The 125,176-nt window shown below is 44.5% G+C and overlaps 3 protein-coding genes and 1 non-coding gene across 64 annotated transcripts in view; 1 reads left to right on the forward strand and 3 right to left on the reverse strand.

Annotated features, from left to right (window-relative positions):
• Positions 1-5,939, reverse strand: part of MEGF11 (multiple EGF like domains 11) — a 391,182-nt gene extending 385,243 nt beyond the window's left edge. For all 45 annotated transcript variants that reach the window (XR_012415082.1, XR_012415083.1, XR_012415084.1 and 42 more), the window contains exon 1: positions 5,794-5,939. The gene's annotated coding sequence lies outside the window, so the exon portion shown is untranslated. The remainder of the gene's footprint in view (positions 1-5,793) is intronic.
• A 41,081-nt stretch (positions 5,940-47,020) lies between these two features.
• DIS3L (DIS3 like exosome 3'-5' exoribonuclease) lies at positions 47,021-89,300 on the forward strand. Of its 9 annotated transcripts, XM_073996100.1 has the most exons (18): positions 47,308-47,457; positions 48,696-48,849; positions 60,122-60,250; positions 61,991-62,126; positions 65,309-65,485; positions 67,431-67,509; positions 68,429-68,608; positions 72,135-72,304; positions 74,907-75,068; positions 77,145-77,227; positions 77,338-77,585; positions 78,148-78,240; positions 80,503-81,036; positions 84,213-84,367; positions 84,464-84,642; positions 87,461-87,606; positions 88,285-88,459; positions 88,553-89,300. In XM_073996100.1, exons 10-18 carry the CDS (start codon positions 77,219-77,221, stop codon positions 88,859-88,861), a joined length of 1,848 nt encoding a protein of 615 aa, XP_073852201.1. In that variant the 5' UTR covers positions 47,308-47,457; positions 48,696-48,849; positions 60,122-60,250; positions 61,991-62,126; positions 65,309-65,485; positions 67,431-67,509; positions 68,429-68,608; positions 72,135-72,304; positions 74,907-75,068; positions 77,145-77,218; the 3' UTR covers positions 88,862-89,300. The 9 variants fall into 9 exon arrangements, 8 of the variants coding, with proteins under 8 accessions (XP_005559912.5, XP_073852201.1, XP_073852202.1 ...); XM_005559855.5 differs by lacking the exons at positions 47,308-47,457; positions 77,145-77,227 and adding an exon at positions 47,021-47,048; XR_012415086.1 differs by lacking the exon at positions 77,145-77,227 and having other exon boundaries at positions 77,937-78,240.
• A 2,340-nt stretch (positions 89,301-91,640) lies between these two features.
• Positions 91,641-113,217, reverse strand: TIPIN (TIMELESS interacting protein). Of its 9 annotated transcripts, XM_065548092.1 has the most exons (9): positions 112,988-113,217; positions 112,619-112,704; positions 109,438-109,578; positions 108,725-108,803; positions 108,125-108,200; positions 105,166-105,288; positions 104,912-104,975; positions 96,699-96,905; positions 91,641-92,123 (listed from the first exon to the last, which is right to left on the reverse strand). In XM_065548092.1, the coding sequence occupies exons 3-9, from the start codon at positions 109,568-109,570 to the stop codon at positions 91,882-91,884; spliced, it is 924 nt and encodes a 307-aa protein (XP_065404164.1). In that variant the 5' UTR covers positions 109,571-109,578; positions 112,619-112,704; positions 112,988-113,217; the 3' UTR covers positions 91,641-91,881. The 9 variants fall into 9 exon arrangements, with proteins under 9 accessions (XP_065404164.1, XP_005559918.1, XP_005559920.1 ...); XM_005559861.4 differs by lacking the exon at positions 112,619-112,704 and having other exon boundaries at positions 113,190-113,217; XM_005559863.4 differs by lacking the exon at positions 112,619-112,704 and having other exon boundaries at positions 113,158-113,217.
• Positions 103,035-103,169, reverse strand: LOC123574997 (small Cajal body-specific RNA 14). Its single transcript, XR_006700168.1, has one exon.
• Positions 113,218-125,176: the final 11,959 nt, after the last annotated feature.

The raw sequence follows: 125,176 nt of genomic DNA on the forward strand, positions 1-125,176 counted from the left end.
CTGGCAAATCACCTGAGGTCAGGAGTTCGAGACCAGCCTGACCAACATGGAGAAACCCCATCTCTACTAAAAATACAAAATTAGCTGGGCATGGTGGCGCATGCCTATAATCCAGCTACTCGGGAGGCTGAGGCGAGACAGTGCCAGCCTGGGCAATAAGAGCAAAACTCCGTCTCAGAAAGAAAAAAAAAAAAATTGTTACAGGTCAATTACAATGATTCCCTTCTCTTGCCTGTGGTTGGCTTAGGCATGACACATGATTCAGAATTCTGGCCAATAAGACAAAAGTGAAAGTCTGCTGAGGGGCTTCTGGGTAAGGCTCCCTCCTGCCTTTTCTGCCTCTGCTCATGATGGTGAGGATATAACACCTGGAACTGTTGCCACCATCTTGTGATCTTAGGAACAGGAAAGATGAAAAGCATCGGGATCTTTGATGATGCTGTTGAACCACTGAAAGGACCAATTATAGGGCAGATACAGCCCAGACTTCTTGTTATGGGAGACACTAAATTCCTTACTGTTTCAGCACATTGAATTCAGCTTCTCTGTCACTTGCAGCCTTCATGCCCACTCCAATCAAGGGTTTTTGTTACAATGGATACCTGAGCTAACCACTATCATTATGAAAGATATATAACTAGTAAAAGTCCTGGCCCCTGCCCTCATGGTGCCTGTCCCAAGATTGAGCATTCAGTAAGTATTCAATCTGTATTTGATTAATTGATCTTCCCCTTGCTCACCAGGTACAGGGCATATATTCCCTGAAAGCATCTTTCTTCCCTTTACTAAGCCTCACTGATTATCTTTAAGTTCAGCCTCACATTTTGACTGTGGTCTCAACATTACTGACCAGGTCCTTCTCCATGATCTCCTCCCACCTCTGAGGATCAAACTAAAAGCAAGGTACTCACATTTGGCCCAGAGAGACCATCAGCGAAACTCCTCATTCCTAAATATTTGTTCTTTGAAATGTCTTTTTCAATTAGATCTCACCCAAATGTTTGAGAGTCAGACTGAATTCCAACTTCCAGCTCCAGAACAGACATGTTGAGCCTGCATAATTACTGCAGCCAGCTTTGTTGGCTATAAAAACATGGATTTTTGCTCCCTCTCAACTATAAAATAATCAATAAATAGAATCCAGATGAAAAATGCCGGCGTTTAGGAGAACAACTGCTTTATGGTTCTTTTCTTTTGGGTCTAATTAACACTTTGGGGATAAAGTATGCTGTTACATTTACCCGGTCAGCTAAGTTGAAACACAAACTCTCCTCTTCCTGCTGAGATACAGCTTCATATCAGAAATACAGGAAGACAGAGAGACAGAGTTTCAAAACATTTTGAGATGCTCAACAAACAGACCTGTGAACCTGTGATGTGGACTTCATTCAGTCCCTCTCTGTTCACACTGGCTGTTCAGTTGTTGTTTGCTCCCCCTGCACAATTCATTAAGAACACATTGCACAGTTACTGTCAAATGAAACACAGATAGTCCCGTTAGCAGGAGAAGCAATCTCTCTGACTTTCAGTCTTTTAATGAAGAAGACATGTTTTTTTGGACAATGACCACCCAGGCCATGAAAGTTTCATGAGGGGCTTCGGAGTGGATGACACCTTTTCAATTATAACACTGCTATAATAAACCCCCACAGAGCCACCAGGCATGGAATCTACATCCAATACACAACACCTATTTATTCCCTAATTATATTGCAATATATTCTCTCTGTGTGTGCTGATGAAGATAAAATATTCTTTTAATTCTATGGCCTCCTGGGGGTGAGGGGGAGGGGAGGTACATAGAAGGATATACATAGCAAGTCCTGTGAGCTCCTGGAGCTAAATCACAGCCTTCGTTCCAGGCTCCCCTATCTTATAATCTCAAAAAATCATTCACTTTCCCTTGTTCTACCACATTGGTTCTCAAAGCGTGGTCTCTAGAACTACAGAATCAGCATCACCTAGGAACTTGTTTAGAAATGCAAATTACTGGACCCACTCCAGACCCGTTGAATCAGAAACTTGGGAGTGTGGACTAGTAACCTGTGTTTTCACAAGCCCTCCACGCTGAAATCTGAGAACCACTAGTCTGCAAGGAAGAAATGTTTTTCTAGGAAGAAAAGAGCGGCATTTTAAATTGAATCCTGTATCAGGGAACACCTGGATTCTATACGGGCTGGGCCCCTCTTACTGCACAGCTGTCCCAGTCTACAGATTCAGGGCTCCATTTACCCATCTGTACAGTGGGGCTCCAGAGCATGCCAAACAGCTGTGGATGCTGGAATTTAAGAGGCACATGGTTACCTGGCACCAGTCTCTATGGATACCTAGCAAGATCGTAGTTGCCAACACTCACCAGCTCCATTCCTGGCAGAAGCTCTGTACAGCAGTTCTCCAATGCGGCATCTAAGGTCACCACTGCAGCTGCCTTTGGGTTACCCCTGGCAACCAGGAGCTGGGGTCATGGAAGCCCACAGAATCTCCAAATCTCATAGCCAACAACTTCAAACCTTTCACCTTGGAGCCTTAAACCACTAGAGGGGAGGTTCAGAATTCTCTATTGTATTGTCCCATTTCAGGACTTCTTCAGACATAATTTGTGTATTTGCCTCTGTTCTATGACTAGACTTTAAGCCTATGGAGGATACAGCCTAGAATGTCAACATCACAAGGTATGGGACTCTTCCTGTCTGATTCATTGCCGTATCCCAGGGGCCTAGCCCAGTGCCTGGCACAAAGAAGGAGCTCAAGAACTATTTGCTGATTGCATGTTCCTGCCTTTCATAAGTTCGGAACACTGAAGTAGCTAAAAGTTATGGTTGGGAAGGAGCAAAAGAGCCGGGCGCGGTGGCTCACTGTAATCCCAGCACTTTGGGAGGCTGAGACAGGCAGATCGCTTGAGGTCAGGAGTTTGAGACCAGCCTGGCCAACATGGCAAATAATCATCTCTACTAAAAATACAAAAATTAGCCTGGCATGGTGGTGCACACCTGTAGTCCCAGCTACTTGGGAGGCTAAGGCAGGAGAATCACTTGAACCCAGAAGGCAGAGGTTGCTGTGAGCCAAGATTGTGCCACTGTACTCCAGCCTGAGTGAGAAAGTGAGACTCTGTCTCAAAAAAAAAAAAAGAGAGAGAGAAGGGGCAAAAGAATGAGAATGATTGAAACCCCTGGGAATGATGAGAAAGAAGAAAAGAAGCAAAAGCCAGAAAATAGCCCCTCTGACCCCACCACCCTTGGCTCATGGGGCACTGACTTGACAGCCAATTGCTCACCTTAAGTGTAGGCCTAGAAGTCCCTTGGGACCAGGTTCTGCGCTTGAGCTCTGAGCAACTGGCTCTTCTAACTTCCCTAGCGATTCTCACTCAAAGGCCCAGTGCTCACTGGCCCTGACAGTGCTGTGCTTTGACCAGCCTCTTAATCAGCTTTCCTGCCTCCTTCTTAGGACTCAAGCCCTGTATCCTGACAACCCTCCTTCCCCAACTGGAAACCTACCTATCAGCTCCTAATCTTGCCTTCTCCAGGGACTATCCCAAAACCACTCCTCCTGAAGTGATTTCACCTGAGAATGTCTACATGCACTCACTTCCTTGACTACAAAACAATGGTTTCTCTTTCCCTATGGGTTGCACCTGACGGAGCTGAGCCCTGTGTGTGGGCTCCATTTACCCCCAGAGCCCGGTGCAGGGACAGAACAGGTACACAACAAACTGTCACATGAGTGATTTATCCTGGGAGATACTCCCAGCACAGCACCTAACCCGAAAATCCAGAGACAGGTCCTCTGCCTCTAACCTCACACACACTCAGCCCTCAAGCCTGTCAAGGATGTGCAGTGGCCTGACTAGGAACACCTGCCCTGTGCGAAGAAAGCAATAAAGTTAGTGTGGACTACTAGAAAAGGCCCTGACCTGGAAGTCAGGAGACTTGGTTTACCTACTCTTCCTCCCGTATAGCAGCTCTAAGCAAGTCCTTTCAATTCTCTGGACCTCAGTTTGCTGATCTGTTAGTGGGAGGAAGTGGCGAGATTGCAGTCCTAGACCTCGAATTTCTAGCGGCTTAAACAAAATGTGAGCACCGGAGAGAGCTGATGCATGGTGTGCACCAGGAAAATCCGCCAGAGAAGCAGAGGATGCTCAACGTCTGCTCAGCGCCCTCGGGGCACCCCGCCCAGTCTGCAGGGAGTGACGGCAGAGGGACCCTCTCCGGAAAGCCTCGAGGTTTTGGCACCACTAAACCCCCTAAACCTCTCAAGAGAATCTCCCGACAGCACTCCAACAAAGAGGGCTGCTGGGCCGGGGCTCCGCTGGCTCCGAGAAGCCGCAGAGGTCGGCGAATCCTGCCCCTCCGACTCCGGGAGCTAGCAGGACGGAGTCCCCTGCAGGTTTCGAATGCCCCAGCCGGCCGCCGCGGGTTCTCCCCCGCTCTCCCCCGCCAGGCCGGGGCTTTAACCCTTGTTGCCCCAGCAGAGCGCCGGAGGGGCGCTGGTGCCGGTGCGCGAGGACCCCAACCCGAGCGAGCCGAGATGGCCGGGAGCCCAAACCATCCCAAAGGTCTCCTCCAACCCGCCGCAGACCCTGTTCTCTCGGCTCTTGGAGGGATGGAAAGTGGGTGATCCTGAAGCGGAGCCACTTTGAAATATTTTTCCGGAGAACATGACCACCCGGGAGACAGTCACACTGGCCTCGCAGCGCGGGTTGCGGGGCACGGATCCCAAGACGCGGCTGCCGCGGGATGGAGCCCGCGAGTCCAGGTCCGGGAGAAGCCGCCTGGGCTCGGGGCTTCCGGGGACTGCCACGCCGAGGCTCGGCGCTCCCGGGCTCAGGACAGGGACGGCTGCGTCCCACTCACGGACCTTGACGCCCGCGAGGAGCGATTCTGCCTATTTTTAAGTAGTATTTTTTCTAACAAATTAGGAAAATAAACCAAGTCCAGGAGGAAGACGGCTGCGCTCGGCAGCTCCAAGGAGCCACAACCACCACCCATTTCCCCACCTCCAACACTACCGCCCACGGCTGAGCGAGAAGTTGGGAACTTCGGGACCACGCTCCAGGCGCGCGCAGAGAGTGACTTGCTTCTCCTTTAACTTTGGGAGCCAGGGTCGCAGCCTAGGGCAGGAAGATTGTCCTGGGAGCCAACCAACAAGGCCGCCCAGGTCCTGGACTTCCCGGAATAGAGTAACGGCGACGGGATGGGAAAGAAATAGGGGGATACACGTTCCGCCCCTCTTCTCCCAAAAGCAAAAGCGTGCACGGCACCTGCTGGGGCTTGGCGGCCGCAAGGCGCAAGGGCGGCCGCCGCCGAAAACCTGCTGCATCCCCGCAGGCTCTGCGTCCCGACCCCGGCGGGGAAGGCGCCAGTGTAGTGAGTGCAGCCGGCACACTCGGGGCGGCTTGAGAGCGGAGTCCCCAGACTCAAGGGGGCGGACGGGCGCCCTCCCCGGGACACCCGCGCCTCGCCGCTGCTCTCGGGTCTTCCCCCGCACGTGGAGGCGCCGCGGACACTGCATCCCGACTGCAGCCGGAGGGCTGCGCCTGCCCACACTGAGACGCCTCACGTCCTGTCGGACCCCCTGGCTCTCCCGCAACCGCCAGCATCCACCTCCTCCCCGTGCCAAACTCGGCTTCGGCAGCCCGGACTCGGGCAGGGCGGCCGGGGGTCCGCGCAGCTGGTGGAAAGTTAGTCGCGGGGCTGCAAAGTCCCCTCCCCAAGACCGGAACCCCCACCCCCGCGTCCCCTGGTGCCCCCGGCGTCCGAGGCTCCGCGTCCTCGCGGTCCCCACCGAGCCACCTACCTGCTCCCGCGGCCGGCCCAGGGCTCGGCCGGCCAGTCGCGCGGTCTTGTCCTCCGGTGCCCGAGCCTGGCCAGAGCGCCAGGCAGGAGCCGGGGGCCGCGAGCAGCCGGAAGCCGGGCGGCTGGCAGCGGGCACCAGGAGCGACTGAGCGAGCGAGCGAGCGAGCAGGCGGGCGGCTGGAGCCGCGGCGGCTGCTGCCGAGCCTGCCCCCACCTTCTTGGTCCCTCGGCCCCTCCCTCTCCTTCCCTCCCAGCCTCCCTCTTCCCGGCTCGCAGCTCCCTCTCTCCGCTCTCCCGCACACCCCCCTCATTTTTTTCCTCTTTCTCTCTCTTTGGTCCTTTCAGACCCTGCTGTTTCGCGCGCGCTCGTTCGTTCTTTTTCCTGTCTTCAGCCTCTCTCTTCAGCTTGCCTTTGGATTCCCCCTTTTCTCCGATTCATCCCTTTCCAGCATCTCACCTCCCTCCTCCCCACTTTCGTTCTTTTGCTTATTTATCTTGCTCCCTCTTTTTCTATTTTCTGTTTTCTTCTCCTGCTAACCTTCTCGCGAGTCTACTCCCCTTTCTCTTCCCTACTCCTCCTTTCCCTCCTGGGGGAGCGGAGCGGCCTGCGAGCCTCCTCCTCTGTGCTCTGGATGGGAGATCCCGGGGATGGGGCTGGGGGTGGGGTTAAAGGGAGCCAGGGGCACCCCCAGGCCATGCTCCTAACTGGCCGAGGACCGAGAGGGATGGGCAGGGCCGGAGACAGGGATTCAAGACAGGTGCTCGAGAAACGTCTGGGCCAGGAAAAAGGCAAGAAAAGCAAAGAACTCAAAATGTTAAGACCCAAGTCGGGCTGAGCCGTGCCTGGTGAGATGAGGAAACTGAGACCCAAAGAGAAGAGGGCAAGGAACTTGCCTTGCCGAGGTCTACTCCAGGCAAGGTCGAGACGCCCACCGCTCCTGGTGGAGTGGTACTGGACTCCTGCGCTGATGAGGGAAGTGCGAGGGTGCCCGAGGCCGGTCAGCTCGTTCCCGTCCCTTTGCCTGCTTTTGCGCCCAAGTCCCCGGGGCCATGGGGAGGAAGCCTTCCCCTTCTGCTATAGCACCTGGGGCCGCCTGGCTGCCCCGCGACACTCCTAGTGAGGCCAAGCCAGACGGGGGTAAAGACCTGGCTCTTAAGAGTGGTGCGGGGAACCCCCTTTCCTCCACCTCCTACCCCTCTCCAGGAAATGTGGGCTGACTCCCGCTTACACCGGATAGGAGTGGTGGCAGGGTCCTTTGCTAGTGGGGTTTGCCTTCTTTTGTTCTTCAACTAAAACCGTAGCGGAAAGGCCCAGGGTTGGAAAGGTGGTTATACACACCTAGGGCGATGAATTTTTGCGAATAAAACAGGCCTAATGCCTGAGACTGGGAGCTGTGTGTCTGTCCGCGAGTCTGAGCACCTAGCCCTCCCGGGCCATTCTGGGTCTGATGGGGCAAGTCCCTCCGCTAGAAGCTTTTCCTGGCACTTCCTCATTTCAGCCCAGTGGAGTCCGGAGGAGAGACGTGGGGTCTCCTTTCCCATGGAGTCCACCTGCGGCCCGACACCACCAGGATTCTCCTAGTTCCACCCCTAATTTCTGGGGCCAGAGTTTGTTCTCCTGCTGTGGTACACAACCAGAAGCAGAACCAGAAGTACAACCAGAAGCAGAACCTCCGCTCAGCCCCTGGGTAAAAATCTACTTTGGGGTGCCGGCAAAGCTCTGCACAAATATTTTATTCATTCCTCTCTTTGGGATATCAAATCAAGTCAATAAAGCCCGGCCTGGGCCTCTGTGGTTCACACCACAAAACCAGAAGAAGCATCTGCTCAAGGCTGAGACTCGAGTGGGGCACATGAAGTGCTCACCCTCAGAGTCTGCAACTGAGGGTGAGCGCCTCCTTAAATTCTCCCCTCAGAGCCTCCCTGCCTCACCCTAGTCCCGACTGCAGGCAAATCTGAGGGCTGCTGTTCACCAGCTGTCTGGCCTTGGTCCATGGCTGTCCCCATGCTGGCATTATTTCCCCACCTGACTATGAAGAGGCTGAATTCGATGTTCTCTAAGATTTTCTCCAGCTCTGAGGTGCTACAGTTTGTGGGTATCATAGATGCCAAATTTGTATGCCTGCTACACTGCTTACTAACTGTGACACTGGGCAGTCACTTAACATGTTTCCCTATCAGTAAAATGGGAATGATGATAGTGCTGTGAGCTGTGTGAGGATTAAACCACATAATGCACCGAAGCACAGTTACTGACACAGAGTAGCACTTGACTACTGTGAGCAATTAATACTGCACAAGGTAGGGTTTTGCATATCTTTCCTTCATCTTCACATTCCCATTTTCATTATGAGTTGCGATCCCCACCATGCCCCACAACCCTCCCTCTACCTGGTAGCCATCCACTTATAAGTCTCAGACTTTAGTTCTGATAGGTTTGGGAAGGTAGACAGGTCTTCCCATCTCATCCCATCTCAATGAGCAATAAATAGGAAGCAACTCCCACCCTCTTCTCTCACACACTCACACCTGCCAGGCTTGAATTGTGTGTCTGAGGATTGCTGGCCCCTCCACGCTGGGCTAGGGATTGTCTGGTTTTCTGCCACACTCTAAAAAGCCACACCGATCTATAAAGCTGCACCTTCCCTACCCAGATGGCAAGGCTCCAAGGACACATGTCCCAACAGAGCCAGAAACACTTTTAGCAAACATCTCTGAGGTTGGCTGGGGGTCACGTTAGAGCCCATGATCCATCATTCATTTGTCAGTCTCTGAGTGCCTACTTACAGGAGGCGCCACTCTGCACAGCCCACTGCCATATCCACCTTCAACTGGCTGCAACAAGTTCATTTTGGAAGCTATGCCATCTAAGCCCAGGCTACTCATTGAAGGCCATATTTGAGATAAAAATCCACTATTCTATGCTATAAACCCTGCTATCAAAAAGTTTACATACCTGGTTGATGTTGCGAGAAAAAAAAAAAAAAAAGGAGCAGAAGCAGAGTAGGGGATCTGGAAGAGGAAGCCTGAGTTCAAATCCTTGGCTCTGTCATGTGTTGGCTATATGACCACAAGCAAGTGCAATTGCTCCCTCTGCACACTTTGGCTTGGACAAGGGTGAGAAGTAAAGAAGCCAAAACTCTGGTGACTAAGGTGAGAGGATCTCCTCCTCTTAGAAATAAATTATCTGAAGGCTAGGACACTGGACAGAGTGTCCAAGGCTCAGACCACAATGGTCTTTCCTTCAATCAAGTGTGCAGGCAGGGAATTCTCTTTGTTTTCCTTCTCTCTCCCTCCATTCCTTGATGAGAGATCACCTTTCCCTCTCTATCTTCCTGCAGCACTCTGACTCAAAGCCCCAAGCAGGAATACCCACAAAATGAACCAGGGATGGCTGGAATTTGTTGAATGACTGAACGATTTCGGAACTTGTGGGGTCTTTGAAAACTTCAAGTGGTACACAGTACGTCAGGGTGCTTGAGAGGGGAATGTCTCCCTCCCCACCAGACTCTAACATATTTGGGGTCAATGCCATGTCTTATTTACCTTCATATCTGATACAAAGCCTAGCATAGGGCCTTACCTTGTTAAAAGAATAAGTAAAATATCTACAATTTATTAATAAGATGCACACATGGTATCATTTAAACTTCATGACAATTCTGTATAGTAGGCACTATTATTTCCCTTTTACAGAGGAAAGACTGAGGGCCAAAGAAGGTAACTTGCCCTAGGCCACATAGCCAGCAAATGACAGAACCTGAATTTGAACTCAAGGTTGTTCTAAGCTCTTTTCTCGATGCTGTAGTGTCTTGCACTATGGGACTGGGACTTAGGTAAGGCAACCTAGGGAGGCATTCACTCTCAGGAGCCGAATGCACATACACAAATCTGAAAGTAACCTTCGAAAAATGCCCCCAAAGCGTTATCGAGAATTTTGGGATCCCTGTGGTCCTAGCCATCAATGAGGTGCAGAGAAGAAACCATTGCATAACTGCGTTACATCTGCTGATAGAACATACACTGATGCCATATACACCAGACACATCTGCAAATATACCCACACACAACAATCCTGCCCGATGCACAAATTACTGGGAGATGACAACCCAACACACCTACACACACAGCAACACAACCGAAACATCCCCTTGCACATACAAATATAACACAATTCCTGCACTCTTAAAAACAGGGGCGGGAGGCAGAGGATCAGAATAAGACCCAGTGGCATGACTCTTTTCACAAGCTTTTTATGAACCCACAACCACCAATCGAAGTCTTGATTAACTTGGTTGTATTTATTAAATCGTGTTCAATATATAATAACTTTGAATATGGATTGAATATTTAATGAGATTGGTGGAGATCTATTTGTGTATAAACGTCAGAAGTGCCAATTGCTTTGAATTGAGAATTGAGTCTGTGACTAATTCTCAGTAGCTGGTACTGGAGATCTCTCCATTCTACATTTTCATGGATTTATTTAAATTATAGGTTATCATCATGACATTATGACACTATTTATTATGATGCTCCACTATTATAGCATTATTAGGCCATCCCAGAAAATGTGGCATTAGATACTGAATTTCCTTGCATCCAGTAAAACCTGGATTGGGGTCTCTTGGTCTCCTTCCTCCATGTTTACTAGGAAAAGGGGCCAAATACGACACTGTGAAATGCATGCTGTCTTAAGCCCTCAATCCTCTCACAGGCACAAGATGATCTGGAAGCAATTTCTGTGTTGTGCTTTGTCCAAGACCAATCTGTCCAAAAGAAGAAACTCTACTTTGTGGACTGAAGACAAGCAACATGAATTTCTGAAACTTTTTTTACAGAAATAAGATAATCTGATGCAAAATGCAATTTTCAGAGGCATCATGGGGATTCGTGAAAGTCCTTGGAAGATTTGAGATTCAGGAACTCAATGAATAAATTTAACTATCCATAAGTGTGGATTTTACATAAGGTACAGTTATATATTAATGATGTTCTTTGGCTAATAAGTAATTATAAAATGTGGTTTGTTAGGGGTCAAAGTTAAATCACTGGAAATAGCCCTTGTGCCCCAGTAGGCTATTGCCTGGCAGTATACAAACTTGTTACTCATAAGTGCAAGCAAATGCATTCTCTATCAAATAACTCTCATCACTGACACACCTTTGTTATATTCTGATTTGCTTTGATTTGGGGTCCAAAGCAAATGTAAATAAATGCTACCAAAAGAAGAATAATTATAACACCACCATTAGGTGGAGAGTAGCCTTCTGACTGAAATCAATGTAATCATGCTTCTTGGATATTGTTATATATATATTTATTTATACACATAGGGTATATGTGTATGAGTGTATATATATATGTGTGTATGTATATATTATAAATATATGTATATATGTATGTATATATGTATATATGTATATACATATATATGTATATATGTATATATACACACACACACATATACACACAGGGTCTCACTCTGTTGCCAAGGCTGGAATGCAGCGGTGTGATCATGGCCCAATACAGCCTCAAACTCCTGGGCTCAAGTGATGTCCCTGCCTCAGCCTCCTGGGTAGCTGAAACCACAGGAGTGGCTACCATGCCCAGCTAATTTTTTTTTTTGGTAGAGACAGGGTCTCACTATGTTGCCCAGGCTGCTGGTCTCAAACTCCTGGCCTCAAGCAATTCTCCCACCTCAGCCTCCCAAAGTGCTAGGATTAAAGGTCTAAGCCACCATTCTCAGCCACTGTTTTCATTTTATTTGCAACAGATAATTAGAAAATTTTGCATCTCTAAACACTTTTCTTTCTTCTCCTCACCTTCAATACTCTACCAACTTTTAAATTAAATTCGACCTGATACCACACCAGTTTATTTGCCCACTCTGAATCCTCCATAGTGTTCTGGGTTTCCTGATTTTTTTTCTTTTTTTTTTTTTTTTTGAGACAGAGTTTGCTCTGTTGCCCAGGCTGGAGTGCAATGGTACGATCTCGGCTCACCACAATCTGCCTCCTAAGTTCAAGCAATTCTCTTGCCTCAGCCTCCCAAGTAGCTGGAATTACAGGCATGCACCACCACGCCCGGTTAATTTTGTATTTTTAGTAGAGACGAAGTTTCTCCATGTTAGTAAATCTGGTCTTGAACTCCTGACCTTGGGTGATCCACTCGCCCAGGCCTCCCAAAATGCTGGGATTACAGGCATGAGCCACAGTGCCCAGCTGTGCTTCATGATCTTATTTCTGCTGTTCTCAGAGCCTTTATGACTTTCCCATCCTCTTTTAAGCTTGCCAAACTTGTCTTATCCTTTAAAACTCTGCTCATCACTAAGGCCCTCCTTGGTGCCTTTACCTTACCTGTTTGCCTACCCTGATTGGCACTTTCCTCACTGTAGTTTGATTATATCTTTACAGGTCTACCTGCTCACATTGTATGGTGAGTACCATAGTCATTTCAATATCTCCAGTGTCTTGCATAGTGCCTGGTCTAATGGTGGGTGGATGGATGGATGGATGAATGGATGGATGATGGGTGGATGGATGGACTTGGAAATAAAAACATATTGGTTTTATTGTATTTGTGGCTCTTTATCCTTTGACTTGGGTTGAGCAGGGTGTTGGGGTAGGAGCCATCTTATTTTCCAGGAAGCTCATAATGCCATTTATTCTTAGACTCAAGTCAAAGCTCAAAGGGATTAGCTACTCCTCTGTTTTACAGACAAAGTCTTCCCCCTCATGGTTTCCCAATGACATATGTTTTCATTCAACAAACATTTATGAAGTTCTTACTATGTGCTAGGCTCCCTGCTCACTGCCTTGACTCACAACCCAAATCACTAAATCAACCCAGGTGGATTTCTAGGAGCAGGCAGCATCCAGGAACAACCTCTTCTCTCCAGCACTTTTGGCAGGTTCCTTGCAGAAACCAACAGACTTTGGGGGAAATAGAAGAATCTCCTTCTCAAGAGGGGGTCTGGAACTCTGGCTGAGTGGTAGGTTGACTTGGCAAATTATTAGTTTTTTATAAGCGCCTCAGATCCTTTGTCGAAGTAGGTAGGGTATCAACACAATTCTCACACATTAAGCAAAATGTCCTCCTCTTCTTCAGCTTCCTCTGCCACCATTCCCTTCTCTACATTTGTCTGCCAGCAATGCTGAAAGAGGCTTGTGGGCCCTGTGCCACTAGAACACAAGCTCCACGAGAAAAGGACTTTGCTTTGTTTGCCATTATACATCCAGCATCTAGAACAACACCTGGATATAACAGGCCATCAGTGACTATTGGATAAGTCCATGAATGATATGTCATATTTTTGTCTTTGCTAGTGATGTCTTCTGTGCTTAGAACGACCTCTTTCTTCACACTAACTCTCACTTATCCAGCAAGACTAAGTCAGGCATATTCTCTCCTAGATAATCCTCCCTGAAGGCCCTGGGTTGGACCAAACACCCTTCCTCTGGGTTTCCTGGCACCATGTGCACAGGCCTCTCTTTGCACTAACCAAAATGTACTGCATGTATCTGTTATGTGTCTGCTCCCCATTCCAGACTTTGAGCATCGTGAAGACAGGAACCATATGCTATTCATCGTCACACCCTCAGCGCCTTGGCAAGGTGTCTGGAACACAGAGAGCACTCTATAAAGATTTGTCAAGTTGTACTGAACAAGCCCAAGTGGATGCAGATTGGGTCACACCAAATGTGATTGCTGATTCATGTGGTCATTTGGCAAATATTGATTGAGTGCCTGTGATGTGCCAAGCACTATTCTTAGCCAATGCTAAGCCAAATACACAAAAATAATGATAAAGTGTGTTCTTGTCAATTACATACAACCCAGGTATTTTACCAGACTAATTAATTGGTGTGTGGAATCAATATGAAGACTGTTTTAAACTTCAGCTTTGGCTATAATATTATTTAAACCTATACAGGAAATTCAGGGTTCCAATAACTCAATGCTCTCTTTCCTGTGCTTCAGTGTCCACACCTACATGATGGACATATACTGTAGTCTCCCATGAGATATTTTGATATATGTTTATATAGGATCCTCTGAAATTCCTTGCACATTTTAAAATCTTAGCAATTTGCCTAGAAACACTTTACAAATTGCATTATTTCAAGGCTTAGAAAACACAATTGCACAAAATGCCTTTGTATTTAAGATCTCATGATAAATAAAAAATTAAATTCCAATCAGCTTTCAATTCAGTTGAAATTCAATGTGCCTTTGAAAGCCATGTATTGATTTTTTGATCATACCCACGACCTATGTTACATTTAATAAACTTTTATTGAGCCCTTTTATTGTATCATGCATTGTAGTAGGCACTAAAGAAAACAAAGATTAATAAGATGTGATCTTAACCTTTAAAGAGCTCCAAGTTTGGTGGGGGAGCCTGAAACACAGCTGACCTACTGTAACATGTGAGATTGAGAGATGTTGCAACCCAGGTATACACAAGAAGCTATGAGAGCATAGAAGACCAACACGTTCATTTTGTCTGCAAAGGTATCAGGGAAGGTTTGATAAAAGTGGTGACACCTGAGCCAAGCCTAAATAGATGAGTAGAATTTGGCACAGTGAAAAGAAAGGACTAGAGAGAGGAGACTGACATGGCACAGTGATAGGAGGCACATGGCACACTCGAGGGAGACATGCCATGGGCAGCTAGAGCAAAATGTAACTGCCAGAAAAGAGAGAGGAAAAGGTTAGAAAGGTGAGCTGGGCTCTGATGGAGAAAGATATTGAATGATAACAAGCTAGAATTTTATTCTGGAGATAATGGAGAATATTACTAAAGCTTAAAAGTTTTTAAATTGGCCAGGCACAGTGGCTTACGCCTGTAATCCCAGCACTTTGGGAGGCCAAGGCAGGTGAATCATGAGGTCAAGAATCAAGACCATCCTGGCCAACATGGTGAAACCCAGTCTCTATTAAAAACACAAAAAATTAGCCAGGCATGCTGGCGGGCAACTGTAGTTCCAGCTACTTGGGAGGCTGAGGTAGGAGAATCGCTTGAACCTGGGAGGCAGAGGTTACAGTGAGCCAAGATCACACCACTGTACTCCAGCCTGGCAACAGAATGAGACTCTGTCTCAAAAAAAAAAAAAAAAAAAAAAGTTTTTAAATTATATGATGCCTTTATGCATCTATTATATAAAAAGACATGCATTATAATACTCTGTCACACACACAAAAATGAATAAACACCAATACTGTTTGATATGGTTTGGCTGTGTCCCTGCCCAAATCTCATCTTGAATTCTCACATGTTATGGGAGGGACCCAGTGGAAGGCAATTGAATTATGGGGGCAGGTCTTTCCGATGCTGTTCTCCCGATAGTGAATAAGTCTCATGAGATCTAATGGCTTTATAAAGCAGAGTTTCCCTGCACAAACTCTCTCTCTTTGCCTGCTGCCATCCATGTAAGACATGACTTGCTACTCCTTGGCTTCTGCCATGATTGTGAGGCCTCCCCAGCCATGTGGATCTATAAGTCTGTAATTAGACCCCTTTCTTTTGTAAATTGCCCAGTCTTGGGTATGTCCTTATCAGCAGTGTGAAACCAGACTAATACACTATTTGTCTTTTATGAAATGTCTACTCCGCAACAGGCAGGTGCCTTGCTAAGATACGAATTATTGCGCCGGGCGCGGTGGCTCAAGCCCGTAATCCCAGCACTTTGGGAGGCCCAGACGGGCGGATCACGAGGTCAGGAGATCGAGTCCATCCTGGCTAACACAGTGAAACCCCGTCTCTACTAAAAAATACAAAAAAACTAGCCGGGCGAGGTGGCGGGTGCCTGTAGTCCCAGCTACTCGGGAGGCTGAGGCAGGAGAATGGCGTAAACCCGGGAGGCGGAGCTTGCAGTGAGCCGAGATCCGGCCACTGCGCTCCAGCCTGGGCGACAGAGCAAGACTCTGTCTCAAAAAAAAAAAAAAAAAAAAAAAGGGATTATTGCATTTTATCTTCATAACAACCCTGAGATGTAAGTATCATGATGCCCATATTACAGATGAGACAGTGGAGGCTAAGAGTAGTTAAATCTCTCAGCTAGTCTGTAGTGGACCTGGAATTTGAATGCAAATGTGTCTGACTCCAAAGTCCATGATCTTAACTTTTAGGCTATGGCTACAGCTTGTACAAACAATAAACAGATTCACGAATTAGAGGTTTACATAAAATTATTTTTAGCCTCAGGACATATCAAAAGCCTTAAAATGTTTACACTCTTAAACCCAGTAATGACAATTCTGAGAACAAATCTTACAGAAATAATCGGAAATTCACCCAAAGATGCATGTATAAAGATGATTATTGCAATGCTATTTATAACAGAGAAAAGTTGAAAGCAACCTAAGTACCCAACATTAGGAAAGGGTCCCTTATAAAATGGGGTATTATTTAATCATTAAAATTTTGACTGCATAGGATAGAATTATACAAACTCAATCTGTAAAGAAAAAACGCACAGTAAAAAAAAAAATGAAAAAGAAACATTTCACAATGTAATTAGCCGTGGCCTCTGGGAAAAGTTAGAGGTGATTTTTTTCCCCTATGCATTCCAAATTTTCTATGCTTGAACACCTCATTCTTGAAATCAGGAAAAGATACAGTTAAAAAAAAAATCCACTGGCCGGGCGCGGTGGCTCAAGCCTGTAATCCCAGCACTTTGGGAGGCCGAGACGGGCGGATCACGAGGTCAGGAGATCGAGACCATCCTGGCTAACACGGTGAAACCCCGTCTCTACTAAAGAAATACAAAAAACTAGCCGGGCGAGGTGGCGGGCGCCTGTAGTCCCAGCTACTCTGGAGGCTGAGGCCGGAGAATGGCGTGAACCCGGGAGGCGGAGCTTGCAGTGAGCTGAGATCCGGCCACTGCACTCCAGCCTGGGCTACAGAGCGAGACTCCGTCTCAAAAAAAAAAAAAAAAAAAAAAAAAAAAAAATCCACTCTGTGTCTTGATTACAGTCATGTCAGCTGGGTCAGCCTGGATTGTCAGCAGGATGAGAAACATAACAGCAATATCACCTCCCTGGCCCTTGATCCCAGGATGTCTGGAGATCACAATATCGACCAAGCTGGCACCCTGTCAGTGACACCCAAGGGTCCAAACTCAAAGCATTTCACTTACTCATAGTTGCTCATATATTCAAAGAAAGCAAAATAATTCATCTTACTTTATTATCTTTATACTGCAAAGTTGCAAAACTTCATTTTCAAATCAAAAAAATACGTTGCAATTTTCTTGCAATTTGTTAAATTAACACATTTGTTAAATATTATGTTTGTTCTTAGCATGACTGTTAATTATTCAGGGGAGGTGGAGGGATGGAAAAGAAAGAACAAATCCAGTACTTTGGGGCCAAACCTGGGAAACCAACTGCCTGGTTAAGTGCTGAAACTCACTGTCAGACTGTGGGACTTTCTCAGAGGAATTAGAGTTAGGCTAATAACCCAATTTGGAATAATTTAAAGCTCTTTTCAGGGAAGTTTTTGACTCAATTGGGCTCATTATGCACAGGTTTAACGCGTAACAATTTGTTCTTGAAAGCTAACATTATTGTTGGCAATAAAGATAGGAAGTGGAAATAAGCTTCCAATATGTAAAGCAGATTTATTTCTCGTTTCATATGGACTTGTTCCGGGTCTCTGCGTATGAATCACACTGTGCTCCCCGCAATAAGATGCTGTCCGTGCAGTTGGTTATGATAAATGGCCTGTAATTGTGAATCTGATATTGGTTTTCAATATTGAATTTATCATTCTGTCCTCTTAACAGCTATTAAATACTTTTAAGAATTTATCCATTTGCCTGATCCACCTGTGATTTTTCAATATGTAAAATTTATTGGTTTCCTAGTTTTTGGGGATTTTAACGGCCGACAACATCATTAATAACGCTGAGTAATGGAGTTGACCTCTTTTAAACCTCGTTCCCTTCCACTACTCCAGAACATCCAAATTGAATCAAAATGGAATCGATGTGGGAACCCAGAAAGAAAACGGCGGCGGTGGGGTGCCTGACTCGAAATGCGGCTGCTGCAGGCCAAGCCACACACTGTCTGCTTCCACTCTTCACCTCCAATCCCCTGGCAGAGGGAGCCAGGTCTGGGATGCCTGGGCCTTCCCAGCCTCCGCCTCCTCCTCCCATTGGATGAGCCAGCTCGGCAGCCTTCCTCGTCCTCAGCTGCCTCAGTTTCTTCAGTATTGGGTGATTGATGGAAATAATAATGCCGCTTGCCTGGCTCCCTCACGGACAGCGCTTTGTGAATTAATGAAAGCGCACAGACTGTACACGCAGAAAGCACCCTCCCAGACAGCTGCATCGCTGCCCTGGAATTCTCATGAGCTTGACGGGGAGGGATCCTTGCCCTTCACTCTGAGGGCAGTGCAACCAGAGGCTGAAAGAAATTAGACACTGTGGCCCGGCACGTTGGCTCACTCCTGTAATCCTAACTCTTTGGGAGGCCTATGCAGGAGAATCGCTTGAGGACAAGCCTGGGCAACACAGTGAAACCCCATCTCTACTAAAAATACAAAAATTAACCCAGTGTCATGCTGCAGTGCCTGTGGCCCCACCTACTTGGGAGGCTGAGGTGGGAGGATCACCTGAGCCTGGAAGGTGGAGACTGCAGTGTGCCATGATCACACCACTGCACTCCACCCTGGGTGACAGCGCAAGACCCTGTCTCAAATTAAAAAAAAAAAAGGCCGGGCGCGGTGGCTCAAGCCTGTAATCCCAGCACTTTGGGAGGCCGAGGCGGGCGGATCACGAGGTCAGGAGATCGAGACTATCCTAGCTAACATGGTGAAACCCCATCTCTACTAAAAATACAAAAAACTAGCCGGGCGTGGTGGCGGGTGCCTGTAGTCTCAGCTACTTGGGAGGCTGAGGCGGGAGAATGGCGTGAACCCGGGAGGCGGAGCTTGCAGTGAGCTGAGATCACGCCACTGCACTCCAGCCTGGGAGACACAGCGAGACTCCGTCTCAAAAAAAAAAAAAAAAAATCAGGCTGTGTGGAACAACAGCAGAGTAGGACTTCCCCTGACCCCTGGTTCTGTATGTTAGGACCACCCATGTATGTTGCCCCCCGAACTGCATGAAGCTAGCTCAGGATCAGAGCTTTGGGTTATGCCTTTGCTGGTTTTTTGTTTTTGTTTTTTGTTTTGTTTTGTTTTGTTTTTTGAGACAGAATCTTGCTCTGTCACCCAGGCTGGAGTGCAGTGGGGAAATCTTGGTTCACCATAAGCTCAAACTCCTGGGCTCAAGCAATCCTCTGGCCTCACTCAGCCTTGCAAGAAGCTGGGACTATAGGTGTGTGTCACCATACCAGCCTAATTTTTTTATTTTTTGTTGCCCAGGCTGGTCTTGAACTCCTGGTATCAAGCAATCCTCCCACCTCAGCCTCCCAAAGAGTGAGGATTACAAGTGTGAGCCATGGTGATTGGCCTTTTGTTTTTCTTAAATCCAGCCTACAAGGCTACATCTCATGGCTCCTATAGCACTCACTGTGTTAATGGCATACAGGCACACAGACCTACAGAACTGAGTTATCAAGGTCAGACCTACAGAACTGTTGACCACCAGCCACGGGGGTTCCCTCAGGTGGAGGCCTGGAAGGGCATGAAGCCAGAGCTGGGCACACATGCAGAAAGACAAAGAACCTCAGGACAGGCGGGGGGAGTGGGCAGAAGCTTCCCTGAGGGGGGATCTAGCTGAGTTTCCTGGTCACCCTTCTCAGGGTGATTCCATGATAAGCAGCCCCCTGCTGCCTCCAACCTGTGGATAATTGAAAATTAGACCGGGGGTGGTGGCTCATGCCTGTAATCCCAGCACTTTGGGAGGCCGAGGCGGGCGCATCACCTGAGGTCAGGAGTTGGAGACCAGCCTGGCCAACATGGTGAAACCCTGTCTCTACTAAAAATACAAAAAAATAAGCCGGGCGTGGTGACAGGCGCCTGTAGTCCCAGCTACTTGGGAGGCTGGGGCATGAGAATTGTTTGAACCTGCGAGGCAGAAGTTGTAGTGAGCCAAAATCATGCCATTGCACTCCAGCCTGGGAGACAAGAGCCATACTTCATCTCAAAAAAAAAATTAACCACCTCCCCTGAAGCCTAATTTCATCTTCTTGGGGCAAGAAGTTTTGTCTATTTCCTTGGAAGTTTTGTCTATTCAAGGATTATGGGCCAAGATCAAACCTATCAGAAAAAAAAAAAAAAACAGGAGCTGTCAATAGAGTCACTGACAGGTGAAAAATTTCCAAAGGGCTCCTGAGTCAAGAGGAGACGTGATTTCTACCAAAAGCCACAGGGCCACCTGGTTCCAGACCTTGTCTAGGAGGCAGTAACAGATAAGGCGTTTGGTTCAGACCAAAAGAAAAGTCGCCAAGCTCCCTCTGCAATGCTCCTTCTGCAGCACTCCTTCTGCCCTACCATGACACGATTTACAAACTGCTAGAAAGGAAGATATGCCTTCCCCAAATCCCAGACATTTCAGAACCTTCTGTAGACTCAGCTTTTACTACCAAGGTCTCTCATACACTTTTCGTGTCAATGGCTAACAGCAAAAGGTAATTTTAATCTGACAAATGTTTGTTGAGTACCTATGAGTGCCTACCTGCTTAGCACTGGGTGAACTCCTATGGAGACACACACACAAAAACAAATAAAATACATTCTCTGCCGTCAGGCAGGCCTGATAATGGCACTGCACTTAACAATCAATTATGAAACATTTACTGCATGCCTGGCACTGTGCTGGATGCTGCAAAGGACACAAGGAAAAGAATCATGTTCAGTCCCTTCCCAAGGAGCTTACCTTATTAGAGAGAAAAGATCTTCATTTACAAACATGACGACTCATAATGAAATGTTCAGATATGTGGTGGAGGCAGTGAGTACAAAATAATTGGAAAGGATCAATGTAGGCTCCAAATAATCAAGGTAAACCTTACGGAGTTGAAGGTAACGGAAAAAGATCATGAGGGAAGGATGGGTGGGGACAGTGAGGATAGGACAGACGTGTGTATGTGTGTGTATGTGTGTGTGTGTGTCAGGAATTACTATCTTTATCATTCAGCCTTCAAATATCTGCCCACCCTGACTGTAAACTAGTTCAACCATTGTGGAAGACAGTGTGGCGATTCCTCAAGGATCTAGAACTAGAAATACCATTTGACCCAGTCATCCCATTACTGGGCATATACCCAAAGGATTATAAATCATGCTGCTATAAAGATACATGCACACGTATGTTTATTGCAGCATTATTTACAATAGCAAAGACTTGGAACCAACCCACATGTCCATCAATGATAGACTGGATTAAGAAAATGTGGCACATGGAATACTATGCAGCCATAAAAAAGGATGAGTTCATGTCCTTTGTAGGGACATGGATGAAGCTAGAAACCATCACTCTGAGCAAACTATCGAAAGGACAGAAAACCAAACATCACATGTTCTCACTCACAGGTGGGAACTGAACAATGAGAACACTTGGACACAGGGCAGGGAACATCACACACTGGCCTATCGTGGGGTGGGAGGAGGGGGAGGGATAGCATTAGGAGATATACCTAATGTAAACGACGAGTTAACAGGTGCAGCACACCAACATGGCACATGTATACATATGTAACAAACCTGCACGTTGTGCACGTGTACCCTAGAACTTAAAGTATAATTTTTAAAAAAAAGAAAAGAGGAAAAAAAAATCTGCCCACCCTTCCAGGTACTCATTCACACATATCCTACAAAAGAAAGGGTCAAAAAACATTAATGGAGAACCTGCCTCATGCCAGGAGGCATTTTGCACTTAGCATCCATTGCCATATGCACCCTTCCCAACCACCCTGCCAAGTAGACACCATGTCACTCTTTTATAGAAGAGGACCCCAGAGTTCAAAGGGTAAGTCACTGCCCAAGACTGCATCACCAGCAATTGGCCAAGCTGGGACTCAAACCAAGGTCTTGGCCTCCAATTCTCATATTTTTTTTTTACCATTGAATCACATGGACTGTAGGAAGAAGAAAGTGGCAGTACCCCAAGAATGCAGTGTTGGACCAGAATCTAAAAGGAAGAGGAGGAGGAAGGGAAATGGCATATAATGACTGTCAGGCCAGGTGCTATGGTGGTCAAGAAAGAGCAACCAGTAGACCACTCACCTTTGGAGACAGCCACTACTGCATTCCCTTGGGAAATTTCCTGGAGCCACCATCCCAACTTTGACTTCCCACCACGATGGCTGCTACTTATGGCAAAACACCAGTCCTCTAGAGGATATAGGGCTCTCTCCTGCAGCAGCTGGAGTCCTCACTGAGGCTCATTATCCTTCATCCAGAGCAAGGCAAGCTTAGTTAGGTTTGGTGCCCAGACCTGAGCCATGTTATCTTCCAAAGTATAGGAGGGAAAAACCCTCACTGAATCAGAAAACATCTTTTCAGTACTTAAATGGGTCTTGTTTTAAGCCAAAGTCAGTGTAATAAAATAAGAAAATAAGACCAAGTATACCTCGCACTGGCATTAACTATGAGCAAGAGGAGAAGGAAGAAACTCTGGTATAGTTTATTTAAAAGGTGCAATCCTGAAGTGAGACCAAAAAAAGAGAGAGAGAGAAAGAATAATTAAAATGAAGGTATCATTATTGTTTCTTTAAAGGATCTCGTTGGACAGAGGGGTCTGATTGACAGACAAGACACATGGGGTTCTCAGAGTGACTGTTGTGAAGATGAATATGCAGGAAGCCCTGGCCTCTAGGGCCTCTTGCCTACTTCCCACAGCCTTTCTAAGCAACAGGGAGAATAGGAAAAATACCGAGGGGCAGAGTCTGCTGGACAAGGACCCTGCCCCTGGGCACGTTAATGTCAATCATAAGAAATGCTTAAGTCTCTCAAGCTCTCTTGGCATACAGGGGGTGAAGCTACTGCATTTCTATTATCATCGTTATGGCTGCTATTATTAACATTTATCCAGTACCAGCATTTTACTTAGCACAGCACAAAGTGTAAAGGAAGATGCAGCATCTGCTTTGAAAATAAACATCTAGTCTCCCCCACAGATTTGTGTCCCAGCAGAGGAACCAGCCTTTAGCCACTCAGGGACACTCCACAGCCCCACCTCCACCTCCACCCCCAACACTACGTCTCCATTTTCCTGGGCTACTACTACAGGTCTTCTGGAATCTGTTCAGTGTTCCAAGGCCCTGGCTGGGTTGCATGGCCCTCAACTGGCCTCTGTGGCCAAAGTCAGGGTTCAAAGAACCAGGCAGAGAGCAGAAACAGACGTGGACAACCAGGACTCTGAGATAGTGCTAGAGCAGGCAGGGTGTATGGGGAAAGAAAGCACCGTGCTTTCTCATGACTGGCGTGTGAGTCAAACTAAATGCTTCACTTAATGTCACCACTCTACTGCTCCAGTTGCCTTGTTTTTCTTATCACCTCATCATGCAACCTCACACTTCATGAATCCTCTCGTACACTTTAAAACTCAAGACCCACACCATAGTAAATTTTATCTGTACAAGTCTTTGGAACACGAAAGCATTGACAAGTGTCCATGGCCATCTAAGAAATGTACAAATATTATATATACACATCAGTTCCTCAAGCAAAAGTCCCACTTCCCACTGCCAAATGTTATTTTTTACAGCAGCTCTGCAAGATGAATGAAGGCGTATATTTCACCAGAGTGAGCCACTTTTTTAGAGGGGGGGTGTGGGGGAAAGAAGCCCAAACACTTTATTGCTTTCTAACCAACAGGATTTCTGGATGCAAATGAATGAATCACCTCTGTGATGACTGGCTGCCTGAGTTTCCTTGTCACACTTGGAGCAGGCTTGGTGGATGTGGCTTGTATCCTCATGAGTCCAAGGCAAGATAAAGGACTGACATTGCTACCAGTGAGTTATGAGATTTGTCTTTATCAGTGAAAATAAGGTCATAACGCAGCCCAACCATTGCCTATTATATGTGGGTTCCATCTACTTTTCTGTATGATGTGATCCACTGTGCAAGGTGATTTGGAGAAGCCCAGTGCATAAATTAGCCGTTTTTAAAAGCTGCGTTATGTCTTTAAGGCCACCAGGGCAGCTTTTAATGCATTGCTGTGACTCTACAATAGACACTGGACTTCTTTTGACCTGCATTTTGATGACAATCTGGTGAAAAAAGTAGCTGGGGGACTCTCCTAAGTATATTTAAAAGCAGAGGCTGGGCGCAGTGGCTCACACCTGTAATCCCAGCACTTTGGGAGGCGGAAGCAGGCAGATCACTTGAAGCCAGGAGTTCAAGACCAGCTGGCCAACATGGTGAAACCTCATCTCTACTAAAAATACAAAAATTAGCCGGGTGCAGTGGAGCACACCTGTAATCTCAACTACTCGGGAGACTGAGGCAGGAGAATTGCTTGAACCTGGGAAGCAGAGGTTGCAGCGAGCCGAGATCGCACCACTGCACTCCAGCCTGGGCGACACAGTGAGACCCTGTCTCAGAAAAAAATCAAAATAAAATAAAATTAGAGAAAAAAGGTAATATGTTGACCCACAGTTGGATCCCAATTAGAAAAGTAACCAATCATGGGATTGAGTTCCTGGCAGCCATTTCTAAAGAGAATGCATAACAAAATCATTCATTCATCCCTCGCCTATTCGTTGTGATTTAAAAAACGATAAGATCGGCCGGACATGGTGGCTCACACCTGTAATTCCAGCACTTTGGGAGGCCGAGGCAGGCAGATCGCTTGAGGTCAGGAGTTCAGCCTGGCCAACATGGTGAAACCCTGTCTCCACTAAAAATACAAAAATTAGTCGGGCATGGTGACGCATGCCTGTAGTTACAGCTACTTTGGAGGCTGAGGCAGGAGAATTGCTTGAACCCGGGAGGCAGAGGTTGCAGTGAGCTGAGATTACCCCACTGCACTCCAGCCAGGGTGACAGCGAGACTCTGTCTCAAAAAATAATAGGAAGAAAAGAAGAAGAAGGAGAAGGAGAAGGAGAAGGAAGAAGAAGAAGAAGAAAATTCAACATTAGCTTAGCTTATGGAGTGATTTCTCTGTGCGAGACACTGTGTGGACCTCTGACGTCTCAGTTCTTCCAAAAGCTTGAAAGGGATCAACATGCTTTACATTATGGAAGTTCTTTAAGAGGAAAAGAATGATGAGGAAATTCATAGGTGTTTTCTGAAACACTGCACAAGTTGACACTAAATCTCATGAAAAATGATGCTTCCGAAGTGCAGGATTTAAAAAGATAAAAATAAAAGATTCTGAAAGTGATTTCTCTTCCACACAGCCTTTGGTCTGGAATTTGCACATTTGGTTTTCCTGTAGCTACTTCTGCAAAAACAAGTGCACCTACTCACTGTCACAACACAGTAGGCTACATTTTCTCAACAAATGTATTATATGTTTTCTTCCACAATAACAACAAAGCTTTGACAGTCAGCAGAGGGCAAGGGAAATACAGAAAGAAAACAGACACAGGGCTTAATCCTTGAGGAGCTCAAATATGATTCACTGAATAAATAATTATTGAGCATCTACAATATGTAATTGCTTTACTCAGCTAGCTGTTCTTTTCAGACACAAGCAAATTCATGGGAAAAAACAACTGAGAGCCTTTCCCCCCTCAATATACAAAGAATCTAGCCCATTCATTCATTCAACATGTGTTTATTGAAAACCTAATACAGTATGTGCTGGGCATTGTTCCAAGCCCTTGGGGGAAAATAAACAGCATAAAGTTCCTGCCCTCATGGATCTTACACCCAATGTGGGAGACAGACAATAAACAAACATATACATAACATCTGCGTATCTTACACATAATATACATTTATAATGAGAAGAGCATAATACAGTGAATTCTGGATCCCAACTGCCTCGGTTCAAACCCTGCCTTTGTCAATTACTAGCTGTTGAACTTTAGAGAATTTATTTAATGTTTGATGTCTGTTTTTCTCATCTGTAAAATGGGGATAATAATAATACCTAATCCACAGAGCTGTTGTTAAGATAGTTATGTCAGACCAGGCATGGTGGCTCACCCCTGTAATCCCAGCACTTTGGCAAGCCGAGGTGGGTGGGATCACTTGAGGACAGGAGTTCAAAACTAGCCTGGCCAACATGGTGAAATCCCATCCCTACTAAAAATACAAAAATTAGCTGGGCGTGGTGGCACACACCTGTAATCCCAGCTATTTGGGAGGCTGAGGCAGGAGAATCACTTGAACCTCGGAGGTGGAGGTTGCAGTGAGCCGAGATCACACCAGTGCACTCCACCATGGGCGACAGAGCGAGACTCCATCTCAAAAAAAAAGAAAAAAAAATAGTTATGTCAATATATGTAAAGTGTTTAGAACAGTAGCAGGCACATAGTGCTATTATGTGTGTGTGTGTGATTAATATAAATTCTCCACTTATCAGGTAGAGATAAGAGAATGAATTAAAAATAAAGGGGCCTGGCGCAGTGGCTCACGCCTGTTATCCCAGGACTTTGGGAGGCTGAGGTGGGAGGATCGTTTGAGCCCAGGGGCTCGAGACCAGCCTGCACAACATAGGAAGATCCCATCTCTACCAAAAACAAAAAACAAAAAAACCTAACCAGGTGTGGCACTACTTGGGAGGTTGAGGTGGGAGGATCTCTTGAGGCCAGGAGGCTGAGGCTGCACTCCATGATTGTGCCACTACACTCCAGCCTAGGGCAATAGCACAAGACCCTGTATCCAAAAGAATTAAAATAAATTTAAAAATAAAGAAGGACATAGAGGGACTGGGTGCGGGGGCTCACGCCTGTAATCCCAGCACTTTGGGAGGCCAAGGTGGGCAGATCACAAGGTCAGGAATTCGAGACCAGCCTGGCCAATATGGGGAAACCTCGTCTCTAATAAAAACACAAAAATTAGCCAGGCATGGTGGCGCACCCCCGTAGTCCCAGCTACTCAGGAGGCTGAGGCAGGAGAATCACTTGAACCCGGGAAGCACAGGTTGCAGTGAGCTGAGATCACGCCACTGTACTCCAGCCTGGGCGACAGAGCAAGACTGTCTCAAAAAAATAAAAATAAAAATAAAAGAAGGACATAGAGATGATAGGGGGTGCTATTTAGATTGAGTGGTTAGGGAAGGCCTCTCTGAAGGAGAGGACATTTGAGCAGAGGCCTGAATGAAGTGAGGGCACAAGTCATGTTAATAACCAGAGAAAAGCGTTTTTGGTAAAGGGAATAACAAGTGCAAAATCCCTGAGGCAGGGTCATGCTTGGGGTGACAAGGAACAGCAAGATGCTAAAAACGTCTAAAACAGAGGGAAGGGGAAGAATGGCAGGAAGTGAAATTGATGAGGTAGCTATGGACCTGGTTATATGAGGCCTTGCAGGCCATAGTAGGGATCTTGGATGTTCTAAGAGTAATGAGAAGTCGGCGGAGGGTTTTGAGCAAGGGAGTGACGAAATGTATGTTTTAAAGTCTTCTGTATATGGTAGTTCCTCAAAAAATTGAAAATAGAATTACAATATAATCCAGCAATTTTACTTCTGGGTATATACCTAAGAAAATTGAAAGCTGAGTCTTGAAGAGATATGTGTATACCCATGTTCTCAACATCATTACTCACAATAGCCAAAAGGTGGAAACCACCCAAGTGTCAATCAATAGATGCATGAATAAACAAAATGTGGTCTAACCATGTAATGGAATATTATTTTTTTATTTTATATATATATATGTGTGTGTGTGTGTGTGTGTGTGTGTGTGTGTGTGTGTGTGTGTGTGTATAGTTTTGTTTTGTTTTTTTGAGACGAAATCTCGCCCTGTTGCCCAGGCTGAAGTGCAATGGCGCGATCTCGGCTCACTGCAAGCTCCGCCTCCTGGGCTCACACCATTCTCCTGCCTCAGCCTCCCTAGTAGCTGGGACTACAGGCACCACCCACTATGCCCGGCTACTTTTTTGTATTTTTAGTAGAGACGGGGTTTTACCCATCCTGGAATATTATTTAGTCTTAAAAAGGAAGAAAACTGACCGGGCGCGGTGGCTCACGCCTGTAATCCCAGCACTCTGGGAGGCCGAGGTGGGCAGATCACGAGGTCAGGAGATCGAGACCATTCTGGCTAATGGGATGAAACTCCGTCTCAACTAAAAATACAAAATATTAGCCCGGTGTCATGGCGCGCACCTGTAGTCCTAGGTACTTTGGAAGCTAAGACGTGAGAATTGCTTGAACCCGGGAGGCGGAGGTTGCAGGGGGCCAAGATCGTGCCACCGCACTCCAACCTGGGCAATAGAGCGAGACTCTGTCTCAAAAACGAAAAACAAAAAGGAAGAAAATTCTGACACATGCTATAGCATGGGTGAACCTTGAGGATATTATGCTAAATGAAATAAGCCAGTCCCAAAAAGCAAATACTGTATAATTCCACTATGTGAGAAATTTAAAAGAGTTAAGTTCATAGAAACAGAAAGTAGAATGGTGGTTGCCAAGCCTGGAGAGAGGGGGAAATGGGGAGTTATTGTTTAACGGATACAGAGTTTCAGATTTGCAAGATGAAAAGCATTCTGGAGATTGGTTGCACAATAATGTGAATATACTTAACAATACTGAACTATACACTTAAAAATGGTTAAGGTGGCTGGGTGCAGTGGCTCATGTCTGTAATCCCAACACTTTGGGAGGCTGAGGTGGGCAGATCACCTAAAGTCAGGAGGTCAAGATCAGCCTGGCAGATATGGCAAAACCCTGTCTCTACTAAAAATACAAAACTTAGCCAGGCATGGTGGCACATGCCTGTAATCCAGCTTATAGCTTTGGGTGGGTGAGGTTGCAGTGAGCCAAGATTGTGCCATTGCACTCCAGCCTGGACCACAGAGCAAGACTCCATTTTTTTTTCCCCAAAAATAAAAATAAAAAACGAAACCAAAAAAAAGGTTAAGGTGAAGACAGGCACAGTGGTGCATGCCTTTAGTCCCAGCTACTTGGGAGGTTGAGGCAGGAATATCACTTGAGCCCAGGAGTTTGAGGCTATAGTGTGCTATAATTGCACTTGCAGAGAGCCACTGCACTCCGGCCTAGACAACACAGTAAGACTCTGTCTAAGAAAAGAAAAGAAAAGAAAAGAAAAGAAAAGAAAAGAAAAGAAAAGGAAAAGAAAAGGAAAGGAAAGGAAAGGAAAGAGGTTAAGATAGTGAAGTTTATGTTATGAGTATTTTACCACAATTTTTAAAAATCTTCTGGAAAATAGATTGGTGACAAGTGTAGAATTAGGGAGACTCCTTAGATGTTTTAGTTATCTATTGCTATGTAAAAAACTAACCCAAAACTAAGTGGCTTAAAACAACCACCATTTTATTATCTCTTATTATTCTGCAGGTGAGGAGGGCTCAGCTAGGTGGTTCTTCTGCTCCATTAGGGGACAGTAAAAAATTGTGGGGACAGTAACAAGTTGGGCTCAGCTAGGACACTGACTCTCTCACTCCATGCAGTCTGAGGCCTCTTCCTCTTCATGTGGTCTCTTCACTTAGAATCTCTGGCAGAGATACTAGTACCTAGACTCCATAAAATTAGCTCAGGGGTCTCAGAAGTATAAAATCCTTCTCAATACTTAGGTCAGAAATGCACAGCATCACATCCTCCACATTCTATGGGCTAAAATGAGTCACAGGTGAGCTGAGATATCCATGTTGTACAAGCAGTCCTCCTTTGAGGACCATCTTTGCAGTCCATCCATACAGGAGACCACTGCAGCAATCCAGGTGACAAAGAACAAAGGCTTAGAGCAGGATAATAGCAGTGAAGCTGACAAGAAGTGGCTGATTTGAAATATATTTTAAAGATAGAATCTGTGAGATTTGCTGATGGCTCAGATATGAAGAGGAAAAAAGGAGTCAAAGATGAGTCTAAGTTTTGGGCCAAAGCCACTGAATGAGTGGTGGTCTCAGGCATTAATCAGGCAGCAAAGCATCACCAAAAGCTGCAGACTTGGAGCCTTGGAATCAAGTCCTTCCTCTTTTGTTTATTCCCATATTACCCTAGTAACCCAATCTCTCTGGAGTTCTCCTTCCTGATCTGAAACATGAGGAGGATAATACCTGCTCACCCTGTCCTGTAAAGTCATCACAGGATCAGATGAAATCTCGTATGTAGCAACAATTGTCTTGAGTTTGTTACACATGCAGTGGCCATGGAAAAACTACCACCTTGAAATGACAAAATCCAGTTCCAGTCCAAGGTCTGAGATTTGCTGAAGGAACTTGGGCAAGTCATTGAACCTTGCCTTGACTGCCCCTTAGCTGTAAAATCAGGCAGCCCATTGTATCTGTCCTGCCTATGCCAAAGACATTTTTGTGAAAATTAATCACAAAAACATGAAACACATTTTTGAAAAGGCATAAAATGGCAAGTAAAAGGTGTTATTATTGCATCACTAATTACAGACCCAATATCTAGGCTCGGGGAAAATAAAATCCTTGGAGTCTATAAAATCCACCCATTCTCATGTGACCCAGGGGTTCCAGGCTTGACTTAAGGAACAGCCAAGGGAGAATACCATTCAGCGGTGGTCTAAAATACAACCCATAATTGCAAGTCAATCATACACATGGTATGAGGGTTGGTGAGTTATTCATCATAATGGAATACAGATAACAAGCTTATATTTGGAGCACTTTGACTCTAAGGGAAATTGTTTTGTTGTTTGATTTTTTAATGCACTGGAAAACTAAGGGGTGAAAGTAGCAGGTCATGTCACAGAAGCAAAGAAACCACAGGAGCTGAGGGAATAAAGGCCCAAATAAACATCTTTCTTCCAAAGTGAGTGTGTGGGCTAGGCACAGTGGTTCACACCTGTAATCCCAGCACCTTGGGAGGCTGATGTGGCTGGATTGCTTCAGTCCAGGAGTTTAAGACTGGCCTGGGTAACATGGTGAAACCCTGTCTCTAGAAAACACACAAAATTAGCCGGGCGCGGTGGCTCACGCTTGTAATCCCAGCACTTTTGGAGGCTGAGGCAGGTGGATCACAAGGTCAGGAGTTTGAGACCAGCCTGGCCAACACAGTGAAACCCCATCTCTACTAAAAATACAAAAATCAGCTGGGCATGGTGGTGGACGCCTGTAATCCCAGCTATGCGGGAGGCTGAGGCAGGAGAATCTCTTGAACCCAGGAGGTGGAGGTTGCAGTGATCCGAGATCGTGCCACTGCACTCCAGCCTGGGTGACAGAGGTAGACTTTGTCACAAAAAAAAAGGAAAGAAAGAAAGAAAAAGAAAAAACACAAAATTTAGCCGGACATGGTGGTGCACGCCTGTAGTCCCAGCTACTCTGGAGGCTAAGACAGAAGTATCATTTGAGCCTGGGAGGTCAAGGCTACAGTGACCAAGATAGCACCACTGCACTCCAGCTGTCTCAAAACAAAACATAAAAAAATGTAAAGTGAGTATGTGACATGTGTGACCAGGCCAGGTTCTAGAACCCAGGGCAAGGACAGCAGGACAAGAACTTCAGCATCTCCAGTAGCCACAGAGAGCTTTTGGGTTTTAAGGTCTCATCTGAAAGACACCCACACACAAAATAGCCTAGTATTCAATTTATTCTCTGTAGAAGAACAAAAGACTGAGTCAATGCCGCAAGGATCTGAACTTGGTTTCGGAGGCAGTCGGGAGCGGCCGTTTAAACACTAAACCGTCTGCTTCAGGCAGGGAGCACATATATACTAAAGGACGGGGAAAGCAGTCATTCCTTTTAGAAAGAGTGCCTCTGTTTTCATTATCATTTAAGGCTGTAGTCAGTGTTGAACAATAATAAGAAACTGGCTTGGAGAAAAAAATGCACCCAAATCACAGGCGTACACAATAAAAATGCTATTATAGATTTTGCGAATATAAATAGTTTTTTAAATGAGGCTGCCAAGACTGGCATCCCAGATGCTACCTGAAAAAGAGTCATGTTTATATATTCCAGCAGTTGCACCAGTCACCAGTCTCAGATTGCTACCACAGAACGGACTGGGTCATTGTTTTGGCATGAATATCAATGCAGACTGGTTGTGGGGCAAAGAAGGAAGACGTGGATCGAAGTGGACAGAGCACAAAGGGCAGAGAAAAGGGACTTGATGCTCAATGGGGAGAAATTGAAGAGGACAAAGGAATAGGAAGAATAAAAGGCAATAAGGACTGGCTTACTGGGAATCCTGCTAAACTACACAGCCTCAATTGTACCTAAGCACGGGCTTCACTTCATGATTTTGTCTTTGCGTTTAGCGACAATCCCAGATGGTCAGGGTGCAAATTTATTTGCTTTCCTCTGTTCTGGTGAAGGCACTGCAATAATAAATGAGTATTCAGCAGAAGCATAATAATGCTGGCTTTCTCAGAGTTACCCCATGTACACATGAGCTCATAGATGTCAAGGGGGCCTAGCCCTAGTCACAAAAGGGGGTCACATTGGAATTCCATGTGGAGGTCAAATGTCAATGTGAGTGATATAAAGTGAGCAAAAGGAAGGACTTCCTGACAGTGGGGAGTGGTGAACACAGGAGGCATAGTCAGAAGAGCTGGCAGAATCCCAGATATGGGTCTTCCCAAAGGAGAAGATACAGGCTAGAGCAGCCTCCGCATTCCCTTTTGAATTGTCCAGGTACAAGACACCTACTCAACCGGGCAAGGATGCTTGGTGGGTGGTATGCTGGACCTGAGACTACTGACCACCAGCTGGAGAAGGCGTGGGGGGATTGAAGATCTACCAAGTAAGTTTTAGCATCCTCAGTAGATCCTATCAGGCACCGGTGTTGAGTCCTTAGGACACGAATAAAGAGATGAGCACGTGCAGGTGGAAACCACCAGCCAGCAGTTGAGAAAGTGGGAGTGGAGCTGGATCACTGCTGTCTCTCGAAAAAATACAAAATTTAGCTGGGCATGGTGGTGTGCGCCTGCAGTCCCAGCTACTCTGGAGGCTGAGGCAGGAGTATCGTCTGAGCCTGGGAAGTCGAGGCTGCAGTGACCAAGATGGTGCCACTGGATCATCTGGATCATCTGGATGCCCCATCAGGGCCTTCTAAGCGGGACTCAAAACAGTCTTCTCTTCTTGCCCTCTCCCAGAGGATGTCTCTCCACACTTGGCTCCTTAAGCTAGTGGCACCACCACTGTCCTAGTTTCTGGCTCCAAACCTAGTCACCCTTGCACTATATGCTGTTGCTGCTGCTCTCCCTCCACTCATTGTAATCTTTCTTCCACCAAGTCCTTAGGACTTCTCTCCCCTCCATCCTTTCTTTTCAAGCCCTTCTGGCCTACTCAAGCTTAAGTCATTTCTCCTCTGCAGAAGCTTCCCCTTCTTCTCTCATTTCCTTCATCCTTCCAGATCACCCTGGCATCACCTCCAGATCGATCTTCTAATACACTATTTGGATCATACCATTCCTCTGCTCAAAAACTTTCCAGCATTCCCCAGTGCCTATGGGACAAATCCTGTCATTTGAGACTCTCCCCAGTCCTCCTGCCTTAAACTTTCTTACCTAACCCTCTGTCACAGCCAAAGCCACCTTCCATTTTCCCACTGCCACATATCTGCTGCTGTTATAATTTCTGCTCTGCCTAGACATGGTTTAGTCACCATCTCCACTGCTTGGCCTCAGCCTGCCTGAAATACTTCTCTTCCCTGAGAAGTGCACAATACACTTACAGTCTCTACCATCCTTCTGGCAATTCGTCACTCACTACCTGTGACATCTCATCTGTTTTACATAACATTGTGCTATTACGTAACATTTTGTCTCTTTCCCCACATCCCCATCAGGTTGACATTTTTTTGGTCTGCAGGCACCATCCAGGTTTTAATTTTGTATGTGCCTTAGCCTAGTACCCTGAACAGAGTAAGTGCTCACTAAATATTTATTAATTTAGGAGAGGGGAACCTTACGAACACTCTTCACTGACTTCCAAAAGGCTTTAGCCCCCATTCAGGCAACACTCCCCACAATCCAGGGCAAGCATCCCACCTCCTCTGACTTTTACAGCTCAGCTCCATTGAAAAATTCAAGAGCTCTTCTAGAAAGGCCTGCTACAAGTCAAGGTAGCTGCCAGCAAGGAGATTTCATGAAATGTCTCAGGTTTTAACCCAGTAAGGTGAAGGCTAATTTAGGCTCGTGACTCATTAATCTCCACAGCTGGGGTTAGGAAGACAGACAGGCCCTGCCCTCATATTGCAAAAGCACATCCTTACCCCACTCCCCCCGGGTACACACACGCCCCACTGTGCACAGACACAGGCCGAGGCAACGTAACCATCCATGGCACAAGTTTGAAACTTCATTCCCAAATAGCCCGTGGAATTGAATTTCTGGTATCTGAGTGCATACACGGATGTGCATTTTCCATTACTTGTTTAGGCAGACTATAAAACATCACTATAGAGGAGTCACCAATTGATGAACAGGTTGCAGGCTTCAAGTTCATGGGTTGGCTATTTGGAACTTAGAAGTGTTTTTCCCTGAAAGCAAGAGTGCCCGGGTTTTCCAGCCAACCTGCACAAACCCATTTAACCCTTGCATTATAATACCACAAAGTGATTTTTATTCTGTTCAGGAGGGGTTTCCTAATGTGAATGCCCGAAGTGGTCAGATGGACGATACATAAGCAAGGAGAGTCAGACCAGAAACACAGGGCATGATGGACATTGCATCTAAAAGGGGCCACCAGCCACCCCAGGCTCCAGCATCGGATGGCTGCCCTGGGAGAAAGCGGACCCAATGCAGCACACTGCGAGAGGCCAAAAACCAAATTTTTATGTGAAATAGTTGGCAACTAATTTGAAAAAATTTTCAAATGAAACAAGATCTATCAGTAAGCTGAAATTGGCCCAGGCTTGCAACCTCTGCTCAATAATGTTGCTTCTGTGGAGAAAACGCATTTTAATTTCTACAAATCAACACCAGAAAGCATTTTCCCCTTTTCTGGCTCTTGCTGGGCACTATCTCCAAGGTGAGGCACTACCTTGTGTGAGAGAAGGCTAATGTCTCTGTGGTTCTAAAAACCCAAGGCCCCCTCACTGAGTTCGAGGACGTGACCTCTCCACTCCTTCCTGATGTGTCAAGGTCGTTGGTTCACAGGGTGTGTGCAAATTAGGACCTGCCTATGTTCTGCTTTTGTGGTGGTCATGGGGATTTATTATTGCTCCACTGTTTTTGTCTCTGTTTTCTTCTGATTATAAATGTTACATAGGTTCACTAACAGCAAATTTGGAAAATTTTCTCTCCTAAATGTAATCACTGGTTTTTGTTACTGTTGTTATTGTTGTTTTTAGAGACAGAGTCTTGCTTTGTTGCCAGGCTGGAGCGCAGTGGTGCAATCTCAGCTCACTGCTACCTCTACCTCCCGGGCTCAAGCGATTCTCCTGCCTCAGCCTCCCAAGTAGCTGGGACTACAGGTGTGCACCACTACCCCCGGCTAATTTTTTGTATTTTAATGGAGACGGGGTTTCACCATGTGACCCAGGGTGGTCTCGAACTCCTGAGCTCAGGGAATCCACCCACCTCGGCCTCCCAAAGTGCCAGGATTACAGGCGTGAGCCACTGCACCCAGCTGTAAAAGCAATCACTGTTGATGATTTATGTTTCCAATCTTTCCTTTTAAAATTTTTCTCATATTATACAAGTATTGTGGGTTGAATGATGCCCCTACTTCAAATACTTGTGTCCACATCCTAATCTCTGGAATCTGTGAATGCCACTTTATTTGGAGAAAGGTCTTTGCGATACAATAAAGGTGGGGATGTTGAGATGAGAAGGTCACTGGATTCTCCAGGTGGCTGAGGGCCTTTAGAAAAGAGAGACACAGACACACAGAAGAGGAAGAAGCAATGTTACTAGGGAGGTAGAGGTTTGAGCGATGTGGCCACAAGTCTAGGAGTGCTAACAGCCCTGCAGCTGGGAGAGGCAAGGAGCAGGTTCTCTTTCAGAGCCTGTGGAGGGGCACAATCCTGCCAAATTTTGGACTTCCGGCCCCCAGAATTGTCAAAGCATTAAATTCCCGCCTTCCCAAGTTGTGGTAATTTGTTACAGCAGCCCAGGAAACCAATATGACAAGTAATACATGATAAGTGTAGAATGCAATTAATTCAAACAATGCAGGATTACACCAAGTAAAATGGGAGAAAGTCCCCTACATGCTACACAAATCCCACTCTATTCCATCATGAATAGTAACTGTTTCTAGGCCTTTTACTACAGACTTTACACACATACACACACACACACACACAAACGTTTTTATATATTTTATATGCTTTTTAAATAAATGAGATCATAGTATTCTGCAGCTCGCTCTTTTTGAAATTCAGTATTTCTTGGGGATATTTGCATGTCTGAACATAAAGATCTGCCTTATCCTCCTCATTAACTGCAATATATTCTATGAACATTGCCTATGTCATTGTTTTCGTTAATTCTAAACTTATGAATGTGACAATATTACAATAATAAATCAAAGTTGACTTGCTTGATTACAGTTCAAGCTATTTCTCCCCTTTTCTTTTTTTTTTTTTTTTTTTTTTTTTTTTTTTTTTTTTTGAGACGGAGTCTCGCTGTGTCACCCAGGCTGGAGTGCAGTGGCCCTATCTCGGCTCACTGCAAGCTCCGCCTCCCGGGTTTACGCCATTCTCCTGCCTCAGCCTCCGAGTAGCTGGGACTACAGGCGCCCGCCACCACGCCCGGCTAGTTTTTTGTATTTTTAGTAGAGACGGGGTTTCACCATGTTAGCCAGGATGGTCTCGATCTCCTGACTTCGTGATCCACCCGCCTCGGCCTCCCAAAGTGCTGGGATTACAGGCTTGAGCCACCGCGCCCGGCCTCTCCCCTTTTCAATCTACACATTATAATACGTATCTATGTGTTCACCACGGAATTCTGGCTCTCCACCTGCTGCCATTGGAATTGGGTGTGCCCAAGTGACTTGCTTTGGCTAGTTCTGTGAGCAGGTCACTTGTGTCATTTCCTATGGCAAGCTTGTGCTCAGTTTGCCTCATTCTTTTTCCCCTGCCAAGCAATTGCAGAAGCACTGAGAGGGTGCTCACCATCAGCCTAGGTCTCCTGGTGAGCTTGACAGAGCAGAGGGACATATTGTGTGAGTGAGGAATAAACCTCTGTTGTTTAAAACCACAGAGAATGAGGGCTTTTTGCTACTGCAGTATAACCCAACCAATCACAACTGAGCATATATAACTGACATCATCTGTATTTTTATATATAGAATATATATATACATATATATATAAAGCTAAAGAAAGCTTAATACAAGTATTTTGACAGAGAAAAGTGTGGTTTATTAAAGCCTGCTCAGTATTAATCAACAATATTACTTTGCTTTTTGTTTTGGTTTTGTTTGCTTTTGAGACAGGGTCTCACTCTGTCACCCAGGCTAGAGTACAGCGGTGCAGTCAATGCTCACTGCAGCCTTGGCCTCCCCAGGATCAAGCAATCCTCCCATCTCAGCCTCCCGAGTAGCTGAGACTACAGGCATGCATGACCATGCCCAGCTAACTTTTTTGTATTTTGTAGAGACAGAGTTTCTTTCTTTTTTTCTTTTTTTGAGACGGAGTTTCACTCTTGTTGCCCAGGCTGGAGTGCAATGGTGCAGTCTCAATTCACTGCAACCTCTGTCTCCCAGGTTCAAGTGATTCTCCTGCCTCAGCCTCCCCAGTAGTTGGAATTATAGGTGCCCAACACCATGACCGGCTAATTTTTGTATTTTTTTAGTAGAGATGGGGGTTTCCCCATGTTGGCCAGGCTGGTCGCAAACTCCTGACCTCAGGTGATCCGCCTGCCTTGGCCTCCCAAAGTATAGGATAACAGGAGTGAGCCACCATGCCCAGCCTGAGACAGGGTTTCACCATGTTACTCAGGCTGGTCTGGAACTCCTAGGCTCAAGTAATCCACCCACCTTGGCTTCCCAGAGTGCTGGGATTACAGGTGTGAGCCACCACATCTGGTATCAACAATATTACTAACAATACAATTTTACTTCCTATTTAGTCATTTTTCCTTTTTACATTTTCATTAAGATGATGAACTTAGTGACAAAGGAAATGAAACACCACATTTTCAGTATCACAAATATCACACTAGCCATAAATCAATAAATGCGTTTGGTGAATATGCAGGTTCATGGCATTGCTTTCAAGTCTAGTAAATGCCACTACGCTCCGCGTCTATTAAAAAACCATGGGCTTCAGGTTGTTGTCTATGGTTTCATGTATATTGGAAATAACAATGCTCTGTGTGCTCAAAGAACACCCCTTCTCTCTTGCTCAGATTGGCAGGTGCAGTTAGCTTCACGGAGGGGGAAGTACAGTTCTCTGATCAACAGTGATGCCTCAAGCTGATTAAAGAACATTGTTTGTAGAACTGGAAGGGGATCAAAATGCCTTCCATTCTCCAAGTCAGAAAAGATAAGGCCCTGAAGGCTTAAATGGTAAACATGACAAGAGCCTTATGGTTTCAGTGAAAGATATCTAAGATCTAAGCCCCTTCTCTTCAGGGAGGAAGAATATTTTTTAATGATATCTCTTAAAATGTCAGATTTAATAGGAAAAAAAAAGTGAAAAGGAAAGCCCTCTGCTTCCCCCACCCAAACACTGCAATCAGAGGAGGTTCCTGAATCGCGGCTCTGACCCTGTCACAATTCCACATGGAAGATGTGGTAAATACCCAGAGCCTCCCACCCTCCTGTGCTTGATCACAGCAGCCAGACGCACAATGAAGGAGGCCTCTGATGATGATGACATTTTATTTAAAATTCAAATCTTTACAAAACGCCAGGCTTCCCATCACCTGGTACGAAGAGTCTTTAAGAGAGGATCGTAAGCTGGAGGATACAGTGTCATTCCATGCAGGTAGAAAAAGGGGTGGAACGAAGAAGACCGTTCTCACCCACGAGACCTCCCAGCCTCACTGCCCTCTCCAAGTGGGTCTTGTTTGTAGAACTGGAAGGGGATGAAAATGCCTTCAGTTCACTGCCCTCTCCTCAGTTGATCTTGTGATAACAAAAGCGGCTGGACACTGTGCAAGGATTTCTGAGTGAATTCTGGGACCGGTGTAAATCAGTGCTACTGAAGATGAACAGCCTGTGGGCTAATATACATTGGCAGAGTTCTCTGCCCCTCAGCTTGAACTAACTGAGGCGGCATTAGCCATCGTGTATTTACTTTTGTCTAGCCTCTGGATTACCAGCCTGGTTCTCCTATTTCTTTTTAATTTTCCTTTTTTGAGACAGTCTCACTCCGTCACCCAGGCTGGAGTACAGTGGCATGATCACAGCTCACTGCAACCTCTGCTTCCTGGATTCAAGTGATTCTCATGGTTCAGCCTCCTGAGTAGCTGGAATTATAGGTGTGCACCACCACACCCAGCTAATTTTTGTATTTTTAGAGAGATGGGGTTTCGCCATGTTGGCCAGGCTACTTTTGAACTCCTGGCCTCAAGTGAACCACCCACCTTGGCCTCTCAAAATGGGATTATAGGCATGAGCCACCACACCCAGCCTCCATTCCTTTTTTAATAACATTATTTATGCTGCTTTCAAATACTTAACAAATACCATAGTTTTAAATATAATTTATTGAGTTCAAACGATTATTATGAATCATGGTAGGCAGAATTCTGAGATGGCTCCCAGAGATTCTTGAACTGTGGCGTACACATTTTTCCTAGTTATTCAGTCAGTGCTAATCTAGATGCCACTCCGAAGAGATTTTGTAGATGAAATTGAAATTTTTTAGATTTTAAAAAAAGTCCCAAATCAGCTGACCTTAACATAGGAGATTATCCTCAGCGGGCCTGATCTGATAAAGGAGGCTGTAAAGCGCCTGGCTTCCTCTGATGAAAGAGACTGGAAGTGTGCAAGGGCATGGCAAGGAACTGCAGGGGCCTCCAAGAGCTTAGAGCACTGCTGGCTAACAGCCAGCAAGAGAAGTGCGGCCCCAGCCCTACAACCACGAGGAACTAAATTCTGCCAACAACCATGTGAACTTGAAAGAAGACCCCAAGCTCCAGAAGTGACTGCAGCCCAGTCAACACCTTGATTTTGGCCTTGTGAAACCCTGAGCAGAGAATCTAACTCGGCCATGCTCAGACTTCTGAACTACAGAAACTGTGAAATAGGCCAGGCATGGTGGCTCATGCTTATCATCTCAGCACTTCAGAAGGCTGAGGCTGGCAGATCACTTGAGCCCAGGAGTTCAGCCTGGGCAACATGACAAAACTCTATCTCTACAGAAAAAAAAAAAAAACACGAACATTAGCCAGACATGCTGGTGTGCGCCTGTGGTCCCAGGTACTTGGGAGGCTGAGGTGGGAGATGTCTTGAGTCAAGGAGGCGGAGGCTGCAGTGAGCTGAGATTGTGCCAGGTCACTCCAGCCTAGGCAACAGAGCCAGACCCTGTCAAAAAAAAAAAAAAAAAAAAGAAAAGAAAAGAAACTGTGAGATAATAAATTATTGTTTTTAAGCTGCTAAATTTGTGGTAGCCATGCAATAATAGAAATCTAGTACAATCAGATATAGCATATTTGCTCTGGCCTAAAATGTAAAGAAAGTTAAGTACAAATGCAATTTTAAATTTTATACCTCATTCTTCTTCCTTTAGAACCAGGTACAAAAGAATAGAATATCTTTCCCTTTATTTATTAAATAATAAAATTTAAATTGGGCCAGGTACAGTGTGGCTCATGCGTGTAATCTCAACACTTTGGGAGGCCAAGGCTGATGAATTGCTTGAGGCCAGGAGTTCGAGACTAGCCTGACCAACATGGCAAAACGCATTTCTACTAAAAATACAAAAATTTGCCAGGTGTGGTAGCATGCACCTATAGTCCCAGCTACTCAAGAGGCTGAGGCATGAGAGTCACTTGAATGCAGGAGGTGGAAGTTGCACTGAACCGAGATCACACCACTGCACTACATTTTAATACCTTATTCATATTTATCTAAAACCTAGAAGTTTAGGATCATCACTAAATACTCCTTATTCTCTTTTTCATTTTTCATAACCTTCCTATTGTAATTACAAGGTTTTAGAATTCAGTTTATCAATATGAGATGTAAAATGGGATTCACTTTCCCAAGTTCAAACATATACAGTAGCAAAATAGCAAAATAAGCCAAAAGACTTTATGTAATGCATTTATCCAATGAAAAACTATATTCCGTGACTTGTGATAGAAATCCTGCAACATGGATGAAAACTTAATTTCATCAATTAATACATACAAACTAAATAATAGCAATGTTTCTGTTTTGGAATTATACATTGCTATTCACATCACTGAATTTTCTCCTAATATGCTTCAAGACAAAGAATTTTCTTTTTCTTTCCGGTATTAATCATTGAAGCTTAGTTTCTAATTAATTTTGGAGCATCAGAGCCTTTCAGCTCCTTGAATAAAGATATTGTTAAAATTCTAAGGTTTTGTTTGTTTGTTTGTTTGTCTGACTCAATTAATTGGATGCATTTTAATGCCAAGTTTCCAAGACACAGAGAAGACTTTAGGAATGGCACTCAAAAAAAAAAAAAAAAAAAAATCAATGAAGCAGCGCCCCTTAGTGGTAAAAGGGCAAAATTATCAGTACAGTAAACATCTTGCTGAGGTATACAATTGGTAAGCGCAAAGTAATTCTCTCTTTAAAAAATTAGAAAGAGTTAAGTAGAACATTTTAGAGTAATCATTGCAAAGTGGATTATGGGGATTCACAGGGTGTTTAGAAAGCCAAAAGGGAGTCATTGCATGTGCTGGGGAAAGTGAAAATCAAGGATTAACAGCCTTTAACATGTAGGAAATTAAATTATCCCTAATACAAGTAGCAGAGTAATCTCAACAGCCATTTGTCCTCCAATGACTCTTTCACTGAGATGAAGTACAAATAAAAGTAAGCTGATTTTGTAGATTTATGGGGTAATTTTAGGTACAGTATTTACATGACCCTTTAGCATCATTGATTCATTAATATCAATACTCAGCAACATAAGACCTGCCAGCCATACTTTACGGCTGCAATCACAAAGGCTCAGGGAAATGAGAGAAGTAGTAGAGTCAATGATTGGATGTCATTGTTTCCAGTTCTGTAACCCTGTAACTGGGTTCATCCATGGTCCACCGCATAGAATGTACTCCATCCTAGAACTCTCCTTGTTTACTAGCTAAAAGGTATATGGCTGAGTCATTATTGTGTGAACTCTGTAGCCCAACTGCTTGGGTTCAAAGTGTGGGTTTCCTGTAATCCCAGCACTTTAGGAGGACAAGGTGGGAGGATGCCTGAGGCCAGGAGTTTGAGCTCAGGCGGGACAACATAGCAAGACCCTGTCTGGACAAAAAAAAAAACTTAAAACTTAAAAACAAAACAAAAAACAAACAAACAAAAAACCCTGGCTTTGCTTTACATTGAGTATGTGGCCTGGGGAATCACTTCAGTCCTTCTCTGCTTCAGTAGAAGAAGTGGCAAGACATTGTGTTGAGGATTAAATGAGGAAATACAGTAACTGTTTGGAGAAATGCCTGGCACCTAGTAAAAGTTTGAGAAACCTTAGTTGTAATTAGCTGATAGTGCATAGATTGACAAATTCTTCAAAGTGTTGCAAACTTTGGGTTCTTTTTAAACTCGGGATGCATTCCAGCTATCAACAATGGTGAATTACTTGGGAGGAGTAGACTTTGGATGGAAATAGAGCTTCACTGTTTATACTTGGCATACTTCGGTACTATTTGAATGTGTTACAACATGTATGTTGTACTATTGTAATTTTAAATAAATAAACAAATACAGAATATTTCAAAGTTTGCTTCAGTAATTCACCCTGGCCCTTGGAGTTCACTTGCTGGAATTTCTTCTAGGCATTTAACCCCCCTGTCCTTTTAGCCCTTTGCAAAGATGTCTCACCCCACCCCAGGCTAATTTTTTGATGAGACTTTTTGATTACAATCCAGTAGTTGCTGATGGCTGCACTCCAAGAGCACATCTGCAAGAAGGCACGTCAATGCTACAAACTCCTCTGCAGCGTAAGCACACTGGTGCTCAGCCTGAAGATTGAAGTCACGCACCAAAGAACACAAGCCACAGTCACAAATTTCTGTCAGCAACAGGGCACTGAAAGCTGTCACAGCATTCTTCTGTCTGGATGTCAGGCTGTCCATCTGCACTTAGATTGACAAGGAAAGGGAAAACTGAAAAGAGAAGCAATCCCCAGGCATCCTTCCCAGTGTTGCCCTGTAGCCCAGAGCACACCAGAACACGCAGGCCACTGATGCTCTCCCACCTCCTAGAGAACTATGCAATTTAGAACTGCCCTAGAAATCCTGAGCAGCTTCTAGCCGGGTGTGGTGGCGGGCACCTGTAATCCCAGCTATTCGAGAGGCTGAGGCAGGAGAATTGCTTGAACCTAGGAGGCGAGGGTTGCAGTGAGTGGAGATCACACCACTGTCCTCCAGCCTGGGTGACAAAGTGAGACTCTGTCTCAAAAAAGAAAAAAGAAATCTTGAGCAGCTTCATGAGGACATTTAATATCTAGTGAGGGATTTTTGAACAAATAGCCCTACACAACTCTTGGACAAGTTCCTTAATCTCCTTTACAAAGAGAATAATTAGTTAGGGTGATGATAGCTGCTGTAACAAAAGTTTATTTCTCCTTTACAAGAGTCCACTGTGGGCTGGGCGCGGTGGGTCACACCTATAATCCCAACACTTTGGGAAGCCAAGGCAGGCAGGATCACCCGAGGTTAGGAGTTTGAGACCAGCCTGGCCAACATGGCGAAACTTCTTCTCTACTAAAAATACAAAAAGTAGCTGGGCATGGTGGCGTGCGCCTGTAGTCCTAGCAACTCGGGAGGCTGAGGCAAGACAGTTGCTTGAACCCAGGAGGCAGAGCTTGCTGTGAACCAAGATTGCACCACTGCACTCCAGCTTGGGCCACACAGAGTGAGACTGTCTCAAAAAAAAATAAAAAAAAGATAATCCACTGTGGATACTCCTGTGTCAAAGGCAGCAGCACTCTGCTGTGAACAGTCCTTCAGGGACCCAAGCTGATGAGGGGTCTGCCATCTCTAATGTTGGCTTCCAAAATCCCCTGGGCATTGGTTTCCAGCTGGTAGAACAAGAAAAGGAGCATGCATGGGAGGTTTTTGTGGGCCAGGCCTGGAAATGGTGCCATTATATTCTGCCAACTAGAATTCAGTCACATGGCCACACCTGTATATCTGCAAGGCAAGCTAGGAAACGTGGTTAATCTGTATGCCCAGAGAAAAGGGGGGCATGGATTTGGCAAACAGAGAACCAGAACCAGTCTCTGCCACAAGAAATCACATACTTACACTGAAGAGTTGTGAAAAAGATTAGAGATAATGTGGTGATGTATCCTTGGCCTATGGGGGCATGCAGGTTGGGAAAGACACATCAAATGTGAAAAGAGGTGAGCAGTAGAATGCCCAATTGGAGACCAGATAGTGGGCTGAGCTACAGTAGTCAGAAGCAACAAAGGTTAAGGTGCTGGCAGAGCAGACTGACTCATTTAGGGATAAGAGATTTGAGCTAGGTCACTCAGGTAGTCATCGATGCTGTTCACCAAAGGGCTTCAGTGCTCTGCCTTCAGGCCATGAGGCAGCACACACTTCCTGCCCCACCCACCCCTATTGTGTGGTCAACAGGCAGAAGTGAAATGCGTCACTTCTGGACTGAGCTTTTAACTGCTGGGATGAGACTCTCTCGTGGACTTTTTTCCTTTGCCAATGACCACAGTCCGTGTTCCAGAGAGGGCCTGCTCCATCAGCCTGAGTCCTGGAAAAGGGCACAGAGCATAGGCTCTTGGTGCCCAGGCAACATCTTGTTATTTTAAGTCACTGAGATTTTTTATTTTTTATTTTTTTGAAATGGACCTTTGCTCTTGTTACCCAGGCTGGAGTGCAATGTCACGATTTTGGCTCGCTGCAACCACCACCTCCCAGGTTCAAGCGATTCTCCTGCCTCAGCCTCCCGAGTGGCTGGGATTACAGGTATGCGCCACCATGCCCGGCTAATTTTTGTATTTTTAGTAGAACAAGATTTCTCCATGTTGGTCAGGCTGGTGTCGTACTCCTGACCTCAGGTGATCCACCCTCCTAGGCCTCCCAAAGTGCTGGGATTACAGGCGTGAGCCACCGCACCTGGCCACGTCACTGAGATTTTTAAAGTTGTATATTACCACAGCATAAACTGGCTTATTATTACAGGTATAGACACCTTTTTCAGGCAAGAGGCATCAGATAGCCTGTGAGGCAAACCAACCAACCAACCAACCAACAAAAAGGCACTCTTGTCCGTTTTAGCTCATTAGTTCCAAAAATTAAGGAATCATGATTTTTAAAACATAATTTACACATTATTGCCAAAATGCAAGCAAAGGAAGCACTTAATGGACCTTGAATTATTTAAAATACTAATAAAGCCAACTTTCAATAGAACCTCAGACATACTCTCTTCCTTAAAAGATCATTTGTCCCAATTTGAAGAAAGTTTAAAGCTACCAAGTGCTAAAGAGCGATCTTATGGGCATATTAGTATCTAATCAACACCCTCCCATAACCTGGTGTAATCAGAAATAAAAGAAAAATGAACATGGGGGAGCTTTGGAGGGAACTGTGGGCAGCTGCCTGGAACATACTTATGTAGGGACAAATCTGGCAACTTGACTGTCCTCTGGGCTCTCTAGAACTGGCCTCCTGAGTTAGGGACAGCCTCCTGCACTGATGGTTGCCTTACAGGCCAGCTCTGTGCTGTTTTCGTAATTCGTGCAATTCCACCTCAGATCTCATTCACATCAGCTCACACTGCAGGATAACTTGACGTGGAAGTACAATGGGTGGGAGATGGTGGCTCTCTTTAATGCATTCCCCTAGAGTGACAAGAGCCATCCAACAAAGCATCCTCAGTTCTGCCTGCTTCAGCATCACAGGAAATCTGATGTTTCCAGCCAGCTGGTTGAGCTGCCTTAACTAGAGCTCAGCAAGCAGACTATAAAGTCCCTAAATGCAGGACCTGTATTTTACTCATCTGTGAATAGCACGGTAATTACTTACAAGCCTGCTTTGAATTCAGTCAGATTCTGGCTTGAATATTGATCCCACCACTTAATAACTGGGTAACCTTGGCCACTTAACTTCCCTAACCCTGCTTTATAGTTTATAAGATAGGAATGATAATTCCCCATTCCTTTGACTTGTGGAAATTAAATGGGACACGTATACAAAGCTGCTAGTGCAGCTCAAAAGTCTTAGTTGAGTGCTTGGAAGAACAGTGGATTCTATCCAAACAAGGGTATGTGATCTCAGAAGAGACCGTGTGTATCTCTTTATCAAGACGTACAGGCTGGGCGTAGTGGCTCACGCCTGTAATCCCAGCACTTTGGGAGGCTGAGGTAGGAGGATCACTTGAGCCCAGGAGTTTGAGACCAGCCTGGGTAACATAGTGAGACACTCCCATTTCTACCAAAAAAAAAAAAAAAGAAGAAGAAAAGAAAAGAAAAAAAAAAGCTAGACGTGGTGAAGATCGCTTGTGCCCAGGAGTTCGGGGACTGCAGTGAGCCGAGCCGTGATCATATATTACACTCCAGCCTGAGTGACAGAGCAAGACCCTGTCCAAAAAAAAAAAAAAAAAGCTATTAATACAAACATGTATACGTTTGTGATTGTGTCACAGTGGCAGTTTAAAGGAGAAATCCTTTGCCAGAGGTTGCAAAAGCTATAAAAGTTAGAGTGGAACAGTGCTTCAAGGGAAGAGATTGGTTTTCATTTTATCTGCATTGTTTGAATATATAAGTACATGATAACTTCAATAGGGATACCAAAACAAATAAATAAATTTTAAAAAGAACATGAAAGGCCAGGCGCAGCAGCTCACACCTATAATCCCAACACTTTGGGAGGCCGAAGCAGGCGGATCGCTTGAGACCAGCCTGGCCAACAGAGCAAGACCCGCCCCCCTCACCCCCCTATCTCTACAAAAAAAGAAAAAAACTTTTTAAAAAGTACATGTAATTTAAAATGAATACAACTTTTTAGAAATGTTGGGCTGGCAGGGTTGCCGGCTTATTTGGTGAGTCTTTCACCTCGTTTGGAGATAGCGAGAGCAACGAAAACATTAATTACCAGGTATTAGTATTAATACGGCGGCTCCATACCCACATGGACCTGGGGGGACAAAAACTCCTAATCTTGGACAGCTGCGCCCAGCCCTTCTTCACCTGCGGTCCAGGTATCATCCTAGTCTTCCCTCCGTCTCTGGGGTGGGTCGTTTCCAACCCTCCGCCCTGGTCCAGGCCACTGAGGGAAGGGAACAAAACTAAGGCCGGGAGGGCCGGGCCCCAGCCTGGAGTGTGTGGCTCCGGGCCTCCCCCGGGTGCGGCAGTTACGGCGGTTCCGGAGCCGCGGCGCCCAGGGCCGAGGGGCGGGCCCGAAGCCGCGGCCTCGCCTCCGCCGCGCCGGCCGCTCCCGCCGCTCCGCGGCCTCCCGGAGACACGCCGCCATGCTGCAGAAGCGGGAGAAGGTGCTGCTGCTGAGGACCTTCCAGGGCCGCACGCTGCGGATCGTGCGCGAGCACTACCTGCGGCCCTGCGTGCCCTGCCACAGCCCGCTCTGCCCTCAGCCAGCCACCTGCAGCCACGGTCAGGGCCGGGGCGGGGACGGGGCCGGCGGGAGCGGGCGGGACTGGGCGGCTGCGGTGACGGGGTGAGCGCGGCCCAGAGGCGGAGCGCCAGCGGCGGGGACACCGAGGCGTAGGCCCCGCGGCCTGCGCCCGCCCGCCTGCCTCACACCCAGCCCTCTGCCGGTCGGGACCCAGCGGCCCAAGTCCGCGGCTTCCGGGGTGCCCCGCCCGGGACTCCCCGACTGCTCCGCTCTGTCCAGTGGGAGGGCCCGAGAGACCCGCACCCCATCCCGGAGACCGGGTGGCTTGGCTTCTCAGAGGGGCCCAAGGGCGCGGAAGCCGAGCGTTCCTCCCGCCGCAACCTCGCGCGGCGGAGAAATGGGGAGGTCCCGAGCCGGGAGCCCCCGGGAGCTGCGGGCCAGCTGCTGCCGCTGCGAAGCTGACATCATCTGCTTTGCAGCCACAGGTTTCCTGACCTACCCGCACTGGTGCCCCAGACTTTCCCGCCCGTGGAGAGCCTCTTCACCGTAGTTTTGTGAACTATCTGGGCCCGCACTGGAGAGGAAAGTCACGGGGAGGTTGGACTGGGGACTCCTGGGCCCCTGTCCTTGGTTTCTAGGCTGCAAGGGTGGCCGATAGAACGATGCACGTTACTGGCTCTCTTCCCCATGGGAGGATGAGCATGGGATGGGGGTCCTTGTCAGCGAATGTTTGGAATCCTCCAGACATTGTGATTAAGATGAACATTTCAGTTAGAGCTTGGCTAACCGGCTGTCAGATACGGGCCTGGTGGAAACCCCACCTCTGCCCGTTGCTTGCACGGATCATTTTCTCCATTCAATCTTTCTGGCTCTTGGAGGCTGCTGAGCACGTGCAGAAGCTTGACACAGAGCCAACTTGAAATTGCTGGGCATCATACACAAGTGGTATAAATGTGGGGGTGCTTCATTTGAATGTGTTTGTCAATGATGAGGTAACACTGAAATATTCAGGTTATGCTGAAAATGTGCTTGTTCGTTGTTAAATCAGTCATCCTCTCCGGCACCTCTGGCAACACCATAAACCACGTTGAGCTTGTATTTATCACAGCTTCAAAAAAAATTAGGGTGCTCAATATACCTGAGCTTTGGGTCTTTTAAAAACTCCCACCGTGGAGTTAAGACTGGAAGTTATTTTGTATGCCAGAGCACCGTGACATTTAAATAAACCAGGTTTGAAAACATTGTCTAATCTCTTACATTTTGAATTATGTTCCAGATGGGAAACTCTTGTCTAGTGATGTGACTCATTACGTGATCCCAGACTGGAAAGTTGTTCAAGATTATCTTGAGATCCTTGAGTTTCCTGAATTGAAAGGAATTATTTTCATGCAAACAGCTTGTCAAGCAGTGCAGCATCAAAGAGGCCGGAGGTATACGTTTTGCATTCTTTATTTCTATATGGCATAGGTTCCCCCCCACCTTAGAAAAGCTCCCTTGTTGGAGGAGGATGGGAGGAATTCATTATTTTGTCAGAAAGGACTTTTTAAACTAATTTTGTATTCTCTTTGATAGTGAGGAATGCAGTAACATTATTTTATATTTCTGCTGCAACACCTGGCCAAGAGATCTGACTGTAGATCAGTAAACTGCAGTGTCCCCAGTATGTGGGTATTTAAGATTCTAGTGTGAATTGGCTTCTGGCTTGCATTTTTATAGTGGCAGGGTTACTGCTTATTTCTTGTTGATAATGTGTATTATTTAATCTTATTTATAGATACATTGTTTCAGAAGCATACATTCTTTTCTTGGGGAAAAGAGTACTTTATTTTTAAATTTTAGACTCCTTTATTGGAGATGCAAATTGTAATGATTTATTCAGTAAAACCAGAAATAGCTTGTTTTATTTTTAGATTACTAGTGTAACTACCAGCCATAGTCATTGTATTTGCTAAACAAAGCATTTCCAATTGAACCAGTCTAAAATTCTTGCCTTGTACTTAAATGAAGAATAGTTGTCTACTTTTTAAACAAATACCTTAAAAAACGATTTCGCTTCCTTTAATGTTGAGAAAGGTTTATGACTTGAACTTAAGACTGTATGGAAATAGCATATTAGAATTATATGTCCAACCTCTTAACACTCTAAGTTATTTAATAAGCACAAACTATGCATTTATTCTTTTTTAAAATGTTGTGGTTTCTTCAGGCCTTGGTAATAAAAGATGAAGTGTTTTTATTTGTATATGAAAATGACAAATTGTACTCTTACTGTACACTCAGTTCAAAAAACGTACATTAACCAGATTGTGTGCAGGTTTTTTTCAGACAGAATATTTTTAAATGAGCTTCAAGTTGATTTTGTTCAGACACCAAGATATAGATGTTTATACAGATCCAAATTTAAATGCTGCTCCAGGTGTCATATTTCAATTTCTGCTACTAAAATCAATTTGTTGTTATCATTCGGATTGCTAACACACTGCGAGCCTTTTCAACTTCTGTTTTCTAAAATATTTTTAATGTTAAGGATTGTTTTAGAAACCAATTTCTGGGACATTCAAAGACAAAGAGTTGGAATTTAAACGTCTTTTCTCCTGAACATTTCAAGAGTAGTTAACTTGATGAAAAACTATTGGTTTTCCACTGCCTTACCATGTCTTTGAATATACTAAATGTGAAAACAAAAGATGAGGAGTTATGAAATAGGGCTATATGATAATACCCTGATTTTGTTTGTTGGGTAAGCACTTTTTAAGCTCTTAGTTCCAGGCCTTGGGGAATAAAAAAGTTGTTTTTTGTTTTGTTTTGTTTTGTTTTCTTGAGATGGAGTCTAGTTCTGTCGCCTGAGTTGGAGCACAGTGGCATGATTTTGGCTCACTGCAACCTCCACCTCCTGGGTTCAGTGATTCTCCTGCCTCAGCCTCCTGAGTAGCTGGGATTACAGGCACCCGCCACCACGCCTGATTAATTTTTGCATTTTTTGGAGAGATGGGGTTTCACCATGTTGGTCAGACTTGTCTCGAACTCCTGACCTCGTGATCTGTCCACCTCGGCCTCCCAAAGTGCTGGGATTACAGGCATGAGCCACTGCGCCCGGCCCAAAAGAAGCCTTAGTTCCTCTCATAACAAGCCTATTATCTTGCTGGGGTTAGATGGAAGAAGCAAGACAGTTATTATGAAGCACCTTAGACACACGAAGGATAATTTAATGTGGACGATGCTAAGTGCAGAAGTAAACGTGGGGTAGAGGGATTAGGCCGGAAAATCCTCTGGGGGAAATGGATTTGAGACTGGTCTTTAAGGGCATATTACGAGTATGATTGAAGAAGAGGAAGAAATCGGCAAGTTTGGGCCTTGGCACTTTGTTTACCTGTTAAGCAACCAGCAGGTGCGTTCAGGTTGACATAGCTAAATGACCCAAATTGTCCGAGTGCTAGAAAGTGTCTTTTATTGAAGGCTAACATTAAAATTAATAATAGGCATTGAATACATAAGATCCGGGAGACTTTATCATTATTAATAAAGTTTATTAATTCAGCCTTCCTAAGTGTTAAGTGTAAGTTATTTGACTTTTTTAAATTGACAGATTAAAATTATATATATTTGGCCATGCCCAGTGGCTCATACTTATAATCCCAGCACTTTCGGAGGCCAAGACAGGAGGATAACCTGAGCCCAGTTCAAGACTAATCTGTGCAACATAGTGAGACCCCTGTCTCTATTAAAAAATTTACTTTAAAAAAATTATACATATTTATGGTATACAACATGATGTTTTGAAATATGTATACATTGTGGAAAGGCTAAATCAAGCTACTTAGCATGTGCATTACTTTACATACTTACCATTTTTTTGGTGATAATTAACTTTTTATATTTAACTGAACTTGGCCTAGCAGAAGCTCTCTAGTGTTTTGTTCATTTAATGTTGCGAAACATTTTGTTTTGTTTTTCAGTTCTTCCTTGGAGATTTTTGAGATGCGAGTAAATAATTCATTTTATCCAATATGGTTTTAGGAACATTCGTGGTTAGGAAAGTTTTGTCATTTAATAATCCCTGGTCCGTCTGGTGTCTGGTTTACGATGCTTTGCTTGTTCTTTTTGACTCCCTCCTGAATTCCTTCTGTATAGCTTCAGAGAGTCTCCATATTTCATGCCTCAGTTTCTTGATGGTATATAAGATTGGCATCAGGCCAGGCTCAATGGCTCACACCCCTAATCCCAGCACTTTGGGAGGCCGAGGCAGGTAGATCACTTGAGGTCAAGAGTTTGATACCAGCCTGGCCAATATGGCGAAATCCTGTCACTGCTAAAGATACAAAAATTAGCCAGATGACGTGGCACAGGCCGGTAATCCCAGCTACTCAGGAGACGGAAACGGGAAAATCACTTGAACCCGGGAGGTGGAGGTTGTGGTGAGCTGAGATCGTGCTACTGCACTCCAGGCTGGGCAACAAAAGCGAGACTCTGCCTCAAAAAGAAAAAAAAAGATTGAAATTGTAGAATATTATGGTTGGAGAAATCTGAAAGGTCACATGATCTAACTCTCCATCCACTACCTCAGTGTTCTCAACATGAGTGATATATCAACCTTGTTTCTAAAAGAAAAAAATCCTCCTGGATACCAGTGTTAATTTATTTTTTTCTATTGTTATTTAAATATGTTTAAACATAAATCTCGGTATAAGTCCTCATGTTTAAGTACTTTAATACAATCCTAGTTTAAGTTAAATAAACTTACAAAATCAGAAAACTGCAAATGAACATTATTCAATGTGACAGATAACATTGTTTTGCTGAAACGAAATCACCAGAGTTGGGTTTAACAATGGAAAGACATAACCTTTAATCTGGTTATATTTGTAATGAGATTACCTATTTTGATTTCAATAATATCAATGCAGAGAATGCTTGTTCTCATAAGTATATTGCACAGAACAAGTATGACTAATATCAGATCTTCTGTCATTCAGGATAATCACATGTTCTGCCATCTAATAATCTTCACATAAATGCTTATTTAGTGAGGAGTCTCCCTGACAACTCTGTAAGGCTGTTTTGTCCACCGTGTTCATGTGTTCACATGTGTGTTCGTTTATTCAACAAATGTTCACCAAGAGACTATATGTGCCAGAAACTGCTAGCACTGAGGGTACAATGGCGAACCAAAGCAGACGGAGTCCTGGCAGGGTGACAGGCAGTAATCGGGCAATCACACAAACAGATGCAGAACTGCAGCTGTGACAAAGGCACTGAAGCACAGGGACGGGGCACCAGGAGAACCCAGACCAGCCAAAGGAGGCAAGGAAGGGCATTTCTGACGGGGCTGCCTAGGCGGAGGTCCAAGGGTTGGCGTAAACCAGACAGAGTGGAGGAAAGCTTTCAAGGTAGAGGAAAATGCCTGGGGCCCACGGGGAGGAGCCTGTGGCACATCCCAGGAGCTGAAAGAACGCCTGGGTGGGATGGAAGGCCTCATGGCGTCAGGGATATCAGGGAAAAGTTTTAAGCAAAATGAGATAACATGATCAGATTCCTGTCCTGAAAGGATTACTCAGTGGTAGTTCACACCTGTAATCCCAACCAACACTTTGGGAGGCGGAGGTGGGTAGATCACCTGAGATCAGGAGTTGAAGACCAGCCAGGCCAATATGGTGAAGCCCCAGCTCTACAAAAATCCAAAAATTAGCTGGGCATGATGGTGGGTGCCTGTAATCCTAGCTACTCAGGAGGCTGAGGCGGGAGAATTGCTTGAACCTGGGAGGCAAAGGTTGCAGTGAGCCAAGATCACGTCATTGCACTCCCGTCTGGGCAAAAGAGCAAAACTCCATCTCAAAAACAAAACAAAACAAAAAAGCAGGATTACTGGGCCAGGTAGAGAAGAGGCCTGGAAAAAAGAAGGGAGGAGCCTTTTGCTTTAGTCCAGATGAGGGAATGTTGGTAGCTTAGAGATAGAGAGAAATAGATGTTTCCAAGACCTGCTTAATAGGTAAAAAATCTATAAAACTTCCTAAGTGTGTAAGTAAGAGAATTGAAAACATGTCAACATTGAAACTGAAAACATCATACACAGCCGGGCGCAGTGGCTCACGCCTGTAATCCTAGCATTTTGAGAGGCCAAGTTGGGCAGATTGCCTGACCTCAGGAGTTCCAGACTGGGCAACATGGTGAAACCCCATCTCTACTAAAATACAAAAAATTGGCTGTGTGTGGCGCACGCCTGTAGTCCTAGCTACTCGTGAGACTGAGACATGAGAATTGCTTGAACCTGGGAGGCGGAGGTTGCAGTGAGCCGGGATCACTCCACTGCACTCCAGCCTGGGTGACAGAGCAAGACTCCATCTCCAAAAATAAATAAATAAATGAATAAAAATGAAAACATCATACACAAATGTTCATGGCAGCTTTCTTCATCACAGCCAAAATATGGAAACATCCCAAATGTCCATTAATTGATTATGGTTAAGCAAAATGTGGACTATCCATATAGGGCAATATTATTCAGCTGTAAGATGGAATGACGTACTGATACATGCTACAACGTGGATAAACCACAAACACATGCTAAGTGGAAGAAGCCAGCGCACACATAAAAACATCATATGTTGTATAATTCCATTTATGTAAAATGTCCAGAATAGGTATATCAACAGAGACAGAAAGTAGATTAGTGGTTGCCAGGAGCTGGGGTCAAGGGGAACAGGCAATGACTGCTTAATGGATGGATACAGATTTCTTTTCCGAGTGATTAAAATGTTCTGCAATTAGATCAATGGTGATGGTTGCATAACTGTGACTATACTAAAAACCACTGAATTGTGTGTGTTTTAAGGGCAAATTTTATGGTACGTGAATTATATCTCTTTATAAAGCTGCTATTTTTTAAAATCTCTAGAACTAGTGATAGATTTAGGTATGTGAGATGGTGGGGAAGGTGGGGTCAAGGATATCACTGAGGTTTCTGGTTTACATGACTGGATGGAGAGAGGGAAAGCTAGAGGAAGCCTGGGGGCAGGGAAGTCAAGGTCCAGAGTTTCAAGTGTCTCTGGGGTGTCTGAGAGGGCCTCACTGACGCCAAATGGCAGTGCAGTTAGAAGGCAGTCGTTCAGATGGCCCCAAATGTACTCCATAAAAATGTTTTGTGGCCGGGCGCAGTGGCTCATGCCTGTAATCCCAGCACTTTGGGAGGCCGAGGCGGGTGGATCACGAGGTCAGGAGATCGAGACCATCCTGGCTAACAAGGTGAAACCCCGTCTCTACTAAAAATACAAAACATTAGCCGGGCGTGTTGGCGGGCACCTGTAGTCCCAGCTACTCGGGAGGCTGAGGCAGGAGAATGGCGTGAACCCGGGAGGCGGGAGCTTGCAGTGAGCCGAGACCGTGCCATTTCACTCCAGCCTGGGCGACAGACCGAGAAACTCCGTCTCAAAAAAAAAAAAAAAGTTTTGTGAGTATTGTATAATATAAATGGCAATATAAACTTTTAGAAAACTCAATGGTCTCTGAAGGTAAGTCTGTGAGACCCCACCTGGGTTCTGCAAAATCCAGATGACAAAATACATTTAGTATAGAATTCACTTTGTAGGTCTTTCCAGGGCGTGGGGCTCCCACTTCTAATCCTTAGAGAGAACAGTCAGCAGCGGAAAGTGATGTTGTATCTGTAAGTAAGGTCACCACTGAATGAAAATAGTAAAAAAATCAACCTAAAGAAGGTAGGTTTAACTGCCCCTCTGAGAAATTGCTTAAAACATTAAGATGATGGAGTTTTAGAAAACATCCAAGCCAGTCCAGGGAACTAAGGTTTTTCTGTAAGACTTGAATATTTATGTATGTATGTATGTATGAGAAGGAGTCTCGCTCTGTCACCCAGGCTGGAGTATGTATGTATGAGAAGGAGTCTCGCTCTGTCACCCAACCTCTGCCTCCTGGGTTCAAGCGGTTCTCCTGCCTCAGCCTCTTGGGTAGCTGGGACTACAGGCGCCCACCACCATGCCTGATTAATTTTTGTATTTTTAGTAAAGACAGAGTTTTGCCATGTTGGCCAGGCTGGTCTCAAACTCCTGACCTGAAGTGATCCTCCTGCCTCGGTCTCCCAAAGTGCTGGGATTGCAGGTGTGAGCCACCACCCCTGGCCTGTACTTGACTATCTGAAACCATTGTTCTCCTGTCATTCTGGTCGAATTTGCTTAAGGCACATGGTGCTGTTTGCTGACTCCATGCAGGATATTCGTCTATCTAGTCCCATCATATGCACTACAAAACCCTGACTAGCAAAAAATATGACTATATCATATGTATGCGCCATTAAATTATAACTGTAAGCCCACATGTCTACAAGCAAACCCGACTGTCACACTGAGAGTGATTCGCTATTTGTTTCCTGCTTTCTGCATTAATATTCTTTTGCCATTTGTTCATTTGTTTTATCTGGCTGATAGGTAGCTGACAAATGGAAACTTGCACTAAAAGTTTAAGAAAATATATGTGGTAGTGAAACTTAAAATTGAGAGCATTTTTTGTTAAGTGATATATTTTTCTAAATATTAGGAAAGATTGTCATTAATCTGGTGGTAACCCCTGGGTCTGGCTTGTGGCACATCAGTATTTGCAGAGGACAGAATTCAGGAATCCCTGGGACTACACGGTAACTCATGCCCAGCACATTGGGAGGCCGAGGCAAGAAGATTGCTTGAGCTCAGGAATTTGAGATCAGCCTGGCTAACATGGTGAGACCCTGTCTCAATACAAAAAAAAAATATTAGCTGAGCATGGTGGCGTGCGTCTGTAGTCCTAGCTACTCGTGAGGCTGAGGTGGGAGAACACTTGAGCCTGAGAGTTTGAGGCTGCAGGGAGCCGTGATCACGCCGCTGCGCTCCAACCTGAGCAACAGAGCAAGTTCCTGTCTCAAAAAAACAAAAACCCTGGTCTGAAGTGAAGGTGTGAAAACAAATGCAGTGATGTCTATGAAGCTTAGCGAAAGGCAGCTGGGCTCTGGAAATGTCAGTTTGTTCAGGGGCATTATTATCCTGCACTTGGATCACTGTTATCATGTAGGGCTGTGCATTCATTTGTTCATTTGGAAAGCATTGATTCAGCACCTGCGGTGGGTGAGGCCTTACTGTCTGCTGTCTCGCACGTTCCACCCTGCTCTCATCTCTTGAGCTCTTTGTCTCCACTCACTGTTATTCATCCTTCAGATCTCATGGGTCACCGACTCTAGGAAGCTTTCCCATCCCTGCCATCTTCTCCTTTCAAGCACTTATCCCACTGAAATGGGTGGTTCTGTGTTATGTTTGGTTTGTTTTTGCCAAGTAGCATAGCTTTATTTTAAATTGTGGTAAAATGTACATACATACAATTGTCATTTTAACTATTTTTAAGTGCACAATTCAGGGGCATTAAATACATATGCCTTGTTGTCAGCCATCACCAACATCTGTCTCCAGAACTTTTCATCTGTCCTAACTGAAACTCTATACCCCTTAAACACTATCTCCCCTCCCTGGCCTCCATTCTGCTATTCTACTTTCCATCTCGATGAATTTGACTACTCTCGGTACCTCGTGTAACTGGAATGACACAGTGTTTGTCCTTTTGTGAGTGGCTTATTTCACTCTGCATAGTGTGTCAAGGTTCATCCATGTTATGGCATGCATTGGAACTTTCTTCCTTTTTAAATGTGAATAATATATTCCACATTTTGTTTATCCATCATCCATTGATAGATTGCTTCCACCTTTTGCCTATACACTGTGAGTAATGTTGCTATGAACCTATACAAATGTCTGTTTGAGTCCTTGCTTTCAATTTGGGTATATACCCAGAAGTGGGATTACTGGATCGTATGGCATGTCTATTTTTCCTTTCTTTGCTGCAGACATGGGGCACTGCCCTATCTATACCATAGGACACTATTCAGATGCAGTGGGGTGTCTAGTTGGTGTTCCCAAGGGCATTCAGTGCAGCAGCCCTCACCTCCCCCAGCAGACCTGGCATATAGAAGCAAAGATTTGCTAAATGAAGGATGCTTAGCAAGGGAGACCATTTGTAAACAAATAACTACAGTAAGTTCAAGTGTTTTGTAATGGTGCACAAAATATGATGGTAGGTAAAGGGAACAAAAACTTCTAGGGGACAATGTCAGGAAGAACAGGCAATATTTTTTCAGTGTTTTCTCTGAAATGACAAATTGCAGATGTTTATGAAATCTCTCCAAAAATCGTTCCTATTACTTAATAAGTAAGTGCTCAGTCTTAAAATTCTAAGCATTATCAAAATGTGTAAGGCAAAAAGTGAAAGCCTGCCCACACTGTTAACAGTGTGATATAGACTCTTCCAAGAGGCTTTCAAAATAAGTTTTAAATGTGTCTTTATCCAGGCATGGTGGCTCACACCTGTAATCCCAACACTTTGGGAGGCCAAGGCAGGAGGATCGCTTGAGCCTAGGAGTTCGAGATCAGCCTGGGCAACATGGCAAGACCCTGTCTCTACCAAAAAAATTACAAAAATTAGCCAAGCATAGTGGGGTGTGCCTGTAGTCTCAGCTACTCGGGAGGCTGAGGTGGGAGGATCATCTGAGCCCAGGAGTTTGAGGCTACAGCGAGCCATGATCGTGCCACTGCATGCCAGGCTGGGTGACAGAGTGAAACCCTGTCTCAAAAAAATAGGGTCTTTGTGAAAGTGGGAAAATTACCCATATAATATGTTCTATGTATCTTGAGGGATGAGGGAACAGCTTTTGTTTGTACAAGTGGAATTCTGTTAAGAAAAGCCGCCATTCACAGAAATGAAACTGAATCCCTTTGTTTATTAAGTTATTTTATGGCCAGGCGTGGTGGCTCATGCCTATGATCCCAGCACCTTGGGAAGCCGAGGTTGGTGGATCACCTGAGGTCAGGAGTTTGAGACCAGCCTGGCAAACATGGTGAAACCCTGTCTCTACTAAAAATACCAAAATTAGCCAGGCATGGTGGTGGGTGTCTGAATTCCAGCTGCTTGGGAGGCTGGGGCGGGAGAATCACTTGAACCTGGGAGGTGGAGGTAGCAGTGAGCCGAGATCGTGCCACTGTGCTCTAGCCTAGGCAACAGAGTGAGACTCTGTCTCAAAGAAAAAAAAAGATATTTTATAAGTTGCTATTTATGATTCTTTTCACAGTGACTCAAAATTAGAATTACTAAGAAAATAAAATCTATTTCTTGTTTTCTAATAAAGTGTAAGACCACACAGGTTGGTGGTCAGTGTTTATGTATTTAACAAGATTCGTTGGGGAGTTCTGCCTTTGCTTCAACAAAAAGACTCAAATTTAAAAACCTATGGAGGCAGGCTGGAGGTGCGGAAGGAAGGGTACAAATGTTATTATATTAAAACACATGTTAAATCTGATTTAATATGAATCCATTTTTATTTTATTTTTATTTTGTTAGAGACAGGGTCTCATTCTGTTCCCCAGGCTGGAGTTCAGTGGCATAATCATAGCTCACTGCAGCCTCAGACTCCTGGGCTTAAAGGACCCTCCTGCCTCAGCCTCCCGAGTAGCTGGAACTACAGGCGTGTACCACCATGCCCAGCTAATTTTTGTATTTTTAATTTGTGTAGAGATGAGGTCTTGCTATGTGGCCCAGGCTGGTCACCAGCTCCTGGGCTCAAGCGATCCTCCTTCCTCAGCCTCCTAAAGTGCTGCAATTACAGGCATGAGCCACCACACCCAGCAAATTCATCTTTAAATAAGCAGTTGACTCCGTTTAACATAACTGAGTATTTTCTGTGATTTTATATTATCTAGACTATTGAAAAGCACCTTCTTAGAAACTGACCCATAGGAGACTTGATGTTTGATTTGTGGCTTCAGCCAGCATTGTGGGAAGGATGTTTTTTTGTTGTTTTTCGAGACAAGGTCTCACTCTGTAACCCAGGCTGGAATGTAGTGGCGCAATCACAGCTCACTGCAGCCTTGACTTCCCAAGCTCAAGCAATCTCCCCACCTCAGCCTCCCAAGTAGCTGGGACTACAGGTGCGCGCTACCATGCCTGGCTAATTTTTGTATTTTTTGGTAGAGAAAGGGTCTCCCTTTCTCTACCCATGCTAGTGTTGAACTCCTGGCCTCAAACCATCCTCCTTCCTCGGCTATGGAAAGGATCTGTTGATGGGCAAAACCGTAAAACTTTCCGTCAGTTGTCTGACAGATGAGGCTAGCTCTCATTTATGTAAATCAGGGTGGCTGCATAAATAAAATTCACAGATAAATCCCCAAACTTATTTAACTTACATGTTCTTTTCTAGGACTGCCAGCAAAAAGTCAAATGTATTCATGCTTAATGACATTTATAAAACAAAGTGAGGTCCAAAAATAAAGTGCTAATCCGTGCACTCAGGCTTCGAAGAGGGGGCTAGGCAGGGCAAGGTGGTATAATTATATAATAAAATGGCTGGAAGTCTCTGAAGGGGAAAGGAGAGAAAAGGAGTTTAATTGATCTGCAAACTAATTAACTAAGCCCTGCCTAAGCACATTCTAGCAGGCAAAGTCAAGAAACAGTAGCAGCTCAATAGGACTGAGCACACTGAGACCAATATAAATACATGTTCTTCAGGCATAAAATAATCAATCTTTTGCTCTAAAATACCCCATCCTTTTTTGATCCTTAGCAAGAGATGGCAGTGGATGAGTACCTGCTTTGTTAGATTTATTTTTCTCCTCCGTGTCACAGACAGTATAACAAACTGCGAAACCTGCTGAAGGATGCGCGTCATGATTGCATTCTCTTTGCTAATGAATTCCAGCAATGCTGCTATCTGCCGCGGGAAAGAGGAGAGTCCATGGAGAAGTGGCAGACCAGGTATGGCCCTGACTTGCTGCCGTTTTCACACCATCGTCTTCTTTCATATCCTCATCATTGGCTGTTTGGGCGTTGATCTAAATAGTCTGCTAGAACAAACCAACAATTATTCTGGAACCGTGATTAACACCGAAATGCTTACCATGTCAATATTTTAGATATATCATTTGAATACATAACTGATACATTTTTTTGAAAATTGCAGTTAGGAAGATATAGGTACCCAGAGTATGTTTGCCCCAGACCCTAGCAGCTATCAGGATCATTCCAGTGACCTAGAAGTCATAACTTTAATACATGTATGTAGAAGGAAGGCAGAAGAGCTCCTTTTTTGTTTTTTAATTTTAATTTTTATTTTTGAGACAGTGTTTTTTGCTCTGTCACCCAGGCTGGAGTGCAGTGGTATGATCACAACTCACTGCAGCCTCGACCTCCCGAGCTCGAGTTTTCCTTCCACCTCAGCCTCCCAAGTAGCTGGGACCACAGGCCTGTGCCACCACACTCTTTTAATTTTTGTATTTTTTGTAGAAACGGGGCCCCATTATGTTGCCCAGGCTGGTCTTCAATTCCTGGGTTCAAGCGATCCACTTGTCTCAGCCTCCCAAAGTGCTGGGATTATAGGTGTCAGCCACTGTGCCCGGCCAGGCTTCTACTTACAGTCTTATTAAACTGAAACTGGTCACTTAATTCTGAAAAAACTACTTCAGGAAATACAGTGTCCTGATTTAAGTCTGCCGAAAGCAGAGCCTAAAGCAAGTCCTTGGGAGTGTGGAGTGTTTATGTAGAAAGCAGTTCCCAGAAGCAGGAGTGAGGAAGTGGGGAGAGTGAGATGGAGATGGAGGGCAGGTGGTGAAGGATGTGCTGCTGCTGCGGGAAACGAAGGCTCCATCAGTGCTGCTGAGGAGCCACACGGAATGTGCCTCAGAAGTTACCTTGAAAGCTGGGCATGGTGGCTCACGCTTATAATCCCAGCACTTTGGGAGGCTGAGGCTAGAGGATCAGGAGTTCGAGACCAGCCTGGATAACATAGTGAGACCCCATCTGTACAAAAAGTTAAAAATTAGCCGGGGATGGTGACATGCACCTGTAGTCCCAGCTACTCAGGAGGCTGAAGCAGGAGGATCACCTGAGCCTGGGAAGTCAAGGTTATAGTGAGCCATTATTCACCACTGCATTCCAGCCTAGGCGACAGAGTAAGACCCTGTCTCAATCCATCAATCAATCCAGTCCTATACACAGTTCTCCAGACCTGTTTCCCAGTTCCAGTTCTTTTTTGGAAGATTTCCAGGCATTTCACATGGTTCCATATCAGACCCTATTGGATTATGATCTTCAGCTACTTGCAGCTTAGTTTTTCTCTTAGCCAAATACTTGCTTCTTCATCTTTTAAGCCTCACATAACATAGCTTGTCATCTTGTGTGGTGCCCCAGTTAAACGGTGTAAAAGATGGCAGAGACTCGTGGTTTCTAGGCCATATCAAGAAATGAAGTCGTTGCAGTGGTGGTTGGATGTCTTAGGGAAGAGAAGTGAGGTTCTTTCTGGTTCATATTTGTATCCCCCAGAGCACCCAGCCCAGCGCTTCTTTATAATGGATACTCCAGAAGTATTTGTTGAATGAATGAATGAATGGTTATCTATATACACCAATGGATAGCAAATTAAAAGCCAGATGTGAAATTCTGAACAAGAGCTTGTGTTTGTCTGCCTGGGGAGAGCTCTCATACCCTTTGCTTTTCCAGGAGCATATACAACGCAGCTGTTTGGTACTATCATCACTGCCAGGATAGGATGCCAATTGTTATGGTGACAGAAGATGAAGAGGCAGTTCAGCAGTATGGAAGTGAAACAGAAGGAGTATTCGTGATTTCTTTCAAGGTATTTGCAGATGTTGTATATGTATGAGTGCTCATTTTCTAAGTAGTACCCATAAGGCTCTAGATCCCTTTGGTAACACAGAAAAGAAAAAATAAAAGAGAAATAGACGTTAAGAAGTTCCATTTTGGCCAGTCGTGGTGGCTCATGCTTATAATCCCAGCACTCTGGAGGCCTAGACGGGAAGATTACTTGAGCTTAGGAGTTCAAGACCAGCTGGGCAATCTAGTGAGACCTTGTCTCCACAGAAAAAAAAAAATATATATATATATATATGTGTGTGTGTGTGTGTGTGTGTGTGTATATATCCAAGCATGGTGGCACACACCTGTAGTCCCAGCTACTCAAGAGGCTGAGATGGGAGACTCACTTGAGCCTGGGAGATGGAAGCTGTAGTGAGCTGTGAACACACCACTGTACTAATGCCTGGGTGACACAGCAAGACCCTATCTCAGCAAATGAAGTTCTAGGCCGGGCGCGGTGGCTCACGTCTGTAATCCCAGCACTTTGGGAGGCTGAGGCGGGGGGATCACAAGGTCAGGAGATCGAGACCATCCTGGCTAACACGGTAAAACCCCGTCTCTACTAAAAATACAAAAAATTAGCCAGGCGTGGTGGCGGGCGCCTGTAGTCCCAGCTACTCGAGAGGCTGAGGCAGGAGAATGGCGTGAACCGAGGAAGCGGAGCTTGCAGTGAGCCGAGATTGTGCTGCTTTACTCCAGCCTGGGTGACAGAGTGAGACGTTGTCTCAGAAAAAAAAAAAAAAAAAAATGAAGTTCTGCTTCTTCATTATGCCCCAACTATTTAACGTTGACTTTCACAAATTCAGACCAACTTTGACTATAAGGCCCACAGCATCTAATACCAGCCCAGTAAACTCCTACTGACAGTAAACTAACATTTATAAAATGGTGATGATGATGATGATAATAGGTTGAATAAAATTGCCAATATTCTTATTGTTGACCTATAAAATGGCAGTTTGACATGGTTCTACCTACTGGTAATAACCAACACATCTATGCCAGCCACTTTTCTATGTCTATTATTTCATTTAATTCTTGCAACAACCCTGTGAGGTAGGTATTATTATTTAATCCTATTGGTAAGGAAACGGAAACACAGAAAGGCTAAGTAACTTGTTCCAAGTCACACAGTAGAAAATGGTAGGGTTATGATTAAAATCCAGGCAGTCAGACCCCAAAGCTCTTAGCCATCATGCTGTACTGCCTTCCAAGTTATTTTTCTGAAAATATACATGAAACAAACTGTCTTAAAGGCCGGTCTTTTTTTTCAACTGTTCCTCACTCTTCCCCACTTGTGAATGTTCATGGGGGTAATAGGGATAAATGAAAGGGTTGAGATGTGATATTATTTATGTGAATGCTGTCAGATCTGCTTGGTACAGATCTCAGACAGGAGTGGCATTATCAGTGACAGTTTCTTTGGACTGTCTCAGCAACGCAGTTCTGCCTATCTCTTAGGTACGTTTTTTGAGAGTAGGATGACTGTTAATCTCTCAACAGATCACTGGTCGCTTCTGTCTGCCTGGCTAGTCAATTAGGTTTCACTTGTTGATATCATTTTTTGGTGCAGAAACTAGAATAAGGCCCTGTATTATCCCTGTCAGTTTATAGAAAGTCTAGTTGGGTTTTGAATTGTAGATTCTCTAAGGGTTCCCAGGTGCATATATTGCTAAAGATTTGTCAATAGAATTTTCTTGGCCCTGCTATAAAAAAGTGCTGTGGCATGCCAGAGAATTCCAGGAGCGCTGGATATTAATGGCAGTGTCACTTGTTTTTTCTGTTGTAATACATCATGTCTTGTTCCTGCAGAGGACAGTTGACTAAAATTACATTTTTCTATTTTTTGTGAAAATTACTTTTCTCTGTAGTCCAGTGGTATCATACAGTTTTATTTTCTATAGCGTTTCTCAAGAAAACTGTGTGACCAAGGGCTTCATAGAGGTGAATGATAGTAGAAAAAAGAGATATTGTGAAGTTCAGATGAGTGGGAAGCCTAGAATTTTCTGTGGGGACTTGAAGTTAGATGGAGAAGAGCCAAGATGATAAATCCCTCTTGAAGAGGTGGTTCATAATGACAAAGTGTGGTGTTGATAAGTGATAAGCGACCATAGAATTCAGGCACTGACGTTAGCACAGACAGAATTTCTGGAAGGAGTAGGGAAAGAAAGGAAGCAGTTTGAACAGGACTCTGAAATTAGTGGGAGAAATGCTGGAGTTGACAGTAAGTATAACCTGTTTGCTTTTCGATTCGAGAACAGAGAATGTGCTAGACTCTACCCCTCAGACTTAAAAGTTGAGTTAAAATACATAAAAAAGACAAGAATGGCCCAGCACAGTGGCCCGTGCCTGTAATCCAGCACTTCGGAAGGCCAAAGCTGGAGGAACACTTGAGCCCAGGAGGTCAAGGCTACAGTGAGCCAGGATCATGCCACTTATACTCCAGCATGGGCAACAGAGCAAGACCCTGTCTCTTAAAAAAAAAAAAAAAAGGACAAGAATATACACATATTGCTGGGCACAGTGGCTCACGCCTGTAATCCCAGCACTTTGGGTGGCCAGGACAGGAGGATCACTTGAGCCCAGGAGTTTGAGACCAGCCTGGACTACATAGTGAGACCTCATCTCTACAAAAAATTAAAAAATTAGCCATGTATGGTGGCATGTACCTCTAGTCCCAGCCACTTGGGGGGCTGAGGTGGGAGGATTGCTTAGGGCAGGGGGAGGTCAAGGCTGCAGTGAGCCAAGATCACGCCACTGCATCCAGCTTGGGCTACAGAATGAGGCCCTGTCTCAAAAAAAAGTACACATACATAGGCCATTGTCTGCAGCAATTAGATACACATAAAGACAGGCTGCCTGGACGTGTGCAGGTGTGTTTGTAGTGTGTGTGGAGAGAAAGAGACTTGAAAGCACAAAGTAGCCTAGGAGGTGCAAGTGTTCCACGGTGGGGTGGCCTTGTGGGGCTCGTTTGGCAGGCTCAGGGGTTAATGTGGTAGTAGAGAACCAACGGTGGAGTGAGGCTCAGGAAGTCCTGCTCACTGAGCACCCCCTCAAAACGGCAGGCCAGCAGAAGTTCCCAGTCAGGAGTTTCTGTAGTAGTACCATGATGAAGAATCAGTACCTTCTGACCGTGTTTCTCTGTGCCTTTGTTAAATACAGAATTACCTGGACAATTTCTGGCCTGATTTAAAAGCTGCCCATGAGCTTTGTGATTCTATCCTTCAGTCTCGACGGGAGAGAGAGAACGAGAGTCAGGAGAGCCACGGGAAGGAGTATCCAGAACATCTTCCTCTGGAAGTGTTAGAAGCTGGGATTAAATCTGGACGCTATATCCAGGTGAGGGTGGTAATTTAGAATGTATCAGGGCTGGGCACAGTGGCTCATGCCTGTAATCCCAGCACTTTGGCTAAGGCTGGTAGATTGCTTGAGCCCAGGAACTGGAGACAAGACTAGGCAACACAGTGAAACCCTGTCTCTAGAAAAAGTTCAAAAATTAGCCAGGCGTGCTGGTGTGTACCTGTACTCCCAGATTACTCAGGAGGTTGAGGCAGGAGGATCACTTCAGCCTGGATGGTTGAGGCTGCAGTGAGCCATGATTGCACCACTGCCCTCCAGCCTGGGTGACAGCAAGAACCTGTCTCAAAACAAAACAAAACAAAACAAAAAATCTTTCAGGACCAACCAGTATGTTTTCTCCTCTTTTTACTGCATCCTGTCACAGGCCTCTGATTTCACAGGCTACAAACAAGATGGGCATGAGTAAGTCACGGCTGTCAGTGTTTCAGGTGGCTTGGGAGTCATTCTTTCCGTAGACACTGATGGCCCACCTTGAAGCTACTCTGCGATGATAAGTCTTTAATTCTGTTACATATAGAACATCATACAAGCAGAATGTGGAAGTCTCCTGGTAAATGCCTCCTGTCACTAGAAAAAAACATATCTCTTTGAATCAAGGTCTGGAGGTTTGGTGATACTGTAAAATTGGTGAAATTTAGCTTCTTTCCTCCTTTGCCATTTTTTTCTCTGCCCCTTTCAAGGGCTTCTTTGTGATCCTCCCAGGACCCTAGAACCTAGATGCTGTCAGGGTCTTTGGAAGAAATCAAATACAGTTTTTATTCAGATTTCAACAGTTTTATATACACTCATTTATGTGTGTATGTGTGTGTAGCTCTATGCAGTTTTATCACATGCATAGATTTGTGTATCTACCACCACAATCAAGATACAGAACTGTTCTTTCATGGAGTTTGCATTTCTAATGAGCAGCTCAGTAGATGATCAGCCACAATCTAAGAACATCACTCCAAAGCCCCTCCCTAAAAGTGTGGGGATTTTAAATGAGTATGCCTAGAGAGGCTAATGTTTCCAACTTAGTAGTAAAGTTTATGGCATTCCTGGGAGGATATATATTTTTTATTTTAATTTAATTTTATTTATTTATTTATTTATTTTTGAGACGCAGTCACGCTCTGTCGCCAGGATGGAGTGCAGTGGTGCGATCTTGGCTCACTGCAACCTCTGCCTCCCAAGTTCAAGCGATTCTTCTGCCTCAGCCTCCTGAGTAGCTGGGACTACAGGCGCCCGCCACCACGCCCAGCTAATTTTCGTATTTTTAGTAGAGATGGGGTTTTACTGTGTTGGCCAGAATGGTGTTGATCTCTTGACCTCGTGATCCGCCCACCTCAGCCTTCCAAAGTGCTGGGATTACAGTCATGAGCCACTGTGCCCGGCCCCTGGGAGGATATTTTGAGATAGAAGATTTTTAAAAGACTACTCATCAGTTACATAAGATGAGCCTGGTACTTTCAGCAGTTTGTATAGCTAAAAGTAGTTCCAAATGATGGTATTTTTCTCTAAAGAAAATAAACCTTAGTGACTAATATTATTCCTACCCGCACATGGTGAAACCCTGTCTCTACTAAAAATACAAAAAATTAGCCGGGCGTGGTGGAGGGCACCTGTAATCCCAGCTACTTGGGAGGCTGAGGCAGGAAAATTGCTTGAACCCGGGAGGCAGAGGTTGCAGTGAGCCAAGATTGTGACACCACACTCCTGCCTGAGTGACAGAGTAGGACTCCATCTCGAAAAAGAGGAAAAAAAAATATGTATGTGTGTGTGTGTGTGTGTGTGTGTGTGTGTGTGTGTATAATTCCTAAAGGGATCACAAACCTTGAATATTATGGGGATGTTTTCACATAATTTTAAAAACTAGACCTTTTGGAGATAAACCAGGCAGAAAAGAACATTTTTCACATTGATTTTTTTTTTATTATGATTTTAGGGAATTCTGAATGTCAACAAACACAGAGCCCAAATAGAAGCTTTTGTTCGACTTCAGGGAGCCAGCAGTAAAGATTCAGGTTCAGTATAAACCTTACATAAATGTCCGTACTCCTTTTTTATTCTGACGTTATACAATGAAGAAAGCAAAGTTGAAATTGTCATGTCCTATGTGTCCTGTTATGTATGCCTACATACATTGGGTATGTGGGATTGTCGAGCTGGGGGGGGTTCCCCTAGCTTTTTGTCTATAATTTCTAATTTCATTGTAATAAATTTAAACTACAACACAGAGAAGCAAAGCAACTTGCCCAAGATCACACACCTGGTAAGTGGTGGAGCTGAATTTGTAGCCAAGGCTGTTTGGCTGTGATTTTAACATATTACTCTGTGCTGCCTCAATGTGCTATATTGCTTTATTGGAGTAAATTTTTTTTAAGTAATAAAGAAAAAAAAGTGTAAATAAGTTGTGTCATAATCAGGTGTAGTTCTTAGTTCTGTAATGACAGGGTGAAAAAGAAAACCTGCTAGTCAAAGGAGCGTGACTGGGTCGAGAGAGAATGAGAAACTGGCTTTCTTTGGGCCCTTGCTTGTCAGAATTCTCCCTGTCGGTTCTGCCCTATCTAGTTCCTCAGCCCATTGACCACTCCCTTGGCTGTGTAGGATCCTAAAGGTATTTGACAGAAGTCCAGCATAGGCTCACATAGTTGCATGCAGGGAACTAATACCTTTTTAAAAGGTGGTGAGGGGGGTGGGGGTATTTTTTTAAAAGATGATTGAGGGTGGCACTTATGAAAGCTCAATATACAGTATGACATGGTGCCAGGAATTCTTCATGCCTAACCTGCAGAACAAAAGAAGTTTGACTTTACCTTTGACAGGAAGAAACTTTACTTGCCGGAGTGCCAATTAGACTTTGAGTATATTACGCACAGAATGCCTCACTGGTGTGCCATTCCCTCGGCTTTACGGGTTTTTTCTGTGCTGCCCCAAACACAGATTTAGTCAGTGACATCCTAATCCACGGGATGAAGGCTCGAAACCGCTCGATTCATGGAGATGTGGTAGTTGTGGAGCTGCTCCCTAAAAATGAGTGGAAAGGAAGAACCGTAGCCCTGTGTGAGAATGACTGTGACGACAAGGCTTCGGGCGAGTCCCCAAGTGAGCCCATGCCTACAGGTAAGCCAGCTGGAGAGCCACTCCAATGTCCATTTTTCTTGTGGAATTATATTTATCTTCTCCTTAGCAATCCAGAAATACTGCCCTTATTTTATTTATTTATTTAATTTAAATTGACAAAAACTGTATTTATTGTATATAATATGATTTTTTAAATGTATTTATTGCATATAATATGATGTTTTGATATAATACATTGGAGAATGGCTAGACTGAGCCAATTAACCCAGTGTGTTAACCTCACACACTGTGTGGTGAAAACACTTAAGATCTACTCTCTTAGCAATTTTCAAGAATACAGTACATTGTTATTAACTATAGTCACAGGTTGTACAATAATAGTTCCTAACACGAGATATAGTCTCTTCCCCTCCATTATCAGTTTCCCCTCTGCGGGTTTATTTTACTCTCATCAGTACCCAGATATGCTGTAATGGCTTTCCTCTTAAAATCAAACCAAAAATCCTCTCTGAGTCCCACGTCCCTTTCAGCTGCTGCCCCTTATCTTTAAAGTCAGAGTATAGTTACTCTACATTCTCTCTTCCTCCCCGCCAGCCTCTCATGCCTGCCATTCTGACACCTCCCAAGCCCTACTCCTCTAAAGTTGTTCTTGCCAAGGTCACCAGTGACCCCACTGCCAGAGCACTGGTCAGCCTCCATCATCTGGAAGCTGTCAGCAGCACTTGGCTGGGGGGCCTCTGCCTTCCATGGGGCTTCTCCCAGTTCTCCCACCCAGCTGGCTGCTCTTCTCAATTCTCCTGGCTCTGCATCTCATTGTCCTCTTGGATATGCAAGGGCCCCATGCTGGATCTTCTGTTCTCTGCACTCTCTCCCTTGGGGATCTCCTGCAGTCCTTTGATTTTGTATCTCTGGCCCTTCCTCGGCTTCTGGTTTTGTTTACTCAGTTGTCTATTTGGCATCTTCCCCTCAGACTTAACATGTCCCACACAGACTCCTGATTTCACCCCTAGACCTGCTGTTCCCCACATGTCCCCCAGTCTCAGTAAAGGGCAAATTCATTCTTGGAGTTGGTCAACCCAAGACACCTTGGGGTTATCCTTTACTTTTTTTTTTTTTTTTTACTCATCAGCAAATGCTGGCAGCTCCAACTCTAATGCATGGCCTGAATTCAGCCACCTGCCACACTTCCCCCACAGCTCTCCCACTTCAGTCCATTGGCACCTCAGGATCGTTGCAGCAGCCTCCTCACTGCTCTCCTTGCTCCCACCATTGCCCCTCCCCATGTAATCTTTTCTCCACTCAGACACACAATGATCCTTCAGAAAGTGAGTTGAGGAAGAGGGTGCTGTGGCTCATGCCTGTAATCCCAGCACTTTGGGAGGCTGAGGTGGATGGATCACTTGAGGTCAGCAGTTCGAGACCAGCCTGGCCAACATGGTGAAACCCTGTCTCTATTAAAAATACAAAAATTAGCCGGGCATGGTGGTGCACACCTGTAGTCCCAGCTACTGGGAAGCTGAGGCACAAGAACTGCTTGAACCCAGGAGGCGGAGGTTGCAGTGAGCTAAGATCGCGCCGCTGTACTCCAGCCTGGGCAAGAGAGTGAGACATTGTCTCCAAAAAAAGAAAAAAGAAAAAGAAAGCGAGAGTTGGCTCCTCTCATTTCTCTGCTCAAAACTCTTCAATGGCTGGTTCCTGTTTCACTCAGAATAAAATCCAAAGTCCTTACCATGGCCTACAAGGCCCCACCAGCTGAGGCCGCCTTCTGCCATTTTCCTCTTCATGCTTCTGCTCCAGCTGCATTGAAGACTTGTTCTTTCTACCACCCGGATGAAGCTTTCCCCAAATAGCCTCACGTCTGTTTTCCTCACTCCCTCAAGTCACTGTTCAAATGTCACTTTATTTAAAATAGCTGCCACTTCTGACCCTCTGTCACTCTTGGTCACCTTACCCTACCTTGTATCTTTCTTAGCAACTGTCACAACTTCACTTTTTTTTTTTTTTTGGTCTATTTTTCACCCCCACAGACACCCAAACTGATTTTTTTTTTTTTTTTTTTTTTGAGACGGAGTCTCGCTCTGTAGCCCAGGCTGGAGTGCAGTGGCCGGATCTCAGCTCACTGCAAGCTCCGCCTCCCGGGTTCACGCCATTCTCCAGCCTCAGCCTCCCGAGTAGCTGGGACTACAGGTGCCCGCCACCTCGCCCGGCTAGTTTTTTGTATTTCTTAGTAGAGACGGGGTTTCACCGTGTTATCCAGGATGGTCTCGATCTCCTGACCTCGTGATCCACCCGTCTCGGCCTCCCAAAGTGCTGGGATTACAGGCTTGAGCCACCGCGCCCGGCCCCAAACTGATTTTTTATAAACCCCATGAAATCAGGGACTTTACCTATTATGATACTGCTGTATTCCCTGGACCTAGAACAAAGCCTCATCCCTGGTTGGAGCGCAATAAATATTTGTGAAAAACAAAAGAAAAAAGAATATTTTTAACTATTAAAGTTTGGTCTCGGCTTCAGTCAGTGATGATTGGAAGTGTTGTGTGTCAGTCTTATGATCTGTATACTTTTCTGTGTATAATGGACCAAATGAGATTGGCTGGTGAGAGAAGGCAAGAAAGACTGAAAATGCGCAGTTGAGGGCGTGGTTTAAAACCAGTGTGAAAATCATTGACTTTTCCCAATATATCAAAACGAGATTGATAAGATAATGGCAAAAGAGAGAAAATGGGACAAGTGGATTCTAAATGTTATCTCAGGAAGAGAGAGCATACTGACAATGTTATTTAAAAAGCCGTCTTTGCTGGGCATAATGGCACGTGCCCATAGACCCAGCTACCCAGGAGGATGGATTGAGCCCAGGAGTTTGAGACTGTAACGTACAATGATAGTGTCTGTGAATAGCCACTGCACTCTAACCTATACAGCATAGTGAAATCCTGTTTCTTAAAAAGAAGGAAGGAGAGAGAGAGAAAGAAAGAAAGAAAGAAAGAGAAACAAAAAGTGTTTTTAAATTATCCACCTTTAAAATAAAATACCAAGAAGGCAAATCTTAAAACATACCTTTTCTTGTTGTTGTTGTGTGTGTTTTGGATTTTGTTTATGTGTTTGTTTTTGAGACAGAGTCTCACTCTGCTTGCCCAGGCTGGAGTGTAGTGGCACCATCTTGGCTCACTGCAACTTCCACCTCCCAGGTTCAGGCAATTCTCCTGCCTCAGCCTCCTGAACAGCTGTGATTACCGGTGCGCACCACCATGCCCAGCTAATTTTTGTATTTTGTAGAGGTGGGGTTTCACCATGTTGGCCGGGCTGGTCTTGAACTCCTGGCCTCACATGATCCTCCTGCCTCAGCCTCCCAAAGTGCTGGGATTACAGGCATGAGCCACCATGCCCAGCCATTATTGTTGTTAATAAAAGCTTCCTTTCAAAAACGTTCTTGAGTTGGGTGGATGTGCTTGAAAAAAAAATAGGACACTGTATTTCTTTTTCTTTTCCTTACTGCCTGAGGTGGTCAGAGTCCAGATAGGTGGCACCTAACTAGTTAATGCCTTGTTTTGTTTTCCCAAAGGTCGAGTGGTGGGCATACTTCAGAAGAACTGGCGGGATTATGTGGTGACATTTCCATCCAAAGAAGAGGTCCAATCTCAGGGCAAAACTGCTCAGAAAATCCTGGTTACACCTTGGGATTACAGAATTCCCAAAATTCGAATCAGCACTCAGCAAGCAGAAGCCCTCCAGGTGGCCGGCATTCTTCCTCTACTGTGGAATCTCTGCTCTTCTGTCGTTGCCAGCTTTTCAGCAGTACCAGAAAGCATTATTAATTCTTTTGCATATAAGGAAATGAATTATTGGCCGGGCGCGGTGGCTCAAGCCTGTAATCCCAGCACTTTGGGAGGCCGAGACGGGCGGATCACGAGGTCAGGAGATCGAGACCATCCTGGCTAACACCGTGAAACCCCGTCTCTACTAAAAATACAAAAAACTAGCCGGGCGAGGTGGCGGGCGCCTGTAGTCCCAGCTACTCCGGAGGCTGAGGCAGGAGAATGGCCTAAACCCGGGAGGCGGAGCTTGCAGTGAGCTGAGATCCGGCCACTGCACTCCAGCCCGGGCTATAGAGCAAGACTCCGTCTCAAAAAAAAAAAAAAAAAAAAAACAATTAAAAAAAAAGGAAATGAATTATTGATGGCATCTGGCATTCCAAGATACTGGGATGTGTTTTTTGGGGGGTTTTTTTGTTTCGTTTTGTTTTTCCAAGACGGAGTCTCACTCTGTCGCCCAGGCTGGAGTGCAGTGGCGCGATCTTGGCTTATTGCAACCTCAGCCTCCCGGGTTCAAGCAATTCCCCTGCCTCAGCCTCCCAAGTAGCTGGGATTACAGGCTCCCACCACCGCGCCCAACTAATTTTTGTATTTTTAGTAGAGATAGGGTTTCACTATGTTGGCCAGGCCAGTTTTGAACTCCTGACCTCATGATCCGCCACCTCTGCCTCCCAAAGTGCTGGAATTATAGGTGTGAGCTTCCATGCCCGGCCGTGTTTTTATGTTTTTTAATTTGTTTTTTGTAGAGATGGGGTCTCACTTTATTGCACAGGCTGGTCTTGAACTACTGACCTCAAGCAATCCTCCTGCCTTGGCCCCCCAAAGTGCTGGAATCACAGGCATGAGCCACTGTGCCCAGCCCCAAGATTCTGTTTTTTAAAAATTCTAAATATATGAGAACCATCCATTAAATAGTCTGTGGTTAATAAATTCAGGCCAGAGAGAAATTGTCCTAGAAAGAGCTGTGTAGGACAACCAGAGAGAACGTACATTATCCAGCTGTCCAAGACAGAAACTTTCAATAGATACACTTTGCCAACACTAACAAGCTTTCCTCCAGCAAGCAATATAGAAATACGATCACTCTGCCCTGTAGGGATGATGTAGTGGTACTTCACAGAATTGATTATCCATAAAGGAATATAGCACTGGAAAGAAGACATAAACAAGAAGGTTAGAAATTAACCTTTACTTGTGTCAAAGAGTATGGGCATTGCCCAATTTAATTCCCCCTGATATTTTTCAGTTTGTAAATGAGACACTAAAGCAGGATGTCCCCGGCCAGTAACCTGGCCATTGTACTTTTTACATCTTGAAGCTTTATGCAGGCTCTCCAGGCCAGTTGCACCTAATATGTTTTCCATTCCCATGGTTTGCTGGAATTTTTGGGTAGTGGGGATTCAGTTTACACTGACACCTTCTTCTCCGCCAAAGACCATCTTAAGAGGTCTTCAAACAGGCCAGGCGCAGTGGCTCATGCCTGTAATTCTAGCACTTTGGGAGGCTGAGGCAGGTGGATCACTTGAGGCCAGGAGTTCAAGACCAGCCTGGGCCGGGCGCGGTGGCTTGCGCCTATAATCCCAGCACTTTGGGAGGCCAAGGCGGGCAGATCACGAGGTCAGGAGATTGAGACCATGCTCGCTAACTCAGTGAAACCCCGTCTCTACTAAAAATACGAAAAATTAGCTGGGCATGGTGGCAGGCGCCTATAGTCCCAGCTACTTAGGAGGCTGAGGCAGGAGAATGGCGTGAACCTGGGAGGCGGAGCTTGCAGTGAGCCGAGGTTGTGCCACTGTGCTTCAGCCTGGGCGACAGAGCGAGACTCCATCTCGGAAAAAAAAAAAAAAAAGGACCAGCCTGGCCAACATGGTGAAACCCCATTTCTACTACAAAAAAAAAAAGAAAAAGAAAAAGAAATACAAAAATTAGTTGGGCATGGTGGTACACGCTTGTAATCCCAGCTATGTGAGAGGCTGAAGCAGAAGGATCACTTGAACCCGGGAGGCATAGGCTGCAGTAAGCCAAGATAGCGCCACTGCATTCCAGCCTGGGTGACAGAGCAAGACTCCATCTCACAAAAAAAAAAAAAGAAAGAAAGAAAAATAGACTTCAAAGAAATTAGGAGCTACCTCCCACACACAAAACATTAAGATTATTGTTTTAAAACTTAATTTGGACCATGTATAATTGAGTTTTCCCCTTGTGTTGCAAGTGTTAACTAGAATGTATTACATCTTGAAGCCTTATGCAGGCTCTCTTTAGCAGACTAAAATTTCCAGCCCTCTTCATTGACGTAGAGAGGTAATACCTCCCTTCAAAGCACTGCGTCAAGCATTTCATACCCTCTGGCAATTTAGTAATAGAAAGAATGAAAAACAAAAAAAAAAAACGTACTGTACACCACTATTTGCAACTGCCCACTCTCTTTGGAACCCAGTGCTGTTTGCCTCTTGTTTGATGCCTCTAATTGACCCACTTAACTCCTGGTGCTCAGCTGTGTTTTATTTTTTCCTTTTGTGCAGGACTTCAGGGTGGTCGTGCGCATCGATTCTTGGGAGTCAACATCTGTGTATCCAAATGGACATTTTGTGCGTGTTTTAGGAAGAATTGGAGATCTGGAAGGCGAAATTGCAACCATCCTGGTGGAAAACAGTATTTCAGTCATCCCTTTCTCAGAAGCTCAGGTCGGGTTTTCCAGAAACCTTTGGTCTAGTGACATTTTCTTTTTTCTTTTGTTGTTGTTTCATCATTAAGAAAGAAAAGTCGCTGTGTTATGTAACAACCCACTGTGTTAAGCTACAGATAATGGAAAAATCTCACTCCTCTTTATTCTATATTTGGACCAAACTGAAGTCAGCTTTAAGTGTAGAATTAGTTTTCTATAGCCTCATAGCTCTCAAATTTTTATATTTTCCAACTGGGCTTAAAAATGATATGTCAGTGTCTTATAGTCAGTATACATCCGTCCCCAGCAACTACAAGGACACCTAGTTACAGACCCAACTGAGCTCCACACTCTCTGTCTAAATCATTCAACCAGAGGCTGCATAAAGCTGCAGGGGGTGGATTCCTGGGATTCATACATCTCCGACCCATGGGTCAAAAATTATGCTCACGATGAAACAGTTTTTGTGAACCTTTACAGAAAACAAAAATCCCATAAATGTAAAACATCAGCTATTTCCATCACTTCATGATCTTTTAAAACCCTCATAAATCTTGTGTATTATTCTTGCATGACTATATTCATCATGTGCACACGCTGATTTCTGTTCTGCTTCTTTCACTTAAAATTATTTTTATATATTGACATAGCCTACTTATTTTAATGATAATGGTAAATTATGGTATATTGACATACCCTAGTTTGCTTAAGCATTTCTCAATTGTTGAGCATTCAGCTGTTTAATTTTTCAGTATTATAAAAAAATGTAGGTCGGGGGCGGTGGCTCACGCCTGTAATCCCAGCACTTTGGGAGGCCAAGGCGGGTGAATCACCAGGTCAGGAGTTTGAGACCAGCCTGGCCAATATGATGAAAACCTGTCTCTACTAAAAACACACAAAAAAATTAGCTGGGCATAGAGGTGGGCACCTGTAATCCCAGCTACTCGAGAGTCTGAGGCAGGAGAATTGCTTGAACCCCGGAGGCGGAGGTTGCAGTGAGCCGAGATCGCGCCACTGTGCTCCAGCCCCGGCGATAGAGTGAGGCTCCGTCAAAAAAAAAAAAAAAAAAAAAAAAAGTTACTTCGAACATTTTTATAAACACTGCTTTTAATTTCTTTTTTTTTTTTTTTAGATGGAGTGTTGCTCTGTCACCCAGGCTGGAGTGCAGTGGCAAGATCTCGGCTCACTGCAACCTCTGCCTCCCGGGTTCAAGCAATTCTCCTGCCTCAGCCTCCCGAGTAGCTGGGACTACAGGCGCACACCACCACACCTGGCTAATTTTTTGTATTTTTAGTAGAGGTGGGGTTTCACCGTGTTAACCAGGATGGTCTCGATCTCCTGACCTCGTGATCCGCCCACCTCAACCTCCCAAAGTGCTGGGATTACAGGCCTGAGCCACCACGCCTGGCCTGCTTTTTAATATCTTTTTGATCATTCTCTTGGAATGTAATCCTTAAAGTGAGATTACCAAGTCAAAGGGTATAAAAGATTTAAATAACTTCTTATATGTACTAGCAGATTGTTCTCCAGAAAATTTGGACCCATTTGCATTGCCATAAGGAGTGTCTGGGTGTTCTTATTTTCATTATAGTTTTTCACAGAATAGGAGCTATCATAGTAAACTATTGTAGAATATTTTACATCATTAAATTTTTATATTTAACATTAGTTTCTGGAAATTATTTGTTGACTTGTTTGGCAGCTCTTAGTGAAAATGTTACAATAAAATAAAGTGTGAGCTATACATCATAGGACTAGAATTTTCTCTTCCCTTTTAGCCTACTTAACTGCAAATTGATGGCTTAAACAGATAATAATGGAGAGAAAATGCCCTAGATAGGTCTTGTATAAAATTATCTTTAAGGGGTAAGCTTTTAATATTTGGAACATGTTGATTATTTTTTCAAGTCTTAAATTTAAAGCTTGACTACATTTAAACGAATGGATCATTTGAAAATGGGCTACATGTTGTACTCTTGTTCCAAGCCTCTGTAACTAAAGAGACTGGTAGAAGTTGTGGGACATTTTCTGTCCAAATGTAAGGGTCCTCAGGGGTATGGGACTTTGTCTTTCTTGTTGACTCCTGACTTTCCAGAGCCCAGCACAGTACCCCGGATATCTGAGGCACCTAATAAACAATTATTGATCGAAGGAAGCCGACATAGGTTGATGCAGAAGGTAATTGAGAATGAATGAATTTCTCTGTGGTCGCATTGAGAATATCAGTGAGTGGATTTTTACAGAAATGTGTGGTGCATGAATTGCTGAATATTTGACCTCTCATACAGATGTGTGAGATGCCGGTAAACACACCAGAAAATCCCTGGAAAGTGAGTCGTGAAGAGGAACAAAAACGTAAAGACTTGAGGAAAAGCCATCTCGTATTCAGCATTGACCCCAAAGGTTGTGAAGATGTGGATGACACACTCTCAATCAGAACCTTAAATAATGGCAACCTGGAACTTGGGGTCCACATCGCAGATGTAACACACTTTGTGGCACCAAATTCTTATATTGATATTGAAGCTAGAACAAGGTAATGCTATTTGAAATCAGCTCTATGGTTGTATATATGTGACTGTGTATTTTGTGTCTGTACTAGTTTCAGGTGTTCAAAGATCTCATGTTTGTGTAATTCTGAAAGTCCCTTCTGGAAAAAAAAAAAAAGTTGAGGTCCACTCCCCATTTTCGTTTAGAAAAACAGTACCTTGATCAATTTACCTTTCCTTTTAACATAACCTTTTCACATATTGTTTCCTACTAAACTGAAATGGGTTAAATTTTCATGTAGTAATATACTATTTTATAAAAATGCTGGATCATTACACTCCAATTTTTCTTATGCAACAAAGATTCACTGTCACTTGCTCTTTCTTTCTCTTATCAGTGGAAGACTATTCAGCCCAAAGCAGTATCACTTAGAAAAATGGGACCATGGGAATAGTTTTATTACCCAGTCTGCTGCACTTTATGAAACAGCAACTACCTTGGGGAATCTGTAGTGAGATTTTGGCCATTTACCTCCCTGCGGCCCACACAGTCAGCAGTTCTGCTTCTCCCTGCTGAAGGTCGCGGTGCCGCGTGTGTGTCATTCACAGGGCCACCACTTATTATCTAGCAGATCGTCGCTATGACATGCTGCCTTCCGTCCTCAGTGCTGATTTGTGTTCCCTTCTGGGAGGCGTTGATAGGTGAGTTTATGGCTTTTGTCTTCAAAGCTTGTCCTGGCCCTTCTGTGGCTCCCGATGCTGCCTGCTTCTGGCCTCATTTTTCTTCTCTGCACTGCCCCACCCCAGCTGTGGGTCTCCCCTCTGATCTCTCAACACCACTCCTGACCCCAACCCCACACCACTTACCTTTAGGCAGCTTTATTTCTCCAGCCTTCCCTACCCTTCCCCTCCTCTCTTCTGTCTGCTAGCAGTGGGGCTGCATCTCCCTCTGTTACTGGCTTTTTAAAGTCGGCTAAAATATGAGAACAAATGCGTGTAGCTTTGTGCTTATGCATTGCCCGGATGAAGTTGTTTGGCATGAGGATCATGAACTTGGGGAGTTTTTTGTTTGTTCATTTGTTAAGGTTAAAATTTATGTTTCTCTTTGAATAGGTAATAGAATCATATAGGCCCAAACTCATATATCCCAAGAGGTATTTAATGAAAGATTCCTCCCTATCACTTTCCCTCATTTACCAGTTCCATATTAGTTTTTCTAGATATATTACACACACAAATATGCATATGTGATCTTTGTTTTTTACACAAATGGTTGCATTATATATATACTGTTTAGCACCTTCCTTTTTAAAAAAAACTTACTGGTATCTTAGAGATCATTCCGTATTAATAATGGTTGCACTATCTATGGAAATTTTGATAGTTTCCCGTATTTTGGTTTTACAAACAAAGCTGTACAGAGTTAACTTTGAACATAAGTCATTTCACATTTTCATTTTTATTTTTATTTTTGGAGACCGAGTTTCACATATTGCCGAGGCTGGTCTTGAACTCCTGTGCTCAAGTGATCCTCCCGCCTTGGCCTCCCAAAATGCTGGGATTACAGATGTAAGCCACCACGCCCAGCCCATTTCACATTTTTAAAAATATAGTATATATGAAAGAGAAATTCCCATATTTGATTATGGGATCTCTGTGTCAAGAGTATGTGCATTTGTGTTTAGATCAGTATAATCAAATCGCCCTCTTTAAATGTTCCACCAATTATGTTCCTGTTGCCAATGTATGAGAGTGCGTATTTTCCCACAGCCTTGCCAGCACAGTATGTTGTATTTTTTTATCTTTGCCAATTTGATAAATGAAAAATGGTATCTTAGATTGGCTTTAATTTGCATTATGAATAAAGCTAACCATTTTTTGTATGTTTAAGAGTCACTTAGGTATCCCTTTCTGTTAACTACTTTATATTCTTTGCCCATTTTTCTTTTGGATTCAAGATCAATTACTAATTAATTTGTAAAAGCTCTTTACATATTAGGAAAATTAGCCCTGTGGTTTTTTTTGAGTTCCAAATGTATACTTTTTTAATAAAATGACTTGGTGGCAAAGAGTTTTTTTTGCTAAATGCAATTTTTGCTCATTTAGCCGTCATCAAGACTGATATCACAGTTCAGTGTCATCCTGTAGGATTTGCAAGACTTTGCTCTAATTTACTGAGCTAAAAAGACTTGACTCTATCAGTGTCATGCTTTTCTAATCAAAATGGAGGACATGGCCGGGCACGGTGGCTCACGCCTGTAATCCTAGCACTTCAGGAGGCCAAGGTGGGTGGATTGCCAGAGCTCAGGAGTTTGAGACCAGCCTGGGCAACACAGTGAAACCGTGTCTCTACTAAAATAGAAAAAATTAGCCAGGCGTGGTGGTGCGTGCCTGTAGTCCCAGCTACTCTGGAGGCTGAGGCAGGAGAATCACTTGAACCTGGAAGAGGTAGGTTGCAGTGAGCCAAGATAGCACCACTGCACTCCACCCTGGGCAACAGAGCGAGACTCCATCTCAAGAAAAAAAAAAAAAAAAATGGAGGACATAAAGTAGGGTTTGTAATGTCACATATGAACTCATTTCAAATTTGTTCAGAGCTCAACAAAACCCTGTCTAACTGTTGTTTTAATTTAAAATATTTTTTGATTTAGTTGTAAGGTGGTTGGATTGACAAATCAAACCAGAAACCTGTAGCTTTGTAATTTTTTTTAAGTTACAGTTAGGTCAAATTCTACTTGCTTCAAAAATAGAAGACAGGTGGGGCATGGTGGTTCACACCTGTAATCCCAGCACTTTGGGCAGGAGAATTGCTCAAACCCAGGAGATTGAGGCAACAGTGAGCAGCAATCATGCCATTGCACTCCAGCCTGGGTGACAGAGCAAGACCCTGTCTCAAACAAAACAAAACAAAACAAAAGCCAGATGAATTTAATAGTGATATTGTCAATGTTACTGTTTTTGTAGGTATGCTGTAAGCATCATGTGGGAACTGGATAAAACCTCTTATGAAATTAAGGAAGTGTGGTATGGCAGAACCATTATTCGATCAGCATACAAACTGTCCTATGAAGCAGCCCAAGAACTACTGGATGGAAATTTTAGTGTTGTTGATGATATTCCAGAATTCAAAGACTTGGATGAGAAGAGCAAACAAGCCAAGCTGGAGGAGTTAGTGTGGGCAATTGGAAAGCTGACCGACATAGCTCGCCATGTCAGAGCTAAACGAGACGGATGTGGTGCCCTGGAACTGGAAGGGGTAGAGGTTCGCGTACAGCTAGATGACAAAAAAAACATTCATGACCTCATCCCCAAGCAGCCCCTGGAAGTCCATGAGACAGTGGCTGAATGCATGATCCTGGCCAACCACTGGGTCGCCAAGAAGATCTGGGAGAGCTTCCCTCATCAGGCCTTGCTGCGCCAGCACCCTCCTCCACACCAGGAGTTCTTTTCAGAACTCCGGGAATGTGCTAAAGCCAAAGGCTTCTTTATAGATACACGGTATTCCTCTTTTGAGGGGGCAGAGCAATGGAGGGGCATGCTGCATATTTATTTATCTTATAGTTGTTCTTAAAATGTGACAGCCAGATCTTTGACCAAAAAGAGAAAACAGATTGTTGGCTCTCTGCATTTTTGAAGACACACTTTTCTCTCTTCATTGTTATGTATAGAGACTTAAAACATGTTTATTTAGTCATAATTTTGTTCCTTGGTTTTTTATTTCATTTTTTTTTTAGATAGAGTCTTGCCCTGTCACACAGGCTTGAGTGCAGTGGTGCAATCTCGGCTCACTGCAACCACCACCTCCCAGGTTCAAATGATTCTCCTGCCTCAGGCTCCTGAGTGGCTGGGACTACAGGCACACGCCACTACGCCCAGCTAATTTTTTTTGTATTTTTAGCAGAGACAGAGTTTCGCCATGTTGGCTAGGCTAGTCTCAAGCTCTTGACCTCAAGTGATCCACCTGCCTTGGCCTCCCAAACTGCTGAGATTATAGGCGTGAGCGACCACAATGGACATTTAGGCATAAATTTTGATCCACTACAATTTGGGTTTTTTTTGTTTGTTTGGTTGGTTGGTTGATTGGTGTTTTTTTGTTTGTTTGTTTGTTTTTGAGATAGAGTCTTGCTATGTCACCTAGGCTGGAGTGCAGTGGCACGATCTTGGCTCACTGCAACTTCCGCCTCCCGGGTTCAAGCGATTCTCTTGACTCAGCCTCCCGAGTATATGGGATTACAAGCGCGTGCCACCACGATCGGCAAATGTTTGTATTTTTGGTAGAGACAGGGTTACACCATGTTGGTCAGGCTGGTCTCAAACTCCTGAGCTCGTGATTCACCCACTCAGTCTCCCAAAGTGCTGGGATTATAGATATGAGCCACCGTGTGCGGCTGGCCTGCCATAATTTGCAATACAGAAGTAGGGAACCTGTTAGTTACCCTTGATTTAATTTCATCTACCCCTTAAGTGATGAAGAATTAATCCTATTTATTTCAATAATTCCAAAATGCAGCATCTTTGTGACAATATTGTAAGACACTACATCAACAGTGAATTTATACCACCCTCCACTGAATGAGACATTTTTACTCCCTATCTCTAGAATAAAATACTTCTTTCATTAAAAACTAAGTATAGGCAGGCCGGGCACGGTGGCTCATGCCTGTAATCCCAGCACTTTGGGAGGCTGAGGTGGATGGATCACGAGGTCAGGAGATTGAGACCATCCTGGCTAACACAGTGAAACCCCATCTCTACTACAAATACAAAAAATTATCCGGGCAAGGTGGCGGGCGCGTGTAGTCCCAGCTACTCGGGAGGCTGAGACAGGAGAATGGCGTGAACCCAAGAGGCAGAGGTTGCAGTGACCCGAGATTGCACCACTGCACTCCAGCCTGGGTGATAGAGCAAGACTCTCTCAAAAAATATATATAAATAAAAACTAAGTATAGGCTGGGTACAGTGGCTCACCACCTGTAATCCTAGCACTTTGGAGGCTGAGGCAGGCACATCACTGGGGTCAGGAGTTCGAAACCAGCCTTGCCAACATGGTGAAACTCTGTCCCTACTAAAAATACAACAATGAGCCAGGCGTGGTAGTGCACTCTTGTAATCCCAGGTACTCGGAGGCTGAGGCGCGAGAATCGCTTGAACCTGGGAGGCGGAGGTTGCGGTGAGCCAAGACTGTTCTACTACACTCCAGCCTGGGTGACAGACTGAGACTCTGTCTCAAAAATATATATATATATATATACACATATATATATTGTTTTTTAAAATATTTTATTGTCAAGTAACAGGTACTAATTAAAATATCTTTTATTTGTTTATCAAAATTGATTGTTTTTTAACTTGGACAACATGGTGAGACTCCATTTTTTTTTTTTCTTTGGGACGGAGTCTCGCTGTGTTGCCAGGCTGGAGTGCCATGGCACAATCTCACTGCAACCCCCACCTCCCGGGTTCAAGGGATTCTCCTGCCTCAGCCTCCCAAGTAACTGGGACTACAGGCACCCGCCACCACGCCTGGCTGATTTTTTTGTATTTTTGTTAGAGACAGGGTTTCACCATACTGGCAACTCCTGACCTTGTGATCTCCCTCCTCAGCCTCCCAAGTGCTAGGATTACAGGCGTAAGCCACCACGCCCAGCCTCTTTTTTTTTTTTTTTTTTTAAAGAGGGTTTGTTTTTTTTTTGCTTCTGCCTTCCGGTGCTAGTATGTTTGTTTGTTAGTTTGTCACTGTGTGAGCTGTCTGCATGCCAGGCACATGGGACAAGGGCTTTCAGACATCCTCGTGGTTAATTCTTAATGCTGAGGTGATGGCAGCATCATTCATGTTTACAGATAAGTCAATTAAGTCTGAAGAGATTAAGTAATTTGCCTGTAATTTAACAGTCAGTCAGGACAGAGCCAGGATTTGAACCCACCAAGTCTGTTGAACTTGAAAGCTCACATAGTGACCACTTAACACCTTGCCTCTCTGTTTATTATCATGCTCTATTTCTCCTTTCCCCCTTTTCCCTTAGCCAGCCACAATATAGGACTGAATTATATGTTGTATTATTAGTTTTATTTTTAATATACCTCTGTATTTCCTGGGGCTTTAAAATTATTATTTTGAGGCTGTATGCAGTGGTTCACACCTGTAACCCCAGCATTTTGGGAGACTGAGGCAGGAGTATCACTGAAGGCCAGAAGTTCAAGACTAGCCTGGGCAACAAAGTGAGACCCTGTCTCTACAAAAAAATTATTTTCAGAATAAATAGAATGCTTACTACCTCTTTAAAAAAGAAAAACTAATTTAGGTTTCTTTTACTTGTACACCAAGTCCATTATTTTACCTATATAGAATGTTTAAGGTTAAGGATGTAAAGAATTCAATTCAACGAGTATTTGACCGCCCATTATGGCCAAGCACTAACTTAGTCTCATGTTACAATCAGTACGTGATTCATTTCTACTTAAGAAATGTATTTAAATTCTGACACTCTTGCTTTGTTTAAACTGCAAAGCAAACTAGATTTCTGTATTTGAAAAGAGGTGCTTCTGAAATGTGTCCAAAATAAATTTACTGGCAGATGAAGGTATTCAGACGGATGAGTGAAGGGTTCCTCTCAAAGTGTTGTCTTGTAAATTACTGTCTGGGACTAGCTAACGATTTTTCTGTTCTTTGTCAGGTCCAATAAAACACTGGCTGATTCTCTGGATAATGCGAATGACCCCCACGATCCCATTGTGAACAGGCTGCTGCGCTCCATGGCCACGCAGGCCATGTCCAATGCTCTGTATTTCTCCACGGGATCCTGCGCGCAGGAGGAGTTCCATCATTACGGTGAATCATACCATGTTCCTATGTGTCGCTATAACTTTGTGCTAGTTATTTTTAAAGATCTTTTGTTCATTTTGATCTTTTGCTTTCTTTTTGAAGGTCTTGCATTAGATAAATATACCCACTTTACTTCTCCAATAAGAAGATATTCAGATATTGTAGTACACCGCTTGTTAATGGCAGCCATTTCAAAAGATAAGAAAATGGAAATTAAGGGAAATTTGTTCAGCAACAAAGATCTTGAGGAATTATGCAGACATATCAACAACAGAAACCGAGTAAGAGAGAATTTCAAAATTCTCTTACCTATCATCTCTTGCTAAGAAAATGTCAGCTCTATTGTGTAGTACAGTGAAGTATCATACGTTCTAGCAAATTAAATTCTAGAATTATTTTAACCAGTGCTTTCAGAACGTTTGTAGATGTTCTCAGGTAACTTGTGGATTTGGGAGATTTGACAGTAGATTATTAGATTTTTTTTTTCCAAAAGGCGGAAATGTAAAGATTCAAGCAACACATAAAGATATGATGACAGAGGTCAGGCGCGGTGGCTCATGCCTGTAATCCCAGCACTTTGGGAGGCCAAAACAGGCCGATCACTTGAGGTCAGGAGTTTGAGACCAGCCTGACCATTATGGGGAAACCCCGTCTCTACAAAAAATACAAAAATTAGCCGGGTGTGGTGGCATGTGCCTGTAGTCCCAGTTGCTTGGAAGGCTAAGGCAGGAGAATCGCTTGAACCCAGGAGGTGGAGATTGCAGTGAGCCGAGATCGCACCACTCCACTCCAGCCTGGATGACAGAATTGAGACTGTGTCTCAAAAAAAAAAAAAAAAAAGATATGAAGACAAACACCTCACCTGTTATCTTACCACTCAGAGCTAATAATTAATGATTCTAGACACTGCTAACATTTTTATTTATAAAACTATCGGCCAGGCGCGGTGGCTTGCGCCTATAATCCCAGCACTTTGGGAGGCTGAGGCGGGCAGATCTCAAAGTCAGGAGATCGAGACCATCCTGGCTAACACGTGAAACCCCATCTCTACTACAAATACAAAAAATTAGCCGGGCGTGGTGGCGGGCGCTTATAGTCCCAGCTACTCAGGAGGCTGAGGCAGGAGAATGGCGTGAACCCGAGAGGCGGAGCTTGCAGTGAGCCAACATCACACCACTCCAGCCTGGGCGACAGAGCGAGACTCTGTCTCAAAAAAAAAAAAAAAAAAAAATCATACCATGCCTGCTGTTTGAAATCTGCTTTTTTCATGTAACCCAACTGTTATAGATAGCACAGCATGTTACATCATTGTTTTGGAGCAGCTTTCTATTCTATTTCATATTACTAGTTGCTACAAGATTGCACAGCATAGAACTAGACCACTGGGTAATGCAGGAAATTGGAAACTAAATCTTTAATTTTCTATATCCAATGGTATAGCTGTCTGCTGTGCAATGTTGTAGCACTAGCCATGTGGGCTACCTAAATTTAATTAAAATTAGAAGTTGAAATTTGGTTTCTCAGTCACACTGACCACATTGCACATGCTCAGTGGCCACTTGTGGTTAGTGGCTACATATTAGGCAACACAGATAGAGAGCATTTCTATCATTGCAGAAAGTTCTGTTGGGCAGCACTGTTCTAAGCAATCAAATTTACAACCATCCTTATGGATACACTTATACAGACATTTCAGATGATTGTCTGGAAAAATTCCTAGAAATGGAATTGCTGAGCCGAAAGGTGTGCACGCATAAATGAAATTTTGATAGGCCGGGTGCAGTGGCTCATGACTGTAATCCCAGCACTTTTTGAGGTCAAGGCCGGTGGATCACTGAGTTCAGGAGTTCGAGACCAGTCTGGCCAACATGGTGAAACCCTGTTACTACTAAAAATACAAAAATTAGGCTGGGCGCAGTGGCTCACGCGTGTAATCCCAGTACTTTGGGAGGCTGAGATGGGCGGATCACGAGGTCAGGAGGTCGAGACCATCTTGGCTAAAATGGTGAAACCCCATCTCTACTAAAAATACAAAAAATTAGCCGGGCGAGGTGATAGGCGCCTGTAGTCCCAGCTACTCGGGAGGCTGAGGCAGAAGAATGGCGTGAACCCGGGAGGCGGAGCTTGCAGTGAGCCGAGATCGCGCCACTGCACTCCAGCCTGGGCGACAGTGCGAGACTCCTTCTCAAAAAAAAAAAAATACAAAAATACAAAAATTAGCCAGGCATGGTGGTGCGCGCCTGTAATCCCAGCTAATCGGGTGGCTGACACAGGAGAATCACATGAACCTGGGAGTGGAGGTTGCAGGGAGCCAAGATCACACTATTGCACTCCAGCCTAGGCGACAGAGTGAGACTCCATCTTCAAAAAACAAAAAGAAACTTTGATACATATTACTAAATTGTCTTCCTTATCAGTAGTGCTAATTTAGACTTCCACCAATAGGGTTTTCGTAGGACAGGTTTGAAAAGAAAGGCTGGCCGGGCGAGGTGGCACACACCTGTAATCCCAGCACTTTGGGAGGCCGAGGTGGGTGGATCATGAGGTCAGGAGATCGAGACCATCCTGGCTAACACGGTGAAACCCCATCTCTACTACAAACACACACAAAAAATTATCCGGGCGTGGTGGCGGGCGCCTGTAGTCCCAGCTACTCGGGAGGCTGAGGCAGGCGAATGGTGTGAACCCAGGAGGTGGAGCTTACAGTGAGCCAAGATCGCGTCACTGCACTCCAGCCTGGGCAACCGAGCGAGACTCTGTCTCAAAAAAAAAAAAAAGAAAAGAGAAGAAAGAAATGGCAAGTAAGACATATGTGATACTTTTCCTGTACCCAAGGTGGACGTGACTCAAATTTGCTGACCTCTAATTTCATGAACTAAAAATGGGTTTCATTTTATAAAATAATTCATTTTCTAAGACATTTTTGAAGAGAGAATACTAGATAGTTAAGTTCCCACAAAAAGTAATTTAATTTCATAATAGAGAACAATTTTTATGTTAATAGTTTTACAGAATCTCACATTTGAATGAATATGAATTTCATTTCTTCGGGGAATGCCAGGGGAGTGTTATAATACCTTGGAGTTGTGCTTCTTACAGGCAGCACAGCATTCTCAGAAGCAGTCTACTGAGCTCTTCCAGTGCATGTACTTCAAAGACAAAGACCCTGCCACCGAGGAGCGTTGCATATCTGATGGAGTTATTTATTCAATTCGAACAAATGGTGTGCTTGTATTTATACCCAGGTATGTTACATCTAATGCAATGGTGCATAACAAATCATCGGTAAAAGTGTAGAACACAAACTGTACATAGATACAATTTATTAAGATATTTAAGCAACTAGTTATATGTACATAATGTAACATATGATTCAGTATATAAATGTGAAGATTGGAGGCCAGGGGTGGCTCACGCCTATAATCCCAGCACTTTGGGAGGCCAAGGTGGGCAGATCACCTGAGGTCAGGAGTTCGAGACCAGCCTGGCCAACATGGTGAAACCCCGTCTCTACTAAAAGTACAAAAATTAGCTGGGCGTGGTGACGCGTGCCTGAAATCCCAGCTACCTGGGAGGCTGAGGCAGGAGAATCACTTGAACCCGGGAGGCAGAGGTTGCAGTGAGCCAAGATCGTGCCATTGCACTCCAGCCTGGGTGACAGAGCAAGACTCTGTCTCAAAAAAAATAAAGTGAAGATTGGAATGTGTGTATATATATACACATCTATGTCCATTTTAGGGTCTTTCTTATCTAACAAAATACTTTGTTTCCATCTGCTAAGGTGAAATAAATACTTGGAGGTAAACCACAGGAAAAGTAATTTGTTTTTAATCTAGGAGAAAAACTAGTATTCTAGATAAGCATACAAGATCTGTGTACTAAGAATACATTGTCTCTGGATTTATATTCTGGTCATAATATAGGTTTGGGATTAAAGGTGCTGCTTATCTAAAAAATAAAGATGGTTTAGTCATCTCATCTGGCCCAGATAGCCGTTCTGCATGGAAACCAGGATCCCTTCAACGATTTCAAAACAAAATTACCTCTACTACAACAGATGGGGAATCTGTTACGTTCCATTTGTTTGACCATGTAACCGTAAGTCTGTGTTTCTATTAAGTACTATTAATATTTAAAATGTAAGGAACAAATAATGTGATTTAGTAATATGTATTTTCTTCTCTATGCTAGGTAAGAATATCCGTACAGGCCTCACGTTGCCATTCTGATACAATCAGACTTGAAATAATTAGTAACAAACCATACAAGATACCAAATACAGAACTTATTCATCAGAGCTCCCCTTTGCTGAAGAGTGAGTTAGTGAAAGAAGTAACTAAATCTATGGAAGAAGCTCAGCTTGCCCAAGAGGTCAAAGTAAACATCATTCAGGAAGAATATCAAGAATATTGCCAAACAAAGGGAAGGAGCCTATACACACTTCTAGAGGAGATACGGGACCTAGCTCTCCTGGATGTTTCAAACAATTATGGAATATGAAAGGCTCTTACTTCACTAAGAGCTGTCATATGTGAATGTTTTACAGTCTTTTCAAACTTAACATTTAATGTGTGTCACTCAGTGCTCTAGTTGATCAGGACTGGGTAACTATTTCACATATATGTAAAATGTTCTCAGCCGGGCATGGTGGCTCATGCCTGTAGTCCCAGCTACTTGGGAGGTGGAAGCAGGAGAACTGCCTGAACCCAGGAGGAAGAGGTTGCAGTGAACTGAGATCACACCACTGCATTCCAGCCTGGGCAGCAGAGCAAGACTCCATCTCAAAAAAAAGTTATCTCATTCATTGAAGTTGCATTAAATAAAGTATAATTAGGTCACTATGGAAACTGAGTTTTCAGTAATGAGTGGACAGTAAGTGGTGGCTCTGCAGATTGCTAGCCCCTTTCTAATAGTTTAATAAACCCAAAATTATTGGTTATCTTGTCTCCAATCAGTTCTTTCAAATGTTTTATTTTTCCAGTAATTACATTTGGATCATAGGCCCCTCTGACATCTGTCAGGTAATTTTCAGTCACTTTCAGATAATAAGACTTAGTCCTGAGTCCACCTCTCTGCTTAAAACTCCTATTTCATATTTGACTCAGTCCTTCCCTGCTGTCTCCAATACTAGTTGGGAATAGGACACAGGGCAGGTGGTAAGGTGCAGGTAAAGTTCTGTCACAGGCCTCCCTTCCCACCCTCCCACTTTGATGAGGTGCATTGGCCTTCCCCTTGTTGAAAACTCGTTACTTTGCCAGCAAACACCCCACTAGAAAAATTAACTCTTGGCCAAGCATGGCGGCTCACACCTATAATCCCAGCACTTTGGGAGGCCGAGATGGGTGGATCACAACATCAGGAGATCGAGACCATCCTGGCCAACATGGTGAAACCCCATCTCTACTAAAAATACAAAATAGCCTTGTTTGGTGGCAGGCGCCTGTAATCCCAGCTACTCGGGAGGCTGAGGCAGAGAATTGCTTGAACCTGGGAGGCGGAGGTTGCAGTGAGCCAAGATCGCGCCACTGCTGTCCAGCCTGGGTGACAGAGTAAGTCTCTGTCTCAAAAAGAAAAAGAAAAATTAACCCTTCTTTCTCAGTAGTATAGTTTGTGAGGGTAGACAGAAGCCTGAACAGGCCCTCCTGAGGAAGCAGTTTCTATAGGCATTTGGTGGCACCTTGAAACTGCTCTCCATCTTCTAGCTGATCCCCTATTGGCTGCAGTTAGCCACAATCCTCCTAATGCACATGTCTCTTGCCCTATCCTCGTGGCAGTTCCCAGCAGGCCCACAAACCGACCCCCTGACCCCCATCCCAGATGTTCTCCTTGTGCTCACCTTCCTGGCTTTTCCATCAAACCATCTTTGTCACGCCCTGTCCCCACCTGGAGTCAGAAAGCCTGAAAAGAAGATGCCTGTCTGTCCTGGCTTTGTAGATGGAAGCCAGTCTAGCACCATCACTCTGCCCTTTCCCCAAGGGAAAAGAGAGTGAGAGGCCAAGTGCCATGGAAGATCACTTGAGGCCAGGAGCCCAGGACCAGCCTGGTCAACAGAGTGAGACACCATCTCTACAAAAATTAAAACATTAGCCAGGCATGGTGGTACATGTGTGCAGTCGTAGCTACTTGGGAAGCTAAGGCAAGAGGATTGCTTGAGCCCCAGGAGTTTGAGGCTGCAGTGAGTTAGGAGTGGGCCACTGTATTCCAGCCTGAGTGACAGTGAGACCAACACACACACACACACACACACACACAAATAGTGGCGGGGGGCTTGGGGTAGGGGTGAGGGAGTGGGGTGGGAGAGCCTTTCCTAACACTAACCTTTCTTATTTGTAACTACCCCCTCTACCTGGCAGGAGGAAGTCCAATCAGGTGTTCTCATGATTTGGCCCTAACGCCTCTAGTCTCAAAATCAGCATTCCTAAAATATTCCTTATCCCCTCAATCTTATTCTGTATCATTATTGTACATGTGCTTCCCAATACTGGGAATCTTCTCCATCAAAAGCAAAGTCTTTCCTATGAATCCTACCTAGATGCAATGTTCCCCATGATACTTTGCAAGTTTCACTCCAACTAGTCAGTAAGTTACCAAAAAGCATTCTTTGAACTACCCTAGCACCTATAAGGGTCAGGTAATGTTTTAGCCTTTCATGTGACCTTTTAACTATTAAAGTAACTCCTTAAAAAACATGTAAAAACCTTGTATTTACCAAAAGTGTAAACTGCAGAACTAAATAGCAATGAAAAACACCCATAAAGCCTGTAGATAGTTTTTAAGAAAATTTTTACTTCCTTTAAAAAACTGACATTAATATTGAATATATGTACATCTTAAAACTTCACCCAGGCTGGGCGCGGTGGCTCACCCCTATAATCCCAGCACTTTGGGAGGCCAAGGGGGCCGGATTACCTGAGGTTAGGAGTTCAAGACCAGCCTGGCCAACATGGTGAAACCCTGTCTCTACTGAAAATACAAAAATTAACCGGGCATGGTGGCACATGCCTGTAATCCCAGCTACTCAGGAGGCTGAGGCAGAATTGCTTGAGCCCAGGAGGTGGAGGCTGCAGTGAGCCGAGATTGTGCCACTGCACTCCAGCCTGGCTGACAGAGCGAGACTGTCTCAAAACAAACAAACAAACAAATAAACTTCACCCAGACTATTCTGGGCACACTGTCCATGGGTTAACCCTGTTTTGCAAGGAGCAGTAAACAACAGAAACAAAACCTCCAAACTTAGTGAAAACAAGGCATTCAATGACAGACCAGCAGCAGAAACTCCTTATTACCTACTAATCATTTTATGAAGAAACATCTATATAAAACCCAACACTAAAGAGAACAAATAGATTTAACTAAAGTGACAAGCATAATTATAAACAAATACCAGATTACCAGATTTTAAACAATAATCTGTAAAAGTTTTACTACCTAAGGATTTTCACTCCAAGAAGAAAAAATACATAGTAACGCCAAGCTTGCAGGATGATGACTTAACAGATACATTTTCTCTTAATGGAAACTTATCTAGCTTCAGTAATATTTCTGGATGTAGCATCAAGTTGCTGTTGCACATTTTTAAAAGACTGGTCCACTAGTGTTTCCTCTAATTTTAATTCCTCTTCTTCACTTAAATTATTAGCAATAGCATCATTACATGGATTGTCTAGAATGTCTTCGTTTAATCCATTTGACTCGTCCTTTTGATCTTCATCAGTATTAACCTCTTCAACCATGTGTGCCCTGGCTGTATTCATTAACATATCTGAAAAAAATCATACCATTATTATTCATTATAAGTACCTGATCCAATCTTACCACAGAAGTACAAACCTCTTCAAAAGCTTAGTTTAGTAAAATGAAATCTATGATCACTTAATGTTAATTATGATCACTTTCTTCTAAATACACTTTTTTTTTTTTTTTTTGAGATGGAATCTCGCTCCGTCACCTTGGCTGGAGTGCAATGGAGCAATCTGGGCTTACTGCAACCTCTGCCGGGTTCAAGCGATTCTCCTGCCTCAGCTTCCTGAGTAGCTGGGATTACAGGTGCCTGCCACCACATCCGGCTAATTTTTGTATTTTTAGTAGAGACAGGGTTTCACTATGTTGGCCAGACTGGTCTTGAACTCCTGACCTCAGGTGATCCACCCGCCTCAGGCTCCCAAAGTCCTAGGATTATAGGCATGAGCTACCATGCCTGGCCTATAAACCCATTTTTATACAACTAAGATCCATTTTAAATGCAAGAGAGGCCAGGCCCAATCCCAACAATTTGGAAGGCTGAGGTGGGAGGATCACTGGAGCTCAGGAGTTCAGGACCAGCCTGGGCCACATAGTGAGACCCCATGTCAACAAAACAAAACAAAACAAAACAAAATTAGCTGGGTATGATGGCAAACTGTGACCGTGCCACTGTACTCCAGCCTGGGTGACACGGTGAGACCCTGTAACAACAACAACAAAAAAAGCAAAATGGTTTTCAATGTTATTAAATTCACACTCTTGGATCATAGTCAAATGTAACTGTTCTTATTCAAAATCAAAACTACTATTGGCTGGGCACAGTGGATCATGCCTGTAATCTCGGCACTTTGGGAGGCTGAGGCAGGCAGATCACTCAAGGTCAGGAGTTCAAGACCAGTCTGGCCAATATGATGAAACCCTGCCTCTACAAAAAATACAAAGATTAGCCGGACGTGGTGGAGCACACCTGTAATCCCAGCTACTAGGGAGGCTGAGACAGGAGAATTGCTTGAACCTGGGAGGCAGAAGTTGCAGTGAGCCGAGATCAGCAACTACACTCCAGTCTGGGCAACAGAGCGAGGCCCCATCTAAAAACAAAAATCGTAACTACTAAAAAGAGATCCAATAAAAACCAAATGCATTTAAGTTTTATGTCAGAGTGATCCATAAGAAACTTTAAAGTAGCCGGGCACGGTGGCTCAAGCCTGTAATCCCAGCACTTTGGGAGGCTGAGACGGGCGGATCACAAGGTCAGGAGATCGAGACCATCCTGGCTGACACGGTGAAACCCCGTCTCTACTAAAAAAAAAAAATACAAAAAACTAGCCGGGCGAGGTGGCGGGCGCCTGTGGTCCCAGCTACTCGGGAGGCTGAGGCAGGAGAATGGCGTAAACCCGGGAGGCGGAGCTTGCAGTGAGCTGAGATCCGGCCACTGCACTCCAGCCTGGGCGACAGAGCCAGACTCAGTCTCAAAAAAAAAAAATAAAATAAAAAAGAAACTTTAAAGTACTTATTTCCATTTGGACAAATTTTAAGTTGTGTATGATAAACAGAGGTAAGCTTTAAATACCAATTGCCAGGTATACTTGATATTGACAGCAAGGAAGCCACTGCCATCAAAAAAATGCTATCTTCATACAATGTTTCACATGGTACTAATAAAACATCCATTTATAAAGAAAAAGTAAATTGGCCTGGCGTGGTGGCTCACGCCTGTAATCCCAGCACTTTGGGACGCCGAGGCAGGCGGCGAGGTCAGGAGATCGAGACCATCCTGGCTAACACGGTGAAACCCCATCTCCACTAAAAATACAAAAAATTAGCCAGTCATGGTGGCGGGCACCTGTGGTCCTAGCTACTCTGGAGGCTGAGGCAGGAGAATGGTGTGGACGAAGGAGGCAGAGCTTATAGTGAGCCGAGATCGTGCCACTGCACTCCATCCTGGGCGACAGAGTGAGACTCCATCTCGAAAAATAAAAAAAGAAAAAGAAAAAGTAAATTCAGCCGGGTGCGATGGGTCACGCCTGTAATCCCAGCACTTTGGGAGGCTGAGGCGGGCAGATCACGAGGTCAGGAGTTCAATACCAGCCTGGCCAACACAGTGAAACCCCATCTCTACTAAAAATACAAAAATTAGCCAGGCGTCACGGCATGCACTTGTAGTCTTAGCTACTTGGGAGGCTGAAGCAGGGGAATTGCTTGAACCCAGGAGGCAGAGGTTGCAGTGAGCTGAGATCATGCCACTGCACTCCAGCCTGAGCTACAGAGCAAGACTCCATCTAAAAAAAGAAAAGAAAAAGTAAATTCATCTTAATTGAAAAGAAAAAAAAGGTAGCCAAAATAATTTTCACTTGAAAATTTTAATATATTGGGTGAAACTTCTTTTACAACATGGAATCTTTTTTTTTTTTTTTTTTTTTTTGTAGAGACAGGGTCTCACTATGTTGCCCAGGCTGGTCTTGAACTCCCGGGCTCAAGTGATCTGCCCGCCTCAGCCTCCCAAAGTGCTGGGATTACAGGCAAGAGCCAGTGTGCTGGGCCTATAATTCTTATTTTTCCATTTTGAAAGGAAAAACTGAATTGGAAATTAAGAAAGATACACACAATCCTGCTTATTTCATTGAAAACCAACTTGCAATTCTTTCTAAATATAGTTTTAACAAATTTGGTTATGTAGTTTCCAAATCCACAATCTCTGTTAAAAACAGCAAATTTAGGCCAGGTACACTGGCTCACACCTGTAATCCCAGCACTTTGGAAGCTCAATGCTGGAGGATTGCTTCAGACCAGAAGTTCAAGGCTGCAGTGAGGCAAGATCACACCACTGCACTCTAGCCTGGGTGACAGATTGACAGTTTCTAAAAATAGTAATAATAATAATTTTTTTTAATAAAGCAATTTTTCAGGCAGTTTTAGAAGTGAGAAGGGAATGCTACAGATAAGCAAATTAAACAGCTACTTTAAAAGTACAACTCACAACCAAGTGACAAAACACAAGAAAAAGCATTTTTTTTTTCTTTTGGTGGGGGGAGAGGAGTCTTGCTCTGTCACCCAGGCTGGAGTGTAGTGGCCCTGATCTCAGCTCGCTTCAACCTCCACTTCCCAGGTTCAAGCAATTCTCCTGCCTCAGCCCGAGTAGCTGGGATTACAGGCAGGCACACACCACCATGCCCGGCTAATTTCTGTATTTTTAGTAGAGACAGGGTTTCAGCATGTTGGCCAGGATGGTCTCGATCTCCTGACCTTGTGATCCACCCGCCTCGGCCTCCCAAAGTATTAGGATTACAGACGCAAGCCACCACACCCGGCCTCTTCTTTTTTTTTTTTTTTTTTTGAGATGGAGTTTTGCTCTTGTCGCCCAGGCTGGAGTGCAATGGGTTGATCTCAGCTCACTGCAACCTCCACCTCCTGGATTCAAGCAATTCTGCCTCAGCCTCCCAAGTGACTGGGATTACAGGTGCACACCACCATGCACAGTTAATTTTTGTATTTTTAGTAGAGATGGGGTTTCACCATGTTGGCCAGGCTAGTCTTGAACTCCTGACCTTAGGTGATCTGCCCACCTTGGCCTCCTAAAGTGCTGGGATTACAGGCATGAGCCACCGCACCTGGCCTTTTCTTTTCTTTATGTATTATTATAATTATTGTCCTAAAGGTAATAGTATATGACACATGCTTTAAGGAGTCAGGGAAGAATAAGTTTATCAAGAATTTAAAATCAATTTTAAGTGATTAAAATGTTTTTTTCTTTTTTTTTTTTTTTTTTTTGAGACGGAGTCTCGCTCTGCCACCCAGGCTGGAGTGCAGTGGCCGGATCTCAGCTCACTGCAAGCTCCGCTTCCCGGGTTCACGCCATTCTCCTGCCTCAGCCTCCCGAGTAGCTGGGACTACAGGCGCCCGCCACCACGCCGGGCTCATTTTTTGTGTTTTTTTAGTAGAGACGGGGTTTCACCGTGTTAGCCAGGATGGTCTCGATCTCCTGACCTCGTAATCTGCCCATCTCGGCCTCCCAAAGTGCTGGGATTACAGGCTTGAGCCACCGCGCCCGGCCCCTTAAAATGTTTTTTTCTTTTCAAGAGTCTCACTCACTCACCCAGGCTGGAGTGCAGTGGCACGATCTTGGCTCACTGCAACCTCCACCTTCTTGATTCAAGTGATTCCTGTACCTCAGCCTCCGGAGTAGCTGGGATTACTGGTGTGCACCACCACGCCTGGCTAATTTTTGTAATTTTAGTATAGAGATGGGGTTTCACCATGTTGGCCAGTCTGGTCTCCAGGTGATCTACCCACCTTGGCCTCCCAAAGTGCTGAGGTTACAGGCATGAGCCACCGCGCCTGGCCAGGTGATTAAAATAATTTTTTAAGAGGTGCTCAGCTATCTAGAAAACCATCCTAGATTCATTTATTCTTTGAGGAACACATACATTCTCTCCCTCCTCTCTCACACACACAGTCTCTAAAATATACATAAACTTAATATCACACTTTTCCACTCCTAGAAGTATTTTATTTTGGGGGCTAGCAGAGATGTTAAAATATCTAACATGTCCTTGATATATTAATGGTAGCACATAAAATTTGGCGTAAAATTTACCATTTTCTAGGGACTGACTATTACTCAGCAGCTTTGCCTGCCTTCTTTCCAAGGCCAGTTGTTTATTTCTCTCAATTCTTTGTTGTTGCTCTTCTGTTAGGCTTCTACTTGACTCAGAAGCAAATATCTCACTTTCAGATGAGTTTGTCAGAAAGGGATCTAATTCAGTAGCAGTTACATCATGTTCATTATTTTCCGCAACTTCATCTGCAATAGAAAAGAAACGGTACATCTGCAGTGTTAGACTAGTTAGAGAAGGGCTTCTCATTGAAAAAGGATTTAAAGTGGCACGGTGCCAGACCTGAAGAAACAATTTGTGAGGTATAAGAATGTTGTGAATACATGCTTGATTCAATTAAATAAGAAATATTTATAATTCAGTTTAAAAAGGCATGTTAAGTCAAATGAAAATACAATTTAAAATATGCATGAAGGCCGGGCACGGTGGCTCACGCCTGTAATCCCAGCACTTTGGTAGGCCAAGGCGGGTGGATCACAAGGTCAGGAGTTCAAGACCAGCCTGGTCAACGTGGTAAAACCCCATCTCAACTAAAAATATAAAAAAATTAGCTGGGCACGGTGGCACATGCCTATAATCCCAGCTACTCGGGAGGCTGAGGCAGGAGACTTGCTTGAACCGGGACCTGGGAGGCAGAGGTAGCAGTGAGCAAGACTGCATCGCACCACTGCATTCCAGCCTAGGCTACAGAGCAAGACTCTGTCTCAAAAAAAAAAAAGAAAAGAAAGGAAAGGAAACAAAAAGTTCTTGGTTGTAATTAGAAATATTTTATGCTTGGCCTAATCAAAGAGCTTAAGGAATCCAAACCATATTCTTGTTCTACATTAAACCAACACATTTCAATAGTTTCCCAGTGACTATATGGGAAAAGGTTATTTTATTTTATTTTATTTTTTGAGATAGAGTTTCACTCTTGTAACCCAGGCTAGAGTACAATGGCTCGATCTTGGCTCACTGCAACCTCCACCTCCCAGGTTCAAGTGATTTTCCTCCATCAGCCTCCCAAGTAGCTGGGATTACAGGCACCCACCACCATGCCCAGCTAATTTTTGTATTTTTAGTAGAAACAGGGTTTCACTATGTTGACCAGGCTGGTCTCAAATTCCTGACCTGAGGTGATCCACTTGCCTCAGCCTCTCAAAGTGCTGAGATTACAGGCGTGAGCCAATGCATCCAGCCAGTAAAAGGTAAGTTTATATAGACATTATCTTTTGTAGAGTTAAACACAGACAAATGAAAAAAGAAATTTAAAAATCTATGGACATATTTCCAAATGAATTTCTTTTTAAATTCAGTGTGGTTTACATTATAAGTAACAAATTCTTAAAGCCCTGTAAACCAGTTAACTCAAGGTAGGATGTCCCCAAAATGATCCACAGTGGTATGAAAGTAAATAATAGATCTTCCATTTATATTTCATTTAAGAATTAAGAAGAACTATGTTTTAGTAACACATTTAAAATAAGACTGGCAGTTGTTAACTGTCCCTTGTCCTTATGATAGTTACTGTCTGATCTGTGAGCCACTCTATAGGCAAGATCCACACTGTAAAAGGGTGGAGAATGGGGCCCCTACTCACTTTACAATTTCAGATATACAGCTGTTTCTGATTGCCCAGTCAAATAAACTTACGGATTTCATCTTACTTTAACCAAACAACCCCAACAAAATGAACAAGTGTTAGGTTAAAAAGATTCTACAAAATAACAAAATGTCTGTAAGTAGAATAGAAGCACAAGCAAAATAAAAAAACAGCAGAGCTGACACTTTACCTTCTATCTACATCATTCATATTATGAAATTTTAAAAAAAGATAGGCCAGGCACGGTGGCTCAAGCCTGTAATACCAGCACTTTGGGAGGCCAAGACGGGCGGATCACAAGGTCAGGAGATCGAGACCATCCTGGTTAACACGGTGAAACCCCGTCTCTACTAAAAAAATACAAAAAAACTAGCCGGGCATGGTGGCGGGCGCCTGTAGTCCCAGCTACCTGGGAAGCTGAGGCAGGAGAATGGCGTAAACCCGGGAGGCGGAGCTTGCAGTGAGCTGAGATCCGGCCACTGCACTCCAGCCTGGGCGACAGAGCGAGACTCCATCTCAAAAAAAAAAAAAAAGATAAACCCCATCACATCTGACAAGTTGGTCAAAACATTCAAGTCACCATTTGAAATATGTCTTTATATATACTATGCTTGTTCTATGTACATATTATGCCTTGAAATATTAGCTAATTATAGAAAAACCATCACAATTTTAAAAAATTTAAGGGCTGGGTGTGGTGGCTCATGCCTGTAATCCCAGCATTTTGGGAGGCCGAGGCAGGCAGATCACAAGGTCAGGAGATCGATACCATCCTGGCTAACACGGTGAAACCCTGTCTCTTCTTCAAAAAATACAAAAATTAGCCAGGCATGGTGGCAGGCGCCTGTAGTCCCAGTTACTCAGGAGGCTGAGGCAGGAGAATGGCGTGAACCTGGGAGGCAGAGCTGGCAGGAAGCCGAGATCGCGCCACTGCACTCCAGCCTAGGCGACAACAGCAAGAGTCCGTCTCAAAAAACAAACAAGCAAACAAAAAAACAAATATTTAAAACATAAAGACAGACCTTTATAATTATTTTCAGTGAGATATAAAAATCATATGATACTTAATTCCGCCCTTTACAATCAAATTCTCTTTTAAGATTTCTTCCTTAATAGTGAAAAATGAAAAGCCACTTTTCCTTCCTGACATGGAAAACAAAAATGTAGCAAGAAACTAAAATGGCCTCCATTGTCAGGAAATACTGATACAGTATATGTAAGAAACATTGCTGAAGCAGTTAAGAAACAAGCATTAGAGCCACTTATGAGCCAGGCCCAGTGGCTCACACCTGTAATCCCAGCACTTTGGGAGGCTGAGGCAGGCAGATCACCTGAGGTCAGGAGTTCAAGACCAGCCTGACCAACATGGTGAAACCCTGTCTCTACTAAAAATACAAAATTAGCCAGGCGTGGTGGCGCATGCCTGTAATCCCAGCTACTCAGGAGGCTGAGGCAGGAGAATTGCTTGAACCAGGGAGGCGGAGGTTGTGGTGAGCCAAGGTCATGCCATTGCACCCCAGCCTGGGCAACAAGGGTGAAACTCCATCTCAAAAAAAAAAAAAAAAAAAAAAACCACTTATGAAACGTGTTTTTAATGTGCTTCCTCTTACAGGGTTGCAGGATTCTAAATCAATAACAAAATACATAAATAACTAATTTTTTTTTTTGTTTTTTCAAGAGATGGGGTCTCACTCTGTCATCCAGGCTAGAGTACAGTGGCATGATCATAGTTCACTCCAGCCTCAAACTCCTTGGACTCAAAGGATCCTCGTGCCTCAGCCTTCTAAATAGCTGGGACTATGGGTGTTGACCACTCTGGTCCCTAACTTCTGGGTTCAAATGAACTCAAAGAACTAATTTTGACTGGGCAAGGTGGCTCACGCCTGTAATCCTGGCACTTTGGGAAACTGAGGCAAAAGGACTGCTTGAGAACAAGAGTTCAAGACCAACATGACCAACACAGCAAGACCCCGTCTCTATTACAAAGAATAGTGGAAAAAAAAAAAAAAAACGACTTTTTATGAACCAAGAAAAGAAAGGTATCTTCAGTAGTAGATGACCTATTTATATAAACAATATATTTTGTAAGAAGCAGCTGGTTCCTTTGAGTAGGATTAAAATGAGAGTGCAGCAGCTCATGCCTGTAATCCCAGCACTTTGGGAAACCAAGGTGGGAGGATCACATGGACCCAGGAGTTTGAGACCAGCCTGCGAAACATAGGGAGACCCCAACCAGGCGCGATGGCTCACGCCTGTAATTCCAGCACTTTGGGAGGCTGAGGAGGGTGGATCACGAGGTCAGGAGATCGAGACCATACTGGCTAACACAGTGAAACCCTGTCTCTACTAAAAACACAAAAAATTAGCCGGGCGTGGTGGCAGGCGCCTGTAATTTACTCGGGAGGCTGAGGCAGGAGAATGGCATGAACCCAGGAGGCAGAGCTTGCAGTGAGCAGAGATCCTGCCACTGCACTCCAGCCTGGGTGATAGAGCAAGACTCCGCCTCAAAAAAAAAAAGAAACATAGGGAGATCCTGTCTCTATAAAAAAGAAAACTTGGCCAGGCAGGTGGTGCACGCCAGTAGTCCAAACTACTCAGGAGGCTGAGGTGGGAGGATTGGTTAAGCTCTGGAGGTCAAGGCTGCAGAGCTGTGATCATGCCACTGTGCTCCACTCTGGGCGACAGAGTGAGGTCCTGTCTCAAAAATAAATAAGTAAATAAAAATGAAATGAAATTTTTAAAAATTAGAAGTACACATGAAATTCATTTACTGCAACATTCATTGGCAAGTGATTATGGCAAAGAAGCTAAAGCTAGAAATATTCAATGTGTTACAAGATGCCATCATTGTGGTAAAAACAAACTAAAACATAAGTAAACTATATAAAAATTAAAGGGAAATAAGTGCAATGCAAAAGGAAACAGCACAGGGGAGTCAGAAATGATGGGAGTGGGGATGCAACTATAACAGTGTAATGAGGAGGCTTCACTGAGTTGTCACTTGAGCACGGTTTGAAGAGTGTAAGACAGTGATGCAGACTTGAGGGGTACAAGGGAAGAGTGTTCCAGGCAGAGTACAACAATACAAAAGCCTTAGAATAGAAACGTGCCTGAAATGTACAAGGAACAGCTGGAGGCCAAGCACAGTGGCTCACACCTGTAATCCCAGCACGTTGGGAGGCCAAGGCAGACTGTTTGAGGCCAAGAGATAGAGACCAGCCTGGGGAACATAGTGAGATCCTGTCACTACAAAAATTAAATTTAGGTCAGGCGCAGTGGCTCACTGGCTCACGCCTGTAACTCCAGCACTTTGGGAGGCCAAGGCGGGTGGACCACCTGAGATTAGGAGTTTGAGACCAGCCTGGCCAACGTGATGAAACTCGTTTCTACTAAAAATACAAAAATTAGCTGGGTGTGGTGGTGCGCACCTGTAATCCCAGCTACTGGGAGGCTGAGGCAGGAGAATTACTTGAACTCAGGAGGTGGAGGTTGCAATGAGCCGAGATCACACCATTACACTCTAGCCCAGGTGACAGAATGAGACTCCTTCTCAAAAAAAAAAAAAAAAGCACATCGCAAATCGCATCAGTATGGAAGTAAATGTATTTAAGCAACAAATAAAATGGTCAAAACATTTTTACTTTTGTGGTGCCTGATCAAAAAAATTTGGAGACTATTCTTTTAAGATACAAACAAAATATATCACACAACAAACAAAAATCTCAGATTCAGTTCTCTTATTTGTATCCTGTATTTCAGCATGCTTGTAATTCTCTGAACGGTCCATGTTAATTTATCTTTTTCTTTTTTTTTTTTTGATATGGAGTTTTGCCCATTTTGCCCAGGCTGGAGTGCAATGGCACCATCTCAGCTCACTGCAACCTCCACCTCCAGGGTTCAAGCAATTCTACTGTCTTAGCCACCCGAGTAACTGGGATTACAGGCATGTGCCACCACGCCAGGCTAATTTTTTGTATTTTTTAGAAGAGATGGGGTTTCACCATGTTGGCCAGGCTGGTCTCGAACTCCTGGCCTCAAGGGATCCGCCCGTCTTGGCCTCCCAAAGTGCTGGGATTACAAGCGTGAGCCACCGTGCCAGGCCTTATTTTTTTTTTTTTTTTACTGCCATAGAATATGGAGCCTGAAATCCATGTTAATTTATACCTCTGCATAGGTGGCTCCCTCATTCAAAATCACCTCTGCCTGACCTCTACTGTTCATTCAAAATACTTTTTCTTCTTTTTCATTTCTTTCTTCTTCCTCCCACCCCCAAATCAAAATTCTTCTGAATCCTCCTTTGTGAAGCTCTCCCTCCACCTCCAGGGACATGTAACTATGCTCTCCTTTGCATCCCACCCTGTGACCTACTCATACCTCTAATTACACCTACCACACTACTGGCAACGTTGTATGTCTGATTCATTCATTACTGTATTAGCCCACAAAGGGGCCTGATCTTAGTCATTTTTTTATCCTTGAGCTGTATTACATACCGGGCACCTCAAAAAGTAACCCAGAAGTATATGTGGTGGAATTTAGAACTGCAATAACTCATTCCTTTACATATACCAGTCCTATGCCATCAATACATATTTTACCAAGAAATTTAAATCATGAATTATTTAAATCACATTCTTTCACATGTTTGGAAGTAGTTTATAAATAACTTTAGGGAATTCTACATGGAACTTGTATTTTCTTCCGCATCTGTTAAAAGTTAAAAAACAAAAACAAACATGTATGGAGCCATCGCACAGAAAATCTGATAACTATACAGACCCTGTCGGCAGGAACCATCTGTTTTAATGTGTGTGACTGTCTATGGTTGCATTGTACAACTAACAATGCAATCAATACCAGGAACAGTCACATAGGTCTCACTAAAGTCCTATATCCGAGAGCTGCACTCTAAGTGAAATGCAAACTTTCATCATCAAATCATTCTGCCTAATTTCCCAGTACCATTTTATCCAATGGTATCCAATGGTGCATGTGTATATGAACACTTTATCTTGGTATATATTTTTATTAACAAGTGCTATACAGGATCAGTGGGTCACTAGAGTTCTCAAAAGTTCATATTCTACAACAAATTTGATATACAACATTCTAGATGTAGCAAGGTTTTTTTTTTTTTTTTTTTTTTTTTTTTTTGAGTTAGAGCCTCACTCTATCACCCAGGCTGGATTGCAGCAGCACAATCTCGGCTCACTGCAACCTCCACTTCCTGGATTCAAGTAATTCTCCCGCCTCAGCCTCCTGAGTAGCTGGGATTACAGGTGTACGCCACCCCACACAGTTAATTTTTGTATTCTCAGTACAGATGGGGTTTCCCCATATCGGTCAGGCTGGTCTCAAACTCCTGACCTCCGCTCACCTCAGCCTCCCTGAGAGTGCTGGGATCACAGGCATGAGCCACCACGCCCAGCCCACTACCAAGGCATTTTAACATACCTATTTATCGTACTTTACCATACTTTAATTATATATTCAATATAGACTAAGGATCCAGTCCTATAATACTGCCTCCTCTAACTACTTCTATTCTTTCTTTTTTTTTTTTTTTTTCTGACAAGGTCTCACCCTATTTATTGCCCAGGCTAGAGTACACTGGTGTGATCCTGGTTCACTGCAGCCTTGAATTCCTGGGTTCAAGTAATCCTCCTGCCTCAACCCCCATGAGTAGCTAGGACAACAGGCATGCACCACCACACCTGATTAACTTTTTAAAAATTTGTATAGATGGGGTCTCACTAGGTTGCCCAGACTGATCTCCAACTCCAGGATTCAAGTAATCCTCCCTCCATGGCCTCCCAAAGTACTGGGGTTGATCCAAAAGTAGTGATTTATCTCAATTCAGTCAGTTACAGATCAAACTCCTTGTTCTACTCTTTCCTCCCTTTTCACTACTGCACTTGACTAGTCTTTAAAAACAAATTAACAAGCCAGGTGCAGTAGCTCACACCTATAATCCCAGCACTTTGGGAGGCCAAGGTAGGTGGATCATGAAGTCAGGATTTCAGAAACAGCCTGGCCAACATGGTGAAACCCCATCTCTACTTAAAAAAAACTACAAAAATTAGCTGGGCATGATGGCACGTGCCTGTGATCCCAGCTACTCGGGAGGCTGAGGCAGGAGAATTGCTTGAACTGGGACCTGGGAGACGGAGGTTGCAGTGAGCCGAGATTGTAACACTGCACTCTAGCCTGGGCTACAAAGTGAGACTCTGTCTCACAAAAAAAAAAAAAAAAAAAAAAGTTGGCCAGGCCCAGTATGGCTTGAGGTCAGGAGTGTGAGACCAGCTAAGGCAATGCAGGGAGATCCCCATCTTTACAAAAATTTAAAAATTAGCCAGGCACAATGGCATGCACCTGTAGTCCCAGCTACTTGGGAGGCTGAGGCGGGAAGATCCCTTAAGCCCAGGAGCTGAAGGCTACAGTAAGCTATGATTGTGCTACTGCACTCCAAACTGGGTAACAGAGCAAGATTCTGTCCCTAAACATGAAACAAAAAAGCAAAGTGCTGGGATTACAGGCATGAGCCACCACACCGTGTCTAGATCTATTTCTAAAAGTAAAATTGTTATAAAGTAGATAAACCTATATTCTTACCATTATTGCTAACAAAATCTTCATGTAAAATAGGGAGATCAAGTCGAATTCGTTTCAAACAGGTCTGAAAATGAAAAGAGATATTTATTTTTACCTCTTTACCAATAATGTTGGGGGGGGACTAATTTGCTATTAGTTTTCCCTCTCTACCAAGAGATTCCAAAATGAACATTTTAAACAGTAATTTAGCCTCAACTAAATCTATCCTACCATTTAGCATTATGAATGATATTTATAATCATCTTAACACTTACCTGAACCTCCTTTTTACTTCCCAGGTATTCAACTCTGTCAATAAAATCCTCAAACTGCAGTTTAGGGAATAGCCTATGTGCCCAGTGCTCCATGTGTCTGATTAGCATCTTCAAGTCTTCAGCCTGGCACATAAAAATAAAAATGCTAAACAGGAGTCTCATTCTCACAGCTGACCCTGTCAGCAAGTTTCAGAACTGAAAAGCTATGCCAAAATCACTGGGGTCATTTTGTATTTATAAGGTCAAAAAACTTATAAAAGGAAGTTTATGAATAAGAAAAATATTGGCCAGACAGTTGTTCACACCTGTAATCATAGCACTATGGGAGGCCTAGGGGGACAGATCACTTGAGCTAAGGGGTTTAAGGCCAGCCTGAGGCAACATGGTGAGACCCCGTATTTTCTAAAAATACAAAATATAGCCAGGCGTGGTGGTACACACCTGTGGACCCAGCTATTCAGGTGGCTGAAGTGAGAGGATTGCCTAAACCTGGGGGGCAGAGGTTGCAGTGAACTAAGTTCACACCACCGCACTCCAGACTGGGTGACAGCGAGATCTTATGTCAAAAAAAAAAAGAGAGAGAGAGAGAGAAAATTATTAAGAACTTAGAGGATTGCAGTCTAAAAGAGTACTGGATACAGGTTTTTGTTTTTTTGTTGTTTTTTTTTTTCAGAGAGAGTCTCACTCTCTCACCCAGGCTGAAGTGCAAGGGCAAAGTCTCAGCTCACTGCAACCTCTGCCTCCCGGGTTTAAGCAATTCTCATGCCTCAGACTCCCAAGTAGCTGGGATTAGAGGCGTGCATCACCATGCCCGGCCTAAATTTTGTATTTTTTAGTAGACAGTAGTTTCACCATGTTGGCCAGCCTGGTCTCAAACTCCTGGCCTCAAGTGATTCACCCACCCCGGCCTCCCAAAGTGCTGGGATTACAGCACGAGCCATGGCACCCCACCTGGATACAGATGCATAAAAATTAGATGAAAACAAATCCAAGTACAAAAACTTAATAAAGTTGGCCAAGCGCAGTGTCTCACGCCTGTAATCCCAGCACTTTGGGAGGCCGAGGAGGGTAGATGACCTGAGTCAGGAGTTCCAGATCAGCTTGGCCAACATGGTGAAACCCCATCTCTACTAAAAATACAAAAATTAGTTGGGCGTGGCGGCAGGCACCTGTAATCCCAGCTACTTGGGAGGCTGCGGCAGTAGAATCGCTTGAACCCAAGAGGTGGAGGTTGCAGTGAGCCAAGATCGAGTCACTGCACTCCAGCTTGGGCGACAAGAGTGAAAATCCATCTCAAAAAAAAAAAAAAAACACTTAATAAAGTTAAAAGATAGTAGGCCGAGTGCAGTGGCTCATGCCTGTAATCTCAGCACTTTGGGAGGCCGAGGTGGGCACATCACCTGAGGTCAGGAGTTCGAGACCAGTCTGGCCAACATGGTGAAACCCCGTCTATACGAAAAATACAAAAATTAGCCAGGTAGCTGGGCATGGTGGCTCACGCCTGTAATCCCAGCACTTTGGAAGGCCGAGACAGGCGGATCACGAGGTCAGGAGATTGAGACCATCCTGGCTAACACAGTGAAACCCCGTCTCTACTAAAAATACAAAAATTAGCCGGGCGTGGTGGCGGGCGCCTGTAGTCCCAGCTACTCAGGAGGCTGAGGCAGGAGAATGGTGTGAACCCGGGAGGCGGAGCTTGCAGTGAGCGGAGATCGCACCACTGTACTCCAGCCTGGGCGACAGAGCAAGACTCCGTCTCAAAAAAAAAAAAATCAGCCAGGTATAGTGGCGGGCACCTGTAATCTCAGCTACTTGGGAGGCTGAGGCAGGAGAATCACTTGAACCTGGGAGGCAGAGGTTGCAGTGAGCAAGATCATGCCACTGCACTCCGGCCTGGGCAACAGAGTGAGACTCTGTCTCAAAACAAAAAATAAATAAAACAATAATTTTTTTTAAAAAAGTAATTAAAAAAAAAAAAAAAACTCTACTTTAACCCTACCCTCTCCCCACTGCACAGCAACACAGGAGCAACATCTACACCACAGGTTGAAAACTAAAGAATATATTAAGAGGCCGGGCACAGTGGCTCATGCCTGTAATCTCAGCACTTTGGGAGGCCACCAAGGCGGGCAGATCACGAGGTCAGGAGATCGAGACCATCCTGGTTAACACGGTGAAACCCCATCTCTACTAAAAATACCAAAAATTAACCGGGCATGGTGGTGGGCGCCTGTAGTCCCAGCTACTCGGGTGGCTGAGGCAGGAGAATGGCGTGAACCCGGGAGACAGTGCTTGCAGTGAGAGGAGATCGCGCCACTGCACTCCAGCCTGGGCGACAGACAAGAGAGACTCCATCTCAAAAAATAAAACATAAAATAAAAAATAAAATAATATATTAGAAACACTTGAAAAAGTATAAAACTCTCTAAAAATATACTATCATCTGCAAAAAATTATATCTACACTCCCACATAATTCAAAAATAGACTTCAAAATGTGCATATGTATAGTGACTGACAGTTACTAAATGTATTCATTTTTTAACCACACGTTACTGACATTTATTATGAACCAAGCATTGTGCCACATCTTGGGGACACATAAGTGATCGATACAGGCAGAGTCCTTGCCCTCATGAAATTTAAAATCTTTGAGGTAGACAAAGTAAATTTTATTCCTCTAAATTATAAAGTAAAAACTGAGACTTAAAAACACAGGTGTGATTTTCCTATAGACAAGGTTTATGTAGCAAAAAATGAGACAACACAAGACATGCTTTCTAATTCTTCAAACAGTTCCCTGTCTAGTATATCACAACTGTTTCTCAAGATCTCAAGAGATACGACAATTAAGGATAGCATCTTAAAGCATTCTGAGATTTCTAAGAACATAATGGGTCCACATTTTTATTGCTATTGTAAAAAACAAAGGTCTAACATAAAAATCAGAAAGTTCTTACCTCATGACCTTTACCTTTGAATTTTGCCTTATCAAATACATGCCTTAAGGCTGGAAGTCCTCTCTCTGAAATTAATCTGTGAATAAAAATATGTTTTTAATTTCAAGTTTCCTTTTCTTTTTTTTTTTTGAGAGGGAATCTTGCTGTGTCGCCCAGGCTGAAGCACAGCGGCATGATCTCGGGTCACTACAAGCTCGGCCTCCCCTGGGTTCACATCATTCTCCTGCCTCAGCCTCCCAAGTAGCTGGGACTACAGGCGCCCACCACGGCGCCCAGCTAATTTTTTTATTTTTAGTGGAGACAGGGTTTCACCATGTTAGCTAGGATGGTCTCGATCTCCTGACCTCGTGATCCGCCCGCCTCGGCCTCCCAAAATGCTGGGATTACAGGCGTGAGCCACCACGCCCGACCTAATTTCCAAGTTTTCTCGAGTTTGGTCCAAAGCAAGACCGTAAGAAAAAATGTTCTGCTGAACTAAAAAAACTTTTTTAGAAATATAAGAGCTCTACATCATACCAACCAAAAGTTTATAACATTAGAAGAAAAACAGTGGATGTTAAAAATAAAAAGTATAAATATATACGAATATAGTAAATGTACCTCTGAGCATCCAGCTTGGGTATATTTCTTTTAACTGTTCTCTTTGGAGGTACAGGAACAAGTGCTCCACTTCCTGACTCTGGTGAAACATACCAAGATTCAGTATTACTGTATTTAAATAATTTGTATTATTTATTTTGTATCATTTCGAAGCTGATAAGATAACTAAACATAGGACATCTTGTTTTGAAACAGGGTCTCACTCTGTTGCCCACGCTGGAGTGCAGTGGTGAGATCTTGGCTCACTGCAGCCTCAAACTCCTGGGCTCAAGCGATTCTCCTGCCTTAGCATCCTGAGTATCTGAAACTACAGGCGTGGCCTACCACACGCGGGTAATTTTCAAATCTTTAGTAGAGACGAGGTCTTGCTATGTTGCCCAGGCTGGTCTTGAAATCCTGGGCTCAAGCCATCCTCCTGCCTTGGCCTCCCAAAGTGCTGAGATTACAGGCAGGACCCAGTGTGCCCAGCCTCCTTTTTTTTTTCTTTTTTCTCCTCAAATACCTTTTACCACAGCCTCTTTTTACCACAGCCACCACGGCCCAGCTAATTTTTGTATTTTTAGTAGAGACGGGGTTTCACCATGTTGGCCAGGCTGGTCTCAAATTCCTGACCTTTTGATCCACCCGCCTCGGCCTCCCAAAGTGCTGGAATTACAGGCATGAGCCACTGTGGCCGGCCTCACAGCCTCCTTTTTAAAACTCTCTATACATACCTTCATCAGGCTCAATTCCTTCACCGTCTTGTCTCTCTGGAGAGGCTGGAGGTGGGAAAGGAGGAAAAGTTTCATCTTCTACATGCTCATAATCTGGTAGGTCAATCATGCCATTCTCCTGTGGTTCTAGCATCTTTTCCTCTAAGGGAAAAAATGTAAAGTTATTTGTATTCATCCAAATAGTCTCCACTATATAGACAAGTTCTACCTGCAGCCATTTCATGTGTTTCAATCAGTTAGACCACATTTCAAACTTACACATCATGAAAAGTAGAGAAGATACTAATTATGAAAAAAAGGACTAGCCTAGAAATCAGAACTAAGTTCCAAGGTAGACCCTAACACTAAATATCTATATCATTTTGAACAAATCGTTGTACCTCAACTATCGAGCTTCCCCTACCATAAAAAGATAAATTTTGGGCCAGGCGCGGTGGTTCATGCCTATAATCCCTTTGGGAGGCTGAGGCGGGCAGATTACCTGAGGTCGGGAGTTTGAGACCAGCCTGACCATCATGGAGAAACCCGTCTCTACTAAAAATACAAAATTAGCCGGGCATGGTGGCACATGCCTGTAATCCCAGCTACTTGGGAGGCTGAGGCAGGAGAATCGCTTGAATCCGGGGGGCAGAGGTTGCGGTGAGCCGAGATCGTGCCATTGCACTCCAGCCTGGGCAACAAGAGCGAAACTCCATCTCAGAAAAAAAGAAAAAAGATAAATTTGACTTTTCAGAGGGTTTCAAACTGTGATCCAATAGGGTATGAAATACGCAGGATATAGGTACTTCACCCCCACTTCAAGTAGAGCAGCTTAAAAAAAAAAAATCTGCCGGGCGCGGTGGCTCACGCCTGTAATTCCAGCACTTTGGGAAGCTAAGGCAGGTGGATCACAAGGTCAGGGGATCGAGATCATCCTGTGAATGGTGAAATCCCGTTTCTACTAAAAATACAAAAAATTAGCCGGGCTTGGTGGCGGGCGCCTGTCGTCCCAGCTACTCAGGAGGCTGAGGCGGGAGAATGGCGTGAACCTGGGAGGCGGAGGTTGCAGTGAGCCAAGATGATGCCACTGCACTCCAGCCTGGGCCACAGAGCAAGACTCCATCTTAAAAAAATAAAATAAAATAAAAAATTAAAAAATCTCTTTATATACACCTACTATGTGCCCACAAAAATTAAAAGTAAAAAAAATTTTTTTTAATGTGTTTACATATTGGTGTTCTAGGTAAGGCTTCCTTTAAAGAATGGGAAATTATCCTCGGGTTGATAACTCGAAAGAATGTTTTTCAGTACTGCCTTACTTAACTTCTCAGTAACAACTGACACTTTTGGTCAGTTTTTTCTGGGAAAAATGTTTACCTTAACTTTTAAGACACAGTATTCACCTGGCTTTTCTCCCTTTCTGGGAACTCCTCCTGGATTTTCCTTGCAGGTTTATCTTCTAACCTGGCCATTAAGTATCCAAGACTCAATCCTAGGGCTTCTTCATTCATTTATGCATAGTTTTAATAAGAACTTATTTATTGATGACTCCCTGATTTTCATCTTTACCCTAGGCCTTGACTCTCCGATCCAGATCACTATTTCCCATTTTACACCTCCCAAATGCCTGAAAGGCACCTGTAATTCAACATGTACAAAACCAAACTTCTAAATTTTCCTAATTCAATGAATGACATCTATCCAGCTAAGCAATTCAGAAACCTACAAGTCATCTTTAGCAATTCCTTCCCTCTATCCCACAGATCCTGCCCATTTTATTTCCTAAATATCCCTTGAATCTATTTCTCCTTATCTCTATAACCACTTCCAACATTTCTTGCTTGCATTACTCCACTACTCTCATCCACTCTTGCCTTCTTCAATTGTCCGTATTACATCTAGACTGAATCTGAAAATGTAAAGCTGATCACCTCACTTGGCTTAAGTATTTCAATGGTTTCTGATTGCTCTTAAGATAAAGACAAAACTCCAAGGCCCTATGTGATCTGGCCTCTTACAACCTCACCAACCTCACTTCACACTACTCTATGCTTTTTCTTTCCCTGAAAGAGCTAGATTCCTCAGGCCACTAGATCTTTACAAATACTATTTCCTGTCTTGAAAAAGCTATACCTTGACTCCTAATCTCTTTCAGATATCAACTATCACCTTTTCAAAAGTTTACCTCAATTTCTCTAAATCCTTCTTTAGTAAGCATTCATAGTGTCAAGTACAAATATCATGGCACTTATCCAGTTTCAATATCAGGTTTTATTTATACAGTTATTTATTGTTCGTCTCCCAAACTAGACTGTAGCTCAAAAAGGGCAACCAGGTAGGTCTCTCTGTGCTACACAGCTCGAACCCCAGTGCTGGTACACAGCAGGTGCAGGTGCTCAATATATATTTGATGAATGATGGAATGCAAAAAAATAATTCCAAAGTTTCCCCAAATTGGAGTTAGATGATCTTTAAAATCTCACTAATTCTAAATTTCGATTACCATAAATATAAAAGCAAAGCATCAGCTGGGTGCGGTGGCTCACGCCTGTAATCCCAGCACTATGGGAGGTCGAGGCGGATGGATCATGAGGTCAGGAGTTCAAGACCAGCCTGGCCAACACAGTGAAACCCCGTCTCTACTAAAAATACAAAAAAAAATTAGCCAAGTGTGGTGGCGGGCGCCTGTAGTCCCAGCTACTCCGGAGGCTGAGGAAGGAGAATCGTTTGAACCCAGGAGGCGGAGCTTGCAGTGAGCCAAGACCGCGCTATCGCACTTCAGCCTGGGCGACAGAGCCAGACTCCGTTTCAAAAAAAAAAAAAGCAAAGCATCAATTCCCGATCATGACCCACGGTAGCTTCAAGTAAGCTACAAGAATCTATACTAGGGTTCAGAACTTTGAGGCTGACAGTGAGCTTTTAGTTTGATGACAGTACCTAAAATATATTAAGTGCACTCAAGAACTGGCCAAGCACGGGGTGGGGATTGTCAGGAAACTGATATTTCTTCTATTTGTAGTGAACAAGACGCTCAATAGACGACTTTTACTCTGCGTCAGTGGTCGCATAACTGTCTCTTTTTAGACATTTATGAAATTGTGTGAACTTCCTCCTCTACTCCTCAAACTCCCAGAAGAGTTAAGGTAACAAATGTTATGTCCAAACCACGGTTTGTTCCCAGACCCTGGTTTCCAATGCCCACCTCTTTTCCAAGAAGTCCAAAGAGATGGCCCTCATCGCAAAGGAAGTGCTACCGTGCTGCCTCGATGTCCCCCTTGGGTGCCACCCCTGAAACATCGAACCTCCTATACCTCTTCTCCAGCCGCCCCCCTCATCCCCGATCCCCGCCTATCTTCTCTTTAACTTCATTCATTCATCCAACATTCGCTGGGCGCTTTCTACATTGACACGCCCCGGACATAAGACTGGGGTAAAGATGATCAGGAACACATTCCCTCCCGCTAAGGGGCTTGGCAGAGTAAGAGGCAGCCCAAAACCTAAGCAACCGGGACACGCGCCCGCCTCCCCGCCTCTCCAGGCCAGGTCAGGTTGACTCCCCAAGCCTCCTGACCCGCTGCGACAATTAGGCTTTCCCGCTCGTCCGTTTGGCTCCCTGGCTCGTCCGTCTGGCTCCCTGGCTCTTCCGTCTGGCTCCCTGGCTCGTCCATCTGGCTCCCTGGCTAGTCCCTCTGACTTCCCTCTCCCCGCAAGAACTTCACTGGCCCGCCAGTCAGTCCTCACCTCACACAGAAAACACCGACCACAGAGCTTACCTCGGCGTGCAGACTAAGCGCGCTTCTCGCGATACTCGGGAACTCCCGGGGCAAGTAAGGCCCGCAGCGTTTGGCGCCAAATCCGCGCGCGAGCTGGGCGGGGCCTGCAAGACCCGCCTCTCAGGTTCCGCCCACCACGCCGGTCCCGCCTCCGGTCCCACTGTTTCCGCCCTCTGAATTCTTCAGAGGGCCTCCTTATTTTCATAAAGCTAATACTAGTTATTCTGGGCTTTTTTTTTTTTTTTTTTCTTGAGACTAAGTCTCGCTCTATCACTCAGGCTGGAAAGCAGTGACTCGATCTCGGTTGACTAGTCTCTAGCTCCCGGACTGAAACGATCCTCCCACCTCAGCCTCTCTTCCCCGACTACCACCACCACACCCAGCTAATTTTTGTTTTAATGGGTTTGTTTGTTTGTTTGTTTGTTTGTTTTGCAAAGACGGCGATTAGCTGCCTAGGCTGGTCTCGAACTCCTTGGCTCAAGCGAGCTTCCCGCCTCAGCTTCCCAAAGTGCTGGGATTACAGGCGTGAGCCACCGCGCCCGGCCGCGCCCGGCACTTTAAACCCTGGAAATAGGTCTCAGTTTTTGGAAAACTGAGTTGTAGAAGGAGGAAAAATGACAAAGGCAAGCAATAGTGAATGAGAAATTACCGCTTCTTCAGAGTTCATAGCAAAATGCCTTGAACTCAGAGTTTTATGAATTGTTTATTGAATAATAAACTGAGAAAAGAGGTGGTAAAGAGAGGAAAAATAAGGTTGAGTGTAGACACTGGCCGGGTGCGGTGTGGCTCACGCCTGTAATCCCAGCACTTTGGGAGGCCCAGGCGGGCGAATCGCTTGAGCCCAGAAGTTCAAGGCTTGCAGTGACTAGGATCGCACTGCTGGCGATCCAGCTGGAGATCCAGCCTGGGTGACACAGTAAGACCCTGTTGCCAAAAAAAAAAAAAAAAAAAAAAAAAAAGAGAGTGTGAATGTAAACAAAAAGAAAAATGTCAAAAATATGTTACTTGGGACTGGGTGCAGTGGCTCACGCCTATAATCCCAGCACTTTGGGAGGCCGAGGCGGGCAGATCACGAGGTCAGGAGTTCGAGACCAGCCTGACCAACATGGTGAAACCCCATCTCTACTAAAAATACAAAAATTAGCCCAGCGTGGTGGCGTACGCCTGTAATTCCAGCTACTCAGGAGGCTGAGGCAGGAGTATCGCTTGAACCTGGGAGGTAGAGGTTGCAGTGAGCCGAGATCATGCCACTGTACTCCAGCCCTGGCGACAGAGCAAGACTCTGTCTCAAAAAAAAAGTTATTTGGCTGGGCACGGTGGCTCAAGCCTGTAATCCCAGCACTTTGGGAGGCCGAGACGGGCGGATCACGAGGTCAGGAGATCCAGACCATCCTGGCTAACACGGTGAAACCCCGTCTCTACTAAAAAATACAAAAAACTAGCCGGGCGAGGTGGCGGGCGCCTGTAGTCCCAGCTACTCAGGAGGCTGAGGCAGGAGAATGGCCTGACCCCGGGAGGCAGAGCTTGCAGTGAGCTGAGATCCGGCCACTGCACTCCAGCCTGGGCGGCAGAGCGAGACTCCGTCTCAAAAAAAAAAAAAAAAAAAAAAAAAGTTATTTGGTCAGACTTGGTGGCTCATGCCTGTAATCGCAGCACTTTGAGAGGCTGAGGCAGGAGAATTGGTTGAGCCCAGGAGTTCAAAACCAGCCTGGGCAACATACTGAGACCCTGTCTCTATTAAATAAAGAGAAAATATTTTTTTAAAAGTTAACTTTTCCATTTTAAAATAGTGAGTCCAAATGTGTTTGTATTTGTTTGTATACACACAAACATACACACACAAACTCAGAAAAATATATAACTAGAACCTATGCAATGAAAGTGGCATATGGGATAGAGTGGGATGGGAACTTAACTATAATTTTTTTTGAACATACAAATGTATTAACTATTCAAAAAGCTAAATTTAAAAATGTTATCTGAAGCAAATATAGCATCATTAAGATTTGCCAAACCTAGAAGATAATTAGGGAATACTGGCAGCATTATTCTCTCCACTTTTCTTTCTCTCTTTTTTTTTTCTTCTTCTTCTTTAAGACGGTCTCACTTTGTTGCTGAGGCTGGAATGCAGTGGTGCAATCACAGCTAGAATCAGGTGATCCTCTCTTCCCAGCCTCCCAGGTAACTGGCACTACAGGCTCACACCACCGCACCCAGCTAATTTTTTTTTATTTTTTATTTTTTGAGACGGAGTCTTGTTCTGTCGCCCAGGCTGGAGTGCAGTGGCGCGATCTCGGCTCACTGCAAGCTCCGCCTCCTGGGCCCACGCCATTCTCCTGCCTCAGCCTCCCGAGTAGCTGGGACCACAGGCGCCCGCCACCGCGCCCGGCTAATTTTTTGTATTTTTGGTAGAGACGGGGTTTCACCGTGTTAGCCAGGATGGTCTCGATCTTCTGACCTTGTGATCCGCCTGCCTCAGCCTCCCAAAGTGCTGGGATTACAGGCGTGAGCCACCGCGCCCGGCCCCAGCTAATTTTTTAAATTTTTTGTAGAGACAGGAGTTTCACCATGTTGCCCAGACTGGTCTCCAACGCCTGGGCTCCAGCTGCTTTTCTGTAGCATGATGAAACATTTTATTAAAAATTTAAAAAGCGAGGCTGGGTGTGGTGGCTCATACCTGTAATCCCAGCACTTTGGGAGGCCAAGGTGGGTGGATCACCTGAGTTCGAGACCAGCCTGGCCAACATGGTGAAACCCCACCTCTACTAAAAATACAATAATTACCCAAGTGTGGTGGGTGCCTTCCTGTAATCCTAGCTACTCCAGAGGCTGAGGCGGGAGAATCGCTTGAACCCGGGAGGGGGAGATTGCAGTGAGCCAAGATTGCACCACTGCACTCCAGCCTGAGCCATACAACTAGACTCTGCCTCAAAAAAAAAGAAGTTTAAAAAGCACTGACTCCCGGATGTCGAGGCTGCAGTGAGCCGTGATCACGCCACTGCACTCCAGCCTGGGTAACAGAGTGAGACCCTGTTTCAGAACACACACACACACACACACACACACACACACACAAAGATAGAAAGTAAATTACCAATTTGTCTAAAATTATGTATGCACGTGTATCTATGTGTCACATTTCCTTTATTTTATGGTTTTATTTCTATACTTGTGAGATAACATATATCAATATTCAACAATTAATAAAATTAACATAAATTTGGTTTTTTGTCGTTCTTGAGACAGAGTCTTGTTCTGTCGCCCAGGATGGAGTGCAGTGGTGCAATCTTGGCTCACTGCAGCCTCGATCTCTTGGGTTCAAGAGATTCTCTGCCTCAGCCACTCGAATAGCTGGGATTACAGGCATGCACCACCATGTCCAGCTGATTTTGTATTTTTTTGTATTTAGTAGAGATGGGGTTTCACCATGTTGGTCAGGCTGGTCTCAAACTGACCTCAAGTGATCCATCTGCCTCAGCCTACCAAAGTGCTGGGATTACAGGCGTGAGTCACCGCACCAGGCCTAAAAGTAATGTGAATTTGAATGAGAAATGTCTGTTTCAGTAGTCTGAATTATTGAGACAAGAGGCATTCTTTTAATTATCCAGGTAAGTTTATATACTATACTTTTTGACTAATAAAGTAAATGTAAAAGCACTCTGAGAAGTTAAAAAAAGTTATACACCTTCCCCACATTGCCCCCCGCCTGCCAAAAACGAACAGAGCAGATACTCTTGAAGGTTTAAATCTCAGTTCCATCATTTACTGTTTGGTGACTTTTAACTCTGATTCAGTTTCCTTTTTTTTTTTTTTTTTTGATCACCTGAGTTGGAGTGCAGTGACACTGTAACCGTGAACTCCTGATCTCAGGTGATCTTCCTAACTAGGCCTCCCAAAGTCCTGGGATTATAGACATGAGTCACCCCACCTAACGCAGTTTCCTCATAGAGTTGTAAGGAGGACTAAAAAACAATATTTAATGGCATGTTACTGTAGTATCGCAGCTACTTCAGTCTGAGGCAGGAGGATTACTTGAGCCCAGGAGGTCAAGGCCAGCCTGAGCAACAGGGACATCCTATTCCTAAAAAATAAAAATAAGTGTAAAAGACATTAATATGTTTTCTATAATTATCCATATGATTTTTAGAATGTTTCACCCTTTTAGAAAATGTAAAGATTTCGGCTGGGCATATTGGCTCACACCTGTAATCCCACCACTTTGGGAGGCTGAAACAGTGGGATTGATTAAGCCTAGGAGTTCCAGACCAGCCTGGGCAACATGGTGAATGAAACCCCATCGCTACAAAAAAGTAAGAAAAGAAAATGTAAAGATTTTGTTAAGTAATTGTTTGTTGTTTTATCTGAGTTACAACGACAGTTGTAAGTCATTAATATTGTCAATAACTAATTGTTCACTGGATGCAGTGGCTCTTGCCTGTAATCTCAGCACTTTGGGAGACCAAGGCAGGTGGATTACTTGAGGACAGGAGTTCAAGACCAGCCTGGCCAAAATAGTGAAATACCGTCTCTACTGAAAAAACAAAAATTAGGCCTGATGCAGGTGGCTCAGTCCTGTAATCCCAGCACTTTGGGAGGCCAAGGTGGGCAGATCAGCTGAGATCAGGAGTTCAAGACCAGCCTGGCCAACATGGTGAAACCTCGTTTCTACTAAAAATACAAAATTAGCCCGTTGTGGTGGTGGGTGCCTGTAATCCCAGCTACTGGGAAGGCTGAGGCAGGAGAATCGCTTGAACCCAGGAGGCGGAGGTTGCAGTGAGCCGAAATTGCACCACTGTACTCCAGCCTGGGCTACGGAAGGAGACTCCATCTCAAATCAATAAATAAGAATTAGCTGGGCATAGTGGCACACACCTGTAATCCCAGCTACGTGGAAGGCTGACGAATGAGGATCACTTGAATCTGGGAGGCGGAGGCTCTAGTGAGCAGAGATCATGCCACTGCATTTCAGCCTGGGCAACAGAGTGAGACTCTGTCTCAAAAAAAAAAGATTAAACTGAACCTTTTAGTACCTTGTTCAGATGTATCCAAAACCTAGAAGTTTAGGATCATTACTAAGTATTCCTTATTCTCTTTTCATTTTTCATAACCTTTCTATTGTAATTTTTTTTTTTTTTTTGGAGATGGAGTCTCGCTCTGTTGCCCAGGCTGGAGTGCAATGGCCCCACCTCCACTCACTGCAACTTCTGCCTCCCAGGTTCAAGAGATTCTCCTGCCTCAGCCTCCCAAGTAGCTGGGATTACAGGCATGTGCCACCACGTCCAGCTAATTTTGTGTTTTTAGAAGACACGGGGTTTCTCCATGTTGGTCAGGCTGGTCTTGAACTCCCAACCTCAGGTGATCCACCTGCCTCAGCCTCCCAAAATGCTGGGATTACAGGCGTGTGGGAGGCCCTAGAGCTCAGGAGTTTCAGATCAGCCTGGGCAACACACTGAAACTCCATCTCGTGCCTGGCCTATTTATTTATTTATTTATTTATTTATTTATTTATTGCAATGGAGTCTCACTCTGTTGCCCAGGCTGGAGTGAAGTGGCTCAATCTCAGCTCACTGCAACCTCCGCCTCCCAAGTTCAAACAATTCTCCTACCTCAGCTTCCTGAGTAGCTAAGATTACAGGTGCCCGCCTCCATGCCCAGCTAATTTTTGTATCTTTAGTGGAGATGGGGTTTCATCATGTTGGGCAGGCTGGTCTCGAACTCCTGACCTCAGGCAATCCACCCGGCTTGACCTCCCAAAGTGCTGGGATTGCAGGCATGAGCCACCACGCCTGGCTTATAAATAGTTTTTTGTTGTTGTTGTTTTCTTTTTTTTTTTGAGACGGAGTCTCGCTCTGTCGCCCAGGCTGGGGTGCAGTGGCTGGATCTCCCCTCACTGCAAGCTCCGCCTCCCAGGTTCACGCCATTCTCCTGCCTCAGCCTCCCGAGTAGCTGGGACTATAGGCACCCGCCACCTCGCCCGGCTAGTTTTTTGTATTTTTTAGTAGAGACGGGGTTTCACCGAGTTAGCCAGGATGGTCTTGATCTCCTGACCTTGTGATCCACCCGTCTCGGCCTCCCAACGTGCTGGGATTACAGGCTTGAGCCACCGCCCCTGACCTGTAAACAGTTTTATACTGTTAAACAAAATAGTGAGAGGACATTGCTATGGACTAACCTCCCACACTAGGCCTGAACAGGCCAGACCAAATCAAAATGGAGTCACTCTGAGCCAGTTCTGGTTCTGAGGGCTGCCCAATTCACAATTGTTCTTTGTTCTTTCCTCAGTTCAACTGTGCTAAATATCATCTGCTTCAAGTTTCTATTTTATTTATTTATATTTTGAGACACAGTCTCACTCTGTTGCCCAGGCTGGAGTGCAGTGGCATAATCATGGTTCACTGAAGCCTTGACCTTTTTGGGCACAGGTGATCCTCCCACCTCAGCCTCCCCAGTAGCTGGGACCACAGGCATGCGCCACAGCACCCAGCTAATACAGAGATAGAGTTTCAATGTATTGCCCAGGCTGGTTTGAAACTCCTGAGCTCTAGTGATCCACCCACCTTGGCCTCCCAAAGTGTTGGGATTATAGGCATGAGTCACTGCGCCTGGACTGTGTTTTTTTTGAGACGGAGTCACACTCCATCGCTCAGGCTGAAATGCATTGGCGCAATCTCAGCTCACTGCAACCTCTGCCTCCTGTGTCCAAGCAATTCTCCCACCTCAGCCTTTTGAGTATCTGGAATTACAGGCACGTGCCACCAAAAGAAAGAAATTCTTGAGAATAGGTAATTTATAAAGAAAGCAGACTTTTTTTTTTTTTTTTTTTTTTTGAGATGGATTCTCACTCCGTCACCCAGGCTGGAGTGCAGTGGCATGATCTTGGCTCACCACAACCTCCACCTCCTGGGTTCAAGCTGTTCTCCTGCCTCAGCCTCCCAAGTCGCTGGGATTACAGGCATGCACCACAACGCCCAGCTAATTTTTTTTTTTTTTTTGTATTTTTAGTAGTGATGGGGTTTCACCATGTTGCCTAGGATGGTCTCCAACTCCTGACCTCAAGTGATCCACCTGTCTCGGCCTCCCAAAGTGCTGGGATTACAGGCGTGAGCCACCACGGCTGGCTAAGAAAGCAGGTTTAACTGGCTCATGGTTCTGCATACTTCTGGCACCAGCTCCTGGGCAGGCATCAGGAAGCTTACAATAATGGCAGAAGGAGAAGAGAGAACAGGTATGTCATATGGTGAAAGCAGGAGCAAGTGTGAGAGAGTGAGTGGGGAGGTGCCACATGCTTTTAAATGACCAGATCTCTTGAGAACTCACTATCTTGAAAACAGCACCACCGGGTGCGGTGGCTCACGCCTGTAATCCCAGCACTTTGGGAGGCCGAGGCAGGTGGATCACGAGGTCAGGAGATCAAGACCATCCTGGCTAACACGGTGAAACCACATCTGTACTAAAAATACAAAAAATTATCCGGGCGTGGTGGTAGGTGCCTGTAGTCCCAGCTACTAGGGAGGCTGAGGCAGGAGAATGGTGTGAACCCGGGAGGCGGAACTTGCAGTGAGCTGAGATTGCGCCACTGCACTCCAGCCTGGGCAACAGAGTGAAACTCTGTCTCAAAAAAAAAAAAAAAAGAAAAAGAGCACCAAGCCATGAGGGATCCACCCCCATGGCCCAAACACTTCCCACCAGGCCCCCCTCCAGCACTGGGGATTACAATTCAACATGAGATTTGGGCAGGGACAAATATCCAAACCATATCAACATGCTACAGAGAAATCTTTCTTTTATTTTTTTTGAGACAGAGTCTTGCTCTTGTTGCCCAGGCTGTATGTAGTTCAGTGATGCGATCTCAGCTCACTGCAGCCTCCGCCTCCCGGGTCCAAGCAATTCTCCTGTCTCAGCCTCCTGAGGAGCTGGGATTACAGACGCGTACCACCACGCCCAGTTAATTTTTGTATTTTTAGTAGAGACGGGGTTTCGCCATGTTGGCCAGGCTGGTCTTGAACTCCTGACCTCGTGATCTGCCCACCTTGGCTTCCCAATGTGCTGGGATTACAGGCGTGAGCCATCATGCCCGACCAAGAAATCTTTCATGAAGGAAAGAGTAAAGACAAGCAACCAAAAAGGACAAGGACCCTCTAAAGTTCCACTGAAAAATCAACTTGCAAAAGGCAGATTAATACGAGAAAAGGAATACAAATGTATTTAACATGTATACACTGGGGCATTCCGAATGAAGACCCAAAGATACAGGGTAAAATATTTTTATGCTTGGGTTCAACAAAGTATGGAGAGGCATGTAGAAATATAATAGGAGGCTCACACTTGTAATCCCAGCACTTGGGAGGCCGAGGCAGGCAGATCACTTGAGGTCAGGAGTTTGAGACCAGCCTGACTAACATGGTGAAACCCCGTCTCTACTAAAATACAAAAATTAGCTGGGTGCGGTGGCAGGTGCCTGTAATTCCAGCTACTCAGGAGGCCGAGGCAGGAGAATCACTTGAACCCGAGAGGCAGAAGTTGCAGTGAGCTGAGATCACGTCACTGCATTCCAGTCTGGGTGACAAGAGTGAAACTCCATCGCAAAAAAGAAAGAAAAGAAAGAAAAGAAAGAAAAGAAAGAAAGAAAGAAAGAAAGAAAGAAAGAAAGAAAGAAAGAAAGAAAGAAAGAAAGAAAGAAAGAAAGAAAGAAAGAAAATTGGAGAAAAAGGCATTCAAACCAGAGCAACTGTGTCTTGAATAAGGGCTGAAGTAAAATGAAGATGAGACCTGTTGGGCTGCATTCCTAGTAGGTTAGGCATTCTTTGTCTCAAAATGAGATAAGAGGTCAACAGGACTGGTATTGCAAGAGACAGGTCATACCTGCTGTTTACCTGCTGGTAAAACAGGATATGGTAACAAAAGCCGGCTAAAATCCACCAAAATCAAGACGGTGGCGAAAGTGACCTCTGGTTGTCCTCACTGCTCATAATACACTTACTCTAATACATTAGCATGCTAAAAGATACTCCCACTAGTGCCAGGACAGTTCACAAATGCCATAAAAATGTCTGGAAGTTACCCTATATAGTCTAAAAAGGGGAGGAACCCTCCATTCTGGGAATTGCCTGCCCCTTTCCCAGGAACCTCATGTTTAATCCACCCGTTTAGTATATGATCAATAAATAACCGTAAATATACTCAGTCAAGCAGCCCAAGCTGCTGCTCTACATATTCTTTTTTTTTTTTTTTTTGAGATGGAGTCTTGCTCTGTCGCCCAGGCTGGAGTGCAGTGGCAAGATCTCGGCTCACTGCAACCTCTGCCTCCTGGGTTCAAGCAATTCTCTTGCCTCAGCCTCCTGAGTAGCTGGGATTACAGGCGCGTGGCACCATGCCTGGCTAATTTTTGTATTTTTAGTAAAGACGGGGTTTCACCATGTTGGTCAGGCTGGTCTCGAACTCCTGACCTCGTGATCTGCCCGCCTCGGCCTCCCAAAGTGCTGGGATTACAGGCATAAGCTACCGTACCCAGCCTGCTCTGCATATTATTTTAGTTTTTTAACTTTCTTAATAATCTTGCTTTCACTTTATGGACTTGCCCCAAATTCCTTCTTGCACAAGATCCAAAAACTCTCTCTTGGGGTCTAAATTAAGACTACGTTCCAGTAATATCTCCCTGGTGAACACAAAGGGACAATGTTAGAGAATGCCCCTACCCAAAAGAAATAGACTGCAGCATGAATTGGCCGCCTCTGGGTAAGTGGTGGAGTACATTTTATCCCAGGTAAAAGGCAGAATTGAGTTAGAGGCCCAATTTAGGAGAGGTGGAGTCCCTCCTAAAAAAAAAAAAAAACGGGGTTGGCCAGGCGTAGTGGCTCACACCTGTAATCCTAGCACTTTGGGAGGCCGAGGCAGGCAGATCATGAGGTCAAGAGTTTGCAACCAGCCTGGCCAACATGGTGAAACCCTGTCTCTACCGAAAATACAAAAATTAGCCAGGCATGGTGGTGGGCACCTGTAGTCCCAGCTACTCAGAAAGCTGAGACAAGAGGATCACTTGAACCTGGGAGGCAGAGGTTGCAGTGAGCCGAGATGGTGCCACTGTACTCCAGCCTGGGCAAAAGAGTGAAATTCTGTCTCAAAAAATAAAGCACATTAGGCTGGATGTGGTGGCTCACGCCTGTAATTCCAGCACTTTGGGAGGCCGAGTCAGGAGGATCACAAGGTCAGGAGATCGAGATTATCCTGGCTAACATGGTGGAACCTCGTCTCTACTAAATTAAAAAAAAAAAAAAAAAAAAAATTAGCCAGGTGTGGTGGCTTGCGCCTGTAGTCCCAGTTCCTTGGGAGGCTGGGGCAGGAGAATTGCTTGAACACAGGAGGCAGAGGTTGCAGTGAGCCGAGATTGCACCATTGCACTCTAGCCTGGGCAACAGAGTGAGACTCTGTCTCAAAAAAAAAAAAAGAAAAAAAGAAAAAGAATAGAAATTCCAAGGAAGCGGTTGACTATGTGTGTCCAAAATGCAGGGAGAGAAGTCCAGGGTGGCAGTAATAAAATTGGAGGCCCATTGGCTGGGCATGGTGGGTCACACCTGTAATCCCAGCACTTTGGGAGGCCAAGACAGGTGATCACCTGAGGTCAGGGGTTTAAGACCAGCCTAGCCAATATGATGAAACACCATCTCTACTAAAAATACAAAATTAGAAATACGTGCTGGTGGGCACCTGTAATTCCAGCTACTTAGGAGGCTGAGGCAGGAGAATCACTCAAAATGGGGATGCAGAGATTGCAATGAACCAAGATCATGCCACTGCACTCCAGCCTGGGCAACACAGCAAGACTCTGCCTCAAAAAAAAAAAATATATATATATATATATATTTATATATATAATATATATATCTGTTGATGTTTTTGAAGAAAATAAATTAGTATATCTATATGGACAGAAAAAATCAAACGATACAAACAATAGACACACAAAAGCAAAATGAAAGATTTTCTTCCCATTTAGCAAGTCTGTCTTTCTTTTTTTCTTTTCTTTCTTTCTTTATTTTTTTTAAGATGGAATCTCGCTGTGTCACCCAGGCTGGAGTGCAGTGGCATGATCTCAGCTCACTGCAACCTTCAACTCCCGAGTTCAAGGCATTTCTCCTGCCTCAGCCTCCAAAGTAGCTGGAACTACAGGCACCCGCCACCACACTTGGCTAACTTTTGTATTTTTAGTAGAGATGGGGTTTCACTATGTTGTCCAGGCTTATCTTGAAATCTTGACCTCGTGATCTGCCTGCCTCGGCCTCCCAAAGTGCTGGGATTACAGACATGAGCCACCACACTTGGCCAGTAAGTCTTTCTAAATATAATCACTGTAAACAATTTTTTATGTTTTTTTCCAAGAATAAAAAGCACATTACTTTGTGTTTCTATTTTGTTATTATGAGTAATGCTGAACCAAATGTCCCTGTTATACATAAATCTTTGTACTTTTTTTTTTTTTTTTTTTGACTCAGAGACTCGCTCTGCTGCCTAGGCTGGAGTGCAGTGGCGTGATCTCGCCACAACATCTGTCTCCCAGGTTCAAGCAATTTTCCTGCCTCAGCCTCCCGAGTAGCTGGGACTATAGGTGTGCGCCACCATACCTGGCTAATTTTTGTATTTTTAGTAGAGATGAGGTTTCACTATGTTGGCTAGGCTGGTCTCGAACTCCTGACCTTGTGATCTGCCTGCCTCAGCCTCCTAAAGTGCTGAGATTGCTGGCATGAGACACCATGCCTAGCCTAAATCTTTGTACATCTTGGATTATTCCCCTAAAATAAATTTCTAAATTTGAACTATATACATCATGGGCATTATAGGAAATTGCTTTTTTAAAAAATAGTCTATAGACCGGGCATGGTGGCTCATGCCTGTAATCCCAGCACTCTGGGAGGCCGAGGCGGGAGGATCACTTGAGCTCAGGAGTTTGAGACCAGCCTAGGCAACATAGCAAGACCTCATCTTTACAAAAA

Source organism: Macaca fascicularis, chromosome 7 (assembly GCF_037993035.2).
Source record: "Macaca fascicularis isolate 582-1 chromosome 7, T2T-MFA8v1.1".
NCBI lineage: Eukaryota > Metazoa > Chordata > Mammalia > Primates > Cercopithecidae > Macaca > Macaca fascicularis.

What these genes read in the sequence shown, in the direction of transcription:
- DIS3L (XM_005559853.4), top strand. Translation starts at nt 47,319, where the DNA reads ATGCTGCAGAAGCGGGAGAAGGTGCTGCTGCTGAGGACCTTCCAGGGC. An exon ending in AGCAAGCAGAAGCCCTCCAG is followed by an intron (nt 72,305 to 74,906) that starts GTGGCCGGCATT and finishes CCTTTTGTGCAG; the next exon opens with GACTTCAGGGTGGTCGTGCG. An exon ending in CTTCTGGGAGGCGTTGATAG is followed by an intron (nt 78,241 to 80,502) that starts GTGAGTTTATGG and finishes CTGTTTTTGTAG; the next exon opens with GTATGCTGTAAGCATCATGT.
- TIPIN (XM_005559861.4), bottom strand. Translation starts at nt 109,570, where the DNA reads ATGCTAGAACCACAGGAGAATGGCATGATTGACCTACCAGATTATGAG. An exon ending in CCCAAGCTGGATGCTCAGAG is followed by an intron (nt 108,201 to 108,724) that starts GTACATTTACTA and finishes TTTTATTCACAG; the next exon opens with ATTAATTTCAGAGAGAGGAC. An exon ending in AGATTTTGTTAGCAATAATG is followed by an intron (nt 96,906 to 104,911) that starts GTAAGAATATAG and finishes TTTCTATTGCAG; the next exon opens with ATGAAGTTGCGGAAAATAAT.